This window comes from Rhinolophus ferrumequinum, chromosome 22 (assembly GCF_004115265.2).
Source record: "Rhinolophus ferrumequinum isolate MPI-CBG mRhiFer1 chromosome 22, mRhiFer1_v1.p, whole genome shotgun sequence".
NCBI lineage: Eukaryota > Metazoa > Chordata > Mammalia > Chiroptera > Rhinolophidae > Rhinolophus > Rhinolophus ferrumequinum.
The window spans coordinates 48507154-48651332 of record NC_046305.1 but is presented as its reverse complement, the minus strand read 5'-3'; the positions used below and the strand labels follow the sequence as shown (position 1 = coordinate 48651332).

The 144179-nt window shown below is 41.0% G+C and overlaps 1 protein-coding gene across 1 annotated transcript; it reads left to right on the top strand.

Annotated features, from left to right (window-relative positions):
- The first annotated feature begins 67516 nt into the window (after positions 1–67516).
- WARS2 (tryptophanyl tRNA synthetase 2, mitochondrial) lies at positions 67517–143739 on the top strand. The gene is made up of 6 exons (XM_033091937.1): positions 67517–67647; positions 106607–106864; positions 124514–124594; positions 127453–127538; positions 139898–140016; positions 141601–143739. Exons 1-6 carry the CDS (start codon positions 67558–67560, stop codon positions 142047–142049), a joined length of 1083 nt encoding a protein of 360 aa, XP_032947828.1. The 5' UTR covers positions 67517–67557; the 3' UTR covers positions 142050–143739.
- Positions 143740–144179: the final 440 nt, after the last annotated feature.

The following is a 144179-nucleotide window of genomic DNA, read 5'->3' as shown; positions in this document are numbered from 1 at the left end:
CTTTTCTTCTTGCCATGAAATTAGGTGTGAGAAAGTTCCACGGGCAAGGGCAGAATCAGGGCCAGCCACACCTTCAGCCTGGGAGGGCCCAATGGAAGGAGAAAAGAAGGGGCAAGAAGTGAGCTGAGAGCCTGGGCAGGCCTGGGACAAACACAGGGAATAAAATGGCAAGAAGAATGAGAGAACACTGGGAAAAGGAAAAAAGGAGAATAGAAAAGAGACAGAAAGGAAAGGAATTCAACTGAATCCCACAGGTATTTTACGCTAGCCTCTACTTGCGAGAAAGGAGCATTTTTACATATCAAGCGTGTATGAATCTAGTTCCTGTCCTCCAGGAGCTTAGAGATCAGTTAAGAAATGAACCACACAACTGAATCCTGAAACAGAACAGGACGGCGTATACATAACAGACCTCCGTGCCACAGGGCATGATAAAGAAGGACAGAGGATACCGTGGGGAGGTTCTGTAGTGGAGGTGGGTCTTGACAGTCTCCTAGAAGGGTGGGAGAACTGAGCTAGGCAGAAGTGTGGGGAGGCCATTCTTGAATGAAAGTGGTAGTACAGAGACAGCAGAGAAGTAGAGGAACAGGGAACTAATGATAGAAAGACAACTGAAAAGAAAAGGAGAATGAAGAGGCACCAAGGGCTACTCACAGTGGCCCTAGTTACCACACAAGCCACGGGCTACCTTAGACCTTTTCATCCAAAGAAATTAGGACTAGAAGCTTCCTATAGGATCTTGTAAACCCAGGCAACCCACCAACGCAGCAGCCCAGGCCCAGGCCCAGAGGGAAGGAAGGGAGTGGCTGGTGCATACTAGAATAAGCAGGGAATGTTTCCTCCCCCTGTGGTCCCCAGACCTGCCTCTGCAGAGGTTCCCAGCGGCTTCCCACGTGCCCTCTCTCTCTGCCAAATCCCTCTCTCTGTGGCTTTCAGGATTCCCAGGAAGGAAGGCCCTTCCCCGGTTTTCCTAACTTTTTATTTGGAAAAAATTTAAAAACTACACAAAAGTTGAAAGAATACCACGCTGAATACAAGTCACAGTTGAATGGGTTCACCAATTACTAACGTTTGATTCCATGTACAGTGGTGTGCTGATACACTGGGTCGGCGGGGGCGGCGGGGGGAGCCCTCATTTGCAGTATTTGTCAATTTCTGTGGCCTAAAAAGTCCTACCCATGGTTGATTCCATGCTAATTTTAAGTCAATAGTTTAACAAATGCCTTGCAAAATTCCTGAATATTTATCTGCTCTCAGGAGCTGGTAAAAGCCAGTTCTGGTGCACATTGTTTTTCCTGAACTATTTTCAAAACCTTGCACACATAACGGCACTGAACCAAGTCACTTCATCATGTGTCTCCTAGGAGTAAGGACACTCTCAAACTAATCACAACGTTATTACCACACTTAAGAAAAAATTAGCAACACATTTCATAATATTCGCTAGCATACCCTTCCCACTAAAATTCCCTCAATTGTTCCCCAAATGTCTTTATAGCACCTTTTAAAAAAAATTGAGAATCCAATAAAGGTTGCATATGGTATGTGGTGTTTTCTTTAGTTTCTCTTAAATCTAGAATGGTCCCCGCTGACTTGAGTTTTTTTTTTAATGACATGGACTTTTTTGAAGAGTCCCAGCCAACTGTCTATAGAATGTGTCACAGTCTCAATTTATATGGCTGTTTCTCACAAGTAGATTCAAGTTAAATATTTTTTGGCAAAAGTAATCCAAAGGTGTACTTCATATCAAAAGGTTCAAATAATGTCACATTGTTCCACTACTGGTGATGCTAACACTTTGTTCAAGCAGTAATTGCCAAATCGCTCCATTTTTTAAAAAGGCAACGCTCCCCCTTTTTTAATTAATAATTTGTGGGGAGATATACTGATGCTGTGTGAACATCCTGTCACCTAAAACTTTTTGCTCAGTACTTACCATCTGTTGCTGATCCTGCCTGAATCCATTATTACATTAGGGGTGAAATACTGTGATTTTCTAATTCTATCTCTCCTTCTACGTTTAGTGGATGGAAGTCTTTTCTTTAACAGTCCTTTTTCTTGAGTATAATTATGGACTCACGGACGTTTTTCAAAAAAACTTCAATGGATTATAATCCATTACTGTCATTTTCTTTTTGATGTTCAAATTATCCCAAACTTGGCCTGTGGGAACCCCTTCAAGCTGGATCCTGTGTCCTCTTGACATGACCTCATTAATCTTTAAGTATTTCCTTTCTTTCTGGCACACCCAGATTCCCCAGGCTCACTGGGATTGGCCCTGCACCAGAGCCAGAAGCAGTCATTTCTTCAAAGGGCCCTGATTTCTTTAGAGGGAAAGGATTTTTAGAAATCAAGATCTGGGTGCTAGGTGTGCTCACTGCCGCAGTGATGTTACTGCTTTCAGGTCCTTTCGGTGGGCATGATTGGGGGGAGTGTATACATAAAATATAACTTGTAAGTCATATATATGTATATGTACATGTATGTACAAATATACATATATACACAGGCATGTGTGTGTGTGTGTGTGTGTGTGTGTATACTGGGGGTGCCAAAAAATGTATACAAGTGGACCCTGTGGTCAACGTTACTCAAGCAGAAGTTTGCCATCATCAGAAGTGTCTGGACGTTGATGGTAACCCCTTTGAGCACCTCTTCTAATTGCAGGAGTCAAATGTGACTTGTAGTCATCTTTTGTTATTGGTATATATCGAGTATTACAATTTTAACAGTTTTTTCCTTTCTTAAACTGTGTGCACATTTTTTGGCACCCGCTGTACACTGAATACCCTAATCCCCAGTACCCCAAAATGCGATCTTATTTGGACATAGGGTCTTTATAGAGGAAATCAAGTTAACATGAAGTCACCACTATGATCGGTGTCCTTATGAAAAGGGGACAGCTGGACACAGAGGCACATACAGAGGGAAGATGACGCGAAAACACAGAGAGAAAACGGTTATGTCCAGGCCAAGGAGAGAGACTCGGAACAGCTCCTCTCTCTTGCCGCCCTCAGAGGCAACACCCCTGCCGACACCTTGATTTTAGACTAAGCTGGGAGAGAATACATTTCTGTTGTTTAAGCCACCAGGTTTGTGGTACTCGTTTATTATGGCAGCCCTAGCAAACTAATACATTGCAATAACCAAGTACCATAAGTTTGGCATCTTAAAACAACATACATTAATTATCTTACATTTCTGCCGAGCTCTGGTGTGGATCCCAGTCAACGTTATCAGGCTAAGATCAAGCTGTTGGCAGGACTTTACTGCTTTCTGGAATGTCTCGAGGAGAACCGGCTTTCTTGCTCCTTTGGGGTGTTGGCAGAATTCAGTAGCTTGTCCCTTACTGACTGTTAGCTGAGTGCTGGTCCCAGCTTCCAGAGGACACCTGCATGCTGTGACTCCTGGCCCCCTTCTACCATCTTCAACACCAGCAATGGCAGACTGAGTCCTTTGTATGACTTGACTCTCTCCGGCTGCTCCTTGTCTTGTTCCATCTCTCTTCCTTACTCTTCTGCCTTCCACCTTTACTTTTAAGGGCCCATGTAATTTCACTGGGCCCACTCAGATAATCCAGAATGACCTCCCTAAACTAAGGCAACCTTAATTCTGTCTGCAAAGTCACTTCTGCTGTGTAATATCACACACAGGTTCCAGGCGTGCACATTGTGGGGAGGAGGTATTATTCTGCCTACCACATGAGGACATCAACATATTTAGTTATTGGCTTTGTCCAACAATATACTCACACACAGAATGGTTTTGGAATTATAATTATTAAGAAATAACCAACTAAGTAAAATTAAAATGTCTTTGAAGTTCTTTATATCCCTAGAATACAAGTATTTCCCACTGATAAGGTGCACATAGAATTTGACTTGAATTCTTTTCCTCTGTGTGGTTATGAATTGGATATACAGCTCAATTCACTTGTTTCTGTTCGTATTCAATTGTAAGGCTTGTTTTATCTTTCATCTTTGCATACTTAATTTTACTTTGTGAATAAGTAAAACATTTATATAACTCAGAAGTCCGAGCTATATGAAAAGCTATTAGAGAACTCCCATTTGCATCCCTAATCTGACTCCTGAATTCCAAGGACTGGGGTGCTGGAGGCCTGCCTAGCCGATGGCTGTCCCTGCTGTTGTGTAAGTCAAATCTTTGATGTGCCGGGGCCAGCCCGGTGGCTCAGGCGGTTAGAGCTCCGTGCTCCTAACTCCGAAGGCTGCCGGTTCGATTCCCACATGGGCCAGTGGGCTCTCAACCACAAGGCTGCCAGTTCGATTCCTCGAGTCCCGCAAGGGATGGTGGGCAGCGCCCCCTGCAACTAAAATTGAACACGACACCTTGAGCTGAGCTGCTGCTGAGCTCCCGGATGGCTCAGTTGGTTGGAGCGCATCCTCTCAACCACAAGGTTGCCGGTTCAACTCCCGCAAGGGATGGTGGGCTGCGCCCCCTGCAACTAGCAACGGCAACTGGACCTGGAGCTGAGCTGCACCCTCCACAACTAAGATTGAAAGGACAACAACTTGACTTAGAAAAAAGTCCTGGAAGTACACACTGTTCCCCAATAAAGTCCTGTTCTCCTCCAATAAAATCTTTAAAAACAAAAAAAAAAATCTTTGATGTATCGATAACAAATCTATCGTCGTTTACATCAACTACAGCCATGAACTGCAGGCCAAATGCTGTGAACAAAGGAGAACAGAGCAGTCCCTGCCCCAAGGTGTGACAGTCTCCGAGGAGAAACAGATCTGGAGGGCTCCAGAGCAGGACAGGTGAGGGGAGCTCGGCATCTGAGGAGGGGTCTGACCCCATGGTGGAGGGCCTCAGGATGACCCCCATGATTAGGGCCCCCGAGAAAGGCTTCATGAGGACATGAGGCTGGATTCGGAGCATTTTTAAGAAAGAAAATGGCATGAGCAGAGGCAGAAAGGTGTATTCCAGACTGTCTGGGGAACGACCAGCCAACTAGCTTGGAGGATTGGAACAAGCATTTGAGCTGGAACCTGGGAGGCTGGGCCCAGGTTCAAATGCTGCCTGTGGCCACGGACAAGTCATCACTCAACTGCCACACGTCTCAGTTTCCTCAACTACAAGATGGAAATAAGACTAAGTATGAAACCATTCTCAGAACTGTTTGACAGAAACAGAGTTTCTTTATGGAAACACTAGGGGTCAGGGGGCTCAGAGCTGGACAATCAGCTCTGAAGCAAATAACAAAGGACCATTATCACCTGCCTAAGAAGTCGAATTCTATCTTATAGGAGCCAATGGGAGGATTTTTTGTTTACCTAAGTAAATTTATTGTTTGAAAAATTATAGCATGAGTACATAAAGTAAATTTTGACTGTGGTTGATAATATTATAGATATTTGTTTCTGCAAATTGCTTTTTTTCCCTAAGCCACATGTACTAATGAACTTCTCATGCGAATACTTTTTAACCCACGCATAGCATGTCAGAGGATAAGTGAGTATAATCTACTTAGCAATTTCTCTATTGAATACATAGAGTGTTTTTCATTTCACCACTATAAAAGAAGGTGGTAATTTGTATCATCACACAGTTAGTTACCCTGTACCTTTGTTCACACAAAGGTACTTCCTTAAGAAGAGTACTTCCTTCCGAGGCAGTGGCTCTCAGGTCTAAGTGTGTCAGAATCACCTGGAGGTCTTGTTAAAACACCCATTCCTGGGCCATTCCCAGAGGTCAGCGGGTGGGGACTGAGAATTTGCATTTTTACAAGTTCTCAGGTGGTTCTGATGCTGCTGGTCTAGACCAAGCTTTGAGAACCGTCTTTCTATCCCAGATATTCCTAAAATCAGAACTGTTGGGTTCAAGTTTACCCACATGTTTCACTGTGATGAATCCTGCACCTTATCTTCCACAAAGATTGTATCAGTTTACGTCCCCACCTGCACTGCTTGAGCAAAACCTTCCCCTCACACCTGCCCACAGTGGCGATTCTAACTCCTTTGCTACTTTGTTGCTAATCAAATAGAAAAAAATGGAATCTCATTACTGTTGTATTTTATACTATCCTGAGTGCCATTTAATGATTTTTTTTTTACAGGAACTTCTGCCTTGTTTAATCTTATTACAAGAATAATGTGTATCGCAAAAATTAGAGAACTCTAGATAAGCAGAAAAGAAGAGAAAGTCATCCATAATTCCACCACACATAGATCACCAGATTAACATTTGGTGTATTTTGTAACCCGCCTCCCCATTTTTTTTTTCTTCACTGAATAACATACTGCGGACAGTTTTTCCTTTTCATGTCACTAACTGTTCTTCTCCAACATCAGTCTGAATGGCTGCCTCATATCTATGGAATGTTTCTGAATGAGGAGTGACATTTACAAAACGTTTTGGGAAGACTGATGCAGCGGCAAGATTTAGAGTGGGGAAAGCCTGGAAGCAAGGAGAAGTTAGGAAACTATTGAAACAACACAGGCGAGTGGTGACAGTGGGATGAGATGGCAAGGAGTGAGTACAGGAAACACTGGGAAGAAAGACTCAACAATCCTGCTAGCATCCAGGATGGAGGGTGACGAATGATGCAACTGAAATCAGGGCGGAGCATCCTGGGCTTCGGGATCGTAAACTTGGGAGATGCCTTGGAAGAGGCAGAGCATCTTCTGTCATTGGTCCATGAGTTTTCCTCGGCGCAGGGGTTTAGGAACGGAAGTTAACTTTACAGAGGAAGAGCTTCATTGAGAAGAGTACCCGACTTTGAATCCCAAAACTCAGGCTTGACGCCCCATTTCAAGATAGAGATTAATTTTGTGAGAGACACTGTGCACATGTGGAAAGAACACATGCTCGAGTATTTCAAAAGACAGCACTGTGTGTGGCTACTTTGCTATTTATTGTGAGCTGCAGCAAGCCTCTTAACCACCTTGAGCCCTTTTGCTTCTAAAATGAGAGTCATAATATTTACTTCATAGAGTTGTTGGGAGAATCAAATGAGGTGATGTCTGTAAGATGCTGGTATTTAAGATGTGGTGGTCTCTTTATCATTGTAAGAAAAGCAATCATATAGAGTAACAACATCCCTATAAATCATCCCACAACTTGGCCTCTCCCTAGAGAAGCACTCATGGCCAACCTGGGCATGTCTGTTTGGCAATGAAATGAAACTCATCGATGAGATGAAGTTCATTCTGAAACAGCCCCTTCCGTGAGCAGCTATCCGCCCTGGCATGCAGACGGTTGGGGCTTACTTCCTCAGCTGACTTCCTTACTTCCGGACTTACTTCCCTTATTTCTGGGGGACGTGCTGTGGGGTGTTGGGAGAGTCCGTGTGTGTTGGGTACCTCCTGAGAACACTTCAGAGATGTACACAGCAGAGAAGCCATGAGGACCTTAAGTCAATACTGATAGATTTGGTCCTGACTCTTTCCTCTCTCCTTTACCCTTCCAACAGCTCACAAGTATCTCTGGCTCAGTATTTATCTATTGTCTCAGAATGCGGACACGGATTGTAGTAAGTCTGCAGGCAAACCAATCTCTCAGTTGTAGTCTCTCCTTCCTTACAGTGGAGATTCGCTCCTAGGGTAAGTCTGAGGATCCAATGGGGTATTGCATCTGAAAGTGCCTAGCATGATATCCAAGACGACTAGACACTTACTGTTGAGTTTCTTTGGGGAACCTCTCTAAGGCTATCTCTCTGGAAGGCCACCAATAAGTAAACCATGCCAGAAAACGGAGTTGTTTCAGCTGCTTGACAACCATCTAGTATATGATCAACGGAGGCTTCCAAATAGCCATTACCCACCCCCACCTCCCAACTTCCCACAACCAACAAATATCACTGACACAGCAAGAAACACAAATATCCACCCTCCTAAACTTAACTCTTTGTCCCTTGAAGTTGAAAACTCAGGCTTGATCAACAACGTCCCATTTGCCACAGATGACCGGAAGAGCATTTTCACACGGCAGTCAACAAATGCATCCCCAGAGCACATGGTGGGACCTGTGGATCTGCCAGAGGAAGGGAACCAACATTTATTTGCTCGGTGTCTAGTGTTATAGGTCAAGTATAACAAGGGCGAGATTAAACGCCCTTGTTTAATCTCAGTTTCTAACAAGCCTATGAGATGGGTATTATTACCCTCATTCATCAGATGAGGAAACAAAGACTCAGAAAGATCAGTGTGCCACCCAGCACAGTAGGTGGTAGCCACCTCCCCCCTTTCCACCTTTCTTTTGATTTAGTTTCCCAGCATATGTTCCTATCATCTGGGTTGCTTTACAGACCAACAAAGAGCTCCAGCCCAAGCAAAAGCAGCAACAGCAGCAGCACACAGACCATATTTCTACCTTTGGATCAGTCTGCTCGGTTTCACTGGCTCCTAACCAAGTTAGCTTCAGTGAGATTAGTGTATTAATCTCTACTGTCTACTATAGTATTAAACTCTGTTGACCTACTGTGTACTGTCAAACCCACGCTGATGAGACAGTGACCAAAAAAGGTGGAGAACTCTTATTTTTTATGTTAAAGCCTGACTTATTTATTCATTTGTTGAAAACAAATTCTCATGCAGTGTAAACCAGTTCCTGATTTTTTTTTTTAAACAAGACTATTATGTTTTCAAAAGTGAAATGAGTGGAAATGTGCTGTTTCCTGCTGCCCCGTCTCTCTGCTCCTTCTCTTTCTCACCCTGTGTGTGTACGAGTATATTACAGGTTTCTTCCTTCCAGAGATGCTCACAGCTGTTTCCCTTCCTCTCTATCGAGCTCTCTAGGGCAGCTTTCATTCCTCCACCTCGGCATGCCTGGGACCACATGGAAACTCCCCCGCCGTATGATTGCTTCCACACTTTCATATGCTTTAAAGAATATCAGCTGAGAACTGCTTATTGATCCCGAGTGGGGAATCCTCCCTTACAAAGCAATTTGCAGTTGATGAAGGAATGTTGAGGCATCCTTCCCTACTTCCTGCCACCCCCACCTCCATGCCCCATCTGCATGTTGACACCCTCCAAACCAGGCCCACCCTTGGCTAGCGCCTCCTTTCCTAAGCATTTCTGACGAAGCCGACTTTCCTATTTCTGCGACACGGAACACCTGAAGCACTTGATCACGCCAGTTTTAAACTGGCTCTCTACCTCGTTTAGAGACTTGATTTTGAAACCCAAATATGGAAAAGAGTCAGCCGCTACCTAAGTGCTTGCCGTCCCCAGAGACGTGGATTCATCTGTGCAGGTAGCATTCAGTGGTTTGTACCTTCTTCTACCTTCTTCTACCCACCAAGACCCAGAAATAGAGTGGCTGGGCCAGGCAGAGCAACGGACGTCGTTGAGCACGTTATTCCTGGTTGACAGGACCTGACTTACTGGAGCCTCAGTGCTCAGCACCAAGGGACGGAACGAAGACAGGTGAGTGTCATTTCGGAGTGTCCGCTTTGCTCCAGGCACCATGCTAATCGCGGTCAAACACGGCAGTTTACTCATCCTACCCACCGCCACTCTAGAAGATTCAACCCCACATGCCTACAAAGTGAAGACTATCCAACGACCTCTCTCCCGTGACCGCTATTCTACCGATGAAAAAGCTGAGCTCAGAGAAGTTAAACAGTTTGCCCAAGACCACACAACAAGTAAGTGGCGGTGACACGGGCAACCCAGGCCTCGGCTTCCAACTTCAGTGCACTTCCCATTTCTCTGCAGCTGGCAAGGGTTCCATCGACTCAAACTTCACAGTGGAAATGAAGTCAGCGCGTTGGAAGATGGTATTGGGGTGTCTGTGGCTTTATTAGGACAGGTCGACTATCACGCAGGGTGTCAGGCGGGGTCTCTGGTCCCGCTCCCCACATAAGAACGCAGGACACGGTGAGGCCAAAAAGGAACACCCACGGAGCCATAGGTAGGGGAGTCATACCACTATATTCTCACTGGTGGCTGGGCTGGAGACACAAGAAGCAGGAGCCACACTATCTGCAACCCGCCGTCCACTTCGCTCTGACAACCAACCCCACTTGCTAGCTGCAATCCGCTCTTGCTAGCTCAGCCACCGTCTTCTTGCTAGTCCCCATTTGCTGCTAGCGTAGCCACAGCAGTTATATTAGTGGCCAATGGCTCACTGGTTACAGCTGATGGCCAACTAGCCACAGCTGATGGCCATCCAGTCACAGTTGATGGCCGTTTACTACCCGAGCCAGCACCTTTCCACGTGAGGCCGAGAGCCTGGAAACTGCACTCACTCCTGGCTCTGTCCCCACATCGACATTCGCTGCTCCTTTTCCGCCCAGACACTGACTGAGAAAGCAGCTGCCTGGGTTGCGGCCACCATATCTGAACCCTGTGGGTCCCCTTTGGCCTGGACTACGGAGCCAGAGAGAAGGCAGCACACTGTCTTCGCAACAGGCCTTGCCTTTCCCCAAAACTGAGCTTTCTTTAAGCAACAAAATGAAAAACTTATTTCCATTAGTATGGGCTCACATTTAAAAGGCGAATAGGTAGAATTTAGAGGAAGATTGTTTTTTTTAAAAAAATAGAGTTAAAAATAGAGATGAGTTAACCTCCTGACCTTAAGCCTTTCCCTCTTTTCCATACACTACTTTGAACAGGAATGCTGCCCTGTTCTTTTCGTTATGAAGGTCATAAAGTATTCCTCTTCCTGACAATGAAAGTCTGCTGCAGGTTTTCCTCAGAGGAAATACGTAATCTGTCACTGCTTTTCTGCTAATCCCAAGAAAGACTGCTCTTTTCTCTTCAGGGCATGCCCTTTCTACTTTATGTAAAAAAAAACCAGAACACTTTTTGTGTGTTATTATTAAAAGTGGAACCAAAAATCCCACCCTGTAACCAAAATTAATTTTTAAATACATTGACATAAAGCATTATGTGAATTTTAGAGACATTATAGGATTTATCCACAGTTATTCGGATCATCTAAAAGAGCCTAAAACTCCCAAGAGGGTTTTCAAATACCTCTGGTTCCGGTATCTTGCCACCTTTCTTGGGTGAGTGGTTTCTAACATCTTGTTTATTCATCCTTCCATGACAATGGCCGGCACTGCCTCTGAGATGGCTTTCCTTCCTTGCCCCCAAGCTGTGTCTGCACTCTTGTTAAAAATAGGCTCCACGCACCCTTTCTTTCCCTGTGGCAGCACCTAAGGTAACAGATCATTTTGAAACTGCCCGTTTACATGTAAGATCAGAGAGTGTGCCTTAGCCGTGTCTGAAGCCCCAGGATCCGACACAGAGCAAATTCTCGATTGCTATGTATTGAATGAAAAAAAAAACACACACAAAAAAAAATGAACGAATCAATGTTTATAAGAGGAGGTCTAGATGGGGGTAGATGTCTGATCCTATATGTGGAAGATCAGACATAATTAAAGAAAGAGAATAAAGAGGATTGATATTTGTGGCTCATTGTCCCCACCAAACAGCAGGTGTACTTCAAAGCTTTGCTTTATTTAGAACATTTCCAGATTAACACGTGGATGTGGACACACAGTGGGTGAGCCTGGGTGTATGATTTTCCGATTGGAAATAAACGGCCAATCATTCAAACAGTGACATCGTTCTCTTCACCCCCAGCTCCCTGCCTTTCCTCCCTAGGCCTTTCCATCAGTTCTCTACATGAGGATGGTTCTACACCCCAAAAGAGAACGTGACAAATGACTAGAGCAGGACTAGACAGGAAGAGTGAATTATCTACACCCAAAGCTAATAGACACGCGCACGAGGTAGCTCCCACTCCCCTTCCTTGAAGGAGGAAATTTCTATCGGAGAATTGATTATATTTGAAACATGGTAATTAACATTTAGAGAGCACTTCTCAGCATTTCTACACCATACTTATCAAAATATGTAATCTTCATGACAATCCTGTTAGATGAATTCATATTCTTTCTACTGTACAAATCCACAAACTGAGTTCAGTGCAGTTAAGTGACTTAACACAGCCCGTGAGTCCTGTACGCAGGTAGCGGAGACCACGCTCAAGCCCAGCCTTGTCACTCTGTGGTGTCCTTGGCTTTGTTACCATTATCTGCCTACCCCAGAGCACCGTAAATAGGTGCGAGTCGTTTTCTTATTCATCACCATGTCTTTGACAGCACCTGCCATGCTTTGCTCACGGTCAACACACAACGAATTCAAGCAACTGAAATTCTTTGCAGATCTGATATAATCACACGGAGAGAACTGTCACGTACGGTAACTGAAGTTTCACGACTTCCGGTCCAAGAGCAGATGTACTGTGAAGCCTTACCTTGTGGAGTGTGCCCAGGTAGGCAGCACCCGATGTGGAGCCAATTCTAATTTGCCCAACGCAAGAAGTCCAGGGCAGGAAGGTCGGCAGCTCGGTAGCTCACCATCCGGAACCCCCACATGCCAGGAAGGAAGCGATGCTTGGCCAGGCACCAGTTTCAAATATTTCCTCCAAGATGGCTCAAGGCCCCTAAGAATAAGTGTAATAAGAATGAAAAGCAAAACCCAACAAAGCACCTGTGAGCTGGGCCATTATAACACATGGGGGTCACCCTATTGGTAACTTAGGAGATGCTGTGCAATGCCCTGGTTTCCTCATCGAGAACAGGGGCGTGATCCTTGTACCTACGTCGTCAGGTTGACGTGAGGATTAAATGAACTGATGCACTGCATGAGCTTAAAATCGGTGTGGGACGCATGAAGTCAGAGCGGGTGTATTATCAGTATTATTGCTGCTGCTGCTGCTGCTGCTACTGGTGACAGAGAGAGCGCAACATGGAAACTGCAGGGGACAAATGCAAAACGTTGGTCCACCTCAACCAAAGTCTAGGTCTAAGCCACTTGGATTAACGGACCTAGATTTCATGACCACACCTGGACACTGAATGAAATCCTTTGGACTCCGCTTTGCCCTTGAGTGCATCTGAAGCTTCAGAAGTGGTCAGAGATGTTTCTATATCTCCAGTGAGTCTTTTGGACTGGATAAAACGAAAGATTAAAAGTTAAAACATCCCCCCTCTTTCTATCTATCCCTACTCTGTCCCCCCTCTGCTGGAGACCATCTCACCCGTGCCCGGGAGCACAATGTGCCCCTCTCGTTGTCGTCACTCTCATTCTTTCCCTGCCAATTGTATCCAACTGTCCTCGGGTCCTTTATGCCTTTCCCTGGGACCGTGAACCTCATTTATCACTCATTTCTCTGAATCCCTATGGCACTCACCATCTGGCTTATATGGGTCCCTGCAATTTCCTGTATGTTAATCTTATTTCTCAGAGAGGAATGAACTCTGCACAGGCAGGCCAGACACCTGGCATGCCGGGCGAAACTGTGCTCTGAATTCCCACTGTCCGCACAGAGGTGCACGATTTTCCTCTGGTATTTCTCTGTCTGTTTAGGAACATTTTTCCGTGCATATGATGGGGTGAGAGAATCTCGTCATCTATCACAAAAGACTTTAAAAGAAAACGCGTAACAACGCATACCAGAATCACACAAACCAGACGTTGATTTTAAATAACAATTTCCGAGATGCTAATTTTAAAGCGTCCTCTGTTTTCATAGAAGGCACTGCTCCTCTGACACTGACCTTGAAAAGGAAGAGCTCTTCCTTCCCAGGTACCTGCAGGGCACGCCCCCACCCAGTTCTGCAGCCAGTCTGATGGAGACCAGTGCTTTTCCAGGGGCTCAGACCCTTATCTGGAGGTCTGGAACCTAAACACGTGTATCTGCACCATGTCTGGTATCCTTGGTCTTGAGCCTGACAAGCCATCGCTATTCCTCTCTCCCATCAGACAACCCAATTCGTGCGATTGAGTTTCTGCCTCAGTTTCCTACTGACCCCTTCCCGCGTGGGCTGACACTTTGTCCACTTAGCCAGCCAGCCAGACTCCGTCAATTCCCTTCCCGTGGTCAGGGAACAGGGCACTGCCAGCCAAATGGCTTCAACTTTCAGTGCTCTTAGGGGACAAGTCTAAGTTGGCTCCAGATTAAGGCCGAGATAAGGTTAACTCAGAGCAGGGAAACCCTTATCATGGAATAAATAGTAACCCCAAACCATGAACTCATGCCAGGCCAAACTACACATATGCTACTATCCTATACTGGTTGCTAACATATTGATGTATCATATTGGACCTGCTTGCATAGCAACGGTTTCAATCAAGTCCGAAATCACTGGCCCACTTGGGCCACGGACACTGGGCAGTTGGTCATCTTTCTAGATGAGTTCCTGAGCCAGAGCTGATTCCAGCTTCCCAGCCTTCGTCTCCAGCCCCTGTAACACAAGCTTGGGGCCATTATGTCTGAGCCTGAATTTTCTAGCGTTTTCCTTCATGGGAACCAGAGTTCAAAAATAAATCTAAGGATTAGAGACCATACGAAGCCTTGCCATGTTACCAAGCGGCTCCCGCCTTAATACAACACCAAGTTCAGAGTTCCTTAATCGAGAGGTCCAGGAGCTGCCACTGGTTCATCTAAACAGGGCGCCCTGGCACCACTCTCCGGCCCTTATTCCCTTGTCGCTGTCATTTCCAACTAAGACAGTTTTTATTCGGTGCGCCTGTTTGCCAAAACCTATATAAATCAGAGTGTGCACTTTGCAAGGCTTAGATTTGATTAATCTTAAAAAATTTAGAAGCTGCATGAGTGGGGTTTGAGATTAAGTGTGCAAAGATGTTAGGAGCGGCCTCCCCACCAGCCTTCAGATTGAGATGGATGAGGAGCAATACCGGGTTTGAGCTGCCCATAATTGAAAAAGTGTGTGCCCCAAATATCATATTTATCCTGCATTGCTCCGAGAGCCATAACTCTAAGGCCTTTCATTAGAATCTCGATAAAGGGAAAGTCTTCAACTCCAAGGGTCCCAGATCCTCTTGGCATTTATGACACTGAGAGAACAGGGTCAGGAATGCTGAGAATACAAGGTGTTGGGGAGGAGGGGGGAAGTGGGGGCTCCCTAAAGGCAAATGGGCCCTAGGATTCCCTGGGAAAGCAGCCCCAAACTGGAGAAGAGCAGCACTTGTGAGCGAGCGAGCACTAGGAGTGCTGACGTGAGCCCCACGAATCCAGTCGGCTCTGCCTGGGAGGCTGTGCCGGTAGCAGCCACGACAGCCCTCCCAGCAGGTAACCAGGGCACGGTCAGAGCTGCCAGGTGCCCAACTCCGGGGTCTCCATTCACACTCTAGTCCATGTGAGTCAAAGTGGTTTCTAAGGTTGCACAACATAGCGGCTGCGGGTGGTGGGAGCCACAGGAGAGACCAACGTGGGGGCCCGGGGGCAGGATCACAGGTCTTCCGGCCTTCTCTCAGCCCCGAAATTGTGCCAGTGGCACCTTGAGAAGAAGCCGAGGCAGGTCACTCATGCGAACACCCAGCACACGTTCCGTGCAGTGTTGGGAGAACCCAAGTCTCTCTGAGCAACACTTACTGACCCGAAGGCGCATTTGGGGAAGGGCTGCAGTCTCGGACGTGGCCACGACTCTGCTGCCTGATGAGGATTTTAATGTGCCAACACCTAACCTGCTGTTCGTTCCCTGAACACCCAGCCCCGCACTTTCCCATTCCACCCACTCCTGTTTCCATAACTGCTTTTGTTTTACATGACATAATGCAGGCCCCAAAATATAAACAACTGTAGACTACATCTCGGACTTCGAAACTCGCCAGAAAATTAACTTTGTTCTGTGCTCCCTCTGGAATACGGAAATGTTAACATTTAAAAGTTCTAGTAGTGTTTCGTGCGTGTGTGTTTTCACACCCATCACCCATACACAAATAATTCACAGAGGACATTTCCACTTAAGCGCAGGCCCGGGGCTATAAAACCAACTTTCAACGTGAATCGTAAGTTAAGCTATTAAAAAGTTGGCAAGAACCTTAGCATGAGATTTTATTTTCATTGCAGGTCTGTGACTAAGGGCCGTGCATAGGAACCAAGCATAAGAGTGCTATGTTGGAAAAAGAAAAGGGGTTGATTCTTCTCGTTTATTTTTTTGAAGGTATAACGCAGAGCCTACAGAGAAGACACCAACCAGCACAACATTCGGACCACTCCTTGGCGCTGGTGGCGTGGGTCACACAAAGAACTAAGGGGCAAATTAACAGACACCTGACCCGGTGTGGGGCTCACAAGAGGGCACTTCCCAGGTACGAAAACATCAACACTACCTGGGGGACGGTGCAGAGTGTAGCACCCCCGGCTGCCCTGAGGTCCTGAGCGCAGAGGTCTGAGGGTGCTTCTGATAGAGGTGGTCAGGGGGCCGTACCCAGAAACTGACAAGCTCGGTGAAAACCTGCTGACCACGTGTACAGCTACAGGAAGGGCACACAGGGGTTCGTTGCACTATTCCTGCCAAGTTATTCAGAGGTTTAAATTTTTATAAAATAAAAAATCAAATAAAACAAAAAAAACCCACCCTCTCACGATGTGTCTCATTCTCCAAACAGCCCCCACCTCTCAAAAACATAAGCAAATACGATGAAGGGAGGGGTGTGGAATTCTCCTCCAGACCCCACTTCTTGGCTCTGTCTGGGTCTCTGTGCGCCTTGACATTCTTCTGCACTTGTTGAAAAGCCACATAGGGGATGCTTAGTCAGAAGTCTGGCCACTTCAGATCAGACCAGATGACAGACTGACAGCACATACTAAGGGGTACTTTTGTCCTGGACCCTCCAGAGGACAGAAAAGGGGCCCTGCCAGGTCCACAGGTGTAGATGCATTTTCCCACTGGGGGAGGAGCCGCAGTCAGAAATTCTTTTCCGAGGGGCTAAGAACCCAACATGTGTGACTGATTAAAGCTAATATCTCATTTCTAATTCCATTGATTCCTTGGAAAGAGTAAGTCCCAGAGACCGTGGCTATTCTTAGCAATTTTGGCTCCTCCCCCACCGCCCTCATGCCTCCTAGAGAGGGAGAAGGTGGCCGGAGAGGATTCCTGGCCCTGCCGAGCGCCCAGTCCCTGCGGGGTGGTGTCCGGAGCACACGCCTGCGGTCGGGGCAGCACAAACCCACACATGGGGCACTCCTGCCTCCCGTCTTTCCCACTGCCAAGCCCCAGCTGTGGCAGGGTCACCAGCAATATAACGAGAAGGCTCTTCTCTGGGCCCGAGAACGCTCCGACTTCCACATCCAAAACGCATTCCTTCTCCATCGCCTTTTAATCTTCCTGTGGTTTCCTAGGAAAGCGTCTCCTTGGCCTTGCTTTTTGTTACCACAGGAAATAAAGAAAAAGCCTGAGCCCCATCCATCCAAATAAAAGACGTGAGGTTTCAGAGGGGGTTTTTCAATGCAGACAGGGCAACGTCCCAGGAGGCCTGACCCACGGGCCCCTCAGAACAGAACTGAGGAAAGGATGGAGCTGGACTTGCTGCGTCAGCCCCATGGAGCCGTGCGGGTGCCACACAGGCCCTTGCTGGTTTCCCTGTGGTGGCCTCAGGGAGTGTGTGTTAAGCTGAGCTGAATCAAGCTCAGGGTGTCTCCCTCAGCCCTCTCCAGATGGAGCCGCCCTCTTTTCCCAGAGGCCCTGCGGTCTACGTCTCAAACCCAGAACAAATGGCCTGCCGTCTACCGCCAGCACTGCCACCAAGTAGCTGTGTGACCTCAGACAGGTCCCCTGACTTTCCTGAGTCTCATTTTCTGCATGAGCGAGAACAAGAGGCCTAAACCAGAATTACTAAGTGTTTTCAATGACCTCTTCCAGCTCTGAAGAGGTACAAATAAAGATCGGAGTCAAGGCTGGATTTCCCCTTAAGTAAAAATTTCCACCAAGTTGCCAAAGGCTACCATATATGTCTGCATTCTGGTCTCTATTCTGCTGACTTTAAAAACAGACTCAACTGAATGCAACCTCATGGCTCACATTTACACAGCAAAAATCCAGAGCCCCCAAAGCCAGCACTGGGGATAAAATGATGATAAATGGAAACTAACTTTATCATCCAAAAATACCCCCTCGAACTCTGAAGAAATATTGATAATAACTCTCCATCTGCTGAATAAATCAGAACAAGACTGGAGATCCTACCCAACATTGTTGGAGCATGGAGGACAGCCAGTAAAGTACTAGAGTTTCATGAAAACTGATCTCAGGAGAACTGACATAAATAAAATATGTCAACGTTTTAAAGAGGAAAATGAAAATAAAAGGAATCGCAGAAGTATTTTCTGTTTATTATTATCCTCATTGTGAAGAACTTTGGAAGCAAACGCACAGGTCTAGGAATCAAGATGCTTGACTTTCCAGCCTCCGCCACTGGACTCCCAGTAAAAACTTGGTGAGATCATCTCACCTCCCTATACAGGCTACGTCGCTTGGTGATTCTGAGGCACAAATGCAAAATTAAAAACATAATTTGAGGGGCAGAAGGGCCTGAAACTTAAGATTCTATATGAATAAACTGCATGCTTAGTTACAAATCATAGTGGAATAACTTCTCCGAGTACTTCAGCGCAAGAGCCGCGACCGACAGCCGTTGCTTTAGGACGCCCCCTGCAGGTTGGCCCGGACGCTGGCACCAGGCTAGAGCCCAAGATTTCCAGTCCGAGGGGGACCTGAGGGAATGTGAGCTCAGCCTGGGCTAAGCGCTGAGACCAGGGTGGGGACGAGTATGAATAGGGGGTTACGGGAGGAGGGAGTTGAGTGAGAAAGCTCAGTGTAGTCTTTACTGCCAAGATTCCTACAATGCTATTATTAAGGCCCGTGGTCCCCTCCCCACCGACGAGTCCCAGATCCTCTGGACAGGGCCCAGATTTTTAAAAGTGAGGCTGTTAGTGCTCCTGGCATCTCGCTCTCTTCAAATCTCAATACTCTGGGGGAGAAACCCAGGTTCTCCCTAGGTCATCTCAAAGTGTGGGGTGGCCCTGGGTGACCGATGGTCAGCTGTTCTTTGGGGTGGGAGAAGCCAAGTTAGGGGACCTCCACCGGTTGGAAGAACTGTTGGCTTACATGCAGATTCTCGGTGCCTCCAGTGAATATCTATTATGTTCCCCACCCCCAAACAACGTAATACATGTAGTCTACAGTATAAATGAGTAATCAACCATATAAATGGACCAAAATACCTTCTGGGGCTAAAGTAAGAACAGCTGTAATGATTGTAGTACATAGTTGGAAACTCAAACTGGGGTGAGTCCAATAATTTATAGGTATCTCTGCATGTTTGTATAAACGTGGTCAAATGCCAGGATTGCTAGCATGTACCATATGGAAAATAAAAAAAAAAAATCATTCCTTTTGGGAGAGGGGGCTCTCTTAGATAGCCTGTCTGGGAAAGAACTTAAAAATACATGGCATAGAAAGCAGGGCACGCAATCTGAGCTACATATAGAATAATCTTTGGGAGTTCAGCACCATACAAAAAAGTGCTCCTTTTTAAAAGTTGTGATTTCTGACGTCCCCCTCCTTTTTCCCGGATCCTGAGCTTCTGATGACACTAAAATGTCTGAAGCTGATGCTGCAGAGGCATGCCACCATTATTCTGAGGCTTCTGGGATGATGGGTGGGGGATGGCAGTGTCAGAGAGTGTGTCTGACGTTCTAATATTCCTGCAGGGCAAAGGGGTCCCCAAAGAGAAAGCAAAGGGGATTCAGTTATCACTTGGCTTGTCGGCTACGATACGGTCAATTTCGATAAATTTTAAAGGGGGGGTTGAGAAAAAAGTTGGGTTATCTGGACAAAACAGGTACGTATTTCAAAGAATTGTGGAATTTTAGCATTAGAAGGGAATTTAAGGATCATCATACCGGTATTTTACAGATGAAGAACCGAAGAGGTAAAGTGGCTTATTTAAAATGTATTAGTATCGGAGCCATGACTTCTACCTGAAAATACCTATGTGTAAAGAGGAAAAACTGGAAGAAAAAGAGGCAAAGGACAGAAGATACTGGTAAGAGAGAGAAAGGGAGAGAGGGAGAGAGGGAGGGAGGGAGAGAGAGCGAGAGAGAGAGAGAGAGAGAGAGAGAGAGAGAGAGAGAGAGAGAGAGAGAGAGAGAGGAGAAAAAAACAAGAGACTTGAGAAAGAGAAAAGGCAGACTTGTAAGAGGGAAGAAGACACAGTGTTTGTTGCACAAACATGAGGAAAATACCACGGTAGATGTTTAACAATTTCGCATGCTTTCCTTTCTTGATTTCCTCTGCATAACAAACCAAGCATCCAACTTACCAAATGGGACATCTTGGAAGAATCCAGATTTCTGGACAACCTGGAGCATCGGAAAGGCTGCCACCAGCTTTAACAGATCCTGGTCTAATTTGGAAAATTAGCGCCTGGAAGAGACCTGAGAAATCATCTTTTCATTTTTTGATGCATGTTTTTCCCCCCTCAGCCACACCTAAACCATTCCAGAGAGATGAAACTCTAGTGATTCCATTCCCAGAAGGAGCTGACTGCATTGAAGCATCTGGCCTGGTGCCCTCATGTTGTCACAGCTCATAGCTCATCTTTCTCTGTGCCCTGGGCAGCTGATCTGAATATAGAGTTTACATGAACTTCAAAGGAAGCTGGCAGGATGGAGTTGGGGCCTCACCGCTTTAATCAAGATGGATTCAAAAACCTTTGCTTATCAAGTAGAAAACTAAAACCAGCAATGGAGAACTAATTGACACTGACTAAAAAGGACATGGCAATTGAAAAGGTGCAGGGCGCTCAATAAGATTATATTTAAAGTGCTAATGCCCTCCTGGCGGTTGATGACGGATTAAGTTTACTTCTTGCTTCCATAAATACTATCAGCACTTGGAATAAGATAGCCTCCTATAAGGTATCAGAGGAGAAGTTCGGGAAAATGTGCAAAAGCTCAAAAGCATTGCTTCCACATGCATGTCATGGCAATGATACTCCTTCCTCTTTGAGTTTGGAATGTCAAGCTTCTTTGGCCAACGGTGGGAGCCGAACCACTGGCCATGCCTCATGACTCCACACCTCAACGAGACATCACTCAGCACTCCACCTGCCTCTTCTCTTCTGGGGCTCCACTTCATATGGGGAGCATCCCCCCAGGATGCAGCAAACGCCGACCTGGGGTCTGAGTTATTTTTGCCCAAGTTGGTGCCCTTCAGGGAAGCACTGAGTCTGGCACATAGTAGGTGCTCAAAGATGTTTGTTGAACAGATGATGGAAAAAGAAACTAATGTATCATTCCTGTAATCTGGCCCTAGCACCTAGCATGCGGCTTAGCACACAGATAGTATCTGAGCCTCGTTCATAACTCACATTGCCCTGAGGACATGATGGAGTTCCTATAGCTCAACAGGACGGAGTTTATTTAATGTTCTTTCCAGGAGGATACCTGAGAGCCTCTTGGAAGACTTTCAGGGCCAGAGCAGGAAGAAGAGTTAGGGAAGAAGGAATGCGGACAGAGGAAGAGGTGCCTGGACCAGTCCTGGCCATGAATGTCTCATCAGCTATTTTATGGACTCTTTTTTTTTTTTTTATTGTTCTCTCCTTCTAAGACAAAGAAACACGATTTCAATGACCTATATTTCCCTCACTCTGTTATAGTTATCAAAGGAGGAATTGTTCAACAATAGGACCCAAAGAGTAAGACAGGCACTAAGATTGGGAGTTTTTCACTCTCTCTTAGGAGTTTTGTCACATTATACAAATGAGAACATTGCCCCTTTTCCTTGCTCTGCTCGCTCCCCAGGTCTGCTGCTTCTGTTATGCAGTGCTCTCCAAGTAAAAGTACGATCAAAGGGGCAGATAGAAGAATACTCTAGGATGTTCCCCTGATATTTTAAGGGGCAGAGCAGTGGCAAAAGAAAAAATCTAGAGAGAGCTAGCAACAAAAGCCAAATCTCTCTAGGAGCATGTACAGTACTTTCAAAAATATTTTCCAAAGAAGAGATATAAGTGGTCAAGAAGCACGGGAAAAGATGCTTAGTTTTACTTATCACCAGGGAAATGCAAATCAAACCACAATGAGACACCACTTCACACTCACTGCCATAGCTAAAATAAAACAAACACTGAGAAGCATTGATGAGGATCTGGAGACACTAGAACACTTGTACATTGTTAGCTGGGGTATAAAATTGTGTAGCTTCTTTGGAAAACAGTCTGGCAGCTCCTTAAAAAAGTAAACATATGACCCAGCAGCTCCACTAAGTATACACTCAGGAGAACTGAAAACATACGTACACATAAGAAGTTGCACACAAATGTTCATGGAAGCCTTATTCATAATAACCAAACGGTGGAAACCACCCACGTGTCCATCAACGGATGAAGAGATAAGATATTCTATATCTACACAGTGGGATTCTCACTCAGCCATCAAAGGAATGAAGTACTAATACATGCTGTAACATGGATGAACCTTGAAAACATGGTAAGTGAAAGAAGTCAGATACAAAAATCTACATAGTGTACGATTCCACTGATATGAAATATCCGGAACTGGAAAACACAGAGAGCGAGCAAATAGATTAGTGGTTGGTGGCCAGAGGCTGCGGAGAGGGCATAATGGACGGTGGTGTCTGCTGTGGGTCAGGATTTCTTCTAGGTGTGATGAAAATGTTCTAGAATTAGATAGTGGCCATGGATGCACAACACCTTTTGAATATATTAACAATCACCAAATTGTATTCTTTAAATGGTGAATTGTATGGCATGTGACTTACATATCAATTAAAAAATTTTTAAAAAGCTGGTATTGCTCAAAGGACAAGTAGGACCCCGCCAGGAACTCTAACCTCACCTTGAAATGCTTTTCTAGTTACAAAGAGCACCAGCCTCCTCACCCCTCACCCCCCGCCCCCAATTCCTACTCCAATGCAGCCCAGGTCCACGATCCCTAACTACTCCTGAAGAAAAAAAAAATAGGAGAGACATCGAACAGCAGCTGGAGGTGAGCTGAGACACACCTGAGGTTTGCAGACCTTCCCTGTAAGAGGGTGGGAGGAGGCTGGACAGAGGAATGAGAATAATGAAAGGTGAGCGGCCAAATCCCAAGAAGAGATCACACGCTGCGTATGAAAGAAACGCAGAGTGTCTTCAAAGGCCGCGTTTGAATCCCATCCCAGGGGTTGACTATACATTGGTGTGACGACAGTAATCCGCATTAGACATAAGTGTATTTGGCTGCAAATAGGAGGTCAATTCTGAGCAAACGTGAGGCGTATGCACCTGCTGGGCTCCTCCCTGGGCTCGCCCTTTGCTGGCCTGTCTCCTGGTTCAGGGGCTGCTCATTCCCTGTCCTTGGTCCCATTCTCTCTTCCAGGACGTGTGACATCCTCTGAAGGGATGTCAGTGTGTTACATGAAGAGTTGCTTATTTAACTACTTACAAAGTCAACTATAAAAAACCAAATCGGTATCTTTAGAAGATGCTAGGGAACCAACCATTTTTTGGTAAATAGCTTGTATCCTACCTTTCCTACACAAACTGTGCCACTGAAAAAAAAAACAAAACAAAAATTACATGCGTACTGAATTAGAGTGTTTCAACACACTCATGAAGAATAATAGAACTGGAGTATCAGGGTAATCTTAATGAATTAAGAAAGTGGACTGGACATCAATGACCACTAATGTTACAAAAGGAGAGACATACGTGCTTCTTGAAGAATAAAGAAGGTATCACATCAGGTTGCCATGCCCACCCCCCCGACCCCGGGAAAAGAACCTGGAACCTGGATTGGGATGAGTGAAACACAGAAACTAGAGGAACGGACCAAACTTTGTTCCAGGGAAGCAACCAGCAAAATCCAGGCTGTAGGAAAGTCTACAGGCAAGTGATCCCGTATCTTCAATAAATGAATTTTAAGGAAAAATAAGGAAACGGAGGGGGGAAAAAAAACTATGAATTATAAGATGTTTAAGACATGTTAAAAAAAGCAAAACAGGCAAAACTAAACTAGTGTTTAGGGACTAGTGTTTAGGTGATAAGACTGTCAAGAAAAGTGGGAAGTGACTGCAATAAAAGTTAGAACAGTGGTTACTCTAGCAGAGAGAGAAGGGTGGTGGTTGATGGGGGCATTTAGGGGTTTTTGGGGTGACTGGAAGAATTCGCTTCTCATGGGTAGTGTTCACAAGAGTAGTAGTCTTAAAACAATTATTTTAACCTGCCCATTTGCTTTTTACGGTTTTCCACTACATTATAACAATAAAAAATTATTAACAAAAAAAGGATTTTAAAGTAAAAATTAAATTAATTAAATAGAGTCAGCTATAATGGAAAAGATGGGAAAGAAAACCCCCCAAATGGAAAGGAAAACATTAAGAAGAGAGAAGAAGATCACGTTTATGACCACACAATTTCTTTTTGCCGTAAAAGCAGAGCCCGTGGCTTTATCACAAGGGGGATTCTTGGTGTCACCCAGGATTTCCCTCTTTAAAATACACCACTCATTTGGCAACCTATGATGCATGCAACGGGATTCAGGCCGAAGGGGAAGAGCTAGGAAAGAGACGGAAACAGACGGGCTAGGTGCCGGCATGTGTGTGCGGGGCTCACGGGAAACATCACGAGACCGCCGTTTGGCAGAGGCCCAGGCGGCAGCACGGAAACCACGTGGCACACCGGCTGCACTGACCCCCATCCCTGAGACACCAGCACCCCCGGCAGCAGCTGGAGAAGTCAGGACCTGTGCGGGGAAGTGTCAGCCGTGTCACAACCCTGGGTGCAGAGAAGTGAGGCCTCTGTGTCTGCCTGGTCACATGTCTGTCAGCATACCATTTTGGGTCAATAAATAGCCATCAGGATGCACCACTTCAGCTGACCTAGGCCACCCCTTCTGCTGGAGGAGAAAATAAACAGGGCTGGGGGTGCAGAGGGCTTCTGCCCCTTCAGAGCTGCCATTGTGCTGTGTGCGAGCCAGGATCTCAGCGGGAGCTTTGCCTCCTTGAGTCCGTTGGGGCCGGTGCATCTAATATCAGCCATGGACCCAACTCCTTCCCTGGGTGTTAAACGGTAATAGAGTGCCATCAACATGTCAGCTACGAGGGAAGAACGTTTCAGGGAGGTTAGTTAATCAATGAGCAACTGTCTCCGAAACCTGCCATTGGGAGGGCTTGCCAGCAGTTTCTTTCTTCCTCCTCTGTGCCCCTGACATCTATTTCCAGACAGCTGTTCTGGCTTTTCCTCTCATTGCGATTGCTTATGTGTCTGTCTCCACCACTAGAATGGGAGCCATTTATTCAGTAAATATTTAGTGAGCAATTCGTATGTGCAAAGCCTTATGCCAGACGAAGAGGCCAACAAAATAGTACCTCCCAGAGCTAAGAGGCAGGTATTAAACAGACATACATATACAATAAACGCATAACTGCACATTATGTGTGTGAATGCTAAGAAAAAAAGCAAAAAGGTAAGACGAGTAACCACACGGAGATATGTTTTAAATTGCTACATCAGGAAACGCTTCGGTGGGAAAGAAGTAGGGATTGGCCCGGCTAAGGATGAGCAGGGGGGCGCCGGGCAGGGAGTGTGTCCAGGGCATGGGGGTGACAGGGACACTGGTGCAAGCCGGGGGTGGGGAGGCAGGCAGGGCCATCACAGGAAGAGCACGGCAGACCCTGGTAAGGATCTTAGGTTTTAGCCTAACTGCAGTGGGAAGGAGCTCATGTTTAGAAATTGGGAGACCCGTGAGGTGACTATTTTAATGGAAAAAAGGAGTGATGACATAGACGTGGCCTAGACTAGAGAAGGCAGTGATGGAGGAAAGTCAGCAGACCTGAGATGTGTCTGAGAGGCGGATTTGGGAGGAATACCGGGTAGCTGTGCGTGGTAAGGGTTCGTTCCACAACTTCTGGAAAGAACACCGAGGTAGGTGAAACTACCATTTGCTAACATAATCCAGCATCCAAACAATACAAGACCAGCAAGCGCTGACATGCACAAATGCTAGATCATGACTAAACTCATTTATGAATATCGGTGCAAAAGTGCTAAATAAAAAAATCAGCAAATCTAATCGAGTAGTATAATACTAGTCGCTACCATCTATTAAGTATTAATACCTTCCACAGGCAAAACACTGTTCTCGTGTTTGCATTAACTCATTACCTTAGTATCTGCACATAACTCAATTACTTAGAGCAACTCATTTATCTCCACAACCACCACCGAAGTACTGTTACTATCCATCGTTACTTCTCATCCATTATTACACATTTTACTGATGGGCACATTGTGGCTCTCCTTTAACTATGTCAACATCATGACTCTCCCACACATACTGGTAATGAGAAGCCAGAGACTTCTTTTCATGTATGGTGCCACTGACATGAAGTTCAAGAACGGGCCATACTCATCCGTGGTGTCAGGACTGGGGTTTCCCCGTTCCATACTGACGGGGATGGAACACGAGGAAGCTTCTTGGAAGACAGAAATGTTATTTTTCCAGATCTAGCTGGTTGGTATGTGATCTATACACACCAAGTTATAAACTTTGCTATGTGCACTTTTCTATGTATGTTTCACTTCAATTTTAATAAAAGGCAATGACAGCCCTGGAAAAGATATTTGAAGAACACACAGAAGACAGAAGTTTAACATCTTTATATAGAGCCTTAAAAACCAATTTAAAATTTAAAAATCAATCTATTAGTGGACAAAGGACATAAACACACAGTTCACAAATAAAGAAATATAAGTGGAAAATAAATATATGTGAACTATGTTTAAGTAGTAAAGAAATGCAAGTTTAACAGTAATATTTTTCTCCTAATGAATTGACTAAAATAAAAATGGTCGGTAATACTAAGTGTTACAATAACGTGGGGAAATTCAGACTCAGATACTGCATGGGGAAGTATAAATTATTACCAATTTTACTGCATGAATCAAAAGCTTTTTTCAACTGCATATACTTGAAATAGCAATTATATTTCTCTAAATTCACCATAAGGAATTACTCCAGGCATAGATTTGGCTATATGAATGTTCATCATAACTCTCTTCATAAAAGTGAAAATTTGGAAACTACCCATGAATAGGTGTTTTATAAAAAAAGAATCATAAATATTGTATATTCAGATAAATGCACAGTATGCAGCCATTAAAAATATGATGCTGATTAATATTTATTAACATGAAAAGATTCCCATAGCATATTGTTTGAGTTTTTTAATTGGGTATAAATCACACATAATTACTATGTGTGTATACATAAAAATTTACTCGTGTGTGTGTGTGTGTATATATATGTATATATATGTATGATACAGATGTGTATGTATAATGTATAATGTACCAGCAGTAGTTACCTGCTGGTAGGATTATTGGATGATACTTATTTCTCCCTATAATTTTTCTATACTTCATGAATTTTTTATAATAAGAATATGTATGTCCAAAATTTAAACAGAAAGCACAGCTGGCTAGATTTCCAGGCAATTTACATTTACAAGCTTCATCTACCTTATTTTTCTTTGAATAGTGAAATAAGCTTTAAAAGGTAGTAATCACCATTTATATAGTGCAGGGGTTCTTATGCAGGGCATTGATTTTCACCCAGGTAGAGTTGTTAGATGCTGTCCAATACTTTCCGAACATCTTTTCTGAGTTTTGGAGAGTTTCCCACATTGGAACCCCCAAGGTAGAGGCAGAAGTCACTGTCCCAGGCTCCCTTGCTGCTGACATGACACATGTGAACGAGGTGTTGCCAATCAGATACATTTATACGAGTCCTCAGCTTGGAAGCTAATACAGAGGAGGTAGGCATGAATGGCATCTCTCCCAGGTGAACATGGCCACAGGGGCTCGAAGGCCCGGCTCCTGGCACCCAGGACCACGCATTATAACGCCAGCTCCAGTGTCTCTCCAAGAAGCAGAGGTGCTGCCAAGTGTTGGCAGCAATGGTGTTTTCACTGGAGCTAATGCTCCAGTCTCATTTGGTGTTGTTTCTGGCCTCATCGTGTCTAAGTCTGGTTCTCTTGCCCTCCAGAGGATTCTGTGAGTTGCTTAATATTTTTAACAAGTTATTTTTCTGCCTAAACTAGCCAGAGTGGATTCCATTATTTGCAACAAAGAACTGTGCCTTACACTATTACCTTTATCCCCATTTTATAGATGAAGAAATTGAGTTTTTAAAAAATGAGTCAATTTCCCAAGATTATACAGCTAGTAAATACTGAGGCAAGACACAAGTCCAAGACTTTTGACTCAACTTCTAGGCTCTTGAGGAATCTAAAATTAAGATATTCCAATATTCACCACAAAGGAAACTCATAATAAAAATAAATCTTACTATTTAAGGAATGATTACGATATGCCAAAATTGCGTATCAGCTGTGAGAAGAATCCTAGAGATCATCTAACCACAGCTGAGGAGACAAGGGCCCGAAACATGATGGAATTTGCCCAGTGTCACTCAGGAAAGTAGTGGCAGAGCGAGGAAAGAAAACCAGGTTTGTTGACTCTCATTTCTTTTACATCAGTGGAGGGTGAAGCCATATCTTCACCCACACAGAAATGTTTATATCACACAAGTCCAATGCCTAAATGAAAAAACTTGTTTAAATGTAAGAAGAAATAAATATTAAATGTCTGAGGAATAACCACATTGAAAATATTGCCAACTAGTTATATGGAGACTCTGGACTATACCACCACCACTCCCTTTAGGGTGTGTAACTGAGAAGCCTAAAATAGCTTTTGAGAGAAACCTCAGGAAAACATTGCCTGGGGAACTGAGATCACATTTCCACATGGCTCTGAAATACAGAACTTAGTTAACGAGGTTTGATGCAAGAAAATTGTCCTTTCTGCAGAAATTGGGAAAGTTGTTAGATCCGTTGTTAATCCACAAACGTAAGATTGAGTGTCTAAATATTTTTAAAGTAAAAATTTAAAATAGACATTACTATCTGCATATGCATAGACAATAATTTTTGTTTCAATAATCCAAGATTTGTTTTACCCTAAGGGCCATTTTTATTGACTCTGGGGGAAAAAAGCTTGTGTCATACAAGGAAAACTGAACCTTTAAATTTCTGATTCATTTCCCTTTAAATCATCCAAATATTGCTTTTTATGGGCTATGTAATAGCCAAACAGTCTCTAAGGGGGTATTAAAACATTTCAAGCCTTGCTTCCCTTAAAATAAAATAAAATAAATGTTAAAATGGAGGAAGTAGGCTCCAAGTGAATCTGCTTGGTCTACAAAAGTTTTCGTCAGTCCAAGAGCTAAAATGTCTAAGTGGGTTCTGAATGTTTGAAATTCTCCTTTTCCTGTTAAGACTTGACCCTTGCATGGAGACTGCTCTGAGTATGTAAAATCTAGCTTCCCATCAGAAGAAGAATAAACTTTGTCCCTGAAACCAGAGTGCCCTATTTTCCTCCACCAGAAATGACCTTGGGATGTTTCAAGATGAAGGTATTATACCAACCTAAACTGTATGCTGAATCCAAGAGACAATTGTTAGAAAACGATACTTAACTAAGAGAATTCACTTTTCAAAACCATTCAGTGGTTCAAATAGTGGAGTACGCAGTTCATTAAGGGACAAAGTAAGTAGAATCACACATTAATACAGTGTGGACTCTTTCCCTTCTTTATCGCTATTTTTGAGATGAATGCCTCTGAACAGTTGAAAGAAATCACATTACTTTTGCCTTAAACTCTCCCTTGTCTTAGTTCTCCCTTGAGCCCATTTACATGAATAACTTGGAATAAAGGTTTAAGAAGTCTAAGACTGAAGAAGTTTTTCCTCAAACAACAATGTAAGATACTGTGCCCGTTTGTATAGTGGCAGAAATCCACCGTAAGTTTCCCCATTTCCAGACAACTGGAGAACTGACCATTCGGATTTTTGGCTGGATAAAGACTACCCTGAAACTGAAGACAGCCTGGCAGAGAAAACAACATAGTAGCATCTTACGCAGAACTCAGTGGAAGCCATTCAGAAATGAACTAATTCATCCCACTAACATTTATTCACTGCCAACTATGGACAGGCAGGAAGTGTGGCACTGGCGGTATGACAGTGAACTAGACAGACGTGCGTTTTTCAATGAAATGGGATGACTAGAGATCTGTTGGGGAGGGCCGTGATTTGTTAATAAATACTGATTTCAGGACTCTTCCGTGGCTTGTTTTGTATTTTCAGAGAAAGGAAACATGGCAGTACAAATACCCATTGACGACTGTTCATTATTAGTCCTGTGATATTCAGTCAATGTTCTATATGCCCTCTCACGCTCTCCTTATCCACTAGCGCCGCTTATCACAGTACATATGACTCACTCAAACTTTCTTCATTTACCCTTAGTCTGTATCTCACCTCTATCCTCCTCCCTCATAGTTTGTCTTTGCCTCTTCCTTTACCATGAAAATTGCCTCCTACTTTACCATGAAAATTGAAGTCAATGAATTTGTACTCTCCCAACTCTTCTCTTTGCCACCTTCAAACCTGTCTAGGTCCTATACATGTAATGCAATCCCAATAAATAACATCTGCAATATGAGAAGGAACTTGAAAACTGTATTAAAATTCACACAGAAAATAATGTGTAGCTGTTCAAAGAAATCTTGAAATAGAAAGACGAAAAGATAATTAGCTCTACTAGACAACACAATATATTTTGTAACTTCAATAAGTAAAAAGGTTTTCAATTCAATAAAATATGGAAAACTAAAGGGATAAAACAAAAGAGTTCAGGAATAGACTCAAATATCCATGAAAATTTGGCTTACGATAAAGGTGACATTTCAAAATATGATGTTGGGCAACTGGCTAACCATTGGAAAAAATATTAAAACTATATTTCTCTCATCAAAAATAAATTCCAGATGGATTGAAGATATAACTGTATAAAACAAAGATTGAGACGGAAACATGAGGGATAACAGAGACCTTACCTTACCTCCTGAAACAACTGGGGAAAAAACGAATATATAAAAAAAAAAATCAATGATTTTAAAACACTAGACAAGAAAGGACAGAAGTCCCTGAACAATGGAAACAAATGACACGAGTCCCAGGATTGCCCAGCTCACTGCCTGGAGAGAATTTCAAGGCTGCACTACAGGGAAAGGGAAGTCAGGTATAGTCTAGTGAGCTCAGAGAGGGGAGTCCAAGAAAGCGGAGGCAGCTAGAGTTCACAGGGTAGAGAACCAGAGGGACAAGAGCTGCACAGATAGAGTGAGAGCTCTGGAGGTCTTCAGAGGGTCCCCTTGAAGTATTCAGCTGAGTGCTGCTCAGCACATGTGTGTGAGTAAACCAGTAGAGGCCCCAGAGGCTGGGGAAACAGCCATTTGAAAGGTCTGCGAGGACAATGCCTCACAAAAGCCTGGAAAGAGTTCCTGTTGCCACCAACCACGGTGAGAAACCGCAAAAGTTACAGGGCATCAAGTGAAGCACTCAAAAGAGGTGTTCCTTGTTAATGGGGGGAATGAGTCCAAGACTGAATGCTGCTCTGGTCCTACCTAAGCAGAGATCTAAACAGATGAATGTTTCTCAAGTAATTGAACTGTGCTCTAGGACAAAACTCAAGAATATTTACTGGAATACAAAAGTAATCAGCATCCAACAAGGTAAAATACACAATGTCTAGTATTCAATCAGAAATATCCAGGCATGCAATGAAGCAGGAAAACGTGACCCACAATGATAAGATAAATCAATCCATAGAAACAGACCCAGAAGTGACTAAGATAATAGAATTAGTATACAAGGACATTAAATCAGTTATTATAAACATTAGCCATACATCCAAGAAGCTAAAAAAAAAAAAGGTCAAGCATTCCAGGCCTTATCCTTGTATTTATTATCTGTTAGATCTCTCAAACAGAAACCACAAAGTCATCTTTTAATACCATCATCCTCTTTCTTATTCACATGCTTTAGTTCAGGTTTTCTGGCTATGCAACTATAATACAACAGCAACTTCATAATTATCTTTCTGCCTTCAGTCTGTCTCACTTTCTAAGATACCCCTCATACCAGTACTAGCAAATTCTAAAGCAAAAATCTATTTATTTTACTTCCATATTTAAAGCCCCTTGATGGCTTTTCACTGCCAACAACAATGACAACAAAAATCTAACCTCCCTAGCTTATCATTCAAGGAATTTAATTATCTGCTCCCATATGCCTTCTCAGCCTTACCTCCCATCACTTCCTCTCACCTGCCCAAAACTGCAGGTTCTTAGAACTATTTCCTTGTCACCAATCACACGTTCCATGTTTTCACACTGCTAGGCTTTCACACGTTATTTCCTCTGCCATGAATTGCTTCCATTCTTTTTATGGTTGGAAAATTCCTGATAATATTTTAAGACTAGGTCAAATATCCTTTGTGAAGCTTTCTTCAGATTGACTATTAGTCATTTTCTACTTTCATGTCAACCTGATGTTATATACATTTATCTATTATGACATTTGTTATGGTTTACTTAAATTACTTGTTTAAATGCCTGTTGCCACAATACATTCTGGACCCACTGTTGGTGGACCCTGTGTCATATTTAGTCTTATATGCTCAGCTCCAGGCACACAAATTCTGTTCTGTGAAATGTCAAAGATAGGAAGTATCTTTGGAAAAATATTTTAATTGCATGTCAGGTATGGTTGCTAAAAGGTTCAAGTTATACTCTATCCAATTTATTTAAAACAATTCACACACAATCAAAACCTATTTAGCTCCCCAAAGTGAGAGATTCATAAGTCTGTTGGGTTCGAAAAACTACAATGAGAACAACAGCACATCGGTCAAAAAGATTTAAATGAAGTTAGATTGTTCTAATGTCTTTATATTTTTCAGGTGAAGTGAAAAATACTCATTAATATTAACCTTTGACACGTTAAGGATGATATCACCACTGCTAAGCTAAAAACCAGAACAGTAGAAATAGTATGTATATCTTCAAAGCAAGTGAAAAACAGAATGATAAAAAATAATCCAAAAGAATTTATTTTAAAAAAGGAAAGAAAAATAAAACAGGAGAAAAGCAAAAAATAAAATGTAGGTTTAGATCCAAATATATCAATAATTATATTAGCTGTTAATGGATTAAATATTTTAATTAAAGACAAAGATTGTCATGCTGGATTACAAAACAACAATTAAATGCTATTTATAAAAGATACATCTAAAATATAAGAATACGGAAAGATTGAAAGAAAAAGGAGGAAAAAGCTATGCCAGGTAAATATCAAATGGAAGCTTTTAGATATATTAATAGCAGATAAAATAAACTTTTGAGCAAAAAACCCCCAAAAACCCTAAAATATAATAATATTTATAATAATATAATAAATATAATAATGTTAAAGAGAGTCACTTCACAATCATAAAAAGTTTAATTTACCAGGAAGGTAAAAGAGTCCTGAATTTGTGTGCACCTATTTTGATGGTGGGTGCCATCAACAACTCTTGGAAGACAAAATTCTACTCTTATACCAACTCTTCCAGAAAATAGAAAAAGATTATGTATTACTCAACTCACCAAATGAAGCTAAAATAACACTGATAGCACAAGCTAACAAAGTCAATTCAAGAAAGAAAAATACACACCAATCTCATTTCTGAACAAGAATATGAAAATCCTAAGAAAATATTAGCAAAGAAAACTTAACAATATTTAAAATACAATACATAATGACCAAGTTGGGTGTCTCCCTGGAATGTAAGATTGATTTAACATTTAAAAATAATCTATTGATTTCATTTACCTTACATACAGAATAAAGTAGAAAATCATGTGATCATCTTACTATAATATATACAGAAAGGATACCTGACTACATTCAACATCCACTCATAATAAAAAGGAATTATTTAATGTGACAAAGAAACATACATCAACATCACACATAATGGTGAATTTTTACATGCTTCTCCTTTGAGGTAAGTGACTACTAGCAAGATGTCCACAATTTTATTTCTATCTTTCACTTCCTTTCAACATTCAATTAGAGGTTGTAACAAGTACAATGAGGCAGAAAAAGAAATAATAGATAAAAAGATTGGAAAGAAAAGAAAAAAAATTCATTATTAGAAGAAGACATGATTGTATATGCAGAAAAACAAAAATTATCTACAGATAATTTATTTAATACGAATTTAGGAAAGTTGCTGAATACAAAATCAATGCACAAGAATTATTTTTACTTCTACAGACCAGCCACAAACAGTTTAAAAATAAAAATATAAAAAAGGTATCATCTTAAAAATTAATTACCGACGAATATATCTAACAAAAGATGTGTAAGAATTTTGAGGGGGAAATTACAACATTTTATTGCGAAACATTCAAGAAGCCTAAATAAATGAAGAAACATATGATGATTTGGAAAAATTGATATTCTAAAGATATTAGATATCCCAAATTAATTTATGGATTTAACCACATTCCAAACAGGTTTTCGCATGTGTGTGCATATGCGCACACACGTGTCTGTATGTGTACATGTGTGTGTTTAATTTGACAAACAGATTCTACAATCAGTAATAAATTGTGAAAGGCTAAGAATAACCAAGACACTCATTAAGAAGAACAAAGAGGGTGGACTGCCCACCAGATCACCCACATTTATTATAATGCTACCGAAGTTAAGAAATGCTACTTAGACAGGATTAGATAAACAGCACAATGGAACAGAAAAGAGCCCAGCAACCACCTCACTCACATATAGGAATTTGACTTATGACAGAAGGGGAACTTCAGGGCAGTGGAGAACTACAGTCTCTCCATATATGGCCCCAGGCAATTCAATATGCGTATGACAGGGGAGGGAACTGGGGAACGGACTGGGATCCCTACCTCAGACAACACCCAAAGATCAATTTATAAACGTGAATATAAAAGGCAAAACTTTTAAGCTTTCAGAAAATAATAGAAGAGAATATATTTCCGACCTCCATAAAGAGAATCATTTATTAAAGATGACACAAAGGCACTCATCATAAAAGGAAAAGATAGATAAACTGACTACATTTGAATTTAAAACTTTATTCGCCAATAGAAACCATAAAGAAAGGGAAAGAACACATCATAAAATTGGGAAAGATATTTGTAGCACATATAACTGACAAATGAATAGTATCCTGAATACAAAAAGGATTCCTACAAATAGATAAGCAAAATCATCCTAGCAGAGATACAGGCAGAAGAGGCCATTCACAAAGGAGGAAATTTCAGTCGGCCAATTAGCATAGTCTCAGATTCTTAACTTTCAGGAAATGCAAATTAAACCTACAAGGAATTTCCACCACAGACTCAGGAGGTTCACAGAAATGAGTAATCCGATAATATCAGGTGTGATGAGGATGTAGAGCCCCGGGAATTCTCACACTGCTGTTCGTGGGCATATAAATTAGTGCAACCTCCTCTGAAAATGGAAGTTACACATAACCTACGACCCAGAATTCTATCTCTGGGTACTTAAGCTAGAGAAATTTCTACACTTGTCAACCACAATACATGTACAAAAATGCTCATAGCAACATGATTCATATTTGCCCTACGCTAAAAATAACTCACCTGCTTATCAACAGTCCAATGGGTAAACAAATTGTGTTATACTCATACAATGGAATATTACACAGCAAAAAACATAGAAAACGTGACAAACTTAAAGAAGCCAGACACAAAAGAATAGATATAGCATCATTCCATTTATGTAAAGTGGAAAAACAGCTATAACATAGTTTAGAAAATATCCTAACTATATGAATAAGGGACATATTCACAGGTGATAAAAGTATAAAGAAAAACAAGTGGGAAAGGGTTGTGATTCAAAAGGGATACACTGTCCTAAGAGCTGGTAATGTGCTTATTTTGTAATCTGAGCAGAGGTTACCTGTTCTTTGCTTATTTATTACACAGTACATTTAAATTTTGTATATGTTCCGAATGTGTGTGACATTTCAAAACTTGAAAAGGGCTTTAACAATACAATAAGCAATTTCAGCTCAATAATATAATACTGCCATTAAACTCTGCTTCGCTTGATAAAAACATGATACAGAACAAATTTTTCCCTTTGTATCCCATGTTATTCTATAGTCAACACTGAATTCCACAGGCAAGAGTCCACCATGAAGCTGACTGATTTAATCATGAGGCCCAAATTACACAGACTCTCAAAGAGTCTATTTCCAATAAATAAGAAATGCTTGGAATGGATGATTCTTACAGAAATATCCGATCTTCAATAGTATTAAACCTTAAACCAGTTCTTTAAATAACTTTCCCAATATTTCCATTTATACTCTAAATTTTTAATAGAAAATTTAGATCGTTTTAGTCTTGATTCTTCAGATACAGAACTTGTGTTCACCTAATAATAATGAAGATAATAATAGCTATCGCATATAGAGGGCCTGCATTTTAACTGAGAGTTAAAAACACACTGTGATCTCACCATGCTCTTATTGCAAATGTGACCTCGTGAAATCTCCACAGCAACCCTACAATGTAAGAATATTTATAACTGTCTTGTAAATGATATTCACAGAGATTAGGTAATTGGTATACAACAGCTAATAATCTAATGACTATTAACTAGGATTTGAATGCGGATCTCTTTTATTTCAAGCACTAAATGTTTCCTGCTGTCCCACATGATTTTCCCTAAAGAACCCAAGTATGCCGCTAAAGGGATTAGACTAGCAAAATATCAGATTCACTGAACACCCATCATGTACCCAACACAGTGGTAAGTATTACAGGAAATGCAAAAGTGGTACAATACCATTGAGAGTGTGAAAGCAGCACAGGACAATGCCAGGCCTTTAGGGACATGGCATCCCTTCACGCCTAGAATGCCAACTGAGAAGACAGTGGTCTCACATTTAACCGCCAGACAACATGACAAACACCACAGATCGACGCTGTGTCATACAGAGGCAATGGATTCTGCCTCCCTCTTTTTATTACTTTTAACTTTTAAATCCATGGGATTTGTACCTCTGACTGATTTCCACATGTGGCATGGCCATAAGCTACGAATAACCATCACTTCCATGGCTACTTCCAGGCATACTTTGTTCTCATAACAAAACACTGGGCCTTAGCTATTTCCACTCCTGTGATCAGACCCAATAGTGTCTCACACAGCAGTGGGCTGGGAGCGTGTGGAAATAATAAAGATTGGATTGTAGACTAGAACAATGGTTTTTAATCAGACGCAAAACACCCCCCCCTCACCCCCAGACCATCACCCCACCCAGGAGAGGTGAGGAATACTGCTAAACACCCTACAAAGCGCAGAGCAACGGCTCCCACCCCAACAAGAAAGAATTATCTGGCTCAAAACGTCAATAGCGCAGAGTTGAGAACCACTGGCCTAGAAGAACCTTTAAGAGAAACTCAGAGAGAACAGAAGAGAATTTGGGAATGTTCCTGGTGATTACAAAATTAATCAGCAGAAAGCACACATGCACACACACACACACACACACACACACACACACACACTCACGGTTAGAAGAAATAATGTAAAATCTCAATTTATAACAGCAACCAAAAAGAAATAAAATTACCAAGAAACTAGCACAGTTTATGAGAATAAAACTTTAAAATGCTTATGAAAACACACATATTCCTTATGTAAACATACATACGTAAACACACAGAGACAAATAAATAAGCCTGTCCTATTCTTGGGGAAGAACAAGCAATATCATAAAGATGCCTACTTTCCCCAAATTAATCTATAAATTTAACATGGCTCTGATTTTTTTTAAATTCCAAAATTACTTTTTTGAACTAGACAACCTGATTCTAAAATACACATTAAAAAAACAAAACAAAACAAAAAAAACGAACAGGGAAACAGAAAAATTCTGAGTTATGAAAGGGAACTATTTCTATTAGCTAAGAAAACAATTCTGAAGTTACAGATAATTAAAATAATGTGATACTGGCATGACATATAATTGGAACAGACTAGGAATCTCAAATAGAGGCACAAATGCAATGGAGATTTTAGATATTGTTAAGGTATCATTTCAAATCTATAGACAAAAGATTATTCAATACATGACACTGGGACAACTGAGTAGCCATCTGGAAAAACATAAAGCTTAACTTACTTACCTGTCATTTATATGTGTACTAGAAGAAACCATGGGATTTTAAAAAAATAATCTCAAAGTGAGCAAAACTTATCTAAGTATGTCAAATACAGGAATCATGAAATAAAAGATGACTACATTTATCTATGTAAATAGAAAAGAATGACAAACAGGAAAATATACTTGCAACTTATACCACCAAGAGCTAATCTCCCTAATATATAAAGAGCCTGCTAAATCAATAGAAAATCAGCAACTTAATAGAAATGTAAAGAAAGGAAATGGACTGTCCACTGAAAAGGGAATTCAAATGGCTCTTAAATTTGTGAAAAGAAACCAACCTGACTCATAATAAAATAAATATACGAAAATGACTTACATTTTCCCCCTAGATTGTCAAAGTTCTAAAAATTTTGCATTTGTGTGTGTATGGGGAAAACAGGTATTCTTAGACATTAGTGGTGGGTGAGTAAGTTGACAAATCAGTCTGACATGAACTAGACAACCGGTTGCACGTACCTTTTAATCCAGGAATTTTATCCTATGTATCTACTCACATGTGCAAAATGTGCAAGTTATTCAATGAGGCACTGTCATAGGTAAATAGAAATAATAAAAAATTGGTAAGATCCCTAACTGTTCACTGATAGTGACTATAAAAAATCAGAAAGAATATAAATACTCAATTGTAGACTACAAAATTGTAACACATTTATATTACAGAAACTACATAACCATACAAGTATGAAAAGAGCTATTTAATGTGAATATGGACCAACCAATCTCCAAATCTCCAAGATATTCTGCTAAGAGAAACAGCGAAGAGGAGAGCAATGTGTATAGTAATCACTGTATAAAAATGGAGGTGAGGAGATATACGTGCACACGTAGACATAACTACACATTTGACTGTATTTGCTTGAAATATCTCTGGAGTGATACACATAGAAACATGTTATTTCCGCTGTTTCTTCAAAGTTGGGTGGCCAAGTGACAGCAGAAGCAATACTTTCTGTTTACTGTATGTGCTTTTGCACCTTCTGGATGCTGAAACAAATGTGAGTATCCACCTATACCAATCGATCAGTAGGAAAACTGAGAAACAAAACCATGGCCTCCAGCTCTGGCCAGCCCAGTTTCTTGCCCTTTCCCTACGTCCCCCACCTTTTACAGGCCGTCACTGCTGAGGAAGACGGGACGAGACAGTATAACAGCATGGGGCTATCTCTCCCCCATATGCACCCAACCAAGGCTCGCGCTCTGCAGGGCTTTGCAACAGCCTGCTTTTCAATCCACAGGGGTGACAATTTAGCTTATTTTTAAATTGCGTGGAATTCAGAAAAGAACTGCCAAAGTGATTAAATACACTGGAGAGACTGGTTCATAAAGAAAGATGAAAAGACCTAGATGTGTGTAATTTGGCCAAATGACAGCAGGGCCAGGCCGTGGTCGGCGCATACACACACGTATTGAACAAGTTCAAACACCAGGACAGGAGCGGAACAGTCAAGGATGTAAATAGGAAAAAGACAAAAACATGAAAAGAAAAACAGAGTGTCTCGGTCTTTCTGTCTGTCTCTGTCTCCAGAGCAACCTCTCCAGAAAAGCAATGGATGTCTCGTTCCTTGGATCACATCCTAGAGAAATCTTTACCTTGGCAGATTCATGAACCACACCAGCCACCAGGCCAGGGGGTGAGATGTCACCATAGAGGCCTTTTATCTCCATTAAGCTCCCATCTCCCTGGACCTGTGCTTTCCTGGATCCCAGTGGCCGCTTTGCTTGCTTTTTCTCCCTTCCCCACGCATACCCAATGAGGGTCAGTCTCTGGGCCGGGGGTAGTCTGTATAGAGCAGATTCGTCATTCATTCACATTTCAAAATTTTGCTGAGTGTCTATGAAGCTGGAAAAAGAGACTGCAGCTCCCTGCTACTACCAAGGAGCTCATGATAGGTCACGATAATTCTGCTATGGAGAAGTGACCAGTGACATGGCCAGGCTGTCACAGGGCAGCACTGGGCTATGCATTAGGCCCATCTCCCTAATCAGCTTCTCATTTAGCCTATCCCTCGAGCACAGAGATAATTTACATTCTTGCCGTGCCATTAAAAACGAGTACGAGTCCGGCGGGAGTTGCTTTGCTCTTTTGTAATCTACCTGCCTAATCCTTTTAGTGGCATTGCTTATGTTTCCTATTAACTGAACCTCAATCCATATTCCTTTGAGCTTGTGTAGCAATGTGCCCGAGTGTGCGCTTCGGGGTATACGTTTCGATGTGGGAGTATATATTAAAATCTATGTGTCAATGCACTAGTGTGTGCGCACGTGTCTGGGTTTATGGTCATGTTGCTGTGGATCTAAGAAGATGCACCTATGGGTTAGATAAGCCAAAAATAAGATGAGCCAAAAATAAAATTTAAGAGGCACTCTGGTAGGGGTTCCAAAATTAATGCCTAAACGAGTGTCTTTTCAAACCATTGTGGTTTATGTTTATTTTCATTTTTCACCATTTACCAGCTGAAGGAACTGAGCTGCGGCTGAAACTTGAGCCTGACGACATGCCTACTGTTGGCAGCAGCAGGTGAGGCCACACCCCCACGGGCAGAGAGTGGGGTCTGAGGGAATAATCATTATAACTTTACATTTTCCTGTAAAAGAGGCAGCTTCTGGGTCAGGAGATGAAAAATTGGCAGTTGGACCGGGGACTGTGGATAAGACTTCCCTCTCTCTGGGGCCCTGGTTCTCGTGGGAAGAGGCTCTGAGGAGGTTAGATATAATTACGGGCTTCCCCACGTGCTGGAGACAAGTGGGACCAGGCCAGGAGCTAAGCAGCGCAGAGCGGCGAAGGCAGGCAGGCTCATGGCTACTGTGCCATGATTGCATTTGCCTCCACATGATAGAAAACCCAAACGCCATACAAAAAAGTCCCGAAGTAACTATTCAAAGGACACTGTGGAGACTTCACCATGCGATCAGGGACTCCATCTCCTTCTCTGTGCTGTCCCATCCTCAGCATTTGGCTTTCAGCCTCAAGACCATCTCATGATCCAAGGTGGCTGCTGTAACCCCTGTCAGCACATACTCATTTTAGGCGGCAGAAAAGGCAAAAAGGAAGCATCTCCCATTGTATCAGCTCCTACAAGGAGCCTTCCCAGAAGTCTACTTCTGTTGTATGAGCCAGAATTTAGTCTTGGGACCATACCTAGCTGCAAGAGAGGCTAGGGAAGATGTCTTTTTAGCCTGCCTGCTTCATCACCATCTCGAATAAAATTGTTTTTCTATAACAAAAGGAGAGAATGGATATTGGGGGGAAAGTTTTTCTCTAGTAGCTGAGCAGAAAAGTGGCCTATAGCAGACTGGATAAGGATGTATAGTTGCCAGCGGTAGGGTGATTTTGGTATATGCTTCCTTTTGGTTACACCTGAGGCTGTACAAAAAGAAAGTGATATTAAGTGTTACAACCTGTGCTTGGATGTGCTGTGAGGTCTTAAAGAAAGGGTCTGCATCTACTTTTGGGCAGAGGGAATGGCTCACCCAGAGGCAGTGTGGGGGTGGCTGCCGTGGCCTCAGAGAGCACTGAAATACATGAGCCACAGAGAACTTTCTGGAGCAGCAGAGCCACTTCCCACTCAGAGACAATGTGTCTAAGTTGTCATTGCTGATGGGGAATGAGGGGAACACAAACAAGACACCTCCTAGAGACTCCCTGAGAAACATCAGAGGGTAAGAACACCTCAGAAGTGGGCTGGGGTCCTGCTGTCCCACAGCTGAAGGTCACCAGGTCGGCGAACTTTGTGCTGAACCATGTATCATGTATAGCTGTTCATAGTTATAAATGAACTATGAGGCCGGGGGTGGGGGTGGTGGGGTGGGGGGTATTTGAGTGACCTGGAATAAAGCCCACATTTCAAAATTAATCTGTTTTGTAAAGAAAGAATTGGCTAAGAAAATGTGGATGCATGCATTCCAGCTTTTTAAAGTGAGCACTGCTTGGTACTCACTTTGGTGACTGGTGATCTTGGTGATTTTTCAAAGCATGTTCCATGTTTCATGGAACTCTCTAGTTTCAAGGAGGACCTCAGAGACCAGGGGGAGGCCAAATGAGGAAGGCTTTTGTCCCCAACTCCTGCTGCTTACACCACATTCATATGTTTGTATTCCGTATAACTTTTCACTTGAAAAATCATTTTCACTGCCCAAAAAATTAGAAATTACCAGCTTAGGTATTAAACTTATTAATGGTGATCAATCAATAAAGTTGTTCTCATTACCTGAAACACAGAAATACTGCAGAATAGCTGAACAAAAGCACATGGCTATAGTATACTGACTCTTCTAAAAAAATTCTAGCCTGTATCAACGTGAACTGAGATATGCAATACTAGTAACCATGAGTGAGGTATTGAAGATTTCGGTCGTCATCATCTGAAATGTTTAGGAGGAGAGGAAAGGTGTCTACATGAAGAAAAACTGTGAAAATTTCTCATTTATCCATCTGGAAAGATGAAACTGGTGATAGAGGGAATGGACAGATGGGTGAAGTATGAAACAAAAATCTGATTAAAGTTTTCCAAGTCACAGAGGATTTCGAAATGGTGAACCACGCAATCTTTAACCAAATCCTGGGGTACTAGAACTTGGTGAAACTCCTTGAGTTTGAAAGAAACAGATACACAACAAAAAACAGGAAGTATGACCCCCCAAAACAGGGAGTGAATTTAAGAAACCTATTATCACAAGTGGGCATACAGGCTGCAAATATAAAGTTGGTGCAGAAAAGATTTAGATACACTGTGGACTACATAAGTTCCTCAGGTCCTGACTTCCGTGAATGGATCCTAGAAACCTGTAACAGGAAACAGGGATAAGCTAGGAATGTCTTGAAGTCCATCCTTTGGGCCAGCGTTTTTGAGGGGAATCATTACTTTCCACACACCGTCCCATAATTCTACTTGTAGACTCAGAGGCTGGGTGCACCATGGTTTGACATGTATCCCTATGAGTGTTTATATAATGGCGAGTACTGGCATTTCCTCTACAGCCAAGTTCTAAAGCAAGGGGATATAATAACGTCAATTTATAAGACACATACTGCTGTTACTGGCCACGTGGGAACATATGTCTGCTTTGCCTGCTTGGCTTCATGCTTTGTTTATCATAACACGGACGGTAATTATGACAAGCAAGTATTTATGTCACACGATGTTGATAAGACTGCTTTTAGTAATGGCTACAAATAGGCCATTCATTACTCCTGATTAGAAGTGAAATGTCACTGAATGCTGGCTTTGTGCCACAAATTAAGATATGGTAGCTACTTACAGCTTTTTATTAAAGCTACCTTTATTACTAAAATTCCAGCAGGAAAAAAAGAATCAGTTTTGTTATTGCACATCTAAGCCTCTACCTTCGGGGCATAAGAAGTGACTTAAGAAGATAATCATTGCACGACAACAGAGCTGCCTGCAATTGGGAGCTCTGAGCAGACAGCATATCATATCAGCAAGAGGAGATGTGATTCATAAAAGAGAAGTAGCGGGCCGTGGTTCAGGCTACTCAGGAGACATGAGGAATCCCCGTAAGACATTCTGCCCCAACACCGTGAGAAGTGTGGCCCATCACAGAGAAGAAGGGGACTGCTGTGGAATTAAAAAGCCGCTAGTGACCCTCCAAGATCATCTCGTCTGTCCCCTTCAGGCAAAAGCCCTTAGAACCCGCAGTAATTCGATGACCAGGCAGCCAGAGAGAGTGCATACATTCCAGAATCACTCAAACATTATGAACTCCGCTGCCAAGAAATTGTTCTTGGGTTTAAATATAATTCCTCATGCTGTGGCTAATTTGCTTTGTTTTTGTTTTCTGTTCTCTTCTCCCGAGAGATAAATAAGCTGGTCAAGTAAGACTAAAGCACCAAAGGAACACAACCTGCCCAGAGGTGGTGAATTCAAAACTAGGGAGAACTTGTTATGTACTCATGCTCTCTCCCAGGTCTAACGAACAACAAATGCTTTTCTTGGCAGGCGGAGGGCACTAGCAGCAGGCAGCTGGTCTACCTGTTTGCAGATAACTAAAATTTAAGGTTCGAAGTACAACACACCAGGGAATCATTTGCTGGTGCCAACCATCGCCTGCCCCCCCACACACCAAAAAAAAAAAAAAAAGTAGGAAGAAAAGGAAGGAGAGCAGCAATTTAAAAGTCTATAAAAACACTGAGCTACGTGGGTTTGAGCCAGGGCTTGAGCGTGAGTGGGGGAGTAGGGCGGGGGGTCCCTTTTTCACCCAGGTAATGACTGTATGAGCCCCATAAGGAGACGTTTAAATGAAACACTGAGATGACTGCTCTTAAGAGGGGAAAAATATGTCAATCACACTTTGCCTTTGACACAAGGAAATTCCTTGAAACTGAGAATGGAGAGTGGAAGGGCGGGAGAATGTCTCCTGATGTGGGTGGCCAGGAAACCCGGGGCCAAAAAAGCATGAGAGGAGAGAGGGAGAAAGAGACAGAGAGGGGGAAAAAAACACAAGATTGAATTCTAATCAAAATGCTATGAGGCGTTCACACCAGGCCTTGAGAGAATATTAACAAGGTTACCCAAGGGGGGGCTTTTAGCCCCAGGAATTATTAGTGAATATGGAATTATATTTGCACAAACATTACCAGATGCAAGGAGCTAAATGTCCTACAGATGTGGAAGGAGCCAGCGTATGTTCCAAATAGGCGGCAGCTTTGTTTGTTTTACCCGTCTTACAAGAGCCTGGGCAGCACGCTTCTGAGGGGTTACGTTCTGGAATGACCACCACACCAAAAGGCCCGTTTCCCAACAGCTGCTTACACCCGTCTCGAAAGTATCTCTGCCCAGGACCAGGCAGAGTGGCCCTGAGGCACATTTGACAAACTTACCAGCTCTCCCCCAGCTCCTCCAGGTACTGTGCTCCAAGGGCATCGTGGGGCTCCAAGAAGGGCTTTTCTGCAAGATGAAAGAGTTCAGAGTGAGGTAAATCAAGGCAGCTTCAATGAAAAGTTTTGAACTCAAATGTAACTAGCCGATGTTGGGAGAAGACAGCAAAATACAAGAGGGACAAAAGTTTCCTTCTGATATGCCACCAACCGACTGTCAAGGCTTGGGTTCATGGAGTGTCCCGACCACTGCTGAAGATCTGTCTCATCTCTGGTTGGACAAGTTGTCACCTTTAGGGAATCTCCTGAACTTGTAACCCCAAATTCCCACCAGAAGCTTGCTCACTTCCAGCAAGACTTGCCAGTATGGGGGCAGAATTGTTCAGTGTGTTGATGCGACACGGAGAGGCAGCTGATCACAAAACTAATGGCATGAATCCCTTCCAAGTCCCTGGTAGGGGCTCTATCCACGAGTGGCCGTGGTTATATGTTTTTGTAAAGCTGACAAGATGATGGTGTGTAACACCAATGAGTTAATACTACCTTGACTTGCCCTCTGCCCCGTTTCCCTTTGTGTGGGGTGGCTTTGGAGTTGAGTTGAAGATACTCTTAGCTCGAGTGGAGCGGGATGGATTATGGGGTTCACATCACGTCTGTGTATGGTTGATTGCTAGCCATCCAGCTATAGCAATGGATTCCGGAAACACTCCTGTCATTGTCTGTTCCTCTAGGGAGTTGGGGGACCAAGGTATATCATGCTGGGATGTGACTGCGTGCTACGACGCCCGGCCCCAAAATGAAGAGGATGGTGGAGGAGAAACAAGATTTGAAAGGTACAGAATCAGAAGCTAGCCGGAGGACTTATTTAAATCTCCCAACTCTTTCATTAAAACCTTGATAGCTTTTCTCAATTTAACAACTGTAAATTTTTGCATACGTTATTACAAGGAACAAGTTGTGGTGCTGAAAAAAATTTTCCTAAACTGCCAATAATAAAAAAACAAATTTTGATGAATCATACTAGAGGAAAATTTAAGTATGTTTTCATTCTCTCTACACGTTACAATTTTTTTTTGTCATGTGAAGAGGCCATCAGAATACACATATATCTGTATGTGTCTATATACACACACAAGCGCGCGGGCACACACACGTAACAGAGGTATTTTAGGTAGTTAACAAATTAAAACTTCACATTGTTTTCCTAGAATTTGTGATGTTTGTGGTGTTTGTCCATTTGTTGGTTACTTTTTTAGTGATTGGTTGTGATTTCGTTTCTCATTCTAAATAAATACTACCTAATTTTATAAACATAGCTGTGTATTCTTATTCTTAAAGAAGAACTCCAATACTGCGTAAGCTTCAGACCCAATATTACCCAAATTTGCCTCTGGTGCCATGTAAGCAATTTTCACTTTCTTTAATTTCACTCAACGAATAAGGAAGGTCTCGTTTATCTGATTTTAAGAAGGAGGCCCCCTAAGACTTTCAGTCACATTGCTTGCAGATGGATTTGAATCCAAGGTCTGTCTTGTGCCAAAGGAAGGAAGTTAGTCTTAGCTCTAACTATATTTCCCACCCCCACCAGAGGGCACGCTGATTCCGGAAGTAATCTTTCCCTGCTTTATCTAGTTTGCTTTAACGGCTTCCACTGACACCCTTCCCCCTCCCACCCTAACTCATCTGCCCCTTGAACTACTTCATTGTTAAAAGATCAGAAAGATCTCACTGTCAGAAAACTTCTTCATTTCCTTTCCATGACTGTGAAATGTGCCCTTGAGGACCCGTCGGTCAATTCCTCCTTCTTGTGATACTTGACAATTTGTGTGTGTGTGGTGTTTACACTCCATAGGAACAGGAAAAAATTTTCAAAGCATCTGGGCTGAAGGACATACCGCGTTTGAAATCTTTTTTTTTTTTTAATTGAAATTCAAAACACACCCTCTCCAGGAAGCCCACCAGATAAATTCCAGGCAGCAAAACTCCATGCCATCCTCTCCAAGTCCCTTTATAATTTGCTATCGATTATTCACAACCACACTGGATGTGTTTGCTTATATTCTCTTTCTTATTAGAAAAATCAAGATTAGCAATGCTTAACAATCTTTACTACTTCCACCTCAATGCATATTTGTGGGAACTCCGTAAGATTTGCAGACTATATAAGGAAGTGAAGTCTGTTTTTTTCTTCAGTCCACCTCAGTATCAATCACGTTGCTTTCAAAATGAAAAATATGCAAGTCCGTTTTGTGTAAAAACAGAAAACCCTACTTCTGTGGTGGAACAAAAGCTCATCAAAGTTCCGACCTGGTTCTCCCACATTCTAATGCATGGCTTTAACTCTTTCAGTGTGTAATAGGGGCGGACAAAAATGTTTCAGTTTTTCTATCTGTAAAATAAAAATCGTTGTTCTTTCTTTCCCATTTTACTTCACAGAAGTCTCATGGGGAACAAGAGTTAAATGATTAATGACAGAAAGCTCTTGGACAAACACAAAGTGCTTAATAGAAATAATCCCTTATTGTCAGTGATAGGTACCAATGACCTGATGGTAAACCTTGACCGAGAGGGAAGGCAATTCAGATAAACTTGGGCCCTGCCCATGCAGCCAAGCTTCTTTTGCCCCGTGTGGACAATCTGGACTCACATTCCTTCACTTCCTCCACTGTCAGGCTCCTGTTCTTGGCCCTTCCAACTCAAACCCAAACCGAAAGTAACACGAAATCTGGCTTCCTGGTTGTGCAGGAGCAACATGTGGGAAACTAGAAAATGCACCATTGGGAGGTCATTCTAATTTTATCCTCCCTTTTGCAGGAAACATGTTTCCTCAGCCCATACCGCACTAGAAAGAAAACGATTTGAGCTCAAAACAGAGTTTTTCATCTGTTTCACCCTTAGACCCTTCCTAAGAGAGCCCTTGCATAGCTCTGGAAAGAGTCTCCAAGCAAAACACATTTCTTGTCATGACTCAAAGAACCGGTGTGTGCTTGACGAGTATAGACATCTCTATTGGTAGAAACTGTTACAGTTATTTTAAAAGGAAACAAGAGATTCCGGCATATTTTTAGTGTATTGAACATACTCTATTCCTGGTCTTCAGGTATAATACAGCCAAGTGAAATCAACCAGGACTCAAATCTGATCTGTGAGTAAATTCAGAAAGCTCAAGATGTATGCTTACTCCACCAACTAACTCTGCCCACGTTGGACTGTCCTTTCCTAAAATAATTTTCTTTTTATTCCCTTCTTTAAGAGAATGAAAGAAAAATGAAGATAGCTCCTGTGAGAGGAAAACAAACACTAAGTTTGGTTATGTTTCATGGAACAGAGGACAAAGCTACATGAGGAACTTGGGCTTTAAAATCAGACAGACCTGGGTTTGGAATCGTACCAGTTACCAGCCATGGGATCTTAAGCCAGTTTTTTAACTTCCCTGAATCCATTTCCCTGTCTATAAAGGACTGAAATATATATACATATCATAGTGAAGACTAAATTAGATACCGTATAAAGTGCCTGGCAGAGTGCCTAACTTACAAAGATAATCAATACATAATAGCCAGTAATAATCGTAATAATGAAAATGACAGTATATTCCTGAACTGTCAACAAATCTATTATAGGAAATCAACAAATTTTCTGAGGCTGTATGTCCTGGGAACTATGGGAAAGGAAAATATTAATACAATAACTTACACAAAATAAAAACTACCCTCAAAGATCAGACCATTTAGTTCCATTTTTGAAAATGTTAGTAAAAATATCTCTTTATGTATTCTTTGCTTTTGCCTAAAATATATGCTAACCATAGCATAGGTTCTTAAATTGGACAGGTTATAACGGCTATACCACAATATACTCATTCTTCAGAAACATTGCATACCATAAAATTGCATGTTAAAATAAAAGGGAAATGGAGAAAAACATAGTCAACTTTGTAACCAGAGCACTAACAAAAACAGTAATTATTGTGTGGGACATAACTTGAACATCAGCCAGAAAGCAGATCAGCTAGTGGTTGCCTCAGGGGTAATTTTAGAATGCATAAAAACAATAGTGTGGGATTTCTGCTTCTGGCCAGGATGGAGTAACAAGGGCTAGATTTACCCTGTTGTGTGAAAAAACCAATGGATGGATGAATGGATGGATGGAAGGAAAAAAGGAAGGAAGGAAGCAAGGAAGGAAAGAAGGGAGAGAGGGAAAAGGAGGAGGGAGGGAGAGAGGGAGGAAGAAAGAAAAAGAGAAAGAGCGAAAAAAAGAAAGAAAGAGAGAGAGAGAGAGAGAGAAAGAAAAAGAAAGAGTGAAAGAGAAAGAAAGGAAAGGAAAGGAAAGGAAAGGAAAAGAAAGGAAAGGAAAGGAAAGGAAGGAGAGAGAGAGAGAGAGAGAAGAGAGAAAGAGAGAAAGAGAGAAAGAAAGAAAGAGAAAGAAAGAAAGAAAGAAAGAGAGAGAGAGAGAGAGGCAGGACAAATATATGAAACAATAGCTCTCAAGATATTGGAAACAAGCAGTGAAGGCCATTGATCTCTGAGTGATGGAAAATAAATGAGGTGAGCCCTAGGATTGCCTAGTTTACTGAAGAGAGTTTCCAGGTCGTCACACAGAGAGAACTTGGGTAGAGCCCAGTGGTCTCCCTCAGTTGAAGTATAGGTAAGAATCTCTTAGGGCTACAGTTCTCAGGCAGAGAACCAGAAAGGAGAGAATAACACAAGAAGAGAACTGAGATTCATAGAGGGTCCCCTTCAAGATTTTAGCCAGTAATGATCAAGCACGTGAGTAAGGAAACTACCTGAGACTAGGGAATGAACCGCCTTACAGGATAGGAGGAAACTATTCTAGGTTTTTTACAGGGCCAGGACAGTAGCCATTCCCATCAACCAGAGTGGAACACCATGATTTATGAGGCCAAGGTTAATAATAAGGAGGTTCTTGCCTCAGTAGTGGGGAAAAATTAACCTTAGACTAACTATTGTTCTAGTTCCACCAAACATAGCCTAGAAGCAAGACCCAAAAGTATCAAACTCTTTCCAAATAACCATATTCCAGAACAAAGTAAAACAATATTTTTAATTAAAATTCATAATGTTATCTAATCAAAAACAACCAGGCATGCAAAGATTCAGAAAAGTAAAATCCATAATGAGGAAAAAAAAGATCAATAAAAACAAATGCTAAAAAATGACATAGGTGATAGCATTAGTAAATAAGGACAGTTATCATAACTGTATTCCATGTGTTCAAAAAACTAGAAGAAAGATTGAACATGTTAAATAAAGTCATGGAAGGTCATTTTTAATTGATATACAGACGAAAACTAAAATGTATGAAATGAAAAATACACTGGATGGGATTAACAGCAGATTAGACATCATGGAAAAAAATATAAATGAACGCGGAGACACAGCAAGAGAAACTATCCAGAATAAAGGCTAGAGATTTAAAAAAGAACAAGAGAAAGTAAATAAAGCATCACTGAACCATGGGACAACTTCAAGTAGCCAAATATGTAAAATTGGAGGCACTAGGGAAAAAAGGCCAGGGAGGAGAGATTTGAAAACAAATGCCTAAAATATTTTCAAATTTAATAAAAGATATAAACCCAGATCCAAGAAACTCAATGGACTTTAAGCACAAGAAACATGAAGAAAAATTACACCAAGGCACGTCATAATCAAATAGCTTAAAACTAGTGATAAAGGGAAAAGCTTAAAAGAAGCCTGAGAAAAATGATATTTTACATACAAAGAAACAGTAATAAGGATGACACAGATTTCTTATCAGCTATATGCAATTGAGAAGCTAGTGTAGAACATCCTTAGAGTATTCAAAGAAAAAAAACTGCTAAGCAAGAATTCTGTAGTTCACAAAAATATCTTTCACACTGAAAGGGAAATAGTTTTTCAGACATATTAAGAAACAAAAAAGAAAGAGTAAAAGATGATCTATCTAGATCATCTCAATAGACAAAGGAAAAAGCATAAAATCCAATATACACTCCTGATTTAAAAAAAAAAAATGTTTCCACAAACTAAGAGTAGAAAACTTTCTCAACTTGATAAATAGAATCTACAAAAAACCTACAGCTAATATCATACTTAATGGTGAAAGACTAAATGCTTTTCCTCTAAAATCGGGAATAAGTCAAAGATGTCTGCTCCACCACTTCTAATCAAGATTATAGTGGAGGTTCCAGACACTATAACAGGCAAGAAAAAGAAATAAATGGCATCCAATTGGGAAGAAAGAAGTAAAACCGTTCTTATTCACAGATGACATGATCACCTATGTAGAAAATCCTAGGGAAGCAACAAAAACGCTACCAGAATTAATTAGTGAGTTCAGCAAGGTTGCAGGATACAAGATCAATATACAAAAACCAATTCTGTACTAGCAACAATTACAAACTTAGGAATACCATTTACAATAGCATTAAAAATATAAAATAGTAAAGGATAAACCTGACAAACTACAAAATATTGCTAAATTTTAAAAGACCTAAAATACGGAGTGATACACTGCATTCATGGATCAGAAGATTCAATATTGTCAGTATGTCAATTCTTTCCAAGTTGATCTATAAACCCATAGGCATTTTCTTTTTGTAGAAATTGACAAGCTGATTTGATAACTTATATGAAAATGACAATGCCCTAGAATACTTAAAACACTTTGAAAAGGCAGAACAAAGTTAGAGAACATACACTACCTCACTTCAAGACATATTATAAAGCAACAGTAATCAAGACAGTGTGTATTGGTGTAAAGGAAGATAAATAGATCTATGGAACAGAACAAACAGGACAGAAATAGATTCACACACATATGGTCAACTGGTTTTTGACAAAGGTGCAAAGGGAATAAAGTAGAGAAAGGACAGTCTTTCAACAAATGGTGCTGGCACCATTTTATATTTATATGCAAAAAAGGAAGCTTCAATCTATAACTCACACCATATACCAAAAATTAACTCAATATGGATTATTCATCTAAATGTAAAACCTGAACTTATAAAACTTCCAGCAGTTGTTTATTTGCTGAAGAACCATTTGATGTAAGTTACAGATACCTTGATATTTCAACCTAAGTACTTCAGCATGTACCTGAAAAAAATCAGTGACTAGTCTATGTTTCCAGGTTATTGTTATCATACCAATAAAGTCAATGCCAATATAATAATGTTACCTGATATAGAGTCTACATTCAAATCTCCTTAACTGACTCAATACTGTCCTATCCTTGCTATTTTTCAATCCAGGATCAAATCAAGGGTTACACATTGCATTTAGTTTTCAAGTCTCTTTATCACCCATAATCTAAAATAGCCCTCCTCCCCACAGTCTTTAAACATTTTATGACAGTGACATTTTTCAAAAGCCCATGCCAGTAGTCTTGAAAGATGTCCAACAATCTGGATTTGTCTGACTGCTTCCCCAAGCTTGGATACAGGTTAAATATTTTCAGCAGGTAAACTACACAGGTGATGTTGTCCCCTTCCCATTGGATCACAGTAGATACACCTAACGTCATTTGTCCCATTGGTGATGCTTAGTCTAATCACTGGTGTAAGTCGCATCCGTGGACTTTCTCCATTGTAAAGATATCCTCTCCCTTGGTAATTAATAAGCAATCTGTGATGCAATATTCTGAGATGTATGACTACTATATACTCCAATCACAGTTCCCCACTGATCCTTTTTTTTAGTCTTCAATTTTTTTACTGAGATGTAATTGACATGTAATACTAGTTTCAAGTATATAATGTAATGATTCAATATTCGCATATATTGTGTACTGATCCCCACAAATAACTCTACTTTACACCCACCATGTATGCTCTTTATCTGAGTCAATCATTGCATTTGTGGTTGCAAAATGGTAAATCTGTAATTTTATCATCCCTTCTCCATATATTAGTAGGCACTCTTCTGTAAAGAAGAGTTTTCCTCCCTGCCTCTGCTTTGCTCTCTTACAGTGTCACGACAGACACAGGAATTTTTAAAAACTCAATGTGTTATGTATGTTATAATATTATTATATGTTACGTAATATATTATTAATGTGTTAAATGTTATTCTTTGGATGCTCAAACTTTCTCCAGTGTGGCCACTGGGAGTCCCTTCAAGGCAGCTCCTGTGCCCTGTAGCATGGCTTTTTGAGTCTTGGACCTCTCCTGATCTCTGGTACTAGATATTCTGGGGGCATCTGTGTTTTTCCCTGCTCCAAACTTAGAATGAGCCATTTGGCCAAGAAGCCTTGTTGTTTTTAGTGAAGAATGGTATTTGAAAACTAAGAGCTAATTTCCAGCTGTGCTCAGTGGCACAGAATTCCTAATGGCACCCTCCAATTTCAGGGTTCTTTCTCACCTTTCCCCAGTCCTTATTTCTTAAACAAGGAGAACCCAAGTTCCCAACTACCTTGTCACGTTTTTCTTTTGCTCTATCCTACAATACAAATATTATAAAATCAATTCAGTACTCCAATACCAACCCTAAAAACAAAACTACTGAATTCCAGATTTTGTGACACATCTTTTGATCCTTAGGCTATCCCCCATTTAGATGACTGTGTTCAAAAGTTACTTTAATTTTTTTTATCTTCATGGTTATGTTATCAACTTGATAAGGGGTTGGGCTTATTTTTTTCTGATTGTGTTCAGTTTTAGGGTTTGTTTCTTTCGGTCTTTTCAATTTAATTTATTTTGAACTTGTAAAACATTTATAGAATTTAAAAATTCAAACTGCATGGAAAGACATACCCAAGGATGTCTCATTCCCGTCCCTAGCTTATCTCGCTGAGTACCTGACCCCTACCCCACCTCAGGTACCACTTTCATTTTTTATTTATCCTTCCTGTGTTTATTTTTGCAAAAATAAGCAAATACATACACATATTTTTATTTCTCTTTTCTAACACAAAAGGTGATGTACTACATATACTCTGTGGCACCTTGCTTTTTGTTTCACTTAAGAGTATGTCCTAGAAATAACTTCTGATCACGTCACAGAGGTCATCCTCATTGTATATTATGGCTGCTTCATACTCCACTGTGTTAACCATTGGTAAACACCACAGTTTACCAATCTCCGATAGAAGGAAATTAGGTTGTCTCCATTAATTTGCTATCATAAATATCACCACAATGAATAAGTTTAATTATATATTGCTCTGTTATCACGGAAGTGTATCTCCAGAATATGTGTCCGAGACTGTATTAAGTTTGGTATGGCTACCATAAGAAGACACCACAGACTGGGGAGCTTAACTGACAGAAATTTATTTTCTCACAGTTCTGGAGGCTAGAAATCCATGATTAAGGTGCCAGCAAGGGTGGTTTCCTCTGAGGCCTTTCTCCTTGACTTGCAAATGGCTACCTTCTTGCCGTGTCCCTACATGGTCTGTTGTCTTTCAGTGCGTTGTCTGAGTCCTAATTGTATGACGTCAGTCATAATGAATTAGGGTACACTCATATAACCTCGTTTTGCCTTACTCTTTTAAAGGTCCCATCTGTAAATACAATCACATTCTGAAGTACTGGGGGTAAGAACGTCAGCATATTTGGGAGGGGACACAATTCAGCCCATAACCAAAAGTAAATGCTAGGTAATGTCAAATGCCACGTCGTTGGGTTTATACATTTTGTACTATCGCCATCAATCAAGCACTTATTTTTAAATTTCTTAAAATACAGCTAAGAGAACTACTGCTTAGCAGCAGCCACATTAAAAGTATTTCCTTTCTTACTGAGGGTTGTAATTTTCTTCCCGATATTCCAGCTCTCTCTGCCTAGGAAAACCATGTCTGAGCTCCACAAATTCCATGCTATACTGACATCATTTTCCTATTTACCAACTGCATATGAGATACTTGATGTTATAGAAACATCTTTTGTAGCAGACCAGACTGGACTTGAAATTTTTGTGACTCAGATATTTTCCCTTGAATCTGGATATTGTTTCACAAAGAATTCTTCCCCGAAAAACTTCTACTACAGTCGTGAGAGCAGAACATGTGGGTTTTCTAAACTAAAAACAAACAAACAAAAAAGGTAAACTTGGGGATAGACCCAAGTACAGTAGTACCTCAGTTTTCAAACGTCTCCACTGACAAACATTTTGGTTTATGAATGCCGTAAACCTGGAAGTAAATGCTTCGGTTTTCAAACACGACTCAGAAGTCGAACATGTCACGCAGCTTCCGCTGAGTGCAAGATCCTGAGGCCTAGCTGTTGGCTGTTTTCGAACGTTTCAGAACTCGTGGGTTACATTAGAAAACTGAGGTACCACTGTATTCCAGTCTATGTGAGGAAAAGAGGCATTGAGCATACTCCATTCCAGAAGAATTAGAAATAAGAAACACAGATTGTATTGTCCTTAAGAGGCAAGAGAGGAGAGCTAAGTGCAGTACTTAACCACTGTCCCTTGTATTGTAGGTGTATCCTTTAGAAATAAGTTCTCATCCTAGGGATGATGGCCTCATGGGGAGATAGTAACATTGCGAGAGATGTACGGACATCCCAGGGCTCCTGCATCTTGGAATCACAGGATTACCGCCCCCAGTTCTCACAGGTGGGTAGCCTTTACGGTGTATTCCTTACAAGCAAAAAGTAAAAGTCTTTGCCAGAACCCCAGGGGTAACGTATGATAGTATTTATATGTTGCTATTTATAAAAACAAATTGCCAAGGATGGGAGCAAATGGGAAACACTGTTGCTGGGTGTAGATATTGGTTAACATTTTTGGAGATAAATTAGGAGATAATTATCAAGATGTAAATACATATAATCTGAGAATTAGTCATTGCACTTGTAGAAATTTACCCTGAAGGTATTAGATTTATTTTCTCACGTGTACAAATATATATTTACAAAGGTGTTCACGGAAGCACTGTTTGCAATAGCAATGATCTAAAAACAACGGAAATGTTGACCCAAAAAAGACTGTATAAACAAATAATGATCGTCTCATTCAATGGTATACAAAGAAACTTGTAATTTTCTTTTAAACTGAGGTATAGATGTTTACTGCTATGTAAAGATGCTTAAGACACAATAAGGGGGAAAAAATGAAGTTGCAGAGCTTATATAGGGGGAAAAAGCATATGGTTGTTTGTGACATCTTTGTAATGTGCATAGAATACTTCCGGAAGGATACACAAAAAATGGCTAACAGTGTTTCTTTCGGTAGTGGGATTCCAGAGTTGAGCTAGGACACTGGAGAAGAGAAATTTTACTTCTTCTTTTGTATTTTAAGAGTTTGACATATATATATATATATATATATATATATATATATGTAGGTATGTAGGTATGTATGTATATGTATATATGTATATATATTTTAACCAGGTGCATGTATTCTTTTAAATAAAAAAAAAGTATTTTAAATAAGCAATTTCCATATTCTTGGGCATGACTCCTACTTACAGTTCCCTATTGAGTAGGTCGCGACGCCTTTGTTCCCCACTGTCCCCTGAAAGCTTCCTTTTTCCTACATCCTTCCTTTTCAGTAGCCATTCCACATAATGGAAGAAAATGATTGAGTTTTGTCTAAGATGCAGTAGGCTTGGTAGGGAAAAGATAAGCAAGTTAGGTCTGTCTTACATAAATCTCTGTTGTGTTATAGTAACACATCCAAACTCCCTAGCAACACACCCAAATACGCTTAAGCAAAAAGGAAAAGAACGAGAAATTTTAAGTGAAGAGCCTGGGGTGGAGAGCTCAGGACTTCTGCCTCCCCAACCATGACTCTAACGTCCCTAATTGTTTGTTATACGTGTATTTTCTCAATCCTGGAGACCGAGAAATAAATAGCTTTCTCGTACCAAACCTACATTACAATGGTAAGATGCGGACACTTTGTTACTTTGTCATCGGGGACGATTTGAGAGAAATGAAGAATTACTAGAACTTACTAAGGCTTTATGAAGTAATATCTGACTGTCTGGGACCTACAGGACTTTTTTACAGCCACACAGAGAGATAAGAACTGGCTGGCCCTCACGGCTGGCTCAGGTGGAAGCCACGGAGCACTGGCCTGCAGGAACATTGCCATCGTATTCTGAGAATTCCCAGCTGCATCTCAGCGTCACAGCCTAGGGTGGCTGGCCATGTCATTCCACAGCGCTGACATCTGAGAGTACTGGGTGGCGTATGTAAATTAAGATAAAAATGAGTATTTAATTTCATTTTTAGAATAGTTACAAGTATTTTGCAATCCCCCTGGAGATCTGCAGGCTCCTTGGACCGTTACAAAGCCAGGGCTAGCAAACCCTGCCAGACAAGACAACAGGCGTCCACTGCTTCTGAGAAGTCAGGGATGGTATGAAATGCCACCAGGACGTGTCACTGTCACTTGTGTGATTTGAATTTTCAAAAAACGAATCAAGAGGTGACCTCCCCACGTGGGTACCTGAACAGTGTTATTGTTCAAAGATTCCCTGAAACCCTTCACTGCCAATTAAGCAAAAGCCTGAGTGCTCCCGCCGGCTTGTCCCTGAACTATGCCAACGATGAGAAACCATCTGCGCCCTAAGTCCAGGAGGTTCTGTGACAAGTAACCACTTCCGTGTCCCATCCAAACGCCAACGACGTCTGTGTCGATCTGCAAGTGACCGAGTGCCGAGGCAGCTCCTGCTGCAGTTGCGTGAAAACCTGAACTGCCGTCTGCAACCCCCTGTAGAGTTTTCAGAGCATTTTCTCCTCGCGTACCCTGCGCTCCTTCTCATACACAACCACAGGGTAGATGACAATTAAGACACAGTTTTTCTTATGTACTCAGCCTGGACCCCATCCTCCGCCTGTCAAACCAGGCAGAAATATCTTTGGCGAATATTCATTTGAGAATTGTGGGAACATTTTTACGTTCTGACAGAAATCATCAGTTAAAATGGAAAACCATCTCTTGCCTTCCAAAATGCGAATTTCACTTCAGATGTTTCAAAATGTGCCCAAACTAGCACCTACATTGTTTTTATACCATTCAGTGCAATGAAGCAATTATTTATGGAGTATGAGTACTCCTCGTGTGCAGAGTATGTCTCATACAACCTCCAGCAAGACAGGTCACTGCTCTGGAGGGATCTCCGGGGTCCGTGGAGAACACAGTCAGGCGATGGGGGTGGGGGGGAGACCCCATGAAATGGGGGAGCACAGGGTGGTAACGGAACACCAGGAGGGGGAGGACCGACCCATCGTGGGGGAAGAACAGCTCTCCTGGGGCTCTCCGCTAGACAGTCACCACATCTCCATAGTTAAGGAGAAACATACTGTTTGGATTACAGCAAGTGGTGTGAAAGCGTCCTGTTTGGGGAAAGCAAATGAAAACATGCATATTTCCTGCTTGGCTTTGTCCGTGTTTATGGTGTTTTCTTCCAAGTCCCTCCCTTGTTTCGTCATGGGCTGTGACTCCTCCTGGGCTGCACAGGACGATGGCTGTAAACAGATTCCTGAGAAAGGGCCCGAAAATGCCTGTGTCATGCCAGGGTGTGGGAGGCAGTGAGTGAAGGGACCAGGCAGGGACACGGGGATGGTGGAAAAGGTGCCCGCGAAACAGCGGCCACTGGTTAGCAAGACCTCCGGTATAGCGATCAGACCACTCAACTGAGATGTGACTTTGGCGATTCTCTACTTCCTGTCCCCTCCAGCCCAATGCTTTGTCCTCTGGGCCTCCACCGACACCCTGCTTCCCTTCCTGCTGACACCTGCGTCCTTGGCGGGGCAATTTCTGTGCACTTGTGACCCCTATTGAGCTGTAAATGTGTATAGTTCAGAAATGTTCTTTTATCCCTAGTGTCTACCGTGGTGTTTGGCTTGAAGTCTCTCTCAGAACATATTTGTTACTGTTTTTTAAATTGAAAAATACTGGAAATCCTCACAGTAAAGTAAGACGCACAGTTATTCCCACTGCTTTTAAAAAAAAATTATATAAACGTAAAAATTCTCCTTTCCTATCCTTCCTTTTTCTTTTGCTAAATCAGATATATCAACATGTACTGTAAACGTTCAATGAATCGATTCTAACTTCATCACACCTGCAAAGCCTATTGCCGTGTTTCTGGGCATTAGGCTGCAGACATCTCTTGAGCCCATTATTCTGTCTACCGCAGGGCCTGTGGGGTCCAGACTCTCCTTCTCAAGAGCACCTCGCCCTCACCCACTTTCCCTCTTTGGATCTTATCTGTGAACTGGAGAAACTCATTCAACAAGTATGTTATTAGCCACGCACATGCTAAACTTAAGGGGTACAGAATAAAAACAGACCAAAGTCATTGCTCTTATGATGCTCACATTCGAGGGGAGAAAAAAACAAGTTCGGTAAAATATGTGAGGTGCGGATGAACACTGGGGGGTCGTGACGAGACCAATGCGTCCAGAGCAGAGAACGGGAAGGGGCCGGCGATGGGGAAAGAGGCCACGGAGGGGGCTGGGATGGAGAAGGCAGATGACTGGAGTCTTACGGGTCTGGCTAAGGACTTGGGTTGTTCCCCAAATTCATGGAAAGCCACTAGAGGGTTCTGAGCAGAGAAGTGGCCATAATGGGACATGCTCTGGCTGCTGATTGAGGGAAGAGACCTAGCAAAAAGGCGTGTTAACACCTTCCTCTCTTCACCCTCACCTTTCTGTACACCTTGTTCAACTGCAGGTCCCTGCTTCCTTCATGCAGTTCTCGCTCCTAAAGCACCCTGCTCCTCTTTCCAACTCGAAATCCCATTCACCACCTCCTTCAAGAGCCCGCTCAGTACTCATCTCAGAGCTGTGAGGGCACGCGGGCAGCTCGTGATCCTTTGTCCCATCCTTGGATGAGGACACTGGGGCCCACACCCTTAGGAAGCCTGTCCAAGGTCAGACCCATCGGAAGCAGTGGGCCCCGGAATGCCCCTAACGTGCGATCTGAAGGAAATTAAAGGAGTGCCTTGACACAAAGACGTATTCCCTAAAATCCTGTTTGCTGTGTGCAGTCTCCCCCTTAAATTATGACCTCAAAGAGCATGGACAGTAACTTATCCAGCTTTGTGTACTTGGCACTTAGCCTGGCGCCCGGCCCACGACAGACACTCAGTGAGTATTTGCTGGAACATCAAACTCGCCAGAGTCCGTGTTTATATATTATTGGCACTGTGTCTCCCTGGTCCATCTCACCACCTTATGTGTCAGGCAACCGGAGGAAAGGTCTAAGAATCTTAGACCTTAGCAGCTCAGCGAGGCTGCGCTGAGCGTCCTAGTAAGCTGGTGTCGGAGGCACCAAACCGCACTGCGACTAACTTGAATAGAGTGTTGTTATTTTAACAAGGGTGGCACCTCGACTGCTGTGGGGTCTTCCTAAGATGGTCACGGTCAGAGCTACCGACACCCTACGTTTCCTTCCCTGATTCCCAAGCAGTTCTAAGATAACAGACAAAGGAAGTTCAAAAGGAATGTCATTCTTTGAGGAGAAACCGCAATTTGGTGTGACCTGCTGTGCCCTAAGCATGGAAGTCTCCTCCTTACCACGGTGCAAACTAACAGTGACAATATACAGTAGTGCCTCGGTTTTCGAACGTCTCCATTGACGAACATTTCAGTTTACAAACACCATCAATTTTATGGATCTATGGTGTCATTAGATAGTAAAATTCATGCTAAATTTACAGTTTTAGGGGTTGATTTTAAAGGTCTGGAACGGATTAATCCATTTTGCATTACTTTCTATGGGGAAACCGTGCCTCGGTTTTTGAATATTTCAGAACTCGAATGGTTTTCCAGAACGGATTACGTTCGAAAACCGAGGTACCGCTGTAATTGATAAGCATAGCCAGGGCTGGCGTGGGAGCTGTGCCTGTTGACCAAGAGAGAGGCCCCAAAATGTGCATCTTTGTTCTGTCTGTGACTTTGTGGACTCAGACCGAGTTCCCTAGCTGCTAACACTTTAAATTGTGGGACTTGACACTACCACGTTCATGCTCTAGAATGGCACCTATCCCATTCCATTGTAACAAGTTTACAAGAAATCTTCCCTGGGGTACTCAGCTTCTCCGTGGTGACATCCACGACTTTATCCTCCGTGGATCCCCAGTACCTTAGATGTCCCAGGTTAACGGTAGGTGGGAAGGGAGAAGGAAGGAAGGATGGGAGTGAGGGAGGAAAGAAAGGAAGGAGGGAGAGAAGAATGCTGGCTTTCCAATTCCTTTTGTCTCTGAGGTCTCAGAGCGGAAACTAGGAAACTGGAGCCAAGAGAAGAAGGTGATACACGTGATAACATATAAGAAGAATCATACATGGTACCGGTAGTGACACAGACTTACCTTTTTAGTCCTTCAGTCCATCAAATGAGTGGACAGTATGAATAAATAAAAGCATTGGCACCTTCGCCTGACAACCTTTACAGCTAAATGATTCTCCCATCTCCTCTATCCCTACTCTGCCTCCCGGCTCTCTCCCAACACTGGCTCCCAAACACCCCTCAACTCCCAGGAGATGCATGTAATAATATCCACCTTTGTCTTATTATCTCATGATTTTTCCCACTAACAACACTCTATTCAAGTTAGTCACAGTGCGGTTCACTAGCTCCAACACCAGATTATGCAAGACAAAGTTTCTGGCTCGTCTACAAACTCACAACGTAATAATTAAAGAATCATTGAGGTCTCAGCAGGACCATCTAAATGGGAGGGTACTTCAGCCTGTCAACCTTGTAGATGTTATTTCCAAAGTACCAGGAGATTGTTGAGTTAAAAATGTGACACCTGCCTGAGCATAAGCTTATATAGTTAAGCGCTGGAAGGAATCTTGAGACCGACCGGGTCCGACCATTCTTTTAGACAAAAAAACCGGCTGAGAGATTTAGGACTTCCCACTGTCACTTGGCTAGGATGGCTGAGTCGGGACTGGGAACAAAGTCCAGTGCTCTTGTCAACATACCCGTTGCCTCCTAAAACAATCTCTTCTTTCTCGCTTCCCACTGCCTCAACTCTCCTAAAGGAAGTTGATCCTCTTCGACGCACCACTGATATGGGCAGATCCTTAAGGAGAGATACTGGCAAGCAGAAAACTTGATGATAAATAGGGAGATGATGCAAGCACAAGGGCTAAACCCAGAAATAAATCATATCTTCACGTAGTGTTTACAGAAATTGCGTTTGGAATAATTTCCATAGAAATTATTTTACCCACCACAGGAATGCTGCTCCCTCCCACCGGGATTTGGCCAAACAGAAAGAGAAGCAGCAACTTAGATTTATATATAAAACATTAGTTGGAACCTAAGTAATAACCTTCAACTAATCAGAATATTTTATGCATTCTGCTTTTCAGTGGAAAGAGCAAACCACAAGAAAGCAGGCATATATCAGAGATTTTAAAAATGTTTCCAGGGCTTATTCTAGGCTTTAAAAAAATTTCCCCAATTCCCTGCACTGTCTATCTTTAAAATATCTCACCATGCCCCCTCCCTCTTTCCCCTCACATGTGTTCATCTGTTCATTTAATCAACCTGCCAATATTTATTGAGCCTTCCTCTGATGTCCCAAGTACTCTGCTATGTTAGAGATGAAAACGTGGTCTTGCCTTCAAGTTTAAGCCTGGTTAGAAACTTTTTCTAAGAAGATTTAGATTTTTACCACTCTTTCCCCCCAGTTATATTTTTAGTTCTGTAAATGCATAGTAGTAGTTCTGTACTGAATATTTCCATTTGGCCTTCCCAATCCACTGTCTACTGTCGTGTATCCTGTTTGTGCTTCTGGATAGGGGGAGGGCGGGAGAGGGGGAAAGAACAGACCTTTATGGATCAGATAAATCATGCTCCTTTGCCCTGAGGTTCAGCAAACGGGAGGAAATAAAAGATCAGAAGATCAGAGGGTGGGAAGAGAGAGAGGCAGGGTGCTGCCCTCCACCCCTACCCCAACACACACCGCATTGCCCTGTCCAGCCAAGCTATGGGTGGACAGCGGCTACCTTCTTTTCCTAAAGACCACAGCACCTGTTGGATAACTATCTCCTAGAACGCCCTCTGGATTACCAGCTGTCATGCAAATCACTGTGATTGCCAATTACAAAATAACGAGTATATTTCTGAGAAACAACAAAAAACAACCCAGTTGGGAACTAAGTGAACTGCTACCTAAAGTAGCTAAACAGATGAAAATTGGTCAAGGAACTCTTCCTATTTACCTTTTGAAAAGCTACTGTGGAAAGCTACTTCCTGTTCACAGTTGGGTGAGAAAAGTTTCATATTCTCTGTCTTTAATAAATGTAACCCTGTCATGACAGGATGACAAGTAGGGCCAATTTTACTTGGTTGAAGGTAGGTGCCTGTAGAAAAGTCTAGAGAGAAATGTTTGGGCCTAGTCTCAATATTCGTATCTCAGTATTTGCCATGGCAAAACTGAGGCTGTCCTACTTTGGGTACAACATGAGAAGGCAGGGGTCTTTGGAAAAGGCAGTAATGCGGGAGAAAATAGAAGACAGCAAGAAAAGAAGAAAACCAAACATGAGATGGATTGACTCCATAAAAGAAGCGATTATCATGAGTCTACAGAAGCTGAGCAGGGCTGTGAGGACAGGACATGGTGGACGTCACTCATTCACAGGGTCGCCATTAGTGGGAGCTGACTCAACGGCACGTAACACACACGTCTGCCATGGACACTGGGTGCGGGGGTATGCTCTGAAATTTGGATCCTGACTGTAACATCTATCTCTGTATTTCTAAATGAACCTAATTTTGGATCAAACAGAAACTAGTTCCTAGAACCACAAGAGTTACAATGTATGTCATCTAACCCTCCTGTTTTTCACTCATTTCACAAATAAGGGGGAAAAAAGGCACATAAAGGTTAAATGGTTCTCTGAGATCAGGAACGGGTCTAGCATACAAATTTTCTTTGAGTTCATGCTCAGTTCTACTTATTAAGGACAAAAAGTGAAGAAAAACATAGCTGTCAGTGGGTTTTTGGAAAGTCCAAAGGAATCTGACTAGTGAGGACGAGATTTGACTGAGACAGTGAGGTTAACACCCTCCCTGTTTTTAGACAGATCAAGATATCTTTCAATGTTGTTTTTAGAAAGATCAAGATCTAAGCAGCAGTCATGGCTAGGATCCTAGCATTACACCAGATAGACAGGGTGTGGGAAGGGATCTATGTAGCTGGTTACACAGACAAAACAGAAAAGGGCCTATCTAAAAGACACTGCAGGAAGCTTTTTGGAGACCTTGCTATACCGTGTTTCCCCGAAAATAAGACCTAGCCCGCAATCAGCTCTAATGTATCTTTTGGAGCAAAAATTAATATAAGACCTGGTTTTATTTTTCTATGAAGCATGACACAAGGAGGTGCCTTTCCCTGGGACCAGCTATAGCTATTTCAGTTTTAAGTGACAGTGCTGCATATTCATTTGTGTGATTTTGTCAAGGTGCTTAGTATGAAGAGCAAAACTAGAATTAAGCCAAATGTGAAAAAGAACCATCTCCAAATCATTATGGTTTCCCACATACTTCAATGACTCTTAGAAGTTATCTCATTCAAGGGGAGACTCTGCCTCACTATACGTCCTTATAATAAGTCCAGCATAAGACAGTATGGTCAGAGAACTGTAGTTGTATCCCATAATATGAAAAGTTTGCCTTCATTGTATGTAGAATCTCTTTCTCTATATTAAAAACAAAAATAAAAACCATATTCGCTATAAATAAAAGGTAAGAGGTGAATAGACTGCTTTAAGTAAGTTTTGAACACAGATGCCATCTAGTCCTTGCATTCTGCAAAATTCTTCTTTAAGTGAATAAATGTGTAAGGTAACTCTCCGTTACCCTGATCAACATCTAATACCAACCTGACACTTAGAATTAAATTAGAGAAACAAAATTGGATACTTTGAAACTTGAGGGCTGATTATACTACTAGAGCTAAAAGTGGGTTTAAACTCTTTCCTTATCCCATTTAAATCTAACTAGATATAAACTCTCCATTACCGAGAAATAGAGGTGTGTCTGCGGAGGTGGGGGTTCCCCTTGATGTTCCTGCACAAGGAAACCTAATCCTTTCTTCTGACACACATGGTTGCAATAGAAAGCGTTCCCCCCAACTGCCAGTCTGGTTTTAATCTATTGTTTCAAGCAGGACAGGATTTGCAGGGAATGTTAAGAAAAGAGCAAAATTATCAAAAGTTACTGTAAAATAAAAGTGCTGATGAGCAACCACATTTTAAACAAGTGTTCAAAATCGTAAACCTGAACACATTGTATGGCCATACCGGGCGTGCTATAAGTGTATGACTGTAAAGGTTTTTAATTGTAAGTTTCTCTGAAGTCTGCTTTCAATACAACATTTATATCTCATTTTACTAAAATTCTTTGGCTTACCAAATGATAGCAATAAATATAGCGGTGCTTCATTTAAAAAAACACCGTTGGACAATGAAATATCCCCTGAAGTGAACTTCCCGTGTAACCAAACTAACCCTACATTATACAAACTTTTAAAATGTTAACCATTTGTATGGAGACATTTCAAAAGTGCAAGACACAGTTTTTCTTTAAAAGATTAACTATATTTTCCTGAAGATTCAAGATTAATGTTTAGAATCCTTATTAAAATATGCTGAATATACTGTACTTCTTAGAAGAGCACAAGATGGTGAGCTTAGATGATGGTTTCTTGGTGATACTTTTCCTGACACCAAAAGGTTTCAGAATGCTGTTAAAAAAAAAAGTACAAAAGCAGACAAAACCAGCTTGCTTTTAATAGGCCTGATGTCTTTTCTACTGTCAGTTGTCCCTTCTGGATGTTAAAAGCTTATCAACCTATGACAATTAGTCATGCACTTTGTCAAAATAAAATTTAGATTTAGAAGATATGTCTATTCTATGCAAGGAACTAGACTATACGCACAGGGAAATATAAGAAATACAAAGTATAGTTCTTGTCCAAGGAGTAACCTTGCTGGCTGAATGACAAGAGTCACCAGGTCACCACTGTGGTGGGAAACACAATTTATTACTAAGTTTGAAAGTAATTTACTTTGAAAAAAATACAGATATTGAAGTATTACACACTTGTGTTCTGTTATACCTTCTTTAATGGGAGTATGTCTCCTGTGAAAGTATTATCAGTCATGTGAGTCCTGGCAGATAAAAAAACTAAAATTACTGTTTGAGGAAATCAAGTGGGCAGGCCCTTTGACAGCTTTCTGCTGTAACCCTCATCTTATTTCTAGGCTTCATTTTACAATCCTGATGGCTTAGTATGTCATCAATCTAATCTTACTAATTCCGAAGGTCATTGAAATCTAATTAGTGACATACTTGCAAAAGGAACTGTATTTTAATGCTTTGCTGAGTACAAAACATTGAGGCATTTATGAAACTGTGTATTTACAAGGGATACTGTGTATCGGTATAAAGATCAATCACTTCCACTGGCAAAATCTTTCCTGGGTTTCAGTACTGCATTTTGGGTTTTTCAAGCACCTTTTGCCTACTCTTTTTAATTTCCATCGTCCAACTATCCACTTTTATTTCACAAACACTACCTGGCAGTTTCACGGCTTCCTTGGCTTCAATGATCTGTTTTGTAGTTCAAACCAACACCTGAGTTTCAGACCTATCTACCTAATGGGCGTCACATGTGGGAGTACTGTAAAACACCTCAAATTTGATAAAAGCAAACTCATCAGTTTTGTTGAAGAACGAGACTGGGTTTCCTCAGTTGCTTTTTTTTTTCTTGCCGTCATCCCTACAATTCCTTCCCTGCTTATTTCTATATTATACCAATTATGCTTGAACATCACCAGTACTCTGCACCACTGTTGAGATTTTAATGTGTAGTTTTAATTTATAGTTTAACTTAACCTGTTAGGAGTTCAGTTCCTTTAAGAGTATGGGCATCCTTATTCCATTTATCTCCTACTTCTCCCTAAGAAAACATTGTAATTCTCAGTATTTGCTCAATAGATAAATACAACAAACTATATAAAGGAATTCTGACGGATCGGTTATATTTTTACCCGATATCTATCTTATCTGTCTGGGAGCTTTTGGGGTGCATTAACGGAAGCAAAAAGCACTCTGTTAACTCTACTCCATTGATTTATTCCAAAACACAGAACAATTCTTCTATTAGGTATCACCTTTTTCTGATACCTGATACCTGTCAGGCTTCCTTGGGCCAGGCTGAAATACCACAATCCTGACCACCCTTCCTCTGCAATCCGGGTGTTTACTTCTACTAAAACTTAATAAAAGAGTGCGTTATTTATCTGCTACTCCACGAGGCCCTACACTTCTTGAAGGCAAGCTATGTCTTTGTACCTTCAGTCCCTAGCAGATGGTAGGGGTCAACAAACGTCTGCACATCGGATGAATTGAGGCCCCATAGGTCTCAAAACACCACTTACTGTTCTCTAAGAGGATTGGAAAGACCCCATTCGTAGAGAAACTTCTTGAAAGCTGACTCTGGATGGCTAGGATCCGAAAAACAACTCACTTGACTTTCTTCCTGTCTAAAACGCCGCTACTAATCTCCCCGAAGGAGCCTCTCCTTCCAGGAAGCCTGAGCAAGGACTAGTAGGTCCAGGGGAATCACTCAAGTCAAGCCCCATCCCATTCCTGCCCCCACCTGCGCCGCAAGGACCGGATTCCCCGCGGCAGCTGTACCGCAGCCGGCGCCCGAGGGCATGCGCGCAGGCGCAGCACGCTAAAGAGCGGCGAATCTGGGACCGCTTCTCTGAGCAGATGTCACTCAAGACAAGGAGGCTCCGCCCTTCTCAAGATGGCGCTATACGCAATGCGGAAGGCGCGTGGGTGCTGGAGATTCATCCGGGCACTTCATACAGGACCCGAAGCTACGCCCGCTCCCCAGGTAACCCAGGCTGGTCCTTCTCTTGCCGGTTTTCCATCCCGCTAGGCCCTTCTCGTCCCCCTTCCCTCCCTCCATTTGCTTCGCTCCCCCCGTTTGCTCTGGAGGGTTCCCAGCCGGTCCTCTCCTAAAGCTGACTCGCTTAAGACTGCCCTCTTCCAACGGAGCGTGGCGACGTTGCAAAATGCGTGATGACGTAACCGCGCCCCTGGTGGGAGGAGCGCGCCGCCGTCTGCCCAGTAGGAGTGCTCACCTTCTCCTGGTCCTGTTCCCTGTGTTACGGTCCTTCCCCATACTGCAAGCCCGGGGTGCCAGCGAGGCGATTAGAGACGTCTTGTTTGGAATCGGGAGGTTTAGGTTTGTGATGTCCTCCCTCTGGCACTGCGGTACTTGAGCAAATGCTCGTTCCTCCTCATTGATCCCGGGTAGATGTCGCAGGCTCCGAGAAGGAATTACAACAAGCTGCCAAAGTGCCTCATCCTGTCCGGCGCCTGGCAGCACTGCTGTTACCTTTGCTCTTGTCCTCCTGAGAGCATGACACGGCCTTCAACTTGTCTCGTCGGTATTTGCAATTTGAGCCTCCGATCAAAAGAAAACATATCTATGTTTATCTAAGTCCCCCCTTTCGCTCATTCAGACATCGACTTCACTCATTGACTAAACGCCTCTGGGGGTGCAATCTCAGGGGGTGCAATCTCAGGGGGTAGGCACTTGGCCATACATCTCTTGGGAGGTGCCCTCTGGGAACTCAGGAGAAACGTGAGCTTCTGTGATTATCAGGTGATTTCTTGGCGTCCTTGTACGTTCATTGTTGTAAGGCGTAGGTGTGAGGCTTTTGCATGGTAACTGGTAATGGGAAAGAGGGGTAGACTGGAAGTTAGGAAACCAGAGGTCAAGGGATTTGTCAGCCACTTGTGTGACGCGACAAGCCACTTGATGTCGCCGGGTTTATTCTCTTGAGCGACACGGGTGGAGGAAGGGGTGGACTGATGGACACATTAATATTCCTTCAACCTTTGGAAGATCTATGGCTCCGCGATTCAGAAGCCAAAGTGGAGCAGGGAGATTAATTATGAAAACCAAGATTTAAGTTCAACTTGTTTTTCTAATCATCCCATAAACCAGTTTCTCTGCTTAAGTTCTCTTCATTGATGAGCCTCACAAGATTCTTCATAAGGATTAAAGGATATTCTACTGGAAAGCTCTTCATCAACAAAACAGCTATTTAAATGTTATTTTTAAATTTCAGACAGCAACGTTAGGTAAGAACTGATTCAAAATTAGATAAATCCATCAAGTACTCCTCCCTTTGAAAGGTGAGGGTTTGATTCTGCAGAACCAGAATTGGTTGATTTCCCTGTGTTCCCCCGAAAATAAGACCTAGCCGGACAATCAGCTCTAATGCGTCTTTTGGAGCAAAAATTAATTAATATAAGACCTGGTATTATACTGTATTATATTAGACCTGGTCTTATAGTAAAATAAGACCCAGTCTTATATAAAACCTGGTCTTATATGAGAAATGAAGAATCAAAGAGAAAAGGAAAACAAACTAGAGCCCACTAACGATTGCCCAGAGATATTAAGGGGACTAAATCATTATAAAAGCTAAAGAAAAACTTTCTTAAACCTCTGCTATTGTTTCAGTGGTATTTATGAATATGATTATCTTCTCAAGATGTAGAATTTCCAGAACAGATTAGTGTTCCAAAACTTTTGATTTAGCTTTGAGTAGAATAAGAATTCAATGTAAGTGAGAACACCTTTTAAAAGTATAAAACTACATATAATTTTCAGTCATTAGAAATGACAGTTTGAAGGACTACTGCCGTCCTTTGAAAGACCAATTGAGAATAGATACAAAATTGCATGAATAGTGTAACTACACTATAATATTTGTAAATAAATATTTATGTAAATATATGCACAGAGGAAAGACTGTAAGGAAACAACCATTCTTCACTTTTTTTGTTTTGCTTTGGTCTTCCAAAATAGTAGATTAAAAGTGATTCAAGTTTTCTTCTTTAAGCTTTCCATATTTTTCACATGTTCTAAATTGAAGAGCTATCACTTTTAGGCCTAGAATACAGTTTTAAAGCGTAAATCTCCATGTAAATCCATAGTCATTAATATCATCTGTGATATTTTAGGCCTCTGAGATACTTGTCCCACAGAGCTATTTTAAAATGGCCTTAGAAAAGGACTACTAAAAATTTATGGCCACTTTTCCTGTATCTTCTTTTTCTCTTGAAAAGCTTCCTTTGAAGTCAAAGAGATTTTGTGAACAGATGCAGAAATATGTGAAGGAAGAATTGGATTCTTGAACCAGATGCATTAGACATTTTTATGATATCTCATAACCTTTGTAGAAAACAAAAATTATTTTGCAAGCGTATAGTATAATAGAAATAAATGTGGATTTATCATATGAATGATTCTATCTCAGACTAAGAAATAGCTAAGTTGCTCGTTATTAGTGTTGGCTGCGAAACTATTCCCTGAGGTGAGAAGCAAACGTAGAGGATCCATAGCTCCCTGTTGGAAATTGTGACTGCTGGTGTATTGTGATTCCTAGGTTGTTTTAATGTTTTCTTAAAAAGCCAAAATCTTGGGTAATAAACTTGGCGTTGACGACCTTTAGTGATCTCAGAGGGAGGCTTTTGCTCCTCAATGCGAAATGTAGACCCAAGTTTAAAATAAAAAATAGGGAGAAAACAAATAACTGCAGCAAGCAGTCCTCATTTTGAGATGCCTACAATTTGCATGAAAGTGGTTTATTTTGCCAGGTGTTACCTGACAGAAAACTGTTGAAGTGTCACAAGATGAGGGTAGCCCCAGAGTCAGAATGCAGATCTGACAGGTTATGTTTAAATGCTGATGGCATTAGGTAAATAAAAGCCTGTCATCATTAGTCAAACACAGAATCCATTCTTTTTGAAATACTAACTTACGGTTTTATTGTGCAAAGAGTGAAATATTGATGGTTCCTCCAGTTCTGCCACAAGGTTTATAATCACTCAGTGGTAGTATACACTGTCCCCATTTTATCACACTTGAACAACACATTTCTTTTAGAGTTGTCCGAACCTGGGCTGGGCCAGTATTAACCTACTGTTCCTTCTGTCAGCGGCCACTAAGTATAGCCATTAGATAAAGAAATCATGCCTGCCCCCAAAATAGGCAATGTATGACATTTTTGATCTTGTGTTTAGTTCTTGCAACAAGGCTTTAAAAAAAAAATTGCTCTCTTTTAACTTTTTTATTTATAAATAACTTTAGATTTACAAAGTTGCACAATTTGTACAGAATATTCCTATATACCCTTCACCAACCTTCCTCTTACATAATCATAATCCAATGATCAAAGCCAAGAAAGTAACTTGGTACAATATTAGCTATGGACCTAGTTCAAATTTGACCGGATTTTCCACTGGTCTCTTCCTGGGCTGGGGTCAAATCCAGGATGTCATATTGCATTTGGTTGTCTTTTCTCCTTTAATCTATGGCCTTTAATCTCAGTCTTTCACGACCTTGGCACTTTTGAAGAGAATCAGTCAATTATTTTATAGACTACAAACACCAGTGTGTAGTTTACAAACACCAGTTTGTAGTTTACAAACACCAGTTTGTCTGATGTTTTTTCATGATTAGACTGGATTATGGATTTTGGCAAGAATATCCCAGAAGAGAGATTGTTCATAACAAGGCTTGAGAGCAGGTATTAGCACCTTATTTTAAATCATGAAACAAACGTTAGTTAAGGAACTTGCCTAAAGTCACAAAACAAGTTAACTGTGGAGTTAGGATGGTAAAATTTACTATCGGGATTTCATTCCGTATTTTGCAATTTGTATTTGTTCCTGTAGGTGTTTCTGTGATCTTAATGACATTAAAATGGGTAGGGTTCCCAGTCACTTTTCTGTTCACTTTTCTCTGCCGTGTATTGTCCGTCCAACATGCAACATGACCTAATCAGCCTGGAGAGTTGTCTGGAGCTGCTATAGTCGTTTGGGGATTTTGCTAGATGATAGCTGCCAATTTGATCAGCTTACCTCATCTTGGTGCTTTTCTTAAGGAAGGGTGTTGTGTGGATCCACTCTAAAACCCCTTTTATTATTGTTATTATTTTGCATTAAACATACATTTTTTTTTTAGTTTATTGGGGTGACAGTTGTTAGTAAAATTACATAGATTTCAGGTGTACAATTCTGTATTACATCATCTATAAATCCCATTGTGTGTTCACCACCCAGAGTCAGTTCTCCTTCCATCACCATATATTTGATCCCCCTTACCCTCATCTATTTTTAAATGATGTGTTTTTCTAAATCTAAAGCCTCTTTGAAGCTCAGTGTATGAGTCCATTTGCTTAAAATGCTCTTTAGGTTGGTTTTCCTTGCGAACTGACTTAGCTAATTAGAAATAATTGTAGTTAATTTTTTAAAAATATCTTTGAGTTGCTAATGAAAACCACTGATGGTAATTCCTGAACATATAGAGGACTAGTAGATACATGCTAGGATTTATGCTAGCAAATGTGATGGCAGCCACAGCCAGGAAATGCTAAAGAGAGTGAGGCTGCTGAGCCCCAGTCCTTTCTCAGTATATCTGCTGCATACCTGCAGGTTACAGAAGAACTGTCTTCTGTAAGCAGAGACTTATGCAATGATGTATTTATACATGTATGTAAGCCTACATACATACATATCCCTCTGTCTTTCAGAAAAGGGACTAACGTTTAGTTCGTGCCTCCTATGTGCCGTACATCCGTATATTATTTATTTCTCACATTCATCCTGGAAATATTATTCTACCCATTTTTGTAAAAGGAGAAACTAAGGGGCGGATTGCTGAGGTCACTTCGCAAGTCACAGAGCTAGTAAATGGCCGTGCCAGGATGCACACTCAGCCTCGTCTGTGTTTTTGCCACCTGACCAGTAGTGTTCTCTTACCACCTAAAATCTGATATGAACCCCTGTGAGATAAAACAGATAAAAGCAGAGCTTTTCTGGTTGAAGGAGTAGAGGACCACCTTCCGCCTTGCTTGTTTGATCTCTCTAGCCCCCACTGCCCTCCCTCCACGCACAGCCAGGGGCCCCAGAGAGGATGCCACACAATCTTGGATTTCTTATGATGAAGTCTGAAAACTACTTCAGCTTCCTTAAATATGCAAGGGAGTTTGTTGGCTCAGGACCATGTGGGGTGGATGGATTATATTTAAGGAGCTGCCTTGTGCATGAGTAGTTTAGGAGTATTTACTTTGATAGATACGTATTTTAGCAACGAAATGCAACGTATATTCTACTTATCTTAAGCTACGCAAGTATCCTTAAGATAACAGCAGTCAGTTTTCCTTCCTTCTTTCTCTCCAAACACAGCTTAGTTCTCCATAACATGCTGATCTCTGCACACAAAGATGATTCTGGATTCACTCAGTCACGGCTAACCTGGCTTCTAGCCACCTCACAAAGAGCACTTCCTCCAGCTTTGCTCTGGATTCTATTCCACCACCACCACTCAGGATTCAGGAATTGCTCTTCTGGAGACTGCAACAGGAGGCCTAAGGCTTCTTCCTGAATTTCCACAGGAGAAATTGACTCCTTCGGGAAGCGGCTCTGCCAGGGTGAGACACCGGATGCACAGAGATAATTTATAGACCCAGGAGTGATCCACTGACTCCAGCTTGACTTAATTTAACTCTGCTCAGAGATGTACAGTTTGCTCTATATATCATTTCTTAGCAATACCTGATCTTTTATTCCCAGTTGGAGGCTTACCACTTTTTCTTAGCTTTCCTGCGTACTGCGCAAAGCAAGGTCATATCTAGGGCTTCACTCTACCCCATCATCGGAGTTCTATTGTTCCTCTAATCATTTATAAAAATTCACCTATAATTCTTTTCTTTTTTTTTTTTTTGGCACACAGTCTTCCTTGCATCAATTGAACTTACTTCTGATTGGCTAAGGAACCATCCTTTTGACTGCCTGTTTGTCTCCTACAAAGCAGAGGCCAGCCACCCCATTTCTAAACAGCCCCCTGATAACTGCTTAGCAACTTTTAAATCTGTTCCGTGAAAGCCACCTAGGACCGCTATAACCATGGAGGTTCTCACAACTTCCGCTTCTCCATCTGTTGCCCTTGGGGCCAGGACACCAACCTACGCGTAGGGATGCCAGTTTCTCCTTCGCATTCCTTTCTTGGTGTTCTGGCTGTGACTCATAACAGTGCCAGGCAGCTCTGCGTGGATGGAGCCCTCAATGAATGACCGTGGTTATGTTGAGTCTTATCCTAGGCTCTTTGGACAATAGTTATAGATTTTTTTTCACCAAGGTATTTGAAAGCATAACATAAAATAACAAATCTCAACTGGTAAAACATTTTCAAGTGGAATCTATTATTTTTCACTAATAATAATACCCTGTTCTAATATATCGCTTTATAATTTCCAAAATGCTTCACGTAGTCTCATTTAATCTCGAGTACAACTTCACTATGTAGCCATCAAAAATTTTTACTCACTGATTAAATTTACATTGGCTTCCCGTTTTTTTAACCAGTTTTGTAATGATGGTGAATCTAAATAAGTAAATATCAGTATTCTTTAGAGTTTTAGTTCAGTGAATATTATTTTCTTGTTTGTACTAAAATGGTTGAATGTTTAATTTATTTGGAGGCCCTGGTGTGACAGACTGATAACTTCAGTTATTACTAAACATTCTGATGACGGGGGAGATGATACTAGCACATGTCTGTCGAGGGCTTACCATGTACCGAGCATGGTTTTAAGCACTTGACATGCATTAGCTCATTTAATCCTCACAACCCAATGAGGTAGGTGCTCCTATTAGCCCCATTTTATAGATGATGAGTACTGAGAGGTTAAATAACTCACCTAAGTTCAGACAGTTCGCAAGTAAGTGTTAGAGCCACGACGTACACCAAAGTAGCTGGATTCCAAACTCAGTACACTAACTGCAATCAAGTGACATTAAATTCTGGAACAAATTACCCATGATAGCATACCGATAACTGCTTTGCAACTTTTAAATCTGTTCCATGAAAGCCACTTATATATCTTGCCATGGTGACATGCAGAGTAGAAATTATAAATCATCCTTTGTTGTTGCTGTTCCTACAGTCTTGTTTGGCTCGATGAATTATGAGAAAGGAGCAAAGCTGTCTTGTAAATTTATCTCCATGTCTCTATTTGGCTACTGCCACTAGGATTACCCTGTGTAAAATAAGGGCTTTTAACACATGAGTCCCAAGGTGCATGTAGGAAGTGCTGTTTATACACAGGCTATAGCTAAAAGGTCAACCTGTGCACAGCCCTGCAGGCAGGGGGGAGGTGGTGAGTGCTGCAGCTGATGGATGGCCAGGGGACCACTATCTAGGGTCTAATTGGGATTTATGGCTGAGTACTTTCTTCAAAAGTAGCATAGGTACAAAGTGGGAAGGTGGGAGAGATGAAAGCAATGAGTGTTGTGGGCCATTTCTACAAGGGATAAGTAAGAATTTCATTCTAAAGGATTCTCATTCCGAGGAGTTCTTAAAAGGGTCTGTAACTCACTAATTGAATTCAAGTGAATTAGTACATCAGTCAGGATGCTGGTGAAGCTTTAAAATTAGCAACGTCGACCGGAGTTTATTTTCTACACCAGACAAAAGGCTGCTTCCATGAACAGAGACTTTGCATGGGCCCTTCTACTGTATATTTAATCAGCCCCATGCTTTACTCACTGTGTTACTTTGGACTCCTTTGGGGAAGCAGGAGAATGTAATGGTGAAGGGAAATGGAGCTATTCACTCAAATCCCCAATTTGGATTCCCGTCCTCCCATGGGGAGGATGGTCTAAGCAGACAGTTCATGAACTACCTGGAAGAGAGAAGAGATCACTTGGGCTGGACGTAAGTGTGCAGGATGAAGGTGGAGTCCCACGGGACATACTAAGGACCAGACGATGTGGAGCCCTTGCCCATTCTGGGGAGAGAGCCAGGTTGGCTCTCTGTGGATATTAGTTATCTGGCCATTTCAGTTCTGAAGGAAAATCCTTCTCTGCAGGCAACGTTGGCTCCTCGAATAGCTGGCCACTTTCCAGCCACCTCCATGCCACCAAGCTGTGCAATTCAGTAACCTAGTGAAGCAAGTATCTAGAGGATAAATGGTCACATAAACATTTACTTGTCATTTTAAAGTTGACCGGCTCTTCACTGAGAGAAAGTGTGACAAAGCAGAAGGTGTGTGACTTTGGGAATCTGGCCTGGCTCTATCCCATACTAACTGTGTGATGCCAGGCAAGTTACTTGACCTTACTAATCCTCAGTTTTCTCATCTGCAAGGGATTAATACTAATACGTTATAGGGATTTTATGTGGATTCGAGATCCTGCCACATATATCAAGTCCCGTGGCCAATGCACAGCAGCTGGTGGCGCTTCCGTGCCTGATGATTCTTCGATATATAATTCTTCTCAGCTACCTTTCTCTCCTCTACCGTTAACAGTCTTAATAATCCTTCGATATCCCCCATCTCTGCACTGTCCTACCCCTCTGTCCGCACCCCAAATTAGTCTGGTCAGATTAAGCTCCCAAAAGCAGCACTCTAATTATGTTGTTCCCTTGCTCAGAAACCTTTGGGGGCTTTTCATAAACTTTACACTCCTTATCACCTCACATTCAAGACCTCCCACTGCCCGGGTCCAAAATACTCCAGGGCATCGCTGTCTTACATGGATTCTTTGCCCTGGAGTTCCCAGAATTTCCAAGTTTGTTCAGACCTTTTCCCTTTTAGTTCTTTGTAAAAGCTACTATCTCTTCTTGGAAAGGCCTTTCTTCCCGTTCTTATCTGTACTCCACCATTCTTTATGAGACAAACAACAACAAAAACGAGACAAAAAACAAACACTAACTAAAACTCCTATGTAGGTTCCAGACAACTTTGTTCTGAAGCTGGAAATGATTGCTCCCATTTTGAAATTGTACAGGACTTTGTACCTTTCTTCTAGAAACGAACACATCCTTCCATACATTCTGTCTCTGTGTAGAGGCATTTGCTTTAGGACAGATGGAGAATATGCTCTTTTTTTTATTTGAACCTTTTGTGAACACTCCAGCGGGAAATAGTTTATGGTACATACCTTCTTCCATAGGTGCAGCCTTAGGCGGCCACTCAGCAGGTGGACTTCAACAGGAGGATGTCCCTGGAAGCCACCTGTGGTTGGGAAAGATGGACAGGAAGAACTCTTCCTGTTGCACCCTGGCTATGATAACTATGTGTGTGAGAAAATGAGTGATTGCTTAAATCTTTGGCCTACTGATTCCTGTATCAGAAAGAGCTCGATTTATTGAGTATTGCGTGAATGAATACAGTGAAAAACAAAACCAGTGAGATAAGATATGAGAAAGTACCTACCACTGACATTTAGCATATTGAATTTAAACCGTACGTTTTGTGTGAATGTTTTTATGAATTTAATTACAGAAGGTGCTCAAGGTTTGCTGCAGTTAATAAGTGATCTGATTATTACCTTCACTATCCAGATATTTATAAGTGATTGGGAGATAATACCACATTTATTTTAATGATTGTCCTGTAGGCTGTGAATTTCCAACTTGTTGCTAGAAATGACTTTTATCACCACTTTAACCCTGATTTTATTTTTCACAGAGGTAGCTAAATATACTGGGGTTTTCTACCTTTTTATATGGTACTAAAGTTTGTTCTCTCTGTATACAGAAGAATGTAGGATTAAGGAGTAAGACGAGAAGATTTTATTTTGAGGTTAGTTTTGCCTCGAGAGACTATCTGGTTCACTAAATGTGCCATATTATTTCTACAACAACTGATGTGTTTTTTGCTTTTAAAGCCAAGATTATGCTTTCTTCAACTCATGAAGGAAATAAAAAGCTCGCTTATTGTATCAACATTGCCATTTGTCTTAATTGTTTATTTTAGGTCCCTTGAAAGCAACCTGTCAAACCACGCCTAGCACCTTTGCTCTACGGATCTTGGTATTTTCCGTGTAGATACAGAAAAAGTCCTAAGTCACACTGTACTGTTATGCTATGCAGATGGTAAGGCCATTTGTAAGCTTTCAACCGAATGCTATTGCGTTTTTCTTTGCACCATTAGAGTAGAGTAGTGTGACTGAGGCAGAATTTATATCTACATTACAAAGAACTTATATTTTCTTTTTTTAAAGTGCCTAGTGGCATTCTAAAGGTTGGTCGAGGAAAGTTACATTGTTATACTTGCTTACCAGTTTATCATTTACATGTTTAATAAAACCTGAAATCAACCAAGCATAATCATAAAATTGTCACAGAATGCTATCTCTATTAGAAGAGGTTTGATCGTAACATCTTCCTGGTAAGTCTTTGACTACAGTGACCAGACATCTTGTTAAATCAAGGATCAGTTGTACCCATAAATCTTTGCAATGGCTTGGAATTTCGAGCGTTTCAGCATCCACATGACATCTCCCACATTGTCTTTCACATTCTAAAATGGAACAGAAATTCTCCGGCACACCATGTGTCCTTCATTTTGATTGGGAATATATTAACATATCTATGACTCAAATAGAGACACAGCTTATCCTCTCCCCTTATTTTTCTGTTTAAATTGCAGACTTGTCGGTCAGGCTTCCGTGACACCTGTCTTCTTGAAAGTCAAACGTCCACCTTTAGACTAATCATGGGGAGATAAGGTCATCCAGCTTCCATTTGGCCCACATGGTAGAAGGAATGGGGAGAGAGAATTGGCTCTTCAAAAAGCAGTAACAAAACCATGACCACTGACGGGATTACTGTCCACTGAATACCACCGAAAGTTGTGTTTAATACAGAGAAAACATCAAGAAAAGCCTGTAAAGTAGGAAAAAATAATTTTTAAAAGTCAGGTGTTTTTTTTTAACTTTCTGTAGGCTCACACGCTGGCCGAGAGACTGGAGTTGAAGAATCCAAAAAAAGAGACAGAGGTGGGAGAAGACTAGTAGAGTATGGATCTAAGGGTAACAGGGGCTAGAAAATTTCTGAGAAGAAGAAATGAAGAGCGAGACAGTGGCAGAGTATGATGACAAAGACAAAATATTACCCATTAGCCTTTGTAATGGGCATATCATAACGACATTAGCAACAACATCGTAGAAAAGATATTGGTGGAGAAGATGAATTACAGTGAAGCGAGAGGTGAGGAAGTGAGTATTGCTCTTTTGAGGAGCCTGAATGAGAAGGAGGTTTTCACAGAGAGCGAAGGGCACTATAACGAATGGCCTGACCATTTGATTTTTTTGGAGATAGGGTCTTTTGGGATAGAAGAGACTTGAGCATGGTTATAGGAGCCAGTAAAGATGGAGAGGTTGAAGATACAGGAAAGAGATGGGAAGAAATGGAGGAACTGCGGTCCAACGCACACAAGGGAACTCGAGGAGAGACAGATCAACTCTGAGACTGGAAGAGAGAGAGAGGGATGGTTGTGATCATTTTGTCGGGAATGGGATGGGAAATCTAGGAACTCCAAAACCTGATGGGTATACTTCCCTGCGTGGGCTTAAGTCCTGAGGGGATGGAATAGGTTAGTGGTTTAGCATATGGGCTCTAAAGTCAGACTGTCTGGGTTCAAATCCACATTCTTTCACTTGATAACTAGATGTCGCTGGGCAATTATCTGAACCTCTCTGTCCCTGATTCTCTTCATCTGTAAGAGGAATTAAAAGTGAAAAGCTTGGACTCTGTAGCCAGACTGCCAGGGTTTGGAGCTAGTAAGTTCTACCACTGAATTCCCTAACTAGTATGTCCTTGGCAAGTCACTTAACCTTTCTGTGCCTTAATTTCTTCATCTGTAAAACAGAGACAATGATAGTATCTACCTCAGAAGATTACTGTGAGGGTTCAGCGAGTTCATATTTATAAGTGTCTAGAATAGTACCGGGCACATTGTGAGCCCTATGTAAGTTTTTAAAAAGGGTTCAATAAGCAGTGTTGAGAGTTGAGAGTCTAATTGGGATTAGAAACTGTAAGTTAGATGAATAGGTAGGTTCTGCATTGTTTGAGATTTTTCACCCAGAGTGCTCAGTTGTCGAGGTGTGTAAGTAAAGAATGAGCTGTCTGGCCTTGATCCAGGCTTGGAGTTTTCGCGTGGCCATTGAGACACAGTGGCAAGGGGAGCTGGGGGTTGCTCATGGGAGCAGAGTCCAGGTGATTCATCTTGGGGCCCGGCGGGGCTGGGAAGAAGAGAGGACAGATAGGGACTGCTGCACCAGGAAAAACACAGAAAAATCAGGGGCTCTGATTTCTAAATGAGCTTGGAGAGCAGGTACAGTGGTAATAAAAGCACGGAAAAGTTGAAAGGTGGCGGGGTGTAGACTGAGTATTGACATTTATGATTTTAACAACAGGAATTCTGGGTGCTAACAAGGTCCAGGGTTTGAGCGTGGGAATTGGTGATTGAGGTTGAAGAGATCAAACAAAGAATTGAATGCTAGTGTCCTGGATGGGTAGTCTACCTGATAATTGAACCCTTCTTGGATAATGGACATTAGTGTAGAAAAAGACAGCTTCCGACGCTTGTTAATCGACTTAGGAGAGTATTTGAGAGGTGGGAAAATAACAAATTGCTGAATCAATGTGAACATCTACTCTTTGACATAGTCATGTAGGACATTTTGGACCATTTTACCCAGTGTCCCCTGAACTAGTAAAAGACCCTGTTGAGTGGTGTATTATTTGGATCTGTTACCTCGTGAACTCTGTTCTCCTCCCCAATTCATGGGAGTGATCAGGTCATGAATATTTTATATGTATTGATGCATTCAAAAGATATTGAGCACTTACTGTGTGCCAGGTATTGGAGATAGATTGGTGAAGAACACAGACAAAAACCTTACATTTCAGAGGGAGAGACAAATAATAAACAAGTGATTAAAGCTTAGAGTATGTTAGATGATAATAATGGAGAAAAAATAAAACAGGGGCAGGAGATGGAAACTGTCCAGGGCTATTCCAGTTGTAAACTGGGTGGGCGGCAAAGGTCTCCAAGCAGGTGACATTGAGGAAAGACCTGCGGTGGTGAGAACATGTACAAGGTGGGTTCTGGGGCAGAGCGTGTCAGGCAGAGGAAAGAAGAATGGATAGGCCGTGAGGTGGGGGCTAGCCTGGCATGAGGAAAGACCAGCAAGGAGGCCAGTGTGGCTGAAGAAGAGTGAGCATTTTCTTTCTTTAACAAGTCCTATATATTACTTACTATGTTTTGGATGCTTTTCTAAATACTTTGCAAATATTAACTCATTTCATTCTCATAACAACCCGACGAAGCAGTGCTATGACGAACCCCCTTTTACAGATGAGGATCTATAAAACGGATGTTAAGGAATGTCACAGGAGCAACAAATGTGCACAGCTGGAAAGGGGAAGGAGCTAGGGTTCTAACCTCGTGTTGGTTTTGCATTGTGCTCCCATTATAGTGAGGGCATGAAGGTAGATGGCTAACAACAAGGTGGAAGTGGGGAAGTCAATTGTATAGAACTTTAGAAACAATTCTAAAGACTGTTTTTGACTTGAATTGAGTTGGAAAGCCACTGAAGGCTTTGTTTGGAGGAATGGCATGATCTGATGTAGGTTTTCACGCCTTACTCTGGCTGTGACATTAAAAATAGAATACAGGAGCTAAGAGCATGGAGACCCATTAGGCTCGTGCAAGATACGAGCAAGAGATGATGGTTGATTGGACTCGGATGAGTAGTAAAGATGGTTTCATGAGAAGTGGTCAGATTCTGGATATTTATTTTTTAAAGGATATAGAACAAACAAGATTTTTTTTTTATTGATTAGATGTAGGATGAAAGAAAGGTAACAGTCAAGATTGATTCCCAAGTTTTTGGCCTGAGAAGAAGAATGAATTAGCCACTTACTGAGATGGTAAAGACTACAAAAGGAGTAGGACTTTGAGGGGAAGCTCGGGAGTTGAGTTTTAGACATGTGGAGTTTAGCTGCCTAGTGAATATGTAAGTGGAGATGTCAGGCAGGCAGTTACACATAGGAGACCAAAGCTCGAGAGAGAAGTGTAGATAGAGATATAAATTTGTGAGTCCTCAGTATAGACTGTGCTTAAAGAGATTGAGTGTGATCATCTAGGCAGTGTATTCAGAAAGGAGAAGAGAGGAGGTCCAAGTACTGAGCCTGTGAACATTCCAACGTTAAAAGATTGGGATGACCAGAAGAACCAGTTAACATAGTACCGTGTTTCCCCGAAAATAAGACCTAGCCGGACCATCAGCTCTAATGCGTCTTTTGGAGCAAAAATTATAAGACCCGGTCTTAGTTCAATATAATATAAGACTGGGTCATATAATGTAATATAATATAATACCCCGTCTTCTATTATATTGAATTAAGACCGGGTCTTATATTAATTTTTGCTCCAAAAGACGCATTAGTGCTGATGGTCCGGCTAGGTCTTATTTTCGGGGAAACACGGTAGTAGCCATATAGATGGAAGAAAACGTAGGAGAAGGTGACATCTTGGAAGCCAAGCGAGGAAAATGTTTCTTAGACCAATCCACATGCATCTGTGCACACACATACACACACATGCATACATGCACACCACATGTCATTTGTGAAGATAGAATGATCAGGAGTACCAGCGACTTTCCTTCACTGATTGTCTCTGCTTGCAGGCAAATTTATTTGGGGAGCCAAATTATTAAATAAGGGAGTCTATGGGTGTGGGATCAGAGCAAGGGGTGTTCATTGGATCACCTCCTTGGCTAGTGCAATCAAGTGATAACCCAAAGCTCCATCTCCTTTACGGGACTAGTCCTTGGGCGACAGATTTCTGGCCTATGTCACAACACCCTTTCCCATGGACAGTCTTTAAACACATGGCCAAGGTTTCCCCACTACAGCTTCCTGTTCTAAGCTTCTACCCATCCAGGGGGCATATTCTTTCCTTAGATATGTTAATGTACCTCATCTTGTTTCTATTAAGCCTTGTCCTCAGAGTTCTTATACTTTGGGTTGGGGGGGGCACTATTTCTTTTGATTAAAATGTGGACCCTCTATCTAGTAAAATATGTACATAAATTCTCAAAACATTGTGTACAATTTCACAAGTCCGTCCACCCCGGTTAAGAACTCCTACTTTAAGTTGCCCAATTTCTGTTTTGTGGACGAACTCACAGGAGGTGAATGTGTTGCCTTCTTTCAAATATTGAGCTCTCCTCGCTGTTGCCTCCTGTACCGCTCGTTCATTATAAAACTCGTCTTGTGATCTACACCTAGCACTTTCATGTGAACTTGTTTTATAATGAGGTGTTGCTGGCACTTCAATAAATTAACCCTCTTGTCTGGAGAATGAAGTAGACCTTTATACCTTATTGCTTCCTATACAAATGGATTTATAGCGAAGTTCCCGTGTACCCTTATACAGTAACACAAATGTGTAAGGCTCATGCCTGCCAATTCTGAAATTCAGCCTTTAATGGGGGTGTGAAAACTTCCTATGAGATGCTGCTGCCAAACAGTTAGGGATACATATATATATATATATATGTTTTATGAACGTTTTGGAGGAAATAGAGGAAGATTGAAAATATTTGCCTGAAGGGGAAAGAAGAGCTGTCCAGAATGTTAAGTGCAGCACCCATCTGCTCTTCACAGAAAGTGTCATGCGAGTGTCGGTGATTAGAACTGATCAGATAGTTGGCTGTCCTTTTCAACCAGAAGATGGATTTGAACCAGATTACCCCATCCATGGTTTAGTTTTGAAGAGAGAGAGAGGGGGGGAAAAAAAAGCCAATTATTTGTCTCTTTGTTCAAAGGCCTTTTTTTTTTTTTTTTTTTTTGGATTGTAGATCCCTGAAAAGCTAGTAGAGAAGCCAGCCTTTCACATCCATTAGGGTTAGCCCTGAAACTGTTGAATTTGATCTCTTCCATTTGCCATCTGGATACAGTAGAGAAAAAGCTATTCTGCATTGGGTTCCTGGACACCATCCAGAAAATAATATGTCAGGGGCATCAAAGGCTTGGGGCACTCGGTCCAGTCTGTCTAATGATCACAGGCAAGGTCTGCTCTCCAGTTTTGCTATATATATATATATATATATATATATATATATATATATATCTCCATCCTAGTAAAATAGATCACAAGGATTACTGCCAACTTGTCAAAGCTAGGATTCTTCCATCATAGACTTCAAAAAACGACCAGATTTTAATTGGGCAAGGCTTGCTTTCCAAAATTGAGGAAGCTCCGTCTCATTCCAATCTAGCCCCTTTCTTATATGGAGAGCCCTTAATGTAAGGAGGATTTTAATTCCTAGATTGTTCCTTCCCATACCCTAATGCCAAATTTAAAGTCTCCTTAAAATTAACCTCATTTAAAATCGTATTCCTTATCCTCTTTATAAGGGGGCCCGGTATCTGGCCAGCTAATGACCATGCTGGCGGCTCTCCAGGAATCTGACAACCACATCTCATTATTCACACCAACTGGAGCCAATTGTGGCTGCATTTTTTTTTTCTTTTTATTCTGTTATTTTAAAATGTGGATAGGAAGCAACAGCAAGCAACGGCATGTCATTTGGTGTCCTCTGGGATCAGGGAGGAGCCTTGCATACTGAGACGTGTAATGCCAGGGAACAGCATATGGCTGTATTTTAAGGTAGCTGGAGGCCGTCTCACGCTTAAGCTCCGCTAAAGCAGGCTTTGGTTAGGGGGTCTTTGCAGGATGTGCTTAGGGATGAATGTATAGCTTCTGCAGTAGGTAAAATTATAGCACCATTGCCATTTTGTGTCTTACACAGGGATGGGATTACAGGAATAGTTGCCAAACCCTAATCATGAGCATTACTTTTCTTTGTGGATAGGAATGGTCCCCAAGCTACATCCTCAGTACATACTAGGGTGACTCCCAAATCTCTCATAGTGACCTAGGAAGCTGCAAAGGCCCCTGCTGGGTTCTGGCCAGCTCACTAACGGGGTGTTGTGGACAGAAACACTCTGGTTTTGTCCTTTTTTTCAGGGTCTCCAGTAGAACCACAGTTATGACTTCCTCTGCTCCAAACTGGTACTGTCTACACTCCCATCTTGTCATTCAGGAACTTTACCCTCAAAATCTTCCTGTTCTTTTCTCTCTTAAGATAGCCTGGTATTGAGCACAATAAGTAGTTCTTCTAGATTAAGAAAACACACAAAATCACCTCCAAAAATAAATCAATCAAAGTGATGTTGACGATTCTTAATTATCCCTACTAAGCTTTGTGCACATACAGCAGGACCTTGAATAATGTCACTTTGTCCAACGTTGTTTCATTATAATGTTGGTGACACGCCCTGGAGCAATTAGCCTGTGGTAAAACTGGTCTCGTTATATGTCTTTTCACAAAAAGTCGCAGAATCTGTCAATGAAGTTAAGTGAGGACTTACTGTACTCAGCTTTTATTCGGCTCTTTTCAGGATAGCCTGTCCTTTTCTATAGTTGGTGACTTGTTTTTCCTCTCTCAGATCCCCTCCCTGGCTCAAAAAAAAAAAAAAAAAAAAAAAAGAGAAGAAGAAGAAAAGAAAGCCTGTGATATCAAGTCATTCATTATTAGACCCAGACTTCCTTGCCCTGCCACGTCCAGCCCAAGTTACTTAATCCCTCTGTGCCTTAGTCACCTTATTTGTAAAATGGGACCAGTAATAGTGACTGTGTTACAGGTTTGCTGTGACGGTTAAACGAGGACTGTGCAGAAAAGAGCCTGACACAGCAGAGTGCTCAATGTATATGTATTGCCGTCGTTGTGATTGTCATTATGTGATACACTTTAGTATAGACAAGTTTAGTTATTTTTTTACTCCAATGAACTATTTAGCATGTTAAGCCCTTTACTGTTTATTTTCAGTTCTGAGAGAGCATTTCAGGGATTAGCGAGCAGGAGAGATTGGAGCAGAGGAGGGTGAGATCACATGATCGCCTTGTTGGCTTTCACATTGCAGCAGGAGCCATTGTGGTTATTTGTTTATCTGGTTTTTTTGCATGTGTCTTCCTGGACTTAAGATCCACAATACAAGGGCCATGTGGTAGATGCTCACAATTATTTGCTGAATGAATGAATATCCCACTAATTTAGCGTTCTTGGGCAAGTCAGTTAATCTCTTGAGACGTCACTTTTTTCATCAGAAATGTTGCTGTTTTACGGAGTGAATTTTAATATTCCTATGTTGTATGATTCTAAAGAGGAAGAGAATGGAGGCTAGGACACCAGTAAAAAGATTATTGTAAAAGTATATGCACGAGGGGGAGAGGGTCCTAATATTATGGATATTAAGATGTTAAAAACAGGGGCAGCCGGTGAGCTCAGTTGGTTAGAGCGCAGTGCTCTTAACAACAAGGTTGCCAGTTCGATCCCTACATGGGCCACTGTGAGCTGCGCCCTCCATAATTAGATTGAAACAATTAGTTGACCTGGAGCTGATGGATACTGGAAAAACACACTTAATAAATGAAAGTTAAAAGAAAGGTATTAAAAACAATTTGTTACATCTCCATATATTGACTATAGCATATTGTGAAGTGGGACTAAAAAGCAAGGTCAGAGGAATGTATTACATGATTGCAATTTTGTTTAAAAATGTATCCTACATATGTTAATTTTTTCATATTTTTTGATAAAGGTATGTGTGTATACACTCCAGAGTCTAAATGTTCATTGCTCTAATTGGGTGTAAGATGAAGAAGGAAAGACTTTTTTTAATCCTCTTTCTTTATATATCTCTATATTATTTGACTTGTTACAAGAAGCATGTATTATTTGGCTTTTTAATCTAATTAAGTAAAGAGGAGAAAAAAGGATGACATTGACCTAAACCCATACCCAAATGTTGGGATGTGAATTACCAGCTGCCTGAGATAGAGGGTGCAAGAGGTCAACTTGATCTCCTGAATGAGGCGAGAGAAAGTCTAAGTAGCCAGGCCTGGCTCTAAGGCAGGCTTATGAGGATGACAGAAAGGGCAAGACTCCTCTGGAAAGAAACATGGCCCCGTCACAGTCCTTGAAGCTGATCAATCCAATAAGCAATTCTTTGACTCAAGTATGGAACAAAAACGAGAATAAAGGAGGCTCTCCTTTGAGTGAACATTACCTGTCATTCCAGAAACTAGTTGAAAACTGCCGTTATGGGGTAGGACTCCATTTAGAGAGTAAGAACAGACATCAGAAACCAACAGAGACAAAACTGGAGAAACCAGAGAGGCTAAAATACATACAATACAGTGTAGCTTCATGAAAATCAAAGGAGAGTGTTTTAAAGGATGGTCATAAACAGTGTCAGTTGATAAATTCCAACAGATTTTTAAAGAGCAACAAGACAGAAGAGGCCATTAGATTAAATAATTAGGGGACCATTATTGGTTATAGAAAAGCTTTAGTAGAGAAACCAGTTAGGGGGGAAGTTAAAGTGTTGGTGGCAAGGATAGGGTTCTCCCAGCAATATTTGGGAAGAGTAAGAAAGGGAGAAGTAAATCCAGATAGGGATAGACCTCTTTATATTCTTACACCATAGGAAAGCCTGTATAAGGAGATAAAGATTCAAGATGGAAGAAAGAAAAAGAACACATGGAGAGAGAGTCTGAAGAACATAAGGAAGGATAGAGTCAGTAGCATTGTGGAATAGAGTTCGCCTTAGAGGGATTTTTCTCTTTAAAACAAAAGAGGAGAAAAGATGGTTATCTACATGGAAACACTTAGGGGTATGGAGTAGAGTAGACGAGCCTTCCTACTGAGTGAACTCAGTAAACCAAGAACTGAGGTCATCTGATAGAAGGGGGTTAAGTAGACTGGAGATTTAAAATTAGCTCTAAGTAAAATGGACCAGGGAATTAGCTGGGATGGCTCTGTCATTGCGCTGTCGAGTTGTCAAGGGCAGGGACTGTGTCACTCTTGTATCCCCAGTGCCCAACACAGTGTTTAGTGCATGGTTAGTGCTCAACAAATATTGGATGGATGGATGGATGGATGGATGGATGGATGGATGATCTGGTATCTAGTACATGCTTATTGAAAGTTTATTTTAATTTTATTAAACTACCCCTGACTCCTAATGAAAGGCTAGGTGAAATTAAATGTAATCATTAAACTAAGCCCATACTAGTCTGCAGTTTGCAAATAGGACTTAATAAAGTAGATGGCACCCTTTCTATAAGCCCCAAATTGTATGTATTGGCTTTCCTCAGGATGACTGATAGCAGTGTCTTGTTTCGGCAATGGAGGACGAAAGGGTGAGTGGTTAGATCTAGCACACATTATTCTGCTGCTTGACCTGTGTTCAGAGATGTCTTATTTTGGCCCTTACTCGTAGTTTCAGTGGTCCCCAGGACCCTGGACCTTCCTGCTTTTGCCTTCTTCTCTGAATGTTCCAGTAACTTTGAGCTAGTTCATATCTCCCTGTTTAAAACTGAATGACTAGCATGATGTGTTAGAGAGGCTCAGGAACCCATGTTAGGGAACCTGTGTCACATACATGAACCTCAACTTTCCAGGCTTCATGCATGGGCCTTCCCTTCAATAAAAGACTTTGAAGAGAAAGGAGAACAGTCATAGACATTGTTTAAAAAAGAAAAGACTTCCAGTCTTTTTTTTCTTTTTTAAGTGGGGAAGGAGAACAGGACTTTATTGGGGAACAGTGTGTACTTCCAGAACTTTCTTCCAAGTCAAGTTGTTGTCCTTTCAATCTTAGTTGTGGAGGGTGCCGTTCAGCTTCAAGTTGTTGTCCTTTCAGTCTTAGTTGTGGAGGGCACAGCTCAGCTCCAGGTCCAGTTGCCGTTGCTAGTTGCAGGGGGCGCAGCCCACCATCCCTTGCGGGAGTCGAACCGGCAACCTTGTGGTTGAGAGGACACGCTCCAACCAACTGAGCCATCCGGGAGCTCAGCGGCAGCTCAGCTCAAGGTGCCGTGTTCAATCTTAGTTGCAGGGGGCGCTGCCCACAATCCCTTGCGGGACTCGAGGAATTGAACTGGCAACCTTTTGGTTGAGAGCCCACTGGCCCATTGTGGGAATCGAACCGGCAGGCTTTGGAGTTAGGAGCATGGAGCTCTAACCGCTTGAACCACCGGGCTGGCCCAAGACTTCCAGTCTTTTATCTTTCAATAAGAATAAAGAGGAAACTGGTGATGAAACTCTCATTCATTTAATAATTGTAGATCGAGCACCTGTGGAATGCAGAGGAAGTCTCTTTAAGATAAGGCTAGGAAAATGGACTTAATCACTGGGGGAAAAATCGTTTTTTATTATCCTTCATAGATAATAGCATGGCCTTGTTTGGATTGTAAACCCATGAACGAATATTTCAAATTGATTATTTCCTAACAAAGGGGAGTTAACATGATTCTGATACTGAAACCTACATTTCTCTTCAACCTACCCGTGAACATTAGCAGTTGGCTGTTTCTGTAGTACTGCAGGGGACACCAGAAGGACGAAAGCATTTTTCTCCATGTTGCTTTTGGTTTTCAGGTACTGTCACAGTGGGACGCCAGGCCCCTCGAACCATAGTAGCAGCAGATGAGCGAGGGAGGAACTAGATTTCAAAATATTCTGTTTTAAGAGGTGATTTGTCGCGTCGTCGTCAGCGCACATCTGCTGTTGATTTTGAGCTTCTTAATTTATCCTTTCTAAAGATTCAGATGAAAGAAGTATCAAGACATTTCCACTCGGTTTTCCCATCAATGGCAGCCTTCTGCTGTGTCTCATGTCCCCCGTGTCCCCTGCCTCCCACTGGTTTAGGTGTGCTCCTGGGTGCCCGGTGGGGATGCCCGGTGGGGTGCATGCAGTACTTGTCTTTCAGAAAAGAGGAAATGACACTATTGTAGGTTCCACACACTCTACCCAAGGGCCGAGCTAGTCAAAAGTCAAACTGAATTTATACTGTGAGCTCCCTGTATGCTTGTCAATGCCTCTTTAACAGCATGTTGTTAAAGTAAAATGTCAGGAAATTATCACATAAAACCTACTCAGCACCCTAAGGTAAGATGGCTTGCATTTTAAGAAGAGTTGAGCAACTTTATGATGGGTTCGTAAAACTAGGTTTTTTTCCAGCACATTTTATCCCAAGGTTATTTTATGATAGATTCAATTCTAAAATGAGAATACGTTAAGAATCGGGAAAGCATTCTGATAGTTGTAGGTATTGATGTCTGAAAGATGGCTAGCCTTTGCACAGGTAACCTGGGAAGGGATCATCTGAAAATGCCCTACTAGTCTTGGTATATGTCCTTCCCTTCTCTTCCTCTCTCCTGGGGCTACTGAGTGAAGACCAGACTTCCAGCTCCTGTATTCTCTAAGCTGCGTATCGTTAGTATTCATTGCTACTTCATTCATACACGTATACTGAACCTCCACTCTGTTGATGTTAGAAATAAAAACATGCTTCTTCTTACCCATCTGGATTTCACTGGCTGGTGAGGGTAGTAGACTTATAAGGAAAGTAAAATAGAAAACAACCCCAAATGGAGAACAAAACATTGTAGGTGGCTTGTAGGTGGAAAAAACTCGCCTTGCCTTGGGAAGGTAGAGAAGACTTCACAAACGTGGTAACATCTGAACTGGGTCTTAAGAGGTAAGTTGAGATTTGTCAAGTGGAGAGAGGCACACTAAGCAGAGAGAACTGACTGCATAAGGAGTATGGCTTCTTGAGGGAACTAAGTATACAATTCACAGAGTGGAGCGGTGGAAGGAAAAGGCTGAAAAGGTAGACTTGGGCCTTATTAACTCAGCAGGGATGGCAGGGTGGGGACCAGCAAAGAAGGTAAAATTGTCAGGAATGTGAGAGAACTTGCAAAATAACTTTGTTGCATAAGTCATCTCTGAAAGGGCATTGGGCTATTTTTTCTGCAGTAGTGTTTTTTAAAAAAATTCTCATCAAGATGGAAAATAAAGACAATCCCTTTAGTGTAATTCAACCGATGACATTTCAATAGCAGCAACCTTACCCAGGTAGGTGGGGTTCTGTCTACACAAAACAACTCTCTTCTGCTTGGTACATACATTTCTCACTCTTCTTCACTGTTTGGTGGTTCAGAAATGAGCATTTGTGGGCCCTTTCTCAGTAGCTATGATGATTTGAATAATATCAAAACAAAAATCAGTGTTATTTTTCACAAAAATGTCAAGAGTTTACCTATTTTGGCAAGCAATTGTGTCACCTGTAATACCAAGTATTTTATCGTTCAGCATATGGGAATTTGTCATCTAAGTAAATGAAAAATAATGTGCTTCCAAGTTGTACTTTCAAACCATCTAATTGAAATTCTTGAAATTATTGAAAATGAGAGCAATATTTATTTTAATTTTTTTACTAATTATTTTACCTACTAAAATTTAGTCATAGAGGTGAATTATGTACAACATTAAAAATTTTCCAATCAGAGACGGGAGAGGAGTCTCAAAAACAGAAATAAATTGCATTTAAAATCAATATAGTTGGCATGTGAGTGCTGATTTTGTGGTGAAGCTGTTGAAAAATTATCATTTTTCGCCCAAAGCATAATTACAAAAATGGAATATACCCACATAAAAGTATAAAATACATAAAGATAAAATCAGAGTTGAAAATTGGTTGGAAAACAGCATTAACCACCAAGGGGACATAATAAATACTCATTGGTAAATAAAGGCAGTTTTTTGGAGTTCTTGGAAATCAAACTAAAATATAAAAGAGAATCATTATGTTTGGTTTATACATTCCCAACTTGCTTAGTACAAGAATGCACAAATCCCAAATGAAATAATTGGAATTAGAGGAATGCTACAACTATGCCGTGTTGCCTTATAAATGAGATAAATATTTCTTCAGCTTATTCAACAACACGTGATAAGGCAACTTAATAGCAGTGTGAAAAAAAATGTCATCAATCTGCGTAAACAATCAGGACAGGAAAGGTTCTCCTAATTACAGAAATATTCTTGAATTTTATTGGGTACAATGAGACAACTGGCTAAGGAGGGTAGAGTTATTTTACACACACACACACACACACACACACACACAGAATGAGTGCAAATCAGAATTGTGATGTCGCTACGAAACACGAGTAGAAAACTGAATCTGATGGTGAAGTTTTAGAGGAAGAGCTAGGTGTTCAATCGTGCAAAATTCTGAGGTAAATTAGTATGAAGAATCGAAAATCCTGAAATGCCGCCAACACTTCTCTGACAAGTCTCTGCATCTCCATGCAGACTACCAGTTTTTTCAGAAGTTATGTAAGAGGCCCAAAGATGTGACATGCAGTAAGCTATGTGGCATGTCAAAGATATGTTGGACTATTTGCTCCCCAAAATTATGGGCTGTCAATGAGAGCTTCCAGAGATTATCCAGATAATCTTTCAAACATAGAGATATGAATTAATGATCAGCTGACACTGGTTTCCAAATGTGAATTTTACTCTTTTCTTCCCCTACGTTTATTTAGTTCATACAAAGCATTATAAGAATTCTTTCTAAAGAGCTTCAAAGAAAAATCACAGACCTGCTTACCTAATTTTTAAGAGTAGAAGTGCATTGTTTATTATAGAAAACTTATATCTCAAAACCATTTGGGCTGGGGTAATTATGCCAAAAAACAAAACCCAATCTCTTAAGGTTTCAAATAAAAGAAAAGTCTTTTTATAGAATAATAGATCATGGCAGTTCAAATAGCGCGTATCGTACTACTTCATCAGAATCAATATTTTTTACCAAAGGGAATAGTGTTTGCAAGTTTCAATTTTCATTTTTTCTGACTGATTATACAACCCAGTGAAAGTTTCAGAGCTACTGTTTAAATGGAAGAAATAAATGGAGCAAAGCCAACCACGTACATAATTTTATGGAATCAATGCAAATATGATTCCAGAACTTTCATTTTCCTAGAACAATACCAGCAACTACATCCATGCTTACATCCCCTTAGTTACCTTGGCTGTTTGTTTATTTGACGAGATCTACCCTGTAATGCTTCTTGCATCTCAGCACCACTGTCTATGTGTGATTGTGGTTTGGTCAGTCACGATAGCCACTGCCCAGACTGGCTTCTGCAGCTCTGGAGAAGCAGCTCAGTGCCTGGCCGGTGACAGATCTTGAAAGATTCGCCATATTAGTGTACTGCATTGGCAAGATGTGTCAGTCCCCTGAGGCTGCCATAACCAAGTGCCACACACTGGATGGCTTCAAACAGCAGAAATGTATTATCTTACAGTTCTGGTGGCTAAGAGTCTGAAGTCAAGGTGTCAGCCGGGCCACGCTCTCCCTGAAGGGGCTCTAGGGAAGAACCCTTCCTGGACTCTTCCTAGCTCTTGGTGGCTCCCTGCAAACAGGAGCGTTCCTCGACTTGTAGCTGCCTCACTCCAGTCTCTATCTCCATTGTCACATGACTTCTTCCCTCTGTGTCGCTGTGTGCCTTCTCTTATAAAGATAACCACTCACTGGATTTAGGGGCCCACTCTACTTCCGTATGACCTCATCTTAACTGATTCCATCTGCAAAGACCCTGATTCCAAGTAAGGTCACTTTCTGAGTTTCCAGGTTGACGTGAATTTGGTGGGCGGGACATATTCAACCCACTACTACACCAAGCAATGGGAACGCGATAAATTGAATCTCACCTAGAATAATGTCAGTTGGTACATAAGTAGTTTTTTACATTTCAGTCTTTAAATTCTAGATCCTAATGATTACTCCTGTGGTTTTAGTTGAATATGCTACTGGCTCTAGTGCTAGGATGATTAATGAAAAATAGTGTGTTATAAAATGTTAAATATAAAACGCTAACCCAAAATGTCTGATAGGATTTCTCACTTGCTTCATTAAGGTTCATTTATGGAGATACTTGCCCCTTGTATGTCTAAGTAAGCTCTATGTGAGTGAGGTCAGATTCTGAAGGGTTTTATACATGAATTTAAAGGGTTTGAACTTGAATTCTATAGGAAAGGAAGAACTCGTAGAGATTCATTATTTTAAAAAGGTAGTTCAGGTGGTGGTATATTGGATATAAAAGTCTGATAGAAGGTAATGAAATACTAAAGGTGAGATGACGGGGGTTTAGATTACATTGATGGAGGAGGAGACGCGAGATTGTATTGGGTAACATCCCTGGGGATTTAGCAACTGATTAGATGATGTTAATAATGATAGCTAATATTTTTTCCAGCTTTACTGAGATATAATCGACACACAACATTGTGTAAGTTTAAGGTGTTACAACACGATGATTTGATACCCGTATATATGGTGAAAGGGTTACCACAATAAGGGTGGTTGCCACATTCATCACCTCACGTAATTACAGTTTTGTGTGTGTGTGGTGAGAACATGTAAGATCAATCATAGCTAATATTTATGGAGCACTTTCTATATGCCGGGCACTATGCGAAGCACTTTTTATGTACTAATTTATTTAATTCTTACTGTAACCCTATGAAGTAGTACAATTAAAATTTTGACGCAACCGAGGCACAAATACTTGGTAGAGATCACATAGCTAGTCGTCGGAGGAGCCAGGATTTTAACCCACAGAAGCTGGTGAGGGGAAGGAAGGAATCGGAAGTGACTCTTATGATTGGGAGACTGAGCGGGGAAAGCGGGGGGTGTTGTGTCATTAGCCAGCATCGAAAATACAGAAGAGCAGGGGGGGAGTTGACAGGAAGTAAATTTAGTTTGGGATATAGAGTTAAGTTTGAAGAGCTGCCGGTGGGAAATCCCAATGGATATGTCCAATAGATAGTTGATAGTACGTACTGGAAATGATATTTGGTGTTAAAACTCATCTTTTCTCGAAAAGAAAATACTGTCGGAAGGTATATATTATGCAGCGACATTCAACAGGCAAAATTGATGATACTATCTCCCAGCTCAAACAAGCAGGAGTGCTTTAAACAGAGGGAAATCTTTGCGATGGTGTGTTCTCGCGTCGCGTCCCCTTTACATTGTTAGGTAGGTAAATAACTATCTCACCTGGAACTTTGTGACATTTTTCAGCCAAGCAGACAGAGGAGAAGAGAGGAGTTCATTCATTTTGATTTGCACCCATCCAATCCTAAGTGAATTGACTTCATTACGAACGCCCCTCACACTCTCCCCCTGTACTCCCTGCATTCCTCTCAGGATACCCCTGCCTTGCTCGAACCCCGGGGTATTCCAGTTCAAGCCTGGCGGTTTATGGGAACTGCTTTTGTTGAAATCATTAAAGAAAGAAAGGCCTGTGAATTCTCCTTCCGAAGCACTGACTGTTTTTCTGTGTCATTTCAGTCTCATTAATCAGCGTTGCAGCAGGTAGACACTGTGCTGTGTGTTTCACTGTCCCCAGCACAGCAGCTCCTGTGTCTCTGCCCCCAGGCCGACACATTGGGGAAAAAGAGAGGGAAACCATCAATCTTCCTGCTTGCACATGTCAGCAGTGATTCCTTCCCCCTTCCTGTTGGCTGTCTCTCTCACCACCTGTGTTTAGAATTAGCACTGAAGCTGCTGCCCAGATGAATAAGACACTGTCCTTGTCACCTGCCCTGGTACAGACCCCCACTTCTGCATGAAAACAAGAAGGGCAGTTATCTTTGTTGGGAGCAGTGCAAGAGAGAGAACCACACATCCCCTTACAAGTTCATCACAACGTAGCATCAAAGCAGATTTTTAAGTCATACATTCTAGAAAGTAGCATCATTGGTTGGATCAGAGGGTGAAAGCGATTTCTTGAGTGCCTGGCACTCAACCTCTCTCTCTCAAGCTGAAGTTGATCTACCTAGGCTCCAATCCTGACTCCACTGTTTACTAGCGGTACACGACTCACTGAACCCTTGTGTGCCTCAGTTTCTTTTATCTGTAAAACACAGATGGTAGCATTACCTACCTCATAGGATTTTGCATTCGTAGCTCTTGCTATAGTACTCTGCCCATGGTAAGTACTGAATCCATGTTAGCCATCATCATTGTTAACTTTATTGTTCAAAGAATCAAACTGAGGTTCAGAGACGTTAATTTGTGCAAGGTACTAGGAGATGTAGGTGGAATTCGTACCTAGCACTGTCTGATTCCCCCAAACTCATGCCCTGTCTGTTACATTATATCATTTCCATTCTAGCTCCATCGAACAAATAACTTCACAGGAGTATGTGAGCTTAAGAAATCCCTTAGTTTTACTTATGTCTTTGTTTATCGTTATGGAAAATGAAAATGGTCATGACTGACGTTCCAGTTACTGTGAGACTCTTACACATGTCAATTACTATTATAACCAGCCATGTGCGGGAAACCTAGACACGTTTTTAAAATTTGGCTACCGAAAATGTTCATGCCTGTAAAACACGTCGACTAGTACAAAAGTGTCAAAAAGGAAGTCGTCACTCCCATTCCTTGGGGTAACCATTATTAAGTTTGATGTGTATCCTCCTTCCTTGTCCGCATTCATCTGTGTAACAAACGTTTATAAAGCACCGCTCTGCTAAGCACTGGTCCTGGGTCTTGAAGGGGATGCTGTTATTCCCACGTTACCGACGAGAAGCTTCTCTGACTTGCATGAAGACGCAGAGCTAGTGCCCTGCAGAGCAGGTATTGGGCTCGGCATTCAGGCTCCCAAGTCGGGCCTCTTCAACCCCACTCTGTGCTCTCAGTATTTATATTCTTCTTATCTGCTCCACAGTATTCCATCCCATAAAAATAAAACCATGAATCGATTTACTATTCTCCGAACTGGTGGACATTTAGTTGTTTGCAGTTCATTTGTTATTAAAGAATCGTGTAGGGAAAGCCAGATATCCTTATGTTCTTGTATGAGCATTTCTGAAAGACAGATTTCTCTACATTGTATGGTTGGGTCAAAATATATAAACACCTAAAATGTTGACCTGCTCAGATAACTTAGGGAGGCTTCCTGCATGCCAGGCACTAAGCAGTTCACCCTAATAAACTCGTCGCAGTGCACTGGCCACCCTGTGAGGTAGGTGTATTACTATCCCCACCTTGTAGGTGCTCACGGCCATATAAGTAGTAGGGCCACAACTTCACCCCACACAACCTGGACCTAGAGCCTGCTTAACCCTGGTTCACAACCACACAAGTTACCCTAGTCCTATTGGACTGCTTGACGTTGTCCCTTTTCTAACTTAGTCTAAAGTTGAGTTAACAATCTGAGCTGACAGAAGGGTCTGAATCGATGCAAATGTTGAAACAACCCCGGGGATTGTATCTGTCAACAGGTTGGAGGATGAGAAAGGGGGCCATGGGTGGCTGGAAAAGGAGACGTCTTCCCCCAGTAGTGGTCAGGACAGCCAAAGAGAGTCTCTTGTGTGCGTGTGTGAACTGTCTTTAGGAAAATAACTTAAAAAAATTTTTTTTCTCTGTTTATAATGTAAGTGCCTTGTAAGAAGTTCATACTGTGTCTCTCTCAAAGGTTCAGAACCCTAGAGCTAGTCATGGACTTATTTCATGTTGTGCATGAAACTCTCTGGTATCTCAGCTTCACTTAACTGAGGCCTCCTATTGTGAGTCCAGGTTTTCAGTCAACCGACTAAGTCAAGCATGAGACCCACCTACTTCAGTGTTGAATTCAGGCTCTCTGGTAGGGATCAGAGAGAGGTAGAGAGTTTGCCGGACAGGGAAATGGGTAGAAAAGAGCATTTTACGCAGAGAGAAGTTTGTTTTCTATTGATTTCAATTCTGATGTCAAAACCTTCTTACTAGTGAGATTAGTTTCTTGGTGAAGTCCAAGCTACATATGTTTCCTAAATCCCCGAACCATAAGGATTTATGAATTGGACATTGCCAAGCAAGTCTACCAAACCATGGAAGGTGGTGTGCTTACCTGTTGTCGCAGGTATCTTTTCTCACCAACGTAGAGGCTATAACCACACCTTCATAATTGGCTGGCCTTCATGGCTGCAGAGTGGGATATCAGAACTGCCTGAAGCCAAAGAGACCTCTGACCATGCATTAATAAATCACTGTCTCAAGGATTTTTGTTACCTTAAAATGTAAATTATAAGCAAGTGAACTTACTTTTCGCATTTTTACAGTCTTTTATGTACATGTGTGTGTGTTTGTTTCCTAGCAGGCTGGCAGCTTTGGAGAATAATTGTGTAGTAGTTGGCTTACAACATTGGTTTTTCCATCTTGGCTGCACACGAGCGTCATCTGGGGAGCTTTGAAAAATCCCGATGCTCACGCCAAATCCCAAACTGATTAAATCAGAATCCCCGAGGAAGGGGCCCAGGCATCGGTATTTTTTTAAAGCTCCCAGGTGAGCCCCGTGCAGCCAAGATTGAGAACTGTTGGCTTAGATGGTATCTTCTCTTTCTCACTTATATAATGTTTTCATCTGGACCTTATTTTATGTAGTCGAAGTGAATTTTAAGAATAGATATCGGTAGCCCCAAATCTCTTTCAAACTGGAGCATGCACCAGAATGAGCTGGAAGGCTTGTTAAAGCCCAGATTGCATAACTCTTCTCATTTCTTCTTCTGGGATAAGCCCGCCCTTGGAATTTCTGAGTCAGGAGGTCTGAGTGGGAGTTGCCTTTCCCACAAGTTCCCTGTTCTGATGATGTTGCTGGTACAGGGGACACACCTGTGAGACCCTCAGCTCTAATGTCCTCCGTCTTCCTTCCACCTTCCTTCTCCTCTTTCCTTCCCAATCATGGTTGCCAGGGCAACTGCCTCCACGGCTGTCCGCGCAATATCAGTGTTAGGGAAGCTAATGGATGCTTGAGGAAGCTTTAGCAGGTTGCCCTCCACCCTGCTAGAAATCATACTGTCTAACTTTAAAAGTCTAGTCTATATGCAGGAGCAACCCTCTCTTCACACCAGATTGCTCCCCTTAAGCCCTTCAGAATCAGAGCCACCCCTAGATGGAACAGTCTGAAGGCGGGGGATAATGAGCGACGCAAGAAGGACAAGTAAGGAGGTCAGCTCCTCTTGGAGGCTGAGGGAGCGTGACCAGGAAAGGCATTAAGTGCCACACAGAGTTTGAACTTTAACCCGGAAGAAGACATGAGAAGAGTTACACATAAAGCTAAGTCCACATTCCTGGTCTTTGCATTTTTATCCCAGACCTTCTTGTTTGAGAACTTTCTTCTCCTGGGTTTCCCACTACCCTGAGGAAGACATTTTTTAAAAAATTTCAACCAAATGTTAATACTTTGAAGAGACCTTGAATCAAGTGGATTTCAAACCTGTGCTTTAGGAAGCCCCTCAGAGCCTGTCTACTGGGCTCCCTCCCTAATGCTCCCAGTAGCCAGTCACCTACCAAGCTTTTCTTTGGACTGTTCTACATATTGGGCAGATCTAATAAGAATATATTATATTTGATGTGATACAGAATTGCACACCTGAAATCTATGTAATTTTACTAACAATTGTCACCCCAATAAATTTAAAAAATGAAAAAAATAAAATAAAATAAAAGGCCTGAAAATTAAAAAAAAAAAAAAGAATATATTATATTTGGAAATGAGTACGTAACTAAAAACGTTTTAAAACAGGTGTAATCTAATCTTCACACATTTAGTAACCGTCTGAGAATTTTGTTGTGCCTAGCTGGCAAAAGAATAAATGTTCTCAGACAATCAGCTGAAGATGGGACATCAGACAGGCCCTGATGTGGATATGTGGCCGTGACCACGGTTGGGAGGCTAAGCCTTTAGCTGGCCACACGAGGTAATGATAAAATCAAATCTTCCCAAGATAATCTCGCAACACTGTAAGATCAATGTTCAAATTTTCTTATGAGGAAAAACTAGTATTGCCTTAAGCATTTCAGGTCATTCTTTATACTTTTGAAATGTTAGTACTTCTTGATCTCTTGTCTGTATTTACTATTCCATACAATATAAAATAAATTATGCAGTGGTGTTTAAGATGTTTATGTCAAGAATTGGGACCCTCGCTGATTTGGTTATAATTATTTATGTCATGTTTAGAAAAATATATTAATTGAGTTTTAATCACCTTTCCAACAAAAGCTAAAGGGACTTGCCAGTTTATTCTGTGCTTACATAGAACCTTTGCATTTAAATGTACCTGAGCTGCCCTGGGCTGCAATCTTTCCTGGGGGCCAGAGTCCCCAGATTTTATATGTATCATCTCTGTGTGATAGGGAGAGATTCACTGAAGTGCTGTTTGACATGTAAGAAAGAAAACAAAAGAAAGACCTGAAGGAAATCAGTCCAAAGAGATGTTCGAGGTACAAAAGAAATAGCTCCAGAAGAAAGCGACATGCTAGATGTACAAACCTAGGGACGAGTGTTATGGGGTCTGGTGGGCAGAGCTCTGGAGTTCTGGATTGTGGTCCAGCTGTAGCACAAGCTGTGTGCCCTTGGCCTTTTGGCAAACATTTCTGCGGCATACTTCCCCCTTCTGAGGTGTGTGTGTGTGTGTGTGTGTGTGTGTGTGTGTGTGGAGAGGAGAGGAGCTGTTGGTGGGAATGAGGGTTCTTCAAGGCCAGGCCCACCCTGAAGTCAAGAAGTTTTAAACTGGATGCCGCCCAGTGTGAAGGAAGGAGACAGAACTGGGTGGGAGCTCGGACCCAGACCTGCCCCTGCTGCCCGTGACCTTGTGCAGGTTATTGAACCTTGTGGTGTCCTTCCCTGCAAAGCGAGGCCAGTGATTCCTACCTCCATCAAATGAAATGGGGAACGTACAAGTGCCAGGGCATATTTCTGATAGCAAATGTTCATGACAAGAAGGAAAATACATCTCTGCAAAAGCCTTCCATCATCTGATGAAAGGAGAGTACAGGGCACGTAGGGAAAACAGACGCATAGCTCTTAAAATGTGGAGGTGGCTCCAATAAGTCTGTAGAAAACTTTTAAAAAAATCACATGATGATGTAGATGCCTGATCACTGCACTGTACATCTGAAGCTGAAGCTGAACAATCAGGAATGTCAACTGCAAGTTTATATATATATATATATATATATATATATATATATATATATATATATATATATATGTATTTACAAGAAGTGGAGTACAGCATTAGGAATAGAGACAGTGGAAATGTAATGGCTGTGTGCCATGTCAGAGGGGTAGTAGATTGTGGGAAGGGGGTTATCACTGTGTGAGGGGTATAAATGTCTACTACATTGTTTTGTACACCTGAAACTAATAAAAAAAAATAAATAAACAAAAAAATCCCATGTATTCCTTTTAAACTCGTTCACTAGCCTAATAAGATGTACTAAGGTACTTGTCATCTATGCCCTTAAGGAAATCACCGTCTAATGGTTTAGTCACACCTCCTCCTCCCTTTTTTTTTTAAGAAATAATTTTTCCTTCAGTTTTAATTGTTGGCCTGCATGTTGTTGCTTGTTTGGGGATGATATAAGACCTGCTTTCTCCTATATTGAATTAATATTTACTATATTGATTCCCAGGTCTGAGCATCTGTTTTCATTTCCAAGCAGAAACAGACCCATTTTTCTTGGTGCTGAGTCAGCATTTTCTCGGCAGGCCCAGGGATCTCCGTGCTTTCTGGAAGAAAGAGCTGACTGCGGCAGAACAATGCTGAGCTGTGGCCAAGGAAAGCTTCAGAGAAGCACCTGGGTCCTCCCAGTCGGGGGCTAAAGTGCTATTTTTCTATGCCAGGTCTCCTCTGTTTCAGCTCTAAAATCACTGATTGATCGTAAAGGCATTTTCAAGAAAACAAAGATGTATTCAAGCCTAGCGTTGAAATAGCCGGGTGTCATCTGACCAAATTGAGAAACAGTAACAGGGAGCTGAGGAGAGTCTTTTTTTTTTTAATTGGGGAATATTGGGGAACAGTGTGTCTTTCCAGGGCCTATCCGCTCCATGTTAAGTTGTTGTTTTCAGTCTAGTTGTGGAGGGCACAACTCACTGGTTCATATGGGAATCGAACCGGTGACCTTGGTGTTATGAGCGCTGTGATCTAACCACTGAGCCAACCGGCCACCCAAGGAAAGTGTTAAGGTGCATTTTTTTTTAATTATATACAATTAGAAGAATAAACAGACTCATGGAAAGAGATTTTCATCCCTATTAGTTGACAATGTTGTTGATTACTTTTTTATCACCATCTGTGATAATCTGTCATTCATGGAACCAATCGGACATAGTGGTTGTGTAGCCAAGTTTTTGGTGTACCTTTGACTATAATTAAAACAGGTGTGATGAATGAACAATTGACGCTACAGCTGGACGCAAGCAGGACTTTGTAATAAGAGTCTTGAGATCTTTCGTTGAAGTCCTTGGTTCCCACCGCCAGACCAAAGTTGAAAGTGTTTCAAAGCTAGTAGGCTGCCTTTTTTTAATGTACTTTATTCACTATGAATTAAAGACAGGAGCTCTCTTTTGTTAAACACAAAAATTATCTTTTGCCATCACTCACAGCTTAGGATTTTTGAATTGCTTTTGGGTACGGTCATTAAAATTAAGAACATGATGGCTTTTGCATAGTCTCAAGGGAGAGTTGTATCTACATCCATCAGATGAACAAGTACGTTCTCCCTTGGGTTCGAACACCCACCCTGCTTCTGGAACGTTTCAAATCCCAGGGCTGGAGTTGCTCATTGGTAATGCTGATTCTGTTACAAAATGAGCCGATGAAAGGACTGATTAGAAGTGGCATGTGTTAAGGAAATGTACCTGAAATAGAAACGAAGCTCCATTTTGTAAAAATGTTCCTTTTTTATCCTGTGTACACCGTGGTGGGCTTCTGGTTGATGCTCCAGGCTTTCCATGAGGGAATGCCTGTGGGCTAGTCTTGAGGCTGTTTTCTTTGTGGTTTGCCTCCTGTCCACTGGGAAGCCATACTCGGCTCCTTTTCATTTTTTCCCAACTCTAGTGCTTTTGAACACAGAACGCCCATCCTCTTGCTACCCTCACTCCGCATTCCAGCCCCATGATTTCATGGTACCAGGCGTATCTCCCCTGCCACGCCGTCAGGCTGCCTGCTGACTCTTGCAGGGGGAACAGACGGGAACATAAACTCAGTGCAGAAGAGCAGGACGCACTCTGTATATTTTTAAGGCCAGGAATCCAGTTCTCATTTAGAGGCTGTATTTTTTTAATGGCTCCTTGAACACTGAACAAAACATTTCTTGTGGCTCTTAGTTCTTGCTAACATCATTCCCTCTGCATGGACGTATAGAATCACAGAAACTAGAGAATGCAAAAGATGTATCAGATCATGTTTAGTCCATTCCCACTGGTCACAATTCTTGTTTCCCACAGTCTGCCCTCTATTGCTTTTCTCTTCTAGTTTTCTCAAGAATTAGTTCCTCCATTTCTCCTGGGGAATAATTCCTTAGTTTGATCATGGAGGGATTGATGTGGAAATATTCATATTATTTTTTTCAACTTGATATTCCCTCATAACCCTTCTTCATTTTCTTGATTAATATTCTACGATCGTCTTCATAACCCTTTACTTTTGCACAAACAGCCCCTCTCCATCCTAGGTCAATTATTTCTGGATTTTTTTTTTCTCTTCCATTTATTAAGTTCAGAGCTTGTTTTTCTGCTTTGCTTTCTCTCTTCATCAACAGTCCCTAAAGCCCATTAATCATTTTTTACCTCACTGAAAGCTCCTTTGCTTATTCCCATATCAGGAATCCAGAGCTGGTTAAGGTCCCAAGGTACTGGACGAAGCCTCACTGAGAGGTACTTTTCTGTGCTAAGTTCTCTTCCTCTCTCCTCTCTCTCTTTCCCTCTTTCCCTCCCTGCCAGCCTCAGTTCTCGACTACAAACTAGTTTTTAAATAATGGTTCTAAATTATGCTTTGGGGAGTTAGTCATTTGAAGGCTGTGTGTGTGTGTGTGTGTGTGTGTGTGTGTGTGGTTTCAAGTGGTAAGATTATATTTGTTCTCAGTTACTTAAAAGATATTTTTCATAACCTCAGAGTTACAAATCTTTTAGGTCTCCTGAGTGCTTAGATCAAGTGCAATTCTGGACCATGGAACTATGATGTAAAACTGTTCTTTAGGGCTATTATCTCAGAAGCAGAGAGGAAAACAAGCAGGTATGGGGAAAACAGACCATATTTGTAGGATTTGGAATTCCTGCGGGAAGGGAAGGGCAAAATTTAAGTCACTTTGGCACTCACATATCTAAAGTAGATTAGCTCTTAGGAGCTAGTGTTAGGTGTAAAGAGGACTTTCTAATATCACTCTTTTAAAATTTCCACTTTATTGAGGTATAACTGACAAATAAAATTGTTTAAAGTGAACACTGGTGATTTGATACACATTTTGAAAGGATTCTTCTCGTCTAGTTAACCCATCTTCTCACATATTTAATTATTTCTTGATGAGAACATTTAAGTTCTAGTCTCTGAACAAATTTCAATTATGCAGTACAGCGTTACCAACTATGGTTACTATGTTTCACATTAGACCTTCACGTGCTATATGATTTCCTGGATTGGAGAATCCAATATTATAAAGATGTCAATTCTCCTCAGAGCAATCTATAAACTCAATGTAATCTCAATCAAAAACCCCAATCATTTTTTTTTCCTCTTGGAACTTGACAAGATGATTCTAAAATGTATTGAGAACTGTAAAGGTCCAAGGATGGGTAAGATACTCTTGAAGAAGAAGGTAGAAAGATTTTCTCTACCAGGCCCCAAGATTTATTAAAAAGGCAATTGTAGTCTTATATTTGCACAGAGATAGACAAATAGATCAGGGGACCAATGGGACAGACTAGAAAGACCAGATGCAGACCCAAACATACAGAGATGCTTGATTTATGACAGATGTGGCATTCCAGTGCAGTGGGGAAAGACAATCTTTTCAATAAGTGGTGCCGGAACAATTAGGTATCCATATAGGAAAAAAAGAAAAGAAAAAAAGAAATTGGATGCCTACCTCACGCCATATGCAAATAAGTCCAAATGGATACAGACTTAAGTGTGAAAGGTAAAAAGCATACACACACATATATATGCTTTACAGAAGTATATATGTATAAACACACATAGCTTCATGACCTCAGGGTATTAAAAGATTTCTCCTATGACATAAAAATCTATAGTCAAAAATGATATACTTGGTAAAATAAGGAACATCTCATCAAAAAATAACAAAGAAGACAGCCACACAGTGAGAGAATATATTGAACACACCTATACTTGACAAAATATTAGTATCCAGAATATAAAGAAGTTCTTAAGTCAGTAAAAAGACAATCCAATCTGAGAGAAATAGACAAAATAGCTTGAATAGGCTCCCCATGAAGAGGAAATAAAAAGTGCCAATAACCATAAGAATTCTCAACTTCAATTAATAATCAAAGAAATTCAATTAAACCATAATGAGATTCTACCTCATACCCACCCAGATTAGCTACAACTAAAAATGCTGGCAAAGTGTTGAGGCTGTGGAGCAACGGGAATTGGTAGTAGAACGTGCAAATTGTTACATTTTTAAAAATACGTTAGTACACTGTAGTTACAGTTGAAGATACATGTGCATATTTTATGGCTCAGCAATTCTACTCTTAGGTGTATACAACTGGAGAAACTTGGCACACAGTTACACAAAGATACATGTATTAGAATGTTCTCTTTATCCCTGTAACTTTTGTGTGTGTGTGCAAATTTTCAAACCTACAGCAGAGTTGCAAAATTAGTGCAATGAATGTAGTAAGTTCTTAATAGATGGTGGCTATGCAAAACATGGTAGCTAGCAGAAAGAGCATACGAGGGCTTTGAAGCCAGTGATACCTGGCTGGAAGTCCTAATTCCACCACTTACTAGCTGTGTGACCATGGGCAACCTACTAATATCTGTGAGCCTCAGTTTTCTCATCTGCAAATTGGAGGTAATTATATGCCTACCATATTGAGTATTGTAAAGACTATATTCATTAATGTATATAAAGCACTGAGCATAAATGCCTGCAATATAGTATAATAGTTGTCCAGTAAGTTATGGCTGTGATTATTAATATCTTTATTGTTGTTAAAAATCATAATGATACATTTTATTTATTTTACAATCTTTTAGTTACTGCACATTTACTGATATATATTCACTTTTGGTTCCTCACTATAGAACGCAAAATCACTAAAGGGGAAAATTGCATTTTTTTCACTGTGTATTATATTTTTTTCTTCTCATTTCCTGTTATAACTTCAATATTAGAAAGTATAAACCAGTCGGGGAAAATGACCATAACAACGTTTTTATAATTTAGAAAATGACACAGAATAAAAAACTCCTTTTGCTGTACTAAAAAAAATCAAGTATGATTTATCAAAAGTAAAAGGAAACTAAAGACGAGAAAGTTCCATATTTTACCAAGAAGTAATATTAGAATTAGAGTATAGATTTCCAAATTTGTAGCCCAATATCCTGCACACTTAATTATACTAATTTATGTAAGCAATTACACTTAATTGATGTATACACTTTATTATATAATATTTCTAATATATCAGCAATTATTTTTAAAGAAAACAATTTACAATTAAGTAAATAGTAGCTTTTACCCCTAATGCTATGGCCTTCGTTGGCCATAATATTATGGCAAAATGAATGAAATTGCCTGAAAAATCCTTGAGGCCTCTTTAATCACCAATGAAATTTGATTCAGTGTCTGAAGTCTTTCTCACTGACCCCCAGATCCACAGTCATCTTTTCCTCTTGGGAACTCCTGCCTGTCCCCCACTATTTCTATCTTTCCAGACTGGTCAAGGTCATGTTGCCACATTGTCCTTACTTATCTTTTCATAAACATATCCTCTGTGTCCAATTAGATCGCATTGTCTTGGGGAGGCAGACCTTTGTGCGTTTGTATTTGGAAGTTTTTGAGTGAAAAAAACTCCCACATCTTACATGTAATTTTCTGTCCCTGCTCTGTGACAGAGCAGGCACAAGATAAATGCAGACTGCAATTTAAAAAATACTAGCACGAGCCGTCGTAGCTATGGTAACATGAACATAGGATCCGTGGATTCTGCCTCTAAAGCAAATCGGGTTGTTTTCCTCTGTTCCAGAAGGATGGCGTGAAGCGCGTGTTCTCCGGCATTCAGCCCACCGGGATCCCCCACCTCGGCAATTACCTGGGCGCCATCGAGAGCTGGGTGCGATTGCAGAGCGAGCACAGCTCTGTGCTCTACAGCATTGTTGATCTACACTCCATCACTGTCCCGCAAGACCCGGCCGTCCTTCGGCAGAGCATCTGGGACATGACTGCTGCTCTTCTTGCCTGTGGCATAAACCCAGAGAAGAGCGTCCTTTTCCAACAATCTCAGGTCAGCTTCTCAGATTAGAACCAAGAAAAACGTTCCCTTTCAGAATATTTGAGGGAAATTTTCAATGGCCTAGAAGGCTCCTCGTAGTGATTTTTGAAAAAAATGTGTTCAAGGATGACTTCATCAGATGTGATGGTTTCATTTTAATGTTTTCCCTGTATTTGTATCATTAAGTACCATTATTATGCAGTAGTGTGTTTCAACGTGCCCTCCACTCTCCTTGGTAAATTTATAGTGCTTCATATACCAAAAAGTTGCGTCTCGTTCGTACTTCCAATCCTGGAATCGTTTTCTATCCTGGGTTGCATTCAAATGGATGACTTCATGTTGCTGCCTAATCTCCTGGGGATCAAAGATAGAATTCAGCGACCAGTGGTTTTACATAACTCCAATGTTGCTTTATTGGGTATTGCATTTGGAAAGGCCTGTTGGACGAGTCCCACTGTTCATTCTTTGTGTAATAGCTTTTGAGAAGCTTTGAGAGGACTAGCTAGGAAATTGGAAGGCAATGTCCAGTGTCTTGAGTCCAAGCCAAGAAAGGCTTCAGAACAAAGCCAAAGTATTTGACTCATATCTTCACTATGTTTGAATCAGTTTACTCTTGGACAGGCAGATACCCTGGACCAGAGACAGGGTCCTTAAGAGATTCCCTAGCAAAGATGAAAATGGTAATTGGATCATACCCTCATTACACAGCTGCTTTAACCTTGTGACAAAGCCCTACTCAAGGAATTGGTGTGTTATACGTGTTTTGGCACATGTTACCAAGTATACATGTGTGGTGTGTGTTGTACATGTGTCTGTCTCCTTCCTTGATCATAAACTTCTGATAATGATTGGTTTTCTGTATGTTTTATCACCCACGGAACTTAATGTAACGATTCACACAGAGCAACCATTTAAAAGAAAAATGAAATGAAAAGAGTATCTCCACAAAATAAATGCAGTTATCAAGTTAAACTTATTGCCAGCTTGGAGATATAAATTAGATAAAATATTAAAATCTAGTCATTAAAATCACCATAAAGGCAATTTACTTCAATTACCTTCCTTACAGGTGGTCAGAAAGCCTTGACTTACACATAACTTTTCAAATTCAATCTTGGACCGATCTAATGGTTATAAAAGTACTCATGTTGAACAAAACCTGCCTCCCTATAATTTCCATCCATTCATTTAACTACTTCTCTCAAAGATACATAACGAATCCACTCTGTCTTCCTCGTGACTGCTCTTTAAATACTCAGAGACATTTATTTTGCACCATCCTTACCCTACAGGTCCTTTACCCACAGGTCTCACCTTCTTCAAACTAGTCGTCCCCAGATCTCTCACCCTTTTGGTTGTCCTACCTCAGAAGCATGCTTACCTTCTCTCTGAAAGGAATTTACCTCTCAGATTTCATGAAACAACGTCTATCCCAACTGTTCACATCCGTTTCCAACAATACTGGTCATCATCAGAGCCACTTTTTGAGTCGCCTGATGCGTTTTTCAGGGTACATCATCTTCACTCCCCCTAACTTGTTTTTGATACCAACTCTCTTTGGATCCTTATGTTATACAGTGTTTCTAAAAATTGTATTCCCAGTACCCATTTCCATACTTCTTGTAGATGAAAATGTAAAGTAAAGTATCCCTGTAAAGTTATCCCTGTAAAGTAAGCACTGGCCAGATTGCTTTTCGAAGTGACCTTTGAAATTAAAGGCTTATTTACAACCACTTCCAGTACTTGCACACTGAGCTCATACCCCCCGGGATGGTTACCAGATTATACATTTTTTTCTCCTTTGTAAAGGATTTTTGGCAGCAACCTCCAGAAGCATCTAATGTTTGCAATAATTGTGGTATCTTCTTCCACCTGGTACTTTGTTGTTCAAAATAGCAATTGAAAGAGTAACACACAATATGAGAGACTTTGTAAGAACTGCCTCGTAAGTGAGGGATAATAAAATTCACCTTCTCTTTGATTTTTTTTTTTTTCAGGGTTTGTTATGAGCTCATTGGTTCCCAGGTGGTTGTGGGTCTAGGTCAGAGGGCAGAGGTAGCTGGTGTTGACTGTTTCCTCAGTGGCCTTAGTACAACTCTGAACTATCTTACAATTCCACTCCTCCCATCCCTGCCTTCATGTCCCTTGGGCGTAATTTGATAGCCGGCCAGTAAAATCTGAGGGAAGTGCTGGACAGCCCACATTCCACAACTTGTCCCAGAAAGACTTCCTCAGGTGTCTTTCTGGCCTGAAGGCATGCTTGGTCTGGGCCATTTACTTCTCAACCGGAGCAACCAACCTTATTACAAATCAATGGACAGACTGCATATTGTATCGGGTCCTCTTTCCTTTTTAAAATATTTAATAAAGAAAATTTTGAATATACCCGGGGTGCCAAAAAAATGTCTGCAAGTGGACCCTTTGGTCAGTGTTGCTCAAGCAGTAGTTCGCCATCGTCAGAAGTGTCTGGACGCTGATGGAAACCACTTTGAGCACCTCTTGTCATTGCAGAAGTCAAACGTGACTTGTATTCATCTTTTTGTTATCGGTGTATATTGAGTATTACAATTTTAATAGTTTTTCCTTTCTTAAAATGTGTGTACATTTTTTTGGTACCCTCTGTATGTAGAAGAGTAAGGAGAATCGTGTACTGTACCCCCTTCACTGACTAACATTTTGTGATTTGTCTCATTGATGTTGTTTCCTTGTTGAAGTATTTTAAAGCAGATACCACACATCATGGCATTTCATCCCCCAAGTATTTCAGTGTGCCTTTCTATAAACTAAGGAAATTTTTTTACATAACCACACTTAACAAAGTTAATGATAATTCCATATTATCATCTAATACCCAGGCCATATTCAAATTATGCTGATTCTCCCAAAATGCCTTTTATTGTTGGCTTGTTTGAATGATGATCCAATCAAGGTCCACACGTTATATTATGGATCTTATGTCTCTCTTTTTTAAAATGCCATTTGACGTATTGATAAAGTTCTTTTTCCCATAAAGTTAATTTTTTGGCATTTTAAAAATTAAAGAAAAATGAAAACTTTGATTTTTCATTTAAAATCAAATGATTTTAAATCATTAAAAAATTATTTAAACTTAAATCATTTTTAAATGATTACTTTAAAAATCTTAAAAATGAAAACTTTGATTTTTTTTTATACTCTCACTTTTTTTCATGCCTTTGATATGTTTATCAGGTTTTCTTTGCTATAAAATTAGCTCATTTGAACATACATAACAATAAGCCTTAATTTTTTTGTTGCTTTCTCTTTGTTGCACTAATCTGTTAGCTGATATTTAGTGGCTATATACTAGCATCCCATAAAACCATTTTTAATAGTTTGAATAGAATTGTGGTTGCCTAGTGCCCACAGACTGCCTAGAAAGGAGAGCCTAAACATCCTTCCTTTAAAATGGCCATAAAGCTTCGAGTTGTTCACGGAGGATGATGGGAAGTTTTCCTTATGCTTTATCTTAAAACTGAAGGCATATCTTGAGTTTTGCTTCTCAGAACCATTCTCAAGTACAAGTATAATCAAATAAGCTCGTCTCCCTGAACCAGTTACTATTTTAAACACTTGGCCCGTATTTACAGTGTTCTAAGAAGTGAAAGAATCAGTATGGTGTTTGTATTTTATGTTTTGCAATACAAAAATCCAGAATTAACAGTTTTTGTCAGCTTGTGGAGTCTCTAAAAGATGGGGACTGAAAATGCTCAGCATTTTTAGATCTAGTAAAAACATTGACGGACATTTATTAGAAAACTCATCTTTTGAAATGTGTAAGATTTACCAAGCATTTTAATGTATATGACCTCTCTTTTAAGCCTCCAAACAGTGCATGAGTTAGGCATTACTATTCTTTCACAGATTAATACATTAAAGTATGAAGAGATTAAGTAAATTAGAAAATGTATTTAGAACCATCTCTGAGGGATGCCTGATGTTAGCTACTTGAGGTCATACAGCTTTTAGGTGGCAAATCCAAGACTTTTTCTTCTTAAGGCACCACTTTAGGAAGATACATTCATGGAACAGAACCTTATTCTGCCCCCACCATGCCTTTGCTTCAGGAGCTGGTGGCAGAGGAGCAGTGGAAAGCCAGAGCTGACCTCAAGGACTCATTATTTATTGTCTGGACAGTTAAATTACCCTTTCACTCCTGTGTCAGTCTCAAAAATGCATAGCCCATGCTCCACACACTAGCCGCGCTCTACTTTCTGCTTAAAATACGTAGGCACCTCTCTGATCCCCTCAGGGTGAAAATCTCAACTCAGCTTATAGAAAGCCCTTACAGAATGAGGACCCTGAGAACATCAAGCCAGTGTTTCTTCTACTTCATCACGTTTTAACATCATCAGGTTACTGTGTGTTCAGATGATCTGATTAACTTTTACCAGTAACTCTTTTAAAGCAGAAATTGGAGGGGTTTTTGTTGTTGTCGTTGTTGTGCTTTCAGAAAATTTGATAAATCAATGCTTATAAAACAGGTAATTTAGCGACCCACTGTTTACATTTTCACAAGATTTTTTGTTAGTTCCTTTATGTTGGGAATTTTGTAGTGCATTTAATTGACCATTAAATATGTAATGGAAAGGATTTTAGAAAACAATTATACTTAAAGTGTTGGGAGCCAATGCCAGTTAAAATTAGTTATGCCTGCATTCCCACACACACACAGTTATTTACAAGTAAAATTAAGAATTTTTGAAATTGTGAATTAGAGAAAAAAAAAACCTTTGTTTTGTGTAGTATGCTCTTTTCATGATAACTATTGTATTAAGCAAAGTACTTAGAGCTAAATATAAAGACTAGTTTCCCATCAGACATCATGTTACAGCTGATCTCTAAGTTATCTGTTTTATATGTTAAGAATTGATTTATCCAATTTTCTGAAAACAAAACAACCAGAAAACCCTCCAATTTTTGCTCTAAAGAGTTATTGGTAAAAGTTAATAAGATCATCTGAACACAAAATAACCTAATAATGGTATAAATACATCAGCGTAAGTTCTAGTAATCATTTGAAGTACGGAAAGAATTTAGCTATGTTATAATGCTGATTTTTACCAATAATTTTCATCTCCAATCCTTCGCATTCTTTCTCAGCAGTCTGACTGGAACAATTTAGGCTTATTGAAGATTTTTCTCATTATTTTCTTTTTCTTTCTCTCCCACTGGCCTCTAGTCATGGTGCTTCCCCTAAAATATGTTTGCCATATGTGGGGAATTTAACAGAGCTTCTCCTCTGAAAGGTGTGTGTGTGTGTGTGAGACAGAGAGAGAGAGAGAGAGAGAGGGAGAGAGAGAGAGAGAGAGAAAGAGAGAGAAAGAGAGAGAGAGAGAACGGAGAAAGGAGAGAGAAAGCCCGCCTATGTGTGTGTTTGGCAGAGGTTTTCATCCCAGTGCCAAAGTCAATGGTCTTTGATTTCCAGCAGGCTCGAGTGCAGATCCAATGTGATTCCCACAGCACTCTCTGAGGGGCGTGTCTCCACATCTTTAGTTGTTACTTTTCTTGCGATCGAATCACCCTGCAGATGGAAAATAAAAGCTGGAGTCCGTAGCTTTCGGCATGGCTTTCTGCCAAAGCTAGGAGAAAAGGACAGTTTTGACCATCAGACATCACGTTACAGAGGGTCTAAACAGTCCAGCGAAAGAGTCAAGGGAGGAGAATGGAATCTGCAGCTTTGGAACGTGGCCTCATTCTCTAATTAGAGTCATGTTTTGTTTCCCAGGAAACTAAAATCAATACTAATCATGAAAGGGACTATGGGGGAGTCAGTTTCTGCATGAAGGCCCAGGGAACTGACTGTGTGAGTCCTGGCTCACTGTATACAAAGAAAAATTATACCCAACCCATTGTCCCTTATCTTAGAAGTATAACGCCGAGGCCTAAACTTTCGCTTGTCTTTTTTTTTTTTTTTTGTCTAGTAATTTTGGAAGCATATTTGAGTACAAACTTATATTTCTTGGACCCTCAAAGCTGTTAGACGACCAACAACAGGTGCACATGCAACTCATAATTGCAAGGACAGAGGCAAACAAACATCTAATAGATGAATGGACTTAAGGCATCTATTTGTAAAACTGGCATCGCCTCCCAAGTTTCAAGGGAGATACAAAGGATCTAAATGGCCCTTGGCATAAATAAGAAGGAGAAGCTAGGAAGATTATTATATGACAGAGGGTGCCAAAAAAATGTATACACATTTTAAGAAAGGAAAATCTGGATTAAAATTGTAATAATATATACCGATATAGCAAAAGATAAATACAAGTCATGTGAATACATTTTTTTGGCATCCCCGGTATCCTAACTCCTCATGTTATTTTCTTCTCTAAAACATTTCCAGGTAGTACCACTTCCTTTCCTAGACCTATACTCCTATATGATTTGATGAGCAAGATGTTGTGTTTTCACCGCCTCCTTCCTGGACCACAGGCTTAGGTCCTATCTTATACTTTCAAGAAGAGTTTATTTTTAATAATATCAGAGCAATAGTGGAAATGGTACAGGCTTTGGAGCCAGCTAGAGTTGGCCTGTTTCTCACTGTGACCTCTTCTCACTGTGACACACTGGGCAAGTTACTCAAGCTCTCTGAACTCCCTTTTTATGTCTGTAATAGAGATATTGAAGAACTATGATGTAAAATACCTCGAAAACGTTAACTTTCTCTCGTCCTACTACACACACACTACGACCGCGCCAGGCTCCTTGATTTGTTTAAAGCTGGAGTGGAACTGGAGGATGAAGTTCAAATCAAGGACAGTGCCTCACTTTATACTCAATAATAAACTATTTTCAGAACACTTTGTTGTCAAAAGTTTGGGGGACCTTTTAAGAAATATTTCAAACATTCAGAAAGGTATTGTGGCTTTATTTGCATTTCCCTAATGACGAGTGATGTCGAGCATCCTTTTGTTCGCTTGTCGGCCATTTTTATAGCTTCATTGGAGTAATGTCTATTCAAGGCCTTTGCCTGTTTTTTAATTGGATTGTTTGTTTGTTTGTTGTTTTGTTTTAAGTTGCAGGAGCTCTTCATTGTCTCCCATTTTGTGGGTTGCCTTTGCACTTTGTTGCTTGTGTCCTTTGATGAACAAAAGTTTTTAATTTTGATGTAGTCCAAAAAAACGTCATTGTTTTGTTGGACCTAAATTCCTGGGGCTGTCAGATACACCCACGTAGAAATTTAAAATAAAAACTTACTGGAGAGATAGATTTGATTTTATATATATATATACACACACACACACACACACACACACACACACACACACTGTCTGCCATCTTGTTCTCTATAGGATAACTCTCTTATCCTTCCTCAAGTTAGCTAATTTTGGGGGGATGCTTGTGGTAGATTATTGTCCCGAATTACTTGTGTTCATCTTCTGTAAGAATGGGGATCGGCAACCTTTTTCTGTAAAGGCATAGATAGTAAATATTTTAGGCTTTGCAGGTCACATGCAGTCTGTCACCACCGCCATCACCACTATTTCTTCACCTTCCCTGCTTCCTCCTCCTCCTCTTTCGCCTTTTCCTTCTCTCTCTCTCTCTTTAAATGTTACTACCTCTAAAATATGTAAAAACCATTCTTAGCCCAAGGGCTGAACAAAAACAATCCACGGGCCAGATCTGACCTTTGAGCAGTAGCTTGCTACCCCCGAGGATGGCAAGTGAGGATGATGTGTCCTCCTGCATTGCCATGTAACTGACAGTGCATCCTATAGCAGAAGCATCTATTCCTACCCCCTGATGTTGGGCTTGTCCATGTGACTTGCTTTAGCCAATAGAAAGTACACCATGCCCAAGCAGAATCTTTCATAGCTGTTCATGTTTGTTCTAACTCTTTTGCTCTTTTCCCTTCTAACTTAGAATGGAATGTTCCAGATAGGAGGTACTCCTTCAGTTTGGGTCCTGGAATGAGAAGGTGTATAAAGCAGAGTTATAGCCAACCTTCAACTACCAATAGGTAAAGTGAATGAGAAAGAAACCATTGCTGTAAGCCACTTATATTGGGGGGTTATTTGTTACCCAGCATATGCTAGAAAAAGCTGACTGATATAATGCTAGAGATAAAAAGATACATATATACACACATATACACAATAAGCAATAGAATTTAGGTGGAGGTGACTTTTAAGTCAGGAGCAGACTGATAGAAGCTATTTATTTAGCTTTGGAAGTGTGAGACTAAGAAAAAGTATAGAAAAATCCAGATGTGTACAGACAGATGTGCACTGTTGAACATAAATACTGACAGGAGGCAGACCAGTTGAAGAGAGTGAATGAGAGTTTATCACTGAAGCAGAAGTCTTTTAATTAAAATCAGATCTCCAAACAAGGTTCCTGTTAAGGGGATTTGTCATGGGCATGATAAGAGTCTAATAAAAATAACTCAGCATGAAATCACCAGTTTCCAAGAGGAAATGATAATTGGGAATTTGTGAGTCTGAACAGTCTTCCAAGTGTCCTAACAAAAACTTGTAGGAACTGTTTCCTGGGAAGATAACATTTATGGGAAATAGTAAAATCCTAAGGGGCACGGAGAGTATCTTAGACATTTGATCCAGTATTTACTGAACTGGGTTATTGCTTGAATGGGTTTGATTGATACTTAGCAGCTATATCTTTTGGAACCACGCTAGTCTCTATTCTTTTGTTAATTGAATATTTTTGGGGAAAAAATTTAAATACAGAGAATAATAAACCAAACATTCATATTTCCAACACCAAGGATGAATATTGTTAATGTTTTGTCATATTTGTGTGACTTCCTCATATTAAAAAATAATTATAAAGTTGAAGGGCCCTTTCATCCTTTTTTTTACTTATTCCCTTTGCCCCTCCTACGTGAGTTCCTTTTCTCTATCCCCAGTTAACCAAAATCTTGGAGTTGGCGTGCATCCATCTAGCCATTTTTTCGTACCTGTTTTTTGTGTATAATCCCATGAATAATATATAATATCTTTATTTGTGTGGGTTTTTTTATTTTTTATTTTTAAGTGATGCCATATTGTAGTAACTTTCTGCAATTTTCTTTTCTCATACAACAATGTTTTTGTGATCCTCTTATGTTTATACATATAAATCTAGCTCATTTCTTCTATTAGTTGTATAGTATGCCATTCTATAAATATGACACTTTTTATTTAGACATGTCCCTGTTAATAAACCTTTTGTTTCACTCAGGCATTTATTTAACAAATATTTATTGAGAACTTACTGCGTGCTAGGTATTCATGTTATATCAGTGAAGAAATCAAAAATCTTTGCCGCCATGGTACTTACTCCATTGGGGTAACACAAAATAAGTAATAACTATAATAAATAAGCCAGACGTAAAGTATATTAGAAGGTGATAGATGATACAGAAAAAAAAAAAAGGGGAATTGGGAGTGGTATTGAGGAAACTAGAATGCTATTTTAAACAGTGTGGGGTGAGGGGTAAGCCCCCTTGATAAGGTAATATTTGAGCAAAACCTGAAAGTGAGAGAGTTAGCCAGGTAAATATCTGGGGGAGAGAATTCCTCTCAGAAAGAGGAGCCAGAACATAGCCCCTAAGGTGGGAGGGTGCCCAGAGGCCAGCATGGCTGGGTCAGAGGGAGCCAAGGGGGAGTAGGATGAGAACCGCAGGTGTCACAGGGTTGAATGTGACATCGTGCCTGACCTGACAGGTCATTGTAAGGACTTTGACTTTTACTCGAAGGAAATGGGTGGTGCAGGATTTGGGGCAGAGAAGTGACATGAGATATATTTTAAAGGGACACTTTGGCTGAGGGGTTAAGAATAGACTGTACAGGAGCTAGAGTGAAGGTCAGGGGACCAGTTAGGAAGTTCTTACAGGAATCCAGGTGAGAGGCGATTTTGCCTCCGAGGGTGCCCCAAAAAATGTATACACATTTTAAGAAAGGATAAAACTGCATTAAAACAGTAATAATACATACTGATAACAAAAGATGAATACAAGTCATGTGTATAAATATTTTTTGGCACCCCCGATATATATATTGCAGGTAGAAGCAATAAGATTTGCAGATGGATTAGATACGGAGTGTGAAAGAAAAAGAGTGAAAAGTGACTCTAGGTTTTGGCCTCAGTAACTGGAAGGATGGAGTTGCCACCAACAGAGATTTCAGTAGTGGGTAAGAGCAGGTTTGGGATGGGCAATCGGGAGTTTGGTTTGGGATGTGTTGAGTTGAAGATATCCGTTCGATATTCACAGAAAAATACTGAACAGGTAATTGGATACATGAGTCTGGAGTTCAGTGAAAAGGTCCGGCTGGAGTGAACAAATTTCGAAGTCATCAGTTACACAGATTGCATTTCAAGCCATGAGATGAGATGAAATTGCAGAGAGTGAGTGCAAAAAAGAATCGAAGTGAAGAAACAAGAACTAAAAACTGCGTGCCTGCGATATTAAGAAGTCAGGGTTGAGTAGGAACCTCACAAAGAGACTGAGAAGGGAAACTATGGAGAAAGGGAGAAACACTACAGTAATGCGGTATCTGGAAGCCACGTGAAGAAAATGAATGATGGGGAGAGAAGTCATCAGTTATGTCAAATGTTGCTAAATATGTCAAGTCAGATGCCGACTTTGTCTGAACCATCACCGCCGCCAACAGTGGCGAGCGGTCGTAGTGGACATGGGGGAGGTGAAAACCTGATCAGAATGGGTTTAAGTGAGACGGGGAGTCTCATCAAACACACTGGCAGCTCTGTCTTCTTTCCTTATCTTTCTTCACTGAGGAGAACCCATTCTCCCCACTAACCATTTTGGAGGGCTTGTCCCGTGTGGAGGAAAATAGAGATCTTGACAAAGATCAGAAAATCAGGACTGCTTGAACTATGAAATCTGTATTGCCATGGAATCACTCATTGGTGATGCCTCAAAGAATAGATGTGATGAACTCCAACTCCATTATTTTTATTAATTGCTTTATTGAAATATAATTCACATATCCTACAATTCACTCATTTCAAGTGTCCAATTTAGTGACTTTTAGTATATTTCACCGAGTTGTGCATCCATCACTACCATCAACTTGAGAACATTGTCATCATCCCAAAAAGCAGTCCTGTACCCGTTGGCAGTGACTCCCATTGCACCTGTATCCTCTCCCTGGCAACCTCGAATCTACTTTGTCTTGTATGGGTTTGCCGTTTCTGAACATGTCATACAAATGGAATCGTACAGTAGGTGTTCTTTTGTGATTGGCTTCTTTCAGTTAGCATACTGTCTGCAAAGTTTATCCAGGTTGTAATATTTATCAGTACTTCATGTGTTTTTATTTTTGAATAATATTCCATTGTCTGGCATTGTAAGGCCACATTTTGTTCATCCATTCGTCAGGTTGTGGACATTTGGGTTGTTTCCACTTTGTAGCTATTATGAAAAAAATGCTACTGTGAACATTTGTGTCAAGTTTGTATATGGATATGTAATTTCATTTATCTTGGTATTCACCTAGGAGTGGAATTGCTGGGTCATGTGGTAACTCTATATTGAATACCTTGAGGAACGTTAAACTGTTTTGAAAGCGTCTATCCTGTTGTGTGTGGGAGTTCCACCACCAATGCGTAAGGATTCGAAATTCTCCATTTCTCTCCCCAAACCTGTTGTTGTCTGTCTTTTTTTTAGTTTAACTATCCTAGTGGGTGTGAAGTGGTATCTCCGGATATTGGTCGTTTATCCATCTTTTTTGGAGAAATGTCTTTTCAAATCCTTTGCCTATTTTTAACTGGGTTATCTTTTTATGGTTGAGTTGTAAGAGTTCTTTATATATCCTGGATACAAGCTCTTTATCAGATATATGACTTGCAATCTCTCTCATACTTTTTGAACTATCTTTCACTTTCTTGATGATATCCTTTGAAACACAAAATTTTTAAAACTTTGACAAAGATAAATCTATTTTGGGGTGGTTTTTGCTTGTGCTTTTGTTGTCACATTTAACAAACCATTGCTTAACCCAACGTCGTGGAGATTTACTCCTATGTTTTTTTCCTAAGCATTTTATAGTTTTGGCTATTACATTTAGGTCTGTGATCCATTTTGAGTTAATTTTTACATATGCTATGAGGTAGGAATCCAACATCATTCTTTTGCATGTATATACATCATATAGATGGTCAGTTGTTCCAGCATCGTATGTTGAAAAGACTATTGTTTCCCCCACTGAATTGTCTTGGCACCCTTGTTGAAAATCAATTGGCCATAAATGTATGGATTTATGTCTGGACTTTAAATTCTGTTTCATTGATCCATATATTCTATCTTATTCCAGTACTACGTTGTCTAGATTACTATATTACAGTGATTGATTTTTTTCCTCTCTCTCTCAATCTTTATTCTCGGTTTCTTGCTGTTTACCTGGAGTGGTTTTTGGCTATTAAACCAAGCTTGCATTTCTGAAATAAATCCCACTTGATCATGTTATGTAATTCTTTATATATGTCGCTGGAGTCATTTGGTAGTATTTTGTTGAGGATTCTTGTATCTGTATTCATTCACAGGGGGTGTTGGTCTGTAGTTTTCTTTTGTTGTGATGTCTTCGCCTGCTTTTGGTATCAAGCTCATACTGGCCTCCTGGAATAAGGAGGAAAGTGTGCCCTCTTTTATAGTACGGAAGAGATTGTGAAGAATTGATTTTTAAAACATGTTTGTTGGAATTCCCTGATGAAATACCCCCACACCTCGGGTTCATGTTTGTGGGTGCTGCGGGTTTGTTTAGTGACTTCTGCAGCAGTTCTGGAAAGTCGGTGTTCATTGTCCTATCTGCACACTGCAGTCTCTGCTGGGTCAGCTTAGTGCTCAGGTACTGATGGAACAGAAATTTCTAAATGCCTCGATCCTGTACTTTCAACCCCCGGCTGAGGGGCTGACACGGGGCCTCAGGTGAGCCAGAGGAGAGAGATGAGGCTCTTCTCAGGCCCTTCCTGGATGTGTCATAGCCCTGCACGTTTGTGGCCTGTTAGATGCCCGGGATTATGTCAGGATTTTTCAAAGCACCCTATGGCCGTATCATGTCGCAGCTTTTCCCTTTAAGTTTTTTGGCCAGCCTCTTGTTTTCTCCTGCTGGTATCAGCACCTCAGGCAGCTGTAATAATTCTTTGCTGCTGATTATTTCTGAAAAATGTCCCAGGGAGCTGGCTTTCCTCACTGAATGAGCTTTAGGTCAGGTCAGATAATGACACGCACGGGGCTTTCCCAGGGAGCTATCACAGGTCAAGATAGCGACAGTTTTCTGGGGATGGGCCCTTTTGAGACGCCTCAAACCCAATCTTCCCTGTCCACGGGCGGCTACGCTGCTGGTTACCATGGCTACCACAGGCTGATGGGAACCGGTGAGTCAGAATGCCACGAAGCTCTCTGTTGTTACTGAGATTCAGATGTTTTTCTTAAATATTCTATTGCCAGCGCAGGTTAATTTCCCAAAGTTCTGTAAAAGTTGACTTTGACCATTTTTTGCTAGTGTTCTCGTTGCTTTTATGAAGGAGCAGATTTTTCAGAGGTTATTATGCTGCTATCCCAGAAGTCCCTCCACCTTGTTTGAAACACCAAAACGCTTTTCATTGTATTTTATTCAGGGCCCAACGTTGTCAGATGTACTAGCCGTTTACCTATTTCTGCAAACTGAACACACCCATGTGACTCGTACCCAGAATGCTCTTTGTGCCTCTTTCGAGTCGCTAACCATCCCTCCCCGAAGATAACATCCTTTAAACTGAATATAACGTGAATTATTTAGCACACACTCTCTTGTGTGCGACTTCTTTCACTCACCATTGCACTTGTGAGATCAACTCACGTTGTTGAATGGAATTGTTCATTCATCCTCATTCCGTTGTATGAAGATATCACCGTCTATCCATTCTGCGTAGGTGGACATTTGGATTGCTTGCTGTGTGGGGCTGTTACATTATATTCTTGCACGTATATTTTTGTGAACAATGACACGTATACACATTCCTGTATATATACCTAGAAATGGACTACCTCGGTCATGTGTGATATGAATATTGTCAGTGGAAATAGTTTTCAAAGTTGATATACTACCACTTTACGTCACACAGCAGTGTATAAGAGTCTTATTTATTCAGTATCCTTGCCATACTTGGCGTTATTGGGCTTTCTCACTTCAATCATTCTGACGCATGTGTACTGGCATCACAGTCTGACTTTAATTTGCATTTAATGCATTTGGCCTATTTTCATAGGGAGATCTGCTTTTTTTTCTTAGCAATTTGTAGGAGTCCTTTGCATATTCTGTATAGCAGTATATTCTATGGAGGTTTGCACATACTTCCTCCCACTCTGTGACTTGCCTTTTCCCTCTATAAATGGTAGTGTTTGACAAAGAGAAGTTACTGATTTTAATGTAGTTTAATTTACCCCGATTTTTTTTTTTTTTTGCTTTATGTATAGTACTTACTGGATCCTGTTAAAAATCCTTCCTGGAGAAAATTAAAGATGCAATCAATTGATTTCGTTTTTTCCTGCAAAATTTTTAAAAGACCTATGATTTAGGCGGAAGGTGTTAGTCTACCTTGAAGAATATCAGTGTTTCCCCAAAATGTACGTTACAAATGATTGCCCTCTTTAATTCACAGAAACATCCACAAAACATCAAGCCTCATATAACTCTATTCCAGAAGATCTTTTGTTCTTTGCTATCAAGCCCAGCAATTCTGTTGAGTATATTTCTTACCCCATTTGTTTCTAATCACCCTGTCTTCTATTTTCAGAGATAATAGAGCCCATTATATGTGAAGCCCTCTGACTTTCCGCTCTGCACGCCTATCCCACAGATACAACCTCATCTATATTTGTTTCCCTTCCTCTTGTTTCAGTGAAACATGTTTCAGAGAGTATATCTATCCCACCTTAAAAAGCAAAACAAAATTTTTGTTCTCTAACCCGTTATTGCCATCTCTAGCCTCCCTTAAAAAAAATTTTTTTTACACATGTGATAAAATTGCAGAGAACTAAATATGCCCACGCAACGAGTGCGTGTAAAACTGATGAAATCTAAATAGGATGGATGGACTGTGTCAAATTCATTTTCTTGGTTGTGATATTGTACAATAGTCATGCACGATGTCGCCATTGGGGAAAACGGGTGAAAGGTAGACTTTATCTCTCTATATTATTTCTTTAAACTCTATGTGCATCTATAATTATCTCACAATTAAAAGTTAAAACAAAAGTCTCCCTAAAACTTATCCATAATAGTAACTACCTTTTGTTGACCCCTTACCGTGTGCTCAATACTGTTCTAAGCACTGTTGGGTACACACTAGTGTTAACCTCATTTTAGAAATGAAACTGAGGCACAGAGAGGGTAAGTCCCTTACTCAGAGTCACCTAGCTAGTAAGTAGCAGAACGAGCATTCAAATCCAGGCAGCCTCACTCCAAAGACAGAGCTCATAACTACTCTGCTATTCTTCTTGTTCGTCTGTCTTCATCGCCTGCCTTCTAGTCGCACTTCAACTCAGCCCCCTATAATTTAGCTTCCATCCCAGTCACTGCACCTGAATATACTTTTGCCTGGGTTACCAACAAATCCGTTGCTACATCTAATGGATTCTTTTTGGTCCCAACCATCCTGTCTGCAGCCTTTGATACTGTTCAGACATTCAACAAATATGAGTATTTATTGAGCACCTACAGCGTGCCAGACTGTGGTTTTACGGTGATGAACAAGACAGACAAAACTGTTGCAAATGACAAATATGCATGTCCTTACTGTTACTATTAGATGCATCAGAATTCTTCAGTCCCTGCTGACTTGTTTGTGGCTGTGCAACAGGCCACCGTATTGTTCCATCTTTTGTTTTTCTGCAGCTAACACAGATCAGATTGTTATTCTGTTTGTGATTTCACAACGTAACTCAGAATATACTGTATTTAAATACTGTTTTCACTTTTTTCCGGATAGAAAGCAGTTGTCATCAATATGAGTACATTAAGAGAACCAAATCCTGAGGTGTACTACCCTTCTTATATAATTAGTAATGATAAGTTGTGAAAATTCATTGCCTTTGACCTCCTTTTTTTCTGTATAAGAATAATTTGGGTTAATTTTATGCCCTCTTCTTTGGAAACACCAGGAAGATCTCTGCAGAATATTAACTCAGTCTCATTCCATATGTCCAAATAAAAAGCTACTCTAAGGAAAACCCTTGACTACGTGGAGGCCTGATGCTAGCTTTTTGCATGTCCCCAAAGCTGGGCACATGAGCCCGATCTGAAGAGAAGGAGTCATCTGGTCTCTTTCCACATGACCATGATTATTTTCTGTTGTCATTCCTTTCCCCAGTCCAGTAAAGAAGATGCAAAAAAAAAAAAAAAATCCCCTCCTACTTCTTCGTCAAAAACCAGTTCTTGTTTTATTAGTTCTAATGGGAATGTGTTTTCCTTGCATATTAGAAGCAATAATCCTCTTACTTCCATCCAGGGTTACTGTTTTTGTCTGATAGCTGTTTGTTTACAGCAGCAGTTAGCAATTTGCATGGACAGTGCTGTCAAAATCACTGCCCTCAATGAAACCCAAATGCCTCTTGGAAGAAGGAGGACAGATGCAGCCCAGCGGCTTGCGAAACATTAAAAGTGACTCCTTGTCAAACACGTGAAAAACAACTCTTCCCCCTCCATGACTTGAGGAAAAAAATGAGAAACTATCTTAGGCCAGATGGCGATTCCTTGCTCGTAAAATAGGCCTGGGCTGGTTCAGCTCCATTCCTTTATGTTCGTTTTGTAAAACCCACAAAGAACACATTTGGGGCCACTTTTCAGAGTTGGCAACAGTCTCTGCTTTTTAAGGAAATCATATGGACACAAATAAAGCCACAATGGATGAAGGGCTCGGACTCCCCAGGGTCCAGAAACAAGACGCATAGGCCTTCAATTCCAGGTCATCGATTAGAACCTGGCTTAGGCCCAAGAATCAGCCCAATTGTTGCCAGGTTTGCTTACTTGATTAAACTTGGTTAAGAAGAAAACAAATTGGGAAAAGGTTATATTTTCTTGTTGATGTCTTCTTTTTAAGAGAATAAAAAGGAAGGAGGAGGAAAAGAAAAGAAGAGAAGGAGGGACAACTAGAAACATATAAAAACACCCTTTAGGATGATAGTGATTCCTGAATTTCAAATTATTCTAGGTCTAAAAGATTCAGTCTTTCACTTTAAGTTCAGTACCTTTCTCTGCCATTTACATTTACATGTAAGGTATTTAAAGCTGCTTTTTGTATATTTAGCAGTTATTTAGACGGATTTGAATGTGTGTGTGTGTGTGTGTGTGTGTGTTTTCTTAATAATCTTGGCTTTTTAAAGATGGAATAGATGTCTCAGGACATAATGAAATCCTCTCACTGAAGCTTTTGTAACCGTGTGGTCAGCTGCTTGCTAAGGATGTCGTAAAGAGGATTTAAACACTAGACTAGTAATCGTATTGGTTAGTTTTGAAGATTTCTTCTTCACCTAATATTCTATGCGTTGTGAATCAGTCCCCTTCATCTGTCCTTTTTAAACTTACCTTGATTTGGGATATTTTCAGCCCTTTAAGGTAATACCTGTTATCTATTTAGTTTTTGTCAAATATGCAGGAAAACGCTGACCACCTTTGTTAATGTTCTACTGTGTTTCTTTAGGTGTCTGAACACACCCAGTTAAGTTGGATCCTTACCTGCATGATCAGACTACCCCGCTTACAACACTTACACCAGTGGAAGGTAAATGCCAGTGACCTGATTAATAATCAGAAAGAAGTTCAAGGTCCTCATTACAGCTACTCTTTTCCCTCTCTGTTTATTTTTGTGGTAGGTTCTGGGAATCCCAAGTTTATTGGCATTCCTGGTCTGCTGTTTACTGGTGGCTGAAAGAACTATCTTTAAACTCTCGGCCTCAGGGTATTAAACGGAAAGTAAAAGGGTTAAGATTCCTTTCAACGTAAAAACTGGATAAAAATATCCAATTTAGTATTTGATTTTATCTGCGTATGGTTGAATCAGCGTAACCCTGGGTAGACTTGGTAATGACTTTTGAAGCTACCACATTCTACTTAACACATAATCACAATTTCTGGATTACTGGACTCTGAAGTTGTCCCAACGCCACTGGAATTAACTGGCAAATCAGGCAAGAATGTTTTCATTGTGGGGAGAAGAGACAACATATTTTATTTATTTATAAAGAAGTTGAATCCAGGCAACAGTTCAAACCCACAGAAGAATTAAGGCTGTACTTTTTCTTAGACGTTTGATGGCAAAAGGTAAATTGGATAATTCATAGTACTTAGCTTCCATTTTTTGCAATTGGATAACCCAAGTGTAGGGTACCCCCAACTTCGTCAACATCAATTTCAGTTTTCAGCTTCTTTCCAGCATATTTTCAGGGCTGTTGGCTTTCTCAAAAGCTGGTTCAGAAGCCTTTGCATATGTTGCAGAGACAGACAGAGCCTAAGTAAGAGGTATTGGTGATGCTACAAAATCATTACCTGCCAGGAATCACAAACACCATTTTGTAATATTCTCTACCATATTTTGGTTTTAGGCAAAACCTTCCCATTTTATCATAGTTCTCTAACACTCAGTTGACTACTGAAATCCTTTTTATAAGAATTGAATACTAATTTCATGGGAAATGTTCCTACTTAAAAATTGTGTCTAAGGACCGCCCAGTAACACGTGACGTGTGAATGCACAGACATGCTAGAGACGCCTTCCCACCAGCCCGTAACTTCTTATTTGTGGCAGAAACATGGATTTCCAATGCCAGCCTTGTCTTAGAGCGTGTTACTGCCTCGTCTGGGCATTTCTTCATTAACAAAAACTGGTAATGCCTTCTGTGAGTCTCCCATCACGCAAGGCGCTGGAGGAACAGCAGTCAACAAAGACAGAAGGATGCAGCCCCTGTCATGAGGCTTGCAAGTCTATTTGGGAGGAGACCATTAAACAAGTCATCAGAAAGTGTAGAAGTGGAAGAAGGGGGATTCCAGTGCTAGGGAAGGATCTAAGAGCACCTTGGTTTTGACTGGGGCAGTGAGCGGCAGGACAGTGGGGTAGAAAGGTGGGGTCAGGGCTCAGAGTTATCTGGAGGATTAATGAGCTAACAGACATGGAAGGCATTTGCGGTACGGCGTAGGCCCTCAATAAATATTAGTGTTCTCCACATCTTTCCCTTTTCTTGGTAATTTCAACATTCAGTATTCTGACATAAAAAAAAAAAACACTACAAATTGAACGCAGTAGCAATTTGTAAAAATTGGGTTCTTTTCCCATTTGCTCATTGCCAGATTAAACTGTCATTATCTTTACCCAGTGATCATTGCGAACTGGCCTTTCTCATGGACATTGTCATAAGGAAAGGTACTGAAGGGATTGTATGTTCGAACTTTGCACATTTCCTTTGAACGGCCTATAGCATTAGCTGCCAAAACCCAGAAACTACTGGAAGTAACCAGAAAAGTGACGTCTGCAACTCAGTTATGAAATGATGATGGTAAGACGATGAGAGAGAGAAGCGGCTGCTTTTCAGACCCGCACTCAAAGGGTGTGTCTGCACGTTGGTGGGAGACACGTGATGTGAGCACAGGAGCTTGGTCCTGGGATCATGCAAGTTCATGAATTCAGTTGTTCAGTCCATTCAGAAATAATTGGGCCTCTGGGAAGTAATTCATATTAAATAGACACATGAGATTTATCTACGTGACAAAATGTCTATTTATCATTTTATAAGCAATGAGATCCCTAGGCCTTAGAAGCGATTATCAGTGAGCTACACATAGTGTTCCCTGCTAATAAGTAACTCTGCTCAGAGAACAAATGACACATCAGCACCATTTAACCACAGCAGGGTACTGGGTACCACTAGGGTTCATACTGAGCGGGTGCACACTAGTAGTTTATAGTTGTCACAATACGTGACATTAAATATTTCTGATGTCACCTCCGGTGTTTCCATCAGCTTCCCCATTAAGGTAATATTTTGGTCTATACAACCTGGCCCGTGTATTGGAATCACTGTACTCTCACTGCTTTAGCACCTAAAGATCAATACAGATAATCAGGATTGGTAGATTAAAATGTCTCTTTGTTTCATTTTTCCAAATGCCATGATTTTTGTTTTTTTGTTTTCTTAAGTGTGATTTTGAGGGAACATTCCCGTTTGGTCAACAACATGCTGTGAGACTTTCGGGAAGGTGTTCCCAGATAAACAATCAGCAGTTTGATGTTAACTCATATTAATTTATAGAGATTTAATTTCATGACATTTTCTGACCTTACTTAACCTGTGAAATCTAGACTGCATCTTATTTGGAACCTTGAAAACTCTTACACCCTTGCTTTGATAAAATGAATAAATGTAGTGGCAGTGCTTTAGCGGGGCAGCGGTGAACTGGACTCGCCTAAGCCTGGAGCGTGAAGACAAGCCAGCTATAAAATGGCTAGAATTGCTAAAAGGAATCGAGACGTAATGTTATGACAGGTGGCTTCAGATTACCCTTTGCTTGCTTTAAGGATTTCTTAATTTAGCAGTATAATTAGGTTCACGTCAGATTTCTTTCTCTCCTCTCTTTTCACCCCCACAGGCAAAGACTGCCAAGCAGAAGCACAATGGAACTATGGGTTTACTCACGTACCCAGTGCTCCAGGCAGCTGACGTGCTGTTGTACAAGTAAGGAGCAGAGTTTACCCCGTCTTATCCATACTCGTGCTGACGAGGGGGTGTTTTAACCTGTCCCAGAAAGATTGGGTCCATGGGGAAGGGGAACGTAGAAAGGATCAGACCCAGGGATCAGTTTGTCTCTATTTCCCAGTAATGGGTACTCAATTACAGAAGGAATTTCCAGTGTGACAGTGATAAGCTTGAGTGCTAATGCTTAAATAGCCATCATGTGCTGGAGACTTTATAAGTGCTTTACATACAAGAACGCATTCAACCCTCACAAGAACCTTATCAAAAGTTAGACTGTTATCATCCCCATTTTACAGATGAGGCAACTGAGGCCCAGAGTGATGAGTGACTTGCCCAGAGTCATGGAACTAGCAAAATTTGAACCCAGGATTGGAGTAGAAGGTTTACGTACAGAAGTTGTGCTCTTAACCACTGTGCAATACGTTCTTCCCCAGGAATAATTCAACTCCAAGAGTTTTAAATGTTGATTTCTCATAGGATCTAGATTCTAAAGCAATGCTGTTGAACAGAACTTGCCTGCAATTATGGAAACATATCCGTGCTGTCCAAGACCTCAGCCACTGGCCACACGTGGCTGTTGAGCCCTTGAAATGTTGACAGAGGAACTGAATTGTAAATTGTGTTTAATTTTCATTCATTTAAATTTTAACAGCTACCTGTGGCTACTGGCTACTGTACTGGACCTGCAGGTGGAGAGCAAGTTTTTCTATACGATGTAGGGTGTCCTCCCTTTTCCTAGACCCATAATCCTCTAGTCAGCTACTTCTGCCACGTACAGGTGTCAAGGACATACAACCAGAGGACGCCAACCCTGTACTCTCTGTACTGCTTGTCCCGGCTTCCCCCCTTCCCTCTCCCGATTCTTCTCTGTTATCCCCACATCAGCTTCTAGATCGTCATTCACACCTGGCCAAGCGTTGCTACTGTGAAAGAGAAATTCCATTAATCTTTTTTTCACCACTTCCCTAAGACCTTGATCCTGTAAGTGATTCTTCCCTAGGAGAACTCGAATTCTTTGCATGTACATGTGACAATAGCATGAAGACGACATGTATGTACCTCGTGCCATGACCCCAGAGTCCTTGCGCAGTTAGGATGGGAACAGCCAGAAGAGTAACTGCGTAGCTTTACAGATAAGGAATGTCCAATATTATATGCAGGCCATAATTAATTATGATTAAAACTTACATATAAAGATTATGTGTCTGTTGGTTGTACTAACTTGAATGCTGGACTCCTGATAGCATGTATTATTTATTATAAGTGACTTTTGACTTATCCTGGGAAGTCTAGAATACTTTTCCCCAGGAGTAGTAAATGAAAGTCTAATAAAGACCTGATAATATATTTCCCAGCCATGTAGCATATTTACTTAGAAAGGTTCTGTAAAGAACCTTGATTGTTCTTGCTTGTAAAATGGGTATAATAATTATCTTGCACAGGATTATTAAAGGACTCGAGAGAAACATGGGCCAGCCAGTGCTGTGCCTGCCTTCTGTCCCTTGGTTATGATTGGTGAGGATTATGTCTTTGACAACAACAATCGTCTATCTAATTTCATTTTCAAGGGCAATTTCGTTATAGAGTAAAAGGCTGAGATTTTTTTTTTTAGCCCCAGGATATAGAGGCACATAAGCATGGTACATTTCCTTAACAATTCAAGAACTGTAATGGGAGAATCCTCTGAGCTCAAGGCTGTGAAAAAGAGTAAACTTGAACTAGAACATGCTCGGCTCATAGACGCTGTGCCTTTGCGCTGTTTCCTCCTGCCTTCTTCCTTCAGACGGCTCCCAGGGGAACTGTTGTCACACCACACATATTCCACATTTCCTGGACATGTGTGTCCTTTGGACCACTACAGAGCGTGCAGACAAGTACAATAAAACCAGTTTTGGTTTCCCACAGCATTTATTCTGTTAACATACACTTCTTATCGGTTTCCTTATGCTCCCTCCCAAGTTTAAGAATTCCTAATTGCTTGATAATAAGTAGCAGAGGCAGGACTCAAACTCAGGTCCGATTTTTAGGCTGCATGTTGTTTTCTCTATACCAGTGCTCATGCACTTGGGGGTAATTTTTGTTTGGTTTTGGTTCAGGTATTTCTGGATTTTGAAGAAGGTCATAGCCAGAATGTATATGAATATTTACATTATAAATAGAGACAGATACAAAAAATCACAAATGTAGATGGATGGATGGATAGATAGATAGATAGAAAGATAGGTAAAAAATTTGTATTTTCTCCTACCAGTAAATTTATATGTGGCCTCTTCATAAAATGCTGATGTAGGCCAAGTATAGATTTAGTGTTTGATTTTGTCAGAATCAGCATAGAATGAGTGGTACGTGGTGTACTGGAGAATGAGCTTGGAGGAAGGGAATGGAAGAGGAGTGTATGAAAGATTTATGTAATTGTTCTGGCGGAACTTGGTAAAGAATCCAGAAATGGAGAGCTGAGACCATCTTCAGCTTGAGAATATAATACAATAGCAGATATTTGAAGAGAGACAAAATATTAATAATACTCAGAAATAGCGAGCATTCCTAAGTTTTAGTTTGCATCTGCGTTATTTTTCTGAATAATTTCAAATAGCTGACTATACAGTAAGTGTTTCTCTCTCACTTTCTCTACACACATACACAGAGGGGGGCACTTTGTTAAGTACCTGTGATGCCTCTCCTTCAGAAAAAGGCACTATGCATGGACTGAGGGGAAGAAGAAGGAGAAATCAACATGTGGTGAAAATTATTTGCCAGGCACCATCTTAGCTGCTGCACACACATTATCTAGTCAGATTCTCACAATGGCTCTGTGAGATTGGTAAGTGGTGTTATCCCCACTTTACAGGTAAAGAGGTGACGTTTTAGACAGGTACCACTAAGTCTACTCAAATAGGATGAGAGTGATTACCTTGGCCGACGGCTTTCTCTTTCTCAAGAAACTGAACAGAGAAATATGGGAAGAGGAAAAGATAATGCAAGCAAAAGCTGAGATGACAGGCAGATGAGGAAACAGAGTCCTCAAGGAACTGTGAGTAAGCAGACCCAAAACCAACCCAAAACATAGAGTATAGAGAGAAACGGTTGGTTGGAAATGCCCGGCTTGGTAATTCCAGGGAAGAACTAAGGTACCGTAAGGTCTGAGGATCGGACTACCGACATTGAGAACAATTGAGAGAATCACTTCCTAAAACCGCTTTGGAGACTCCCCGTTCTTTAATTACAGCCTTTCTCTGTGATTCCCATTGGCCCCCGATTTCTATGAGATCTTGAAAGCTGCTGGCCAAACCTCATTTCAGCAGTCCGCTGATGTCCACATACTCACCCACCACTGCCAAAGCAATAATTTCCTCTCTTTCCCTTTCTAGCTCCCAGGCACGTCCTCCACTAAACCGGAGCCCTACTAGAAGGCAGTCTGAGAAATGTAGCTTCCAGGCTGCTACCCCTGAAAATCAGGAAATAGCCCAGAAGCGGGGGGAAAGGGTGCCTGGATGTCAACAGACAATCCAGTACACTCTCCTAAAAGCAATGGGAAGGCATTTGTGCCTCTTCAGGACAGCATGAAATGATCCCATTTATTCTTTTACAAGAAAACCTATTGAAATACTGCGTGTGAATGGTCGGGCACAAGGGCTCCTGGGGCAGTCTATTAAGAGGCTCCTTCACTTGTCTGTTGGGACCATGAGATGACAGTAAAGAGGAAGAGAGTGGATGGACTTAAGAGAAGTGAGGCGGGAAAAGGGCTAGGACTTCATGACGGGCAGGATGTGTGTGAGAAGGAGGTACCAGGGGTGACCCCAGGGTTCTCACGGTGCTACTGACCCATAGTGTTGCCATTCACCGAGACAGGGAATATTGCAGGAGGACCAGCCACAAGGATGTAGAGATCCATGCAGTTTTCTCTCTCTTCCCGGAGGCCTAACGCCCTAGGAGGTAAAACCTTCAGTATCTCTCTCACAGTACCCAGCAGCCGGTACCCAGCAGTAGGTCTTCAATGACTAATTGCTAAATTAGAGTCATCACAGTATATCCAACCAGCAACCAGTGACGGCAAATTAATCATTTACGAAACGAAAAACAGCACCAAGCTCTAGACCCAGCCAGGCTGGTTAACGGCAACAGCACGGAAAACTCACAAACCCAGCCAAAGAAAGGGGTGGGGTGGGGGGGGAAGAAAGGGAGAGAGAGAGAGATCTCTGTGAGCAGATATCTGTAGGCAGTGATTATTCATCTAGACACTAATTCTGCCAGGGGGTTGGGGTTGGGTCCCAAGTAAACGTAGATGCAACGAGGAACTCTGCGAAAGAAAAATGGCTCAGTCACCAGAGAAGAAGATCAGACGCATTATTGTGTGACAGAAGTTATAACAATCAAAATTATGAAAGACTTTTGTTTTATGTTGTGTCTAAGAAAGCACACTCAGGGTAAGTTAAAAAAAAAAAAAAAGAAAATGGAGAAAAAGAGAAGACGTATTAATATGGATATCATTATGTAGGGTATAAATTTTTTTAAAAAAACGGCACTAAATTATTTGAAGTGAAAGGAAGACTATGAGGAGAGAGGTAGCAAATAAGCCCCATAAGAGAGCGGAATCAAAGACAGTCTGAATTAATGTAAAGTGTAAACTCAATGGATGAGAAGTCAGGGCCAAGATAAATTATAGGAGGTGAAAGCAGCAGCAGGAGCAGAGGGAGGAAAGACGAGAAACAAACAAACTAAAATCAGATGAAGAAGCCGGAATGGAGCAATAGGACCAGGTGAAAAAAATTAAAATGTTTTAAATCCTTTTTTTCTAAAAAAAAAAAAAAAAAAAAAAAAGGCAAAACCTCACAGAATTGTAAGAAAAGAGGCAAGGATCCGACATAAGGCAAAGACGCATGCAGAGTCATTACGAAAACGCAATGTGTTTTCTGTTTAGTTGGGTTGCTTTGTAAATCTGGAACCATTTTGACATGTGGAAATATTCATTTTGATGTGCTTAAAGTGTATTGATTATGGTAATTGTTTTTTCTGTGTTAGTTGCAGTCCATTGTGATTTCCTATGGGCTACTGTAATTGCTTTTTAACCTGCCCTGTTGGCTAATTTGGTTCGGGCGAGTCAAGGGGACCTCTACATGTCAGCCTCACTGTAATTACAAGACAGGAGTAGCCAAGTCCAGTCCAAGAAGAGAAATGTAGAAAGGTGGGGCGTGTGAATGTAGATACACCTCAGAGAGGAGCATATGCAAGGCTATGAGCACGGAGCGAAACAGGAAAAGGACCGTTTGGGTTGTTACTACTCATTAGCCAGGGACTTTCGGTGCCTGGCCGCGTGAAGGAGAGCCCTAACTATCATTTTATAGAATTCCCTAAATTCATTTACTTGCCTTACAAGAAGAGAAACCACTTCTTAATCCATTGTCCTGGTCCCTGCAGTTTGCCTTTCTTAGTCATTGTTCTGTCCCCGTTTTCCTTAAATTCAAAGAATTCGCAGAATTCCTACAGCATGCCGTGTGTACTTTGCAATTACCTAACCAGAGATGTGAGCTGTCAGTTTGAAATGGGTTTTGTACCCATACATATCAGCGTTGCTGCCCGGGTCTGTGCCTGGCTCTGGGATTATATGTCCATATTTATGTTTGTGGTGTGAGTCAGCTATTAGAAAGTAAAATGATCCAGATTTGAAACAAGTCACAATGTCCCTCACCCCAGGGTCTGTGTTTGTCTTTTACCATTTTGTACTTCATCATGTCACATATTAATGAATGTACGTTCTATCGGTAGCGAGCGTTTACTGAGCTCCGACTATCAAGTACTGTGTTTGGTTATCTCATTTAATCCTTGAAACAACTGTAGGAGGTAAGCACTGATCTCCAGAGGAAACGGAGGCTTAGACAAGTGAAGAAACGTGGCCTCTCGTGGCCTGTGACAACCCACCTCTTGCTCGTGGAGCTGTGACAAACTCAGATAGTCTGACTTCTGAGTCTGTGCTTTTATCCTCTATACTTATCACGAACTGATTTTATCATGATTTTTATCTTGGTATAAAACTATAGTGACTTGGTATAGGTTTATAATGACTTCCTCTTAAGATAATTCATTTATCCAATAAGTATTGAGGTCCTCATACATACCAGGCAACTCAACGGGGTGTTGGAATTATATTGAAAAGCAAGGCAGACAGGCTCTCATAAAGCTTATATTCTAACAAGAGAGAAAACAATATATAGTTAAATAAACAAATAAATGAAATAAAATAATTAGGTTGGGATTATAAATAGGACACTGTGAAAAAGATCAAGCGAGGGAAACCAACTTTGGGGAATGTAGTTAGGGAAGGCTTCTCTGAGGAGGTGATATTTAAGCTTAGACCTGAAATAAAGGAGCCAGCAGGCGGGAGTTAAGGGAGGAACATTCTAGTTGGGTAGAAAAGCAGTATGTTCAACAGATCCAGCTCCCTGTCCTAGACGTTTGAGTTATAAACTTTCCAGGATACGTGATTTCATTTTCTGTCTTTATAGGGGCTGGCAGTGCGAGAGCCAACAGTTTCTCACAGGTCCATTCCCGTGTTCTGATATAGTTGAAACAGTCTTTCTATAGTCTACAGGAAAAGTAAAAATCACGGCTAATATTTCTGTTCTTCTTAACATTTTGGTGCATTTCCTTTCGAACCAGTTTTTTAAGCTAACATTTCTTGTTTGCCTACTATGTGCCAGACTGCAGGCTTTGCGTGTATTATTTTACTCCCCAAAGAACCCCATGAGTGGGAACTATTATTAGTCAGTTTTAAAGATGAAAAAAACAGGCTGAAGGAGGTTGAATAATGTGCCCAGGAACACCCAGCTGGTAAGCAGTGGAGCAGAATCTGACCCCAGAACCTCCTGACACCAGAGTCCACACTCTAAGCACTGTGGCCTAGCCTTTATGTGAATCCATGTTGTATGTGTTTTTGCAAAACACTTGCCTCCTGCTTCTTTCGTCTTATATGTTTCCACATCGTTAAATGTTTTCTGGGTTTTTTTTTTTGGATTCTTTGTTTTGTGTCTTAGGCTAGATAGATTGTGTTGTCTTTGCTTTTGTCTACTCCAGTGATTCATTCAGAAGGTGTACGTGCTGTGTTTCATCCTAGTAGCGATCATCTTTGAACTAACCAAAGACCACCCAAATGAGAACACACAGAGGCTGTTTATTCAGAGCTTGCCGCAGCAAGGGAGTCAGCTACCATCGCTTGTGTTTCTAGGGGCCTCGAAGGCAGGAGAGGAGTGCAAGAAGCGTTAGAGGAAAGGAAGGATTCCGGCATGCTTTCTGATTTGAGGTTGTCGCCATTGGGGAAGCTAGAGGCTGGCTAACTGGTAGGGGGCATCTTATGGGATTGGTTTGGGGAACGCAATTCTCTGGTTGGTCCTGAGCTGAACAAAGATTGGGACTTCGGCAGTTACTGGCCAAGTCTTGGCTTTTCTTGGCCAGTTGCTCCAGAGGTTGCGGTTTGGCTTCCTCATTTGGTTGCTCCCAAGTTCGGGGTCATAGTTTTTTGGTCATGTATTGTCTGGTCATTTGTATATCAGTTTCTCACTTTAAAAAAAAAAAATTTGAGTCTTTTAAAGAGCATTCCAAGCAAAAAACAATGACAGTGTGCGGTCAGATGGGTCCCTACCCACACTGGGACCCCCAGTCTATACTCACTTCCTTTTGATTTTGTTAACTAACCTGGGATTTCCAACAAAGCTGGTTGTTATAAATGGATGGCTTTGAGATTCCATTATTTTCTATTTCAAACTGTGACCAAAATTTAGACTTTATGTTTTCAGTATTTACAGCCCGTTGTATTACCTCAGCATCTCTATTTCTGAGTTCTCGAGTCCTTAGGTTTGATTCAAAATTTTTCCCAGTCTTTTACATGCCTCATCTATAAAATGGGATTAAGTCCAATAACAATACATTAAAAGCGCTTAGCACTTGTGTGCACAGCGTATAGGAAGTGTTCAATAGCTGTTAGCTACATTTCTATCATCATAGTAATTATGATTATTGTTCACAAAAAAGATAGCTTGGCTAGGTTTCTAATGCCTTTTTCTCTCCACCCTGTAAACACTGCTCCATTGTATTAGCAACCTGATTTTTCTTATTTTTGTTTTTATTTCCTGCCTGTGGCCTATAGGATTTTTGCTTAAGAATTCAAATATTTTTCTGGGTCATGTTTCAGTGTTTCTTCCTGAAACTCGTTGAGCCCCTTCAGTATGCGCGCTCAGGTTTGTCTGTTTGCCTGTTTGTTTTTAACTCCGTCAGGTTTCCTTCTCTTTTCGGTGATTGCTTCTGTCCAGACGGGCCTGATATCTTCCTTAGGAGGACCCTTCTCTTAGACCAAGGGATGGTCCGAACCCCTTATTTGCTTCTTTTTCCTCTTTCTCTGAGTCCTTGAAAAGCATCAAGGTTCTCCTCCAGATCACCAATACAACCTGTCCTATGCCTCCGCTGCTCACCACTCTTGAACCTTCTATTATGTGTTTGGTTTTCTTTGTTTCATCCTTTCATTTTCTCTTCATTTTATTGTCTTCTGTCACCACCTGTGTTTTCTCCTTTTGTGGCTTCTTGCTCTTGTCTTAAAACAGCCACATCTTTTTGAATCCTCTTGGACTTACCAAACAGTTTCTTTTCAAAAAACAAAACAAAAGTATCTGTGTCTCGTAAAAGTTCATTTTCAAATGTCTGATCTTCCTCGGGGTACAGTAGTCTTGCCCTTGTCCTACACTATTTTTCATAGGCTCCGTACTAGGGTTTTTTTACTTGCTTGTGGGTTTGATGGATTTTAATGTGTTGGGTGTTTAAAATCCATACTGAAACCAGAAAACTCTATTCAAATAGTGTCTGCCAGTAGACAGAATCAAAAGGGCCTCTGCCTACCTTCTGTCTACTTGGATGCTAGTTGGATTCCCTGCTGAGAATTCAACAGGAAAGCAGAACACGGTGCTATACTCCTCATCCAATTGTTTGTGTCTCTCAACTCGGTAAATACTGCCAGCCTGAAGTAGGTTTTCTCCCCCACTGCCTGCCTGGCTCTTACACTCTCTGGTAAGATGTAGTCCATGAAAAAGAACCATCACCAGGATACACTGCTACAGAGCTCGTCCTGCTTTAGTCTCTCCCCTTCGGCACTTTTCATTTCATTCATTCAACGAATGTTCCTTGAGTGTTGCGCATCCATAGCCAGAAAACCTTCTGTGTCCTGGGGTAGAGCAGTGGGCCCAGCGATGGGGGCATTTGCTCTGACCATGTACCACCGGAAACTCAACCAGTTGCTCTTTCAGTTCAGTTGACCTTCACCGTTAATGAAAAGTCTTCTCAAATTCAGTCCTCAGTTTTTACTCTCAGTACTAGTTTTCCGTTATTTATGTTTCCTCTGTCTTCATGGATATTCTAGTAAGAAATTCAGATAGGTTATTCTGAATTTCATGTCTGATATCATGTCAAACCGGGAACGATGATTCTTCCACGTTGAGTTTGGGCATCAATGTGGAATATTTAATGCCACCACCTAGTAGGAGGGCAGAGATGCAGTCCTGAGCCTTCCGGGAGATGGCAGAGCTAGAGACAGAGCCCTAGAAGTCATCAGAAGAGAAGAAGCATGTGGCTCCTCGTGTTGATAAGCTCCCCAGTGGTGGGAGACAACATGAGGGCCAAGACTATATTTTTATTAATAGAAATGTCTCCATTTAGGGGACAAATGGAGAAAAATAAGCCAATGCATGGCACTGTTGATTCTCTTACTTTTACTCTCCTGTGAAAATGTATACCTAAATCAGTATTACGTCAGCTCTTGATGGTCCACCTTGCTTAAATAAATGCATGATAACCCTGGGCTTTGTTTCTCCCCTCACAAACTGCCCTATTTCTGGCCACGCTGGAGAGAAGTTGGAATCAGAGTCTGGTAATGAGAGACCCTCTAGTTATGTAGGGGGTGTGTCTTGAACAGTTTTCTGAAATACAGTACATATATACCATTGTAAGATTTTATTCCCTGCATAACCACCGTTATTTGAAGGCGTGCCAAATTTCAGGTACTGTGTTAAGCACTTTACATGCATTGTCTCACTTAATCTCCAAAACAATAGCATGGGGTGAATATTATTACTCCCACTTTATAGTATGAAAGTTGCCTATGATAGAAAGTCTATGATTTACCCAAAGTCACACAAGACGAGAATGGCAGAGTCAGGATTTGAAGCTGGCCTGACCCCAAAATCTGTGCTCTTTTGTGTGTTCTCTACTCTCTCTCTCGCTCTCACACACACACACACACACACACACACACACACACACAGCAACTGCATGAGTACATGAGGGGCTATATATCCATGGATTTGTTTAATAAATAACATTTATTGCTTTCATGCAAAAGTATATCAAAGAGTTGTTTGACACCTAGCGCTTATTTAATATTCAAAATATTTATCAGCTCTTCTTTTGGAAATATATTCAGATTTTTTTATGATACAAATATTAGTTTAATTAACTGACAGTCTTACCTTGTTTTTGACCAGAAAGTATTGAACTTTCATTCATCAGATTTGTCTCCATAGGACTTTGAATTATTATAAAAAAAATTTTTTTCCCACTGAAATCAAAATTTTCCCCTATATGAATATTCAAAAGATCTGTCACAGTTCCTTATGGTTCTGTAACTATAGTATAGGAACACTTACGCAGCTATTAAAAATTATATTAATGAAGACCACATAGAAACATGGTAAATGCCTCTTAGGTTAACATAAAAGATGGCATGCATATTATAACTACAGTTATGTAAAAATATGCATCCATATAGATAAGAGCAAAGACTGGAAAGTAATTTGCAAAAAATAAAAATAATTGCAAAATTATGAAGGCTATTGCAAAATTTTTCAAAATGTCCTCAAGTATTTTACTGTCCTCAAGTAGCGAGTCTTTATGCTAGTCAAAACTAAGTTGACTTCCTCCTGCTCTAGACAACTGTGTTAAATGGACCAGTAGCCCATGGACAGTAATTCACAAGGAAAATAAAAGATCTCTGCCAGTGTTTCAAGAACCACTAATTAATCAAGGAGCTAGGAGGTTCTCCTCTCTATAACAAAACGCCATAGCTGTCTAGTGGTTTTCCTTTGCTGTGGCTGTTTTGAAAATCTGTTATGTTTCCACTTAAAATGTACAATTATTTAAATATTCAAGTTCACTTTAAGGCTGCTCCTTTCACAGCGGGAATATGAAACTTCCTTGATCAAGAAACGACAGCACTTTATTAACTATATTATCAAATGTAAACTCCCCAGCCAAGCATTAAAAACTTAAAATCACCCATCCCCTTCCCCAATAATATTTCCGTATAAAGTTTTCCCCATCCAGTCCTCTCTATAATGCTTAATTCTTCCCTTGTTTGACGATCTAATGCTGCAAGCTTTATGTATGGGATTAAAATAATTATCGGGTAAAGTCCCTACATTCTGATAATTTTGGGTTTGTGTCTTCATTTTTTAATAAAATAAAATCTTAGAGAAAATTTAGGTCTCCTTTGTTCCTTTCCTCAAGCCCCTTGTCTTTCCTCCTTCTCTGGAGGAAGCTACAGTCGTGAATGTGTAAGGGGCTTCCACTACGTGTTTACACTCACTCACGCATCCGTAAACAATGCGCAGTCGTATTTCCATATGTACATTTAAGGTGTACATAAATATCCGCGTATGCTACGTGTCTTCGGCAACTTGCTTTTTCTGTTCAGCATTTTTGAGATCTGTCTACATAGTACTGATAGATTTTGCTCATTTGGTTTTTTTTCCCCTGCAGCATATTAATTGTCCTGTGATTGCAATTTACTTGAAAACAAAGGAGCATATTCCAAAAAGATCTTGGGTTACTCCCTGCATGACAGGGAGGAAACCTTTTGCCTCAATAGCTCTCTGCCATGTTTGATTTGAGGAGTAGGGTGGAGTGTCTTTCAAGTGTGAGCCCAGGCTCTGAAGTAAAAAGCATCTGGTCAGGGCTAGGATAATATGTGCTGACTTGGTGAGAGAACGAGGAGTGGTTTTAAAATACAATTATGCTTAGAGCATGTGCTATTTAAGATACCATTCCTTCCTCCCGGCAAGATCTTGTCACACGGGTGTTGATGGCTATATTCCGCTGCTATGGAAGAAAGAGAACTAGAGTAGACAAACGTCTCTTTGGCATTTGTCTGATACACGAGATAAAGACGTGGGTCTCCACATGCCCTCTGTAGTGGGTGAACGTTTGTTGAACACCACCCGCGAAATAGGTACAGGAAATACAGCTGCTTGCAATATCATTTCCGGATAGGCAGGAGTCTTGCAGAGTTTTTCTGTCTTTTATTAAAGGTCCACACACGTTCCTGTTGGGGAGGATCAAATCCAGCACATGGAGCTCATCCAGGATCTCGCTCGAGGGTTTAACAAGAAGTACGGGGAGTTCTTCCCGGTCCCCAAGTCCATACTAAGTAAGTAACAAACATGTGACTGGTACATCAAGGTATGTTTTGGAGAGAGGATTGGATAACGGACTGAAGCTTAAAAACTTTCTTGGGGCTAAATTCGGCTTTCTCGCAGATAGGATTCAGGATTTGTAACTAGAATCCCCATCATTTTCTGTCATGTAGGACTAGTAGACCTCATTGGATAATTGACTAAAACAACGAAAAAAGCTTGAAAAGTATGGGAGAGACTAAAAACTAAAAATAATCACTTTCATTTCCAAAGCATTACATAATTTTTCAAATATATGTAAACACATCTCATTTGGTAGAGCAGGTGTGTCTCCCTATTTTATGGAAGAGAAAACTAAAACTTGGCAGGGCTAACTTTGTGTCCAAGTCATGTATCTAATTAGTGGCAAAGCTGGGTTCTACACTGAGTTCTTCTGATGCCAAAACCCGTTTCCCTTGCCGTTCCTGTTCACAATAAAACAAAAGTCACAAGAGTGAGAACTGCCAGCTCATAATCTAGGTAAAACAAGTCCTCATACTCTGCCTTCTTAAAAGCACAGCTCAGGTGGAACATACAGTCCACCCACTTGAATCTGAGCCCTCAGCCGCAGCTTGCAAGGCTATGCTAGTCTAGCATCTTCTTAAGGAAAGAAGCTGTAAATCTCTATCAACATTTTTCGAGCTGTGTAAACTTGTGGCAGGGGCAGAAATCACTGAACCTAAGCTCTGTCCATCTTTATTAAGCTGACAGCATTTTCAAGGAGTATAACATGTGCCTAGGAACAATTTAGAAACATAAGGCGGGTATGAATTTCTAAGTTATTCCAACAGTTCCACAGAGAACTTCAGAGCACCGATGTACTGAAATCAACCTTTTAGCAATAAGCAACATTTTAATGTTTTGGCCTATTATGATTTTACCTATTTCAACTTTATATGTTTCTGTAATAGCCCTAAAATAGGCAATTATTACTAACACTGGTTTATGAAGTACAGCTTAACATCTTGATTCTATCAGAGTAATAAACAAGCTTCGTGTGTGTGTGTGTGTGTGTGTGTGTGTGTGTTTGTTGGTATATATATACTTATATAATTGTGGGTAAAGAATTTGACGGATTGCCACACACTGTTAAAACTAGTTTGGGGAGAGGAAGGCCAGTGGCTGTGGGGAGAGGTGATTAGCTAGTAGGGAAGCACAGAGAGCAAGAGAGAGGGACAGGAAAGAAATAGCACTTTTTTAAAAAGTTTGCCCAGCAAAAACAGTGTGATTGATACAATTTAATTTGTATAAGATTATGCATTTTTATGTGTGTATATATATATATATATATATGCATTCAAAGATGCATAAAAATATGATCGACAAAATGTAAACAGTATTATTACAAATTTCAGATAGCTCTACTTTCATGCTGGTATAAATTGCTTGCATTTTACACAATGAGTATGTGATACTTATATAATCAGATACAAATAATTAAATCCTTTGGTATTCTTGGCCTTTTTTTAAGATGTAGATACGGACATTCCTGGTGATTTTTTTTTTTTAATTGCTGTTTTTGTTTTGGGCATGTGTGTGTGTTGGTGTTTTTACCTAAGCCTCAATGAAGAAGGTCAAATCCCTCCGTGATCCTTCTGCCAAAATGTCAAAATCAGACCCTGACAAACTGGCCACCGTCAGGATCACAGACAGCCCGGAGGAGATAGTGCAGAAGTTCCGCAAGGCTGTGACGGATTTCACCTCCGAGGTCACCTACGACCCGGCCCGCCGTGGGGGCGTCTCCAACTTGGTTGCCATTCACTCTGCAGTGACAGGACTCCCAGTGGAGGAGGTGGTCCGCCAGAGTGCTGGTATCAACACGGCTCGCTACAAGCTGGTGGTGGCGGATGCTGTGATTGAGAAATTTGCTCCAATTAGGAGCGAAATGGCAAAACTGAAGATGGACCAGGGCCACTTACAGAAGGTTTTACAAGCTGGGTCAGCAAAAGCCAAGGAATTGGCATATCCTGTGTGCCAGGAGGTGAAGGAGTTGGTGGGGTTTCTATAGGACGTTTCAGCGCATCTCAAAAGAGGCTTTTGTATTCTGTGGTCTGTGCACTCCGATAAAGGCAGCTTTCCTCACAGGCAAAACAACAACAACAAAACAACAACGATCGTTTGGGGACATTTGATTTGGTGTGCCTGATTTTTGGCTTCCTTTGATGAAAAATGCTTTGTAGCCTTCAAACAGAGCAACGTTCTGAATCCCCTCAGCAAAATGCTGTGGCCAGAAAAAAAGAAAAAAAAATCAAAGACGTCATAGCTGTCCCAATCCTCAGTTTTTGAGGTTCGCTCCTTGGCTTGAATTGATCCACTCAGATGTGACACAGGTGAGCAGTAATTGGCAAATGGGGGAATCATTTGTGTCTCTCAAGCATATATTGTCACAGGTGGACACTTTATCCTAACCCTTTTCTAGAAATATGCAGAGGTCTTAGAATTATCATCCTTGGGATACCATTTGGACCAATTTGTGTTCAGATCTCATTGAAAAATTTATTATTATAGTTTGTTTGTTGCTGAGATGGGGCCTGCCTTAATCTTTTAAAACTGCTTAACTTATTTCCCAAGAGACCACATTGACTGTTTCAGCAAGTTTTGTTTCTTTTTTTTTAATTTAGAACTACATGATAGAACCTTTTGAGAAGGTTGCATTATTTCAACGTGATTTATTCATTGTACAAGAACCCAATTTCCTGGATTATGTTCTTAATAAGTACTTCCTTGCATTCTTCTGTCAGTCTAATCTCCCTAACCCCCTGTGAAATATATAGGAGACGAATTGCCATTTTATCCCTGAGGAAAGTGAGGCTCAGAAGTACAGTTAGCTTCGACAGTATCCCTCAGTAAGTGAGAAGCAAATCCAGGATCAAAACCTTTTCTCCTTATTCCTAAAAGCAGTGCTTTTGTGATCAGCACAAAACCCTGAGAGGCAGCATGTCTGAGACTCCAAACAGGCTTATTTTAACGGTGGGTACTGGAAATACAAGACCTGAACTACCGATACTGTTTATATCAGAAATACACTGTTTATATCAACCGCTAGCTGCCTGCTTTACATCTGGATTCAGCCCACCTCAGTCACATTTCCTCCACAAAACCCCCAAGGCAGGTCCCAAGTTCAGTGTCCCAAGCTTATTGCAGAGATTCTTCTAGGATTCTCTGCCAGACTCCTACAGTCGTGAGGCCGACAAATCAGATTTTCCCAGTGCATGGAAGCTTTTCATCTCACCCCACCTCAGGCTCTAAGTAAGAACAAGTCACTGTGAAACCTAGCTTCTCAGCACTTCCATTTTCCACACCTGAAAATGGAAGTGGTAACCCTGACTTACCAGGACCTGTCAGCAAAACTGATTTTATAAGAGAAATTGCTTATCATTTTTTTTTTTTGCCAATGAGTATAATGATTGTTGTTTATACGTAAAAGACTAGTATGTTGGGCAAAGAATTTTTACTCGTGTGTCTTAAGAGAAGGAAGTAGAGTGGTCCTTGTACCAATAGATAAAAATCCACAAAATACCACGTGGCAGGATCCAAACTGAAAAACCCTTTTGGGGGAACATTTTTTGGAACGGGGTCTCTATAGTCTTAGAGCCTTTTGGGGCATATTTCTTCCAAGGCTCTTTGCTTTTACTTTCAAAGGAAACCTATTATGAATACTGAAAAATGACAAAATTAAAGATGGACCTATCAAACTATTATCTGTCTGTCTGTGTGGGTTTTTTTAATCCCCTTGCAGCATCTTTCATCCATAGAACTAAAGGCAGCATGGAAAGAATGTCAGGGAAGAAAAACTAGATGACTTGTGACAACTTCCAAGGAACAAAACCCTGCACAGGTGAGGTTGGGCTTGTGAGCACCCTGATATTACTCTTTGAAAGTGACCCGAAAGCTCATCAGGTCCACAATCGGCCCATAATGATTGAGAGATGTGCCCAGGGATCTCAGGATCTCTGATAAAAAAAAAAAAAAAAATTAAATAAATAAATAAAAAATAATGAAAAATTAAAAAAAATAAAAATTAAAAAAAGCCAATACTAGACCCTAGATCTATTTTCACATCCCTTCCACTTAACCATTTACAGGCCTCAGCACAATCTTTTTATCTAGATGAAGAATCGGGGAGAAATCTCTCTTG

Excerpts from the sequence above, each read along its gene's own strand:
- WARS2 (XM_033091937.1), top strand. The coding sequence starts at position 67,558 with ATGGCGCTATACGCAATGCGGAAGGCGCGTGGGTGCTGGAGATTCATC. Across the intron at positions 67,648-106,606 it reads AAGCTACGCCCGCTCCCCAG|AAGGATGGCGTGAAGCGCGT; the intron begins GTAACCCAGGCT and ends CCTCTGTTCCAG. Across the intron at positions 140,017-141,600 it reads GGTCCCCAAGTCCATACTAA|CCTCAATGAAGAAGGTCAAA; the intron begins GTAAGTAACAAA and ends TTTTTACCTAAG.